We start from the raw sequence: 144,179 nt of genomic DNA, 5'->3' as shown, positions 1-144,179 counted from the left end.
AGGCAAGAGGCAGGCTAGAGAAGGAGCATACCTGAAACCCCACTATTTTGGGAAGAAGCCATTCATAGACTATTCCACCCAAATAAGGCAAGGAATTGGATTTAGAAGGGTGGAGTCTTGCTTGGTGATGTCTTGTGGTCAGCAGATTGACTTGGTGCTGTGTGGGATCAAAGACAGAGCCAGTGAACAGGCACACATATGACAGGCCAGTCCCCTCATGTGCTCAAATGAGCATAGCTCACATACACAGCCCAGGGATGGCTAGCGACATCCCTGTGTTCAATCCCTAGTATTCTCTCCTCCCCCATCAAAAAATTTCTATTCCCTCCCCTGAGGTGACTTTTATCCTTCTGTTACGTTAATCATTTTCTGGCCTTTAAAATTTTTTTCATTTTTATTTTTTTATATCTTTATTTTATTTATTTATTTTTATGTGGTGCTGAGGATCGAACCTAGGGCCTCACACCTGCTAGGTGAGTGCTCTACTGCTGAGCCACAATCCCAGCCCCAAAACTATTTTTTTAATAGTTTTGCCACATTGGTGTGCATCCTTAAACAATATTGCCATTACTTTTGCATGTTTTCAAACATTATATTAATCAGATTGTATATATATTTTTGTGTCTTTGTTTTCTTGACTAAACTTGGTTATATGAGTTATTCATCTTGTTGCATGTAACTGAAGTTACATTGGTTTTATTGTTGAATGATATTCATGCATGAATATACTATTATTTTTTATGTATCCTATTGAGAATGGAAGGCTTCCTGTTCACATTTTCATACATATATTCTGATGTGTATGTAGTCACATTTCTGTAACACAACTGCTGTCACTGGGTATGTACATCCTCAGCTTTACTCAGGTGCTACCAAACTGTTTTCCAAAGTGTTTTCCCCCCAGCCCCCAGTTAACAATCTCACCAGCCTATAATCTGTATAAGAATTCCACTTTCTCCTAATTTTTACCAACGTTTGGCATTTACTCCCCGTCATTTTTATTGTAGTTATTCAGCTGTTAGTATAATGCTATATCATTGTATTTGTGATTTGCATTTCTATGATAACTAATGAGGCTTAGTTGTGTTTTTTTTTTTGTTGTTGTTGTTGTTTGTTTGTTTTGGTGCCAGAAATGGAACCCAGGAGTGCTTAACCACTGACCCACATTCACAGCCTTTTATATATATATATATATTTATTTTTTAGAAGTAGTTGGACAAATACCTTTTTTTTTGTTTTTTGTTTTTTGTTCTTTGTTTTTTTTTTACAATACCTTTTTTTTTTGTTTATTTTTATGTGGTGCAGAGGATCCAACCCAGGGCCTAGCACATGCTAGACAAGTGATCTACTGCTGAGCCACAATCCCAGCCCTCACAGCCTTTTTTAATTTTTATTTTATTTTTTTTTTTGTTTTGAGACAGGATCTCACTAAGTTGCTTGGGGCCTCCCTAAAATGCTGAGGCTGTCTTTAAGCTTGCAATCCTCCTGCCCCAGCTTCCCGAGTCACTGAGTTTATAGACATGTGCCATTGTGCCTGGCTTCTTTTTGTTTTTCTTTTAAAATGGGATCTACCTGTGTTGCTCAGGCTGATCACCAACTTGTTCACTCAAGCAGTCCTCCCTCCTCAGGCTCCTGAATAATTGGGACCAGAGGTATGTTCACCCTGCCAAACTGAGATTTAGTCCCTCTCACTGGCAAGTGGAGTTTCCCGTTTTGTGAAGTAGCTGTTCAAGTCTTAGGGATTTTTGTATTGGATTGTATGCCTGTTACCACATAAAGTCTCAGTCCACTCACCTCAGGATCAAAGCCGGCTAGTGGAGAGAGACAGGTGATGGTAGAGAAAGAAATTTACTGCAATGAGCTAGCCGATTGGAATTGTTCTAAAGGGCCTTCTTAGCTAACCACAAGCAAATAGCTTATACAGGAAATTTAAGGAAGTGTATTTTTAGCCCTGTCAGGCGGTGGGTGCCCCAGTAATCATTAATCCGGGTGCCTTTCTTTGATGCACATTTTGACATTATCTGACAGTCACCAGATGTTCTGGGTTCTGTAAATCTAAAAAGAAAGATTACTGATTAGGTCTTATGACTCATATATCTCTTGTTGCTTTTTCCTGTGATGGCCAGCTCTAGTCGTTAATATCTTTTAGGTGTGGCTTTTCTTTAGAATTTAGAATGCTGGGCAAAGGGAAAGAAACCAGAACAAGTTTGCTAAGGGAAATTTGTGAAGGTCAAATTAATTCATCAGGCCTTTTCCTTGGTAAATTCTCTTGAATCTTGCAACAGTTATAAAGGTGGGTGTTGATGGAGAGTGGAGTTCTGTGGTCATTGCTAAATGCAGTGTAGGTTTTATTGGGGGAGAAGGTTGCATTCAGTGGGTCCGCCCTTTCAGGTGTTCATGAGTCTTCTGTCCTGGAGCCTAGATATGTGAATTTTCAGACATAAGTGCCATCAAAGGAAGGCACACAAAGATAAAGAAAAACCTGATATCAGGAGATCATGTAATGGAGGGCATTAAAAACTGTCCATTTCTTGCGCAAGGCCTTGGGTTAATTATTACCAAGAAGCAGAGTAGAACAGGGGTTAATCAAACCCCTAAACTAGTGAGTCCCTTTTAATCAGTGCTTTGAAAATTTTCAAATTCCCATTAGACCCATTAGCTCATCTGGAAATTACTGTTAACTTAGAAATGAGCCCAATGAGAATTGGATTCTCTGAACAATTCCCTGTAGGAATACATCTTCCCTTCCCTTAAATAAAGATGAAGTGGAGGACAGAGAGGAAAGTAGGAGAAATTTAATTGCAGTTTCCAAAAAGTAAGCTGGGGGGGGGGGTATCTCTGCATGTCTTTAAACATTGTTTCAGAAGAGCCAAAAGACTGACTCAGCAATATTGTGACTGATAATTAACCTCTGAACACTTTTTCTACAAAGAGGACAAATCCTGAATTTTCTATTTTTTCTTTTCCTTTTAATAACACTTGAGCTGGTTGGAATTTGGCAAAGCATTATATCCCAAACACAATTAGAATTACAGCTTTTTATTTATTTTTTATGGTGCTGGGGATTGAACTCAGGGCCTGGCACATAGCAAGTTTATGCTTTACCACCATCTTCAGCCTCTGGAATTATTATTATTTTTTTTTTTAAGATTTTTTTTAGTTGTAGATGGACACAATATCTTTATTTATTTTTATGTGGTGCTGAGGATCGAACCCAGTGCCTCATCTGTGTGGGGCAAGTACTTTACCACTGAGCCTTAGCCCCAGCCCTTATAGTTGTTTTTTTGAAACAGGGTCTCACAATGTTGCCCAGTCTGGTCTCCAGCTCCTGTGCTCAAGTGTTCCTCCTGCCTCTGCCCAGAGTGCTGGAACCACAGGGGGGCGCCACCACACCCAGCTCAAATTACAGCATTTAATCTGATCCACTGGGCAGTGATTCTCTTGTCTCTTACATATGATATTGTTTTTCCAGAGGCTTGAGCAGTGCCTGGTCCCTGATAGGCACTGAATAAATGAGTGAACAAATGACTTAGGGGAACATTGGTGAGCGTTGAATATTAATAGCCTGGTAATAGAAGGAAGCCAAGATGATGCTTAAAAAGTACAAAGTTTGAGTTATGCAAGATAAATGAATTCTAGAGTTCTACTGCACAGCAAAGTGTTGGTGGATAACAATATTGTATTATATACTTTTTTTTTTTTTGCTAAGAGGGTTTAGTGTTCTTAACACAGTAATAATAATTATAACAATAATAGGGGTGGGGTGGGAGGAAACTTTGGGGAGTGGTGAATGTCTGTGGTCTTCATGGTGGTGATGTTTTCACAAATGTATCTTATCCCTAAACTCATTGAATTGTATGCATTAAATATGTACAGTGTTTTGCAAGTCAATCTGTAAGGTGAATTAAAAAAAAATAATGCCTATTACTATGTGAACACATCCAAGCACAAACATTGACACTGATTTAATTTGATCATGTCTATGGCTTTTCAGGGAAAAAGATGCACAAGTTCTGCCTCTTAGAAGATAGTACACATAAGTAACTAATGAGCATGAAAATAATTTTATAGCTATTAATCAAAAGCAATAAATTTAAAGGGAAAATCTTAGTTATTATGGCAAAAATTGCCTGTATTTCCCTTTTCTATTTTGTAACATCCCCTGACTTAGAAATGCCTCAAATATGCTCAAACAATATCTAGAGAATGAACATCACATCACTTTGAAATAGTTTCCCAGGAATTCTAATTCAGTTCAGTGAAAATAAACTCATACTGGGCATACTTTGCAGTTTTCTTTTTCTTTCTTTCTTTCTTTTTTTCTTTTCCTATTGGAAATCAGGGGGAAAGTGTATTTGTATTTATCTTTGTGTTCTCAGTCAGAGTATGTCACTTGGTACATAATAGAACTTGTTCATGTTGACAGGATGCAAGAGTCAATCCTATAAAGAAGAGTTGGGGGAACTGAGCCTGACTAACTTGGAGAAAGAGAAATCTTTGGAGAGGGGGGACAAGATTGTCATCTTTGGATATTAAAGGCCTTCACATGTGGCAGAAGAACAGAATGAAAACACTATGTGGATATTTCCAATAGACAGAATTTTATTCATTTATCAGTAGAAAAACAGTTTGATCTTAAAAACCAAAACCCAGAAGAGAAAAAAAATTGCATTCCTTTTTCGGGTTATTTTTTTTTTTCAAAGGCTTTGTTATGGGGTATCTTATTTCCCTCTATTTTCATCCCTCTCAGCCCTAAGGATTACTGTCTGAGTTCCCTGATTCAGCAGAAAAACTTTGGCATCTCTGCTTTCTGAAGAATGATGTTCTCTCTGGGTCATTAAATATACATTTCAAGGCCTAGGAGTTCATGGCTATAATCATCTAAGAGTAATATACAGTCCTACCTTTGTCTATAAGAAGAAGATCTAAGACGTGGTGAGACATAAATCAATTTCAGGGCAACCTAAACCTCCACAGCATTGCCATTGATGGGTGTCATATTATCTGGGTCTCTACAAATCGATCTGAAAAATTAGTCTATAGAGACAGTGATATATCTGATGTCCTTGGTATTATTTGTGTATTACCTTATTATCAATACATATGTTATTTTGGATTAAAATATTAGTTTTATCTTGAGTTCTGTTGGAATAATAAAAATCTCAACTATTAGACTATTATCACACATCAATCTTTTCTACTATAAATTTAGACCCATTTCTCACCCGGGAAATGGAGATAAATTGGAGAGAAGTGCTATGAATTAGAGAGACAGACCTAGAATAGGAATAGAAAGTGTTTTCACCTGAGTCTGTTTCTGAAGCCTTATATAATCTTATGTAAATCATCCAATTTCTTAGCATCTCATCATTTTACGTATAAAATAATGTTAATAGGAGAAATTTACCATATTCTTCCTGTTGGAAGATGGAGTTACATTTTAAAATCTTGGTATATAACATTAAATTGTATTAATGGAAATAAGTAGTGTGAAATGACTAACTTTGACTCATATAGTCATATGCTTCAAAAAGAAATTGTTTTCTCAGTGAACAGGACCATGTGGGACTTGGCTTTGGAGGGCTCAGTGGCTGACTTTTGCAGACTGAAAGGGCTTGGATGGAAATGTGGCCGATTTGAGGGATGACCCAAAAAATGGGAGCAAATCAACTGCAGCAACTCATCAGTTCCACAGTGCCTCATGACCGATGGGGCAGGGGAAAAAGTCAAAGTTAGAAAGCTTGGGTTCGTTCTAGCTCAAAGCCAACTGACAACAACCCTGAGAAAAATCATTTAGCCTCCCTGGGCTTCTGTTTCTTTGTACATCTATGGAGTTTGAACTAGATCTACACTACTCATAGTAGCCACCAGCCACAGGTGATCATTGTGCACTGGAAAGGTGGCTAGTGCCATTGAGGAGGAACCAAATTTTATATTTGATTTCTTCTTAACAAATTAAAAATTAGAAAACTTGAGCAGTGTAACGTATTTTCTTCACACACAAGTTAATAATTTTGGGGGGTGGGGATGTGGATCAGAGGTACAGCATTTGCCCAGCATGCATGAGGTCCTTGATTCAATCCCCAACACCGCAAAAACCACAACCAAATACAAAAACAAAAATGAACTTTGGTAGGCCTACATTTCATTTCAACTGTTGACAATTTAGTGTCCTTACTGAGATGTGTTGGGAGTGTAAAATGTATACCAAATCTTAAAGACAGTATGCCAGTTTATTTATAAACAATTTCACTAATTTTTTTTGTATTGATTACATGTTTAAATTGGTTTAAACATGTAAAGACATTAAACATGTCTATTGGCTTAAATAAAATGCTATTAAAATTAAATGTACCTGTTCCATTTTAACTTTAAAAAAAAAACACTTATTTAGTTGTATATGAACACACAGTATCTTTACTTTTATGTGGTGCTGAGGAAAGCACTTTACCACTGAGCTACAACCTCAGCCCTCCATTTTAACTTTTAAAAAATATGGTTACTAGAAAAATTTCAAGGATGTGGCCCACATTGTATTCTATTGAATAGTGACAAGCTAGATTATCTCAATGGATCTTCCAACAATAAAGTTCATCTCTGAGTGGTTTGCCCATTCCCTTTCCCATACTTGGGATTGAATTCAGGGGTGCTTTAACACTGAGTTACTCCCCGAATTTGTGATCCTCCTGCCTCAGCCTCTTGAGTGTCTGGAATTACAGAAATGTACCGCTGTGCCTGATTCTCTGAGTGATTTTGATCATGAATTTTCAAAATAGAAAATGCAAATCATAACCACCTATCCTTCTAGCAGTGTAGTTCTGGGCAAATGGCTTCATCTCACTGGGCCTCAGTTTCCTCATAAAAAAGATACACATTAACTTCATAGTGTGCAGGGCTGGGGATGTAGCTCAGTGACAGAGCGTGTGCTTAGTATGTGCATACAAGTTTCTGTGATAGGGATGTGAGTGGTGAGAACAAGGGAATAATTCTATTAACTGGGCCCACTGTGCTTTCTTTTTTTAAAAAGCAATTTACCTGCAGCCCTGCCTGGCTTAAGTCAACAGGATATGTTACATTCCTCAGTAAACTACCTGTTATCTGCAGGCCTGAAATGTCAAACTGCTCATGATAAGAAGAACACAAGTTACCTTGAAGCCAGGGGGGGGACTTGGGAACATTTCACAGAGCAGATCCCAAAACACAGAGAAATAGGATAATTCACTCTAACCATAAAAATCTGTAAGAACTAATTCTAATTACCTTTTTTTCTTTTTTTTTTTTCTTTTTTTTTTTGCAGTGCTAGGGATTGAACCCAAGGCCTTGTGCATGTGAGGCAAGCACTCTACCAACTGAGCTACATCCCCACTAGTTCTAATTAGAACCAGTCAGTATGGGCCAAAGTGGCCTAGAGTTGAGTGTTAGTGGGGATTTGAAAATCTGATGTCATCCCACTGTCAGTTAAAAGTCAAGAGATGGACCTGGGTCGGCGTTGCTGGAAACCTCCCTGGGATCCCAATAAAACTGGAGGGCAGGAGGGGTACATCTTCCCTATCTTCTCTGAGAGGAACCCACTCTCTTCCTTTTTTCCTTCTAGTAAACTTATGCCTGTCATTCTGAGTGACATATCTGAAATCTTTCTGGTTTTATTGTAAGAACTGGGGTTTGCAGTGGGGGAAGGGTCACTGTGCTGCCTCAGTTTTCTGGCAGATCCCAGACCTGTAACACTGGGTTCTGTTCTCAGCACCGGGAAAAGAAAGGAAGAAAGGAAGAAAAAAAGAAAGAAAAAGAGAGAAAAAGAAAGGAAGGAAGGAAAGAAAGAAAAAGTATGTGTAAGGTGCCAGAGTGCCTGTGACCATGTTAAAATAAGTTCTCCCCAACTTTCCCACTTCTCTGATTGTGGTTTCTAATATCCATGAGAATCAAGAAAGGAAACCAGGACATGAGGCTTTTAGCACAAGCACCAGCCCTGAGGAAGAGCCAAGGTGAGAAGAGGTTTAGGAGGTCGAGGGAGCATCTGGCCTTGTCATGTCCATCAGCTGTGTGCAGGTGTGGCCCTGGGCTTGTCCAGACGGCCACATTCTATTCCTGTAGCTCATGTTTTTCCTTCCCTTTACTGTTCCATTTTTCCTCTGACAGACTTTCGAATTAGTTATTCCTAATAATTAATATGACCTTATCTCAGAGGGCACTAGTTTCAGTTCTGCACTCCACTGGGTCACTGAGGTGGGACTCCTCTGTGTGTCTCATAAGGATCAACTGAGACATCTGAAGCCATTGATGTCCTCAGCCCACTCCAGAACAGAGATGCTCAAAAGACCCTGATGAACTTGGCACAAAGGTTCTCCTTAGAACATGAGAAGAAATCACCAAAGGAATAAAAAAATAAACACACATTTGACCATCATTTGGTTTTCCTATTTAACACCAAGCCAATCAACTGCAATTTCCTGGGAAGAAAAAGCAAAAGGAAAAAAAATCAACCCTTGTGGACTTCTGCACCAACTGCTCAATGGACTGTGGAGCATCTGTGGTCAGTGCCACACCAGCCACCTCTCAACCACTTGGGATCTGTGTTTTGGGAGCAAGCCTGGTAGGTATGAAATCTTGCTTTGATCTAGTGGTAACTGCTTTCCAAAGATGCTTCTGCTACACAGGAACGCTGCAAGCAGAAGAGACAGCCGACAGCTGAACCCTGGACCTGCTTCTTCCTCAGCCTGAAGAAAGCTATGGATGTCAAGCCGGATGGATAAAGCTCTAGGGTTTTATTACTTGCCCAGCTTCCTGCAACTCTTTGCATATATCTGTATTCCTGCATCATCCCACTTAATTATTTCTTTATAGCTCTGTCACTGGCAGGAATATGGATCCTCTGGCAGAACCACGATATTACAAACTCCTGGGGTCACCATGCACATGGTAGCTGGTGTGAGTAGTGACTTGCAGGCAGAGGTGTACTTCCTGAGCTGCCCTCTGCAGCAGCTCTGCCTGGGGGTGGGCTGGAGTGGGCCATTAGGAGACTGGTTTTCTTTTATCCTGACACTGATCCAGTAAATATTTTTAAATGAATGACACTGGCCTTACCATTTATTTTGAGTTGATTTGACTTGTATTTTTTCTCTTTTCTTCCTTTCTTTTCTTTCTTCCTTTCTTTTCTTTCTTTCTTTCTTTCTTTCTTTCTTTCTTTCTTTCTTTCTTTCTTTCTTTCTTTCTTTCTTTCTTTTTATTTTGGTAGTACTGGGGATTGAATCCAAGGTGCTCTACCACTGAACTACATTCCAGTCTTTTTATTTTATTTTATTTTTTTATTTTGACACAGGGCCTCACTAAGTGGCCTAGGCTGGCCTCAAACTTGCGACCTTCCTGCCTCAGGCTCCTGAGTTGCTGGGATTACAAGCAAGTACCACCCCACCCAATTTATCTTTTTAATCAGTGAATCTTTTCATCTAGTCAATTATCCTATTAGTATGAGAATCTCCCCTATTCATTCTGAAGGACCTTTGATTTTAATAGATTTGTTTATTTATTTATTTGCTGGGAATTGAAGCTATGCTAGGCAAGTATTCTACAACTAAGCTACACTACCAACCAAAAAAGAGTCCAAAGGCTCTATTGGATCTTTTTTTTTTTTTTGGTGTGTGTGTGTGTGTGTGTGTGTGTTTGGGGATGCTAGGCAAGCACTATCCCATTAAGCCATATCCCCAGCTCAATAGATTTATGTTATTGATATTTCTTTTGCATCCAGCAAAACTTCTGGGGAGGTGAGTTCATAGTAGCCCATTATGTGAAGGGGGCTGGGAACATTCAGCCTGCTTCCTGCTGCTGTAGTCTTGTAGGGTGTGGTAACTGGTGTGGAAGGCTGGTTTGGTCCATGTTTGACCCACTTTCGATGCTAAAGAATAACTCAGTGATCTTCTGGCTTCATTTTCAGTGTCACAGATGTGGCTCTCAAAAAGAAATCAAGTTTATATCTTCAGAATAAATATAATTGAGTTGGGTCACAGCTGCAGCAATTCTATCCAGAAGCAGATTCACAGTATGTGCACAAAATGGAAATGAATTCAACGGATTTCCTGAATGCAAACTTTGGAGCCTGAGGAGTGGGATTGTGGGTGGTCATCTGTCTTGGATTCTTCTCATTTCTTGAATTCATATTTAACCAAGGAGAAATCTATCCCAGAATACTAATGGAACCAGGAAAGGAAAGCCCCCTGACTGTGCCCTCAAACCTGGGTTTTCTACTTCCAGTGGAGAAATCGTTGTATGAGCACTCATTGTGGGCCAAGTTTGGAGTGGCCTAAGGAGTTTTCATTCTTTCCTTCACCTTGGGCTGAGGCCTTATTTGCCCCTGGGGTGGGGTGGGAGGGCAGTTGGACATATCCTCCTTACAGCTCTGAAGAAATGGAGGTCCTAGGCTGGAGTTTGCCTGATCTGCTTCGGAAGGGTTATAGGCGGACCTAAAGTCATGTTGAAAATCTCTTGCTTTTGACAAAGCCTGGTTTTCAAATTCCATTGTGTTGCTTCAGACTCCCAGATCACAAGTTTGGCTGTCAAAGACTGAATATTAGCACACCTATTATAAAAATCCTACCTCTACTTCTCCCTGTCTGCGGTCACTGAGAGCTGTGTGTCTCAAGACCACACCTAGAGATGCAAAAGAATAAAGGTCATGAATATATTTCATTAATGTTACCCTGTAATGCCAAAGTTTACATTAAGTCAAGAGGCTCAGCCAACTCTTGGTGACAATTTCATGGAGAAAAGAGGCTGTTGTTCTCCTTGGAACAATCTGTCTGCTGTTTTTTTTTTTTTTTGTTTGTTTTTGTTTTTGTATTGAGGATTGAACCCAGGGGTGCTTTAACCACGGAGCCACATCCTCAGCCTTTTTAATATTTTATTTAGAAACAGGGTCTCGCTGAGTTGCTAAGCACTTTGCTAAATGTCTGAGGCTGGCTTTGAACTCACAATCCTCCTGCCTCAGCTTCCTGAGCTGCAGGGATTACAGGTGTGCACAACCATGCCTGGGTTGTCTGCTGCTTTATACTTGACTCCTCATGGAAGCTTCTAGTGTTGACTTCCTGAGGAGCAAGTGGAAATAAATCAAGGTTACTAATAAAGGATTAGTAAAAATTGACAGACCACATAATAAAATATAATTTTAGAAAAGGATACATTGATCCTTGCTTTTTTCATTTAGAATCTGGTTCAGGCTTATGACTTATACAACTTCCTTTGCTGCTTTTCTTCTGTATCTTAGCAGGCAAACATGGCCTAGCTAGTTCAGCTTGGACAGATCAGATGGGGTAATGCATGAAGTTGCTGATCGTTTGTGCCATGTGGCTGCAAAGCTGTGCTCTGGGAATAAACAGGTCCTCAGAGGGAGACCTGTTTCCTAGTTGCCAAAAGTTAGTGGATGTCTGACAATTTAACTGCCAACATTGCCAGATAGTTGGCTTCAATGTATGGTTAATAATTCATAATTAATTATGATTAATAACTTCTATTCAGGTATACCAGTTGCTTTGACTTATGATTAATAATTGGCACAGAGAGCAAATTTGATTTTCTGCCCTGTTGCTTCTTTCTAGATCACTTAGAGTAAATCAATGGGCATGGTTTCCTTTATCATTTTTATGAGTGCAACTGTACCCTCTTACCTGTGGCTTTGCTTTCCAGTTCCAGTTCCCTGCAGTCAACAATGAACTGAAAATATTAAATGGAAAATTCCAGAAATAAACAATGGCTACATTTTAGATTGTGCACAGTTCTGAGTACTGTGATGAAATCTTGTGTCTTCTTGCTCTGTCCTGCCTGGGACTGAATCATCCCTTTGTGCGGTGTATCTACTTGTTAGTCCGCAACCATCTTGGTTATCAGATTGACTACATGGAATGGCAGAGTTTGTGTTTGGGTTACCCTAACGTGGTAGCTGAACACCACATCACAGTGCTTACATCATCCATCTCATTTTATCTTGTGTCCTCTCCCAACATCATAGGAAGGGTGAGTATAGTACAAGAAGCTATTTTGAGAGAGAGACAAAGACCTCATTCATAGGACTTGTATTACAGTATGGCATTATAATTGTTCTTTTATTACTTACTGTTTTTAATCTCTTACTGTTCCTAATTGATAAACTTTTTCTATGTATGCATAAGAAAAAGTACATGCATAGGGTTTAGGACAACCTGGTTCCATGCTTCTACTGGAGGTCTTAGGATGCAGTCTCTGTGGATAATTGGGGACGACTATATGTGACTGGGTCAGATTTTCTGTAAAAAAAAAAAAAAAAGGCAGAAAATAGGAATATTTAATATTTTGGTGAACTTTTGTTTTTAAATCTAAATGGTTAGGAATGAACTATTTCAGAGACAACTATTTCCGTTAATAGAAACCCAACTCCATCTAACAGTGACCTGCTTTTCTGGCAATTTATTTATTCACATGGTAGTGTTACCACTGTCGCCCGGTGACAGTGACGTGTCCTTGCTTCCCCAATGTTGAAGAATAACACCAGAGAAGCCCGCTGAGGCAAGGTCAGAGTGGAAAATAGAAGTTTATTAAAGGACAGCAGAAAAGACTTCTCCTGGAGGAAGAAGGGGACCCAAGAGGTGGAATCCGTGGAAGTGCGGTTGTCTCCCCTTTTTATAGTTCTTTCAGTGATGGAATGTAGGTGGGAAGGCCCGAAGGGTGGGACACAGGTGGGCCAAAGAAGTAATCTGGGCAGGAAGGACTTTTGAGTCAGCATCTAAGTTTGCTGGGGGCTGTTCATTAACACTTCTTTGGGATGGGCTCTGGCCTTGGGCTTTTCTTGGGACTTCATTAACATTCCAAGAGTTGTTCAACTTTTCCCGGAATTCATTTTCAACATGGCCTCCATTTTAGATCTCACTCAATATTAGACCCGATTTACCTAACTGCACTGACTACCTAACTTTAAATCTGGCTTCAGTAGGGAAGAACATTTAGGTGTGAATTGGCTTCAGGCACAGCTGGATCTAGGGTTTCACACATTGTCATCCTCAATACTTTTCTCTCTTCCTTTTTACCTCTTGTCCTTTTTGCCTCTTGCCTTGTTCTAAAGGCAAGTGCCCCTCATGTGATAGGCAAGATGGGTAATAGTAGCCCTGAACCAAATTCTCTAGCTTATCCATCCTGAGTGAAAAATTGTCCCCTTCTATTACTTTTGGAGAAAATTCTCATTTGCTCCATTTGGACCATGAGTTTACTTTTGAAGCAGACCCCATGGCTGTGGGGGTGACATAGGTGAACTATACAGTCTGTGTCCAGTGCTCCTACCTGTGGTGGGGATGCCAGGGACCTACAGCCCAAAGGTCCCTAGGACACATGGGACTAGGAAGGAGTTTCTCTAAAGGAACCAAAAGAGGAGGGAAAATGACATCCAGATGAGAGTTGTAATCACCACAGCCTGCAAACGATCTCACCAAATAAATCCCTCGTATTTTATCTTATCCTGCTTTTTTAAAATTAAATTAAAAATTTTTTTAACTTTCTGGGTTTCTGTGGCTTTGGGAAACTTCCTTAATTCTCTTTTACCTCTAGTGTCTTCTGGCACTCACGTGCTAAAGCACCAATATAAAAATTAATCACATGTTGCATGAAATTATTTTTATTTAATAAATGCATTTTAAATGTTATGGGTTTTTTTGATGCAGCTGGCTCCAAAAATGATTGATAACCAAGTGAATACAAATAAAATCATGTTTTTAAAAATAAGGCTTTGGCTGGGTGCAGTGCCACATGCTTGCAATCCCAGTGATTGGAAAGGCTGAGGCAGGAGGATTGCAAATTCAAAGCCAGCCCCAGCAACTTCGTGAGACCCTCAACAATGTAGGGAGAACTTGTCTCAAAATAAAAGGGGCTGGGTGGTGGTGGAGTGTCCTAGGTTCAATGCCCAGTTTAAAAAAATCAACTAACTTAAATGAAAAGGATATATGAAAAAATAAATGAAAGAAGACTTTGCTCAGTACCCAGAATGAGTGAGTATTTAATAATATTTGTTGATTTGTTTTGTGTTTTATTGTCTACAAAAGATGACCAGCTCCTGCAGGTCATGGGTCCTGAGCTCTCTAAATGCCTAGAACAGTAGCCAGTGGGTTGTGTCTGTGTGGAATTATTGACAGTGACCTGCTTTTCTGGCATGAACTTTTCCTTCTTTTATTTTTAAAATATTTTATTTTTAGTTATACATGACAGTAAAATGTATTTTTGCAGAATGTATGTTAGGTCGGTGGTGGCGACTTGGTGGCGACTTAGTGGCTACTTGGAACAAAGCAGCCCGAGCCGGGAAAGGAACATCAATCAGATGCCAGCGGAAATGCCTGTCAATCAGCCAGATCTCCTGACTAATGCCTGTCAATCAGCAGGACCCCTGGCCAATCCTGGAGTTCAGCCAACTCCCCTGACCAACTCCAAGGGGGCAAGGGACCTTTTCCTGTCCCAAGCCCTTCCCTTCCTGTTGTAAGTGTTGGGTGCAGAGCAGGCTGAACTGTGTTGTCTGCAGGGCAGGCTGAACAGATGTTGGCTGCAAGATAGCCCATGCACTCAAACCCCCCTCTATCTGGTCCTTTATCACCTGTTTGTGTCAAGTCCCGCTCAAGGCTGAGCACTCAACCCCCCTTGGGCCAACAAGGCAGCTTGCAGACCCAGAGGCCCCATTAGATTTGGGCTATAACAACTCCCTCCTGCCAGGCCCCCCTCTCTCTTGCTCTCTTTCTCTTGCTCTTTCTCTCTCTCTCTCTCTCTCTTCTCTTTTCTCTCCCTTTCCTTCCTTCTTTTCTCTTTGTTGCACTGCTGCAATAAAGATCTTTTGGTCACTCCGAGTGTTGTGGTCACTTTCCTTTCAGTAAGCCCCATAAAAGTCCAGTCCTGTGGAGCTTCCACGCAGTTTCTCCTCAGACCCTTCCCCTGTCCCCTCTGCGGGTCTGATGGAGTTCTGCCCAGGAGTGATATCTCAATGAAGCCTGTTCAGCGGCCCTTTTAAATCTGCCTCCTTTGGTCGATGCCTGCCTAGCCTGATCTGACAATATACATACATAAATTATAACTCATTCTATTTAGGTATCCACTCTTGTGGTTATACATGATGCAGAGTTACACTGGTTATGTATACTAATACAATGCTAGGAAAGTTATGTCCAATTAATTCTACTGTCTTTCCTATTCCCTTCCCTCTCCCTTCCCTTATTTTCCCTTTGTCTAGTCCAATGGATTTCTATTATTCCCTTCCCTGACCTCCTTTGTTTTGGGTTAGCATCTGCAAATCAGAGAAAATAATATCCTTTGGTTTGGGGGGGATTGGATTATTTTACTTAGCATGTTAGTCTCTACTTCCATCCATTTACCGTCAAATGCCATAATTTTACTCTTCTTTATGGCTGAGTAATATTCCATTGTGTGTGTGTGTGTGTGTGTGTGTGTGTGTGTGTGTGTGTATATATATATATATATATATATATATATACCATATTTTATATATATACCATATTTTATATATATACCATAATATATATATACACCATAATATATATACCATTATATATATATATATACTATAATATATATATACCATTATATATACACACACACACACACACACACACCATATTTTCTTTATCTATTCATTCATTGAAGGATACCTAGGCTGCTTCCATAGCTGGGTTATTGTGAGTTGAGCTGCTATAAACATGATGTGGCTGTATCACTGTAGTGTGCTGTTTTGAAGTCCTTTGGGAATAGACCAAGGAGTGGGATAACTGGGTCAACTGGTTGTTCCTTTTCAAGTTTCCTAAAGAATCTCCAGACTGCTTTCCATATTGTTTGCATCAATTTGCAGTCCCACCAACAATGTATGAGAGTACCTTGCTCCCCACATCCTCACCAATATTTATTGTTACTTGTATTCTTTATGACTGCCATTCTGACTGAAGTGAGATGGAATCTCAGTGTAGTTTTAATGTGCATTTCTCTAACAACTAGAGATGTTGAACATTTTTTCCATACATTTTTTGACCATTTGTATTTCTTCTTCTGTAAACTGTTTGTTCAGCTCCTTTGCCCATTTATTGATTGGGTTATTTATTCTTCTGGTGTTAAAGTTTTTTGGGTTCTTTGTATATCCTGAAGATAAATGCCTTATTTGAGGTACTGGGGGTAAAGATTTTCTCCCAATCTGTACACTGTCTGTTCACATTCTTGAGTGTTTCTTTTCCTGTGAAAAAGCTTTTCAGTTTGATACCATCTCATTTATTGATTCTTGATTTTACTTCTTGTGCTTTAGGAGTCTTGTTTAGGAATTTGGTTCCCAAATTGACATGTTGGAGAGTTGAGACTACTTTTTATTCTAGTAAGTGCAGGGTCTCTGATCTAATGTCTAGGTCCTTATTTCACTTTGAGTTGAGTTTTGCCCAGGGTGAGAAATAGGGTTTTAATTTCATTTTATTACACATAGATTTCTAGTTTTCCCAACACCATTTGTTGAAAAGGCTATCTTTTCTCCAATGTATGTATATGGCATCTTTGTTTAGGATGAAATAACTTTATTTATATGACTGTGTCTCTGTGTCTTCTATTTTGTTCCACTGGTCTCCATGTCTGTTGTGATGCCAATACCATGGTATGAACATTTTTAGTACTCATATAATTTAGTTCCAGTTATGTTTTACTAAAACAGCATGTGGCAAGATTAAAAATACTAAAATCTCCATGTTCCTAGCCTTCTACCAACTCTTGTTCTCTAAGGAAGGTTTGGTCTTAGCAGTGCTAAGCCCATGACCCTGTGCTGATCGGTGTGACAGACCAATAGAAGATTTGGAAGAAGAGGAGGATGCAAAATGATTTTTTTTTTTTTTTGTGGCTGGGGATGGAGCTCAGATATAGAGTACCTGTCTAGCACGGGCAGGGCACCCATCTCCAGCACAGCAGGTATCTCTGGTGACAGGGTGTTCAGAGAGGGAAGCCTGAATTGGGGTCAGTGGACAAGAGATAACAGGGAGGTTGGGTGTACCATTAATACTATGTGAGATTGTGCAGAAGGAGAGACAAAATGAGAATTTCTGGGGCACATCCTATGGATAGTATACTGTGATTTCCTCCTTTACCCCATTCAACACTAATCACTTAGAACTCACTTGTTAAAAGTAACAGAAGGGGGCTGGGGTTGTAGCTCAGTGGTGGAGTGCTTGCCTAGCATATGTGAGGCACTGGGTTCGATTCTCAGCACCACATTAATATATATAAGCTCAGTGTGTGGCTGGGATGTGTCTGACATCCCAGTTACTCAGGAATCTCAAAATTATAAAAAGGGCTAAGGATGTAGCTCACTGTCAGAATGCTGCTGGATTGACTCCCCAGTGCTGCAAAAAGGAGAAAGAAAAAAAAAAAAGTAAAACACAAATATTTAAAGCAAAAGAAGGAACAGACAGCCCCTGTAACTAAAATATTTTTAGGTAGTTTGACCATCTTGACTCAGGTACAGTTTGATGTAGGCTGGGAGGCAACAAGATCTGAGTCCGTTATGTGTTCAGCGTTGGACTCTGCCGTCTCTTACATTGGCTACATTCTTTGCTAACAGGAGGTTCCCAGATGTTTGGAGCTCAGATCTCAGTTTCAAGTCCAGTGGAAAAAGAGTGTTGCTCTTCCTACAACTTCAGAAAAAAAATTCCTTCATGTCTCATGGGCTCTAAATCAGTCTCATGCCCACCCTGAATCACATGCAAGACCAAAGTAGCCTGCTGCTGGATGACCAGGCCTGAGCCATGAGCTTTGCCCCTGGAGATAGATGTAGGACCAGAAAGGAGCGTGGTGGAGGGTGGAGCTTGGAGAAGGCCAGACCTGAGCAGAAGGGAGAGCAAAAGCCAGCCAGCCAGAACAGAACAGAAAATGAGAGACTTTAGCAAAAGCTTCCACTTGTTGTTTCAATCATCTCAGGTTGGCTTTGTTTCCTTTTTTATTTGACCTTATATTGAGGCCTAAAGAAACATACATTTATTTATGCTGGTTACAGACGCCTACTTTGCATAGTATTCTTGACTTTACAAAATTCTTCCAGAAATCCTTTTTGTTTTTGGTATTGAGGATTGAACGCAGGCTTGCTCTGTCACCAGACTACATCCCCAACCCTTTTTATTTTTTATTTTGAGACAGGGTCTTGCAAAGTTGCTGAGGCTGACCTCCAACTTGCCATCCTCCCGCTTCAGCCTCCTGAGTTGCTGAGATTACAGGCGTGCACTGCTGCTCCCAGTTTTCTATAGATTCTAATAACTCCATGATGTTTGTGGATTTCTCATTTTATGGGTGAAGAAGCTTAGGTATAGGGACTGGGGTTGTGGCTCAGCGGTAGAGCACTTGCCTAGCACATGCAAGACACTGGGTATCATCCTTAGCACCACATAAAAATAAATAAAACTAAAGGTATTGTGTCCAGCTCCAACTAAAAAATAAATGAATAAAAAAGAAGCTTAGGTACAGAGAGGCTACAGAGATAACTCCACACCACACACCTAGCAAGGAGAGGAAGTGACACTCGAACCCAGGTGGGCTGACGTTATAGTCCTTGCATTTTTCCACCACACCATGGAGATGAAGAGCTCTAAGCTAGAGCAGCTCCAGTGTGGATGGGCAGGGCTCAGGTTGCAGAGAGGGTTCAGAGGACTTATCAGCAGACTGTAGTGACTCACTGATGGTGGGTGGAGGTGGCAGGGAAGGAGCCATGTGACTCAGCCTTCCAGCTTGACTGACAGGGTGGATCCTGCTCACATTAACAAAGACGGAGAACGCACGCAGAGCTGAGTCTCTGCTTCGCAGGTACATCCTCCCAATCCCCCACCTCACTTCAGGTCCTGAGCCAGTCCCGTTGGGGCCCAAGCAATAACCCCTGCCCCAACTCATGCGACTCCTCCTAGACCTGGAACCCAGAGGCACAGCTACCTCTAGCTTTTGCAGCCGTCTAGGGGGTCTCGGTTTGATGTCTCTCCGAGTTCCTCCAGTTCCTCGATTCCTTGCTGCCAAGTCAGATCCAGCTGGGTGTCACTGAGAGTGAGTCCTGGTGCTTAGGTGGCCTGGGTTCCAGCTCCCAGTAAGCTATCTCAGACTCCCATCTTCACCCCAGTGCTGCTTTGAGGACCAGTGCAATCGTTAGACCCTGGGACTCTTGCAACCCCCTTCTGCCTGGCCTTCTGGCGTGTCGGCCAGGGCAAGACCTCACATGGCCAAACAGCTCTCAGTGATGAGCTCTCACCCTGAGTCCCATCATTAGCCACAGCTCGGGTGATGCAGAGTGTCACTGCTGGACTCCCGGTGGCTGGGGACAGCTGGTCTTGCCACCTCTGAGACTCAGACCTTCCTCCTGCAGGGGTGGTTTTGCTGAAGTCCCCCTCGATGGCCAAACTCATTGCCACCTCAGAGCCGTTACACTGGCCACCCCCGTGACTGCAGTGTCTGCTCCCTGCCTTGGTTGGCTTTTCCCCACCCTCAGGTCCCAGTTTAACTGTCGAGTTCCATGAGCTCCATATCATCACTCCAGTTCTCTCTCTTCACCACACTAATGCCTGTGGACTTGTTTGCGTTCTGTTTCTTACCTTCTTCTCCATAGAATGAAAGCGAAGGAAAGGCAGGAACCTCTCTGTTTATGTCTACTGTTCTACTGGAGGATCGAAAAAGGGCCTGACATATAGCCTCTGCTCGATAAGCTATTTATGCAATTTTCCTGAGTGATCTGGATGGCTGGGACCACATCATGTCTGGTCTAACCCAGAGGGAAGAGAACGTGATGGTTTTTTTTTTTTAAAGAGAGAATGAGAGAGGAGAGAAGAATTTTTAATATTTATTTTTAGTTCTCGGCGGACACAACATCTTTGTTGGTATGTGGTGCTGAGGATCGAACCCAGGCCGCACGCATGCCAGGCGAGCGCGCTACCGCTTGAGCCACATCCCCAGCCCACGTGATGGGTTTTGAGCAGACTGAATTACAGGGCTGACCACAGGGAGTGGTCTAGCTCCCCCTGCCAGATTCTCTACCTTGTCTATTGAGTAAGCTCCTAGATTTAGCTCAGGAGACGTATCCTCTCAAAAAAATCACCCTTTGCTCTGACCTCCAAAGCAGTAACCAGCATCCTTTCTTCCTTGCTCTGGTAACATTTCCTTCCAACATTTAATTATCCACTTGTCACATAATATTGCTTTTTTGTTTGCTTTTCTGGTTTTCTCTCCTATTAGACTATGAGCTTTTGCCAGTGAGAGTTCTGCTGAGTTTATCTTTGGTCTTCTGATGTGACAGTTATTTCCAGTTATTTGCGTGGGGCTGTATTAGTCGAGTGCATTAGTAAACTAAAAATATAAGTCTGGTATGCAAGACATATAGGTCACACTGAGCGATGCAATAGTAAAATGAATGAACAGCCGTTTATCCAAAAGCCATGTGACCGAAGAAAGAAGCCTTTGAAACTTTGGCTAATCATCTGCTCTTGTCGTCATTTTTGCGTCATGTTCTTAAGTTCATCTGAGCCCTTCTCCTATTCTCAAGCCCACATTCACTAGGATAGAAATCTAAAGAGTTTCGTGTCCTGAGTCACTCAGGGTAACTCCAGATCCTCTGTTCTGATACTCCCAGCCCTTGGACAACTCTACAGTCATCTAACCTGAGCACAGTCATGCGCTCTTGTGAAAGCAGCCTCATTCATTATGAAAGTGCGTGTGCTGGTGAGGGGGCACCTACCTCATCTTGCCAGAGTATAGATTTATTGACGCAGACCATGAGGATTACTCAGGCTCACTCCCTTCACTTTCAATTCATTAGCGGTTTTCTTCTGCAGATCCCTCAGCCCAAATCTGTGTTGTCAGAGATTTGAGATCCAAAGACATAATTCACTTGGGAATTTCATGCAATGTCATCCCTGAGATGAGATGTTAATCTGGAAAGAAAATTAGTTGTGTATTTAGCAACCATTTCTAAGTTGTGTATTGCAATTCAGGCCTTGCGCTAGGAGCTGAGGACAAGGATGAGCAGGATAACGTCCTTGTCCTTGAGGAGCTGAGAGTCCAAGGGCTGTGCAAGATGAGGGGGCAGATGATTTCATGATTTGATGAAGGCCATGGTAGAGCGAAGCCTTGGAGACTGAATAGAAGCTGCGATGAAGGAGATGGGAGCAGGCAGGGGACAGCAAAGACAAAAGACAGGAAAGAAAGGATGAGTGTGATGTGGCCAGAAGTGATGGCAGGAGAGATATCTGGGCCCTGTAAGGAACTTGATTTTTAAACTACAGGCCAATGTTTTCCAAAATGTGTGTGTGTGTGTGTGTGTGTGTGTGTGTTGACACTTAATTTGTGCTGTATTTCTATTGTTATTATTATTGTTGTTGTTGTTGTTATTATTATTATTATTATTTGTACCAGGGATTGAACTCAGGGGCACTTAACTACTGAGCCACATCCCCAGCCCTTTTTTGTATTCAGGGTGTCACTGAGTTACTTAGGACCTTGCCAAGTTGCTGAGGCTGGCTTTGAACTTGTGATTCTCCTGCCTCAGATTCCCAAGCTGGTGGAATTACAGATGTGTGCCATGGCACCCGGCTAATTATTATTATTTTTTAAAATTGTTTCCAGGGCTAGGAATTGAACCCAGGGCCTTGCACAGGCTAGGCACATATTCTACCATGGAGCTACATACACCCACAGATGCTTAACTTGAGATCAACTCTTTACAAATTTATGTATATAATACAGTATTGTTCAGCATAAGTTTAGGCACGCTGTTGTACATCAGATCTCCAGAATTTATTCATCGCGGCAAGTGGAACTACATATGTGTTGATTGCAGTCCTCACTTTTTCCCCTTCTCTCTGGCTTCTGACAACCATCATCTTGCTCTCTGTTTTTATGAATCTGACTCTTTTTAACTACTTCACATAAGTATAATTACTGAAATCGTGCATTCTGTGTGCTCCTGTGACCTTACCTCACTAGACATAATGTCTTCTAGGCTTACCCATGTTGTGGCATAGTACAGAATTCCCTAGTTTTTGAAAGCTGAATGACATTCCATTGTATGTAGGTACCATGTTTTCTTCATTTTCCTTTCTTCCTCTCTTCTCTCCCTTCTTTTCACTTTTGTGCTGAGACTTGTGCTCAGGATCCCATAATTTGATCACATCTGTTGATGGCTTTAGGTTGTTTCCACATATTGGTGTTAGGGACAGGGCCACAGTGAGATGAGAGTGATAATTTTTTAAAATCCTGATTTTGATTCTTTGGGGTAAAACTTCTCAGGAAGGGTATGGCTGGATCATGTGGTAGCCATAATTTTAATTGTTTGAGGAATTTTTATACTCCTTTCCATAGTGGCTACACCAATTTACCTCCAGCAACTATGAACAAGGGTTCTGATTTCTCCACACACCCAGCCCCCTACACGCACCACACCTCGGCACTTACGGTTTCTTTTCTTTTCTTTATAATAGCTGCTTCTGGTTTGGTGGTGGTTTTCCCATGTCAAAACTCATGTTAAGACTTGATTCCTCAATGAAGCAGTGTCCAGAGGTGGAGCTTTGGGGAGAAGACTGGGTCTTGGGCTCACTACTGTTATTGATAATATCTTTCTTTCTCCAGAGACGGAGTTAGGTCTCTCAAGACTGGATTAGGTGGTGGGAGAATGAGTTGGGTCTCAGGTGACAGGATTGGTTACCACAAAGTGAGTTTTCATAAAGCAAGGTTACTCCCTGGTGGTTTGGCCTATTCTGTGTGTGCCCTCTTGCCACTTTGACATAAGCTTTCTCCAGTTAATGCCATCTGCCATGTTATGATGCAGCATGAGGTCCTTGCTAGATACGGTGGCCTGATTTTGAACTTCCTTGACCCCAGAACGATAAGCCAAATAAGTTTATTTTTTTTTATGACTTATCTAGTCTTGAGTATTTTGTTATAGCAACAAAAAATGAGCTAAGACAATAGTGATCTTAATAGGAGTGAGGTGATATTGCATTATGGTTTTGAGTTGCATTTCTTTTTTTTTTTTTAAAGAGAGAGTGAGAGAGAGAGAGAGAGAGAGAGAGAGAATTTTAATATTTATTTTTTAGTTCTCGGCGGACACAACATCTTTGTTTGTATGTGGTGCTGAGGATCGAACCCGGGCCGCACGCATGCCAGGCGAGCGCGCTACCGCTTGAGCCACATCCCCAGCCCTTGAGTTGCATTTCTATGAAAATGATGTTGAACATCATTTCATAAACTTCTTGGCCATCGGTATGTCTTCTTTGGAGAAATGTCTATTTAATTCCTTTGCTCACTTTAAAATCAAATTATTAAAATTTCTGTATCTATTGAGTTGTAGGAGTTCTTTATCTATTTTGGCTATCAAGCATGCTTTCTCCATTCTGTAGTTTGTCTTTTCACTTTGTTGATTGTACCCTTTGCTGTGGGAAAGCTTTTTAGTTTAATGTGGTCTTTTTTCTTTCTTTCTTTTTTAACTTTGTTGCCTGTGATTTTGGTGTCACACTCAAGAAATCATCACCAAGACCAATGCCATGAAGTTTCCCTTGAGTTTTCTTCTAAGGAGCTTATGGTTCTAGCCCCTATGTTTAAATTTTTTCTTCATTTAAATTTTTGTGTATAGTATAAGATAAGCACTAATTATTATTATTATTTTGCATATGGGCATCCAGTTTTCTCAACATCATTTGTTGAAAAGATTCTCCTTTTGTCATATATTGTTTCAGTAATTGTGTGTGTATGTGGTGTCTGTGTGTGCATACATGTGCACTGGCATTGGAATTCAGGGCTTCACACATGTTGGGCGAACAGTTTGCCACTGAGCTGTATCCCCGGCTCCCCTTGTGTGTTCTTGACACCCTTGTCAAAGCTCAGTTGATTATATATATGTGGGTTTGTTTATGGACTCAATTTGTCAATGCTGTTTATAGGATGATTTATTGTTTATTTATTGATCCACATGTTTAGTGTTACACCAGGATTACACTATTTTAGTGACTACAGATTTTTAATGTATGTTAAAATCAGAAAATGTGATGTTTCCAGTATTTTTCTTATCTATCTATCTATCTATCTATTTATCTATCTATATTTTTTGGTTGTTCAGAGTCTCTATGGTTCCATATAAATGTTGAATTTTTTTCCTATTCTTTTTTTAAAAAAACCCTGGGATTTTGATAGGGATTTCATTGAATCTGTCAATTACTTTAGGTAGTAGAGACATTTAAACCATCTTAAGTCTTCCAATCCATGAACATAGGATATTTTAATGTTTATTTGTGTCCTTCACCCATACTTTATAGTTTTTAGCATATAGGCTTTCACAATTTTATTCATAAATATCTAATTCTCTATTTTTCCCTAATCCAGTTCTTTTATTTATTATTACTTTGAAAAATATTTTTTCTAATTATACATGACAGTAGAATGCATTTTGACACATCATACATAAATGGAGTATAACTTCTCATTCTTCTGATTGCACATGTTGTAGAATCACACTGGTCCTTGTAATCATATATGTACACAGGGTAATAATGTCTGATTTATTCTATTGTTCTTCCTATGGCCGGATCCCTCCCAACACTTCACTCCTCTTTGCCTAATCCAAAGTACTTCTATTTTTCCCTAGCACATCCTCCCCCATTGTAAATTAGCATATGCATATCAGAGAAAACATTCAACCTTTTGTTTTGGGGACTGGCTTATTTTGCTTAGCATGATAATCTCCAGCTCCATCCATTTACCTGTAATGCTATAATCTTCTTTAAGACTGAGTAATATTCCCTTGTATATGCTTATTCTCTTTGATGTTATTGTAAATAAAATAGGTTTAACTTTTTTTTTCTTTTTGGACAGCCTGTTAGTCACCTTTTTAATCACTGTGACCAAAATCCCCAATATGAACAACTTAGCATTTATTTTGGCTCCCATTTTTGAAGGATTCAGTCCATGTCTGTCTGGCTCCAAGGCAGAAATATCATGATGGAAGGGGGTGGTGGGGGATAGCTACTTAGCTAATGGAAGCTGGGAAGGGGAGAGAGACAGAAAGAGAAACACACAGGAAGAGGCCAGGATCAGATATAGTCACCAAGGGCCAATCTCCCAGTGACCTACTTCCTCCAATTACATCCCATCTGCCTATGGCTATCACCCAGTAGTAAACTCAAATCATTAATCCATCAAATGGATTAATTCACTGATGAGGTTATGGTCCTCACAATCCAATCATTTTCTGAAAGTGACAACTCCTCGCTTTGCCACAGTGGGGACAATTCTTTCATCACATGAGCTTTTAGGGATATTCCAGATGGTTCAGATATTCCAGGTCTAAACCATTAGTGCATAGAAATGCAACTGATTCTTGTATGTTGATTTGGTTTCCTTTATTCATCATTTGTTTTTTAGTTATAATAGTTTTTGAGTGGCATATGAAGAGTTTTCTATATATAAGGTTATGTCATCTACAAACAGAGACAATTTATCTTCTTCCTTTTCTAATTTGATGCCTTTTATTTATTTCTTTTACCTAATTACTCTGGTTAGGACATCTGTAATGTTGAATGTAAGTGGCAAGAATGAGCACCCTTGATTTATTCTGATATTAGAGGAAAAGCTTTCAGTTTTTCGCTGTTGAGTATGATGTTATGGTGGGATTTTCATATATGGTCTTTAATATGTTGATATAAATTTCTTTTATACCTAGATGTTGAGGGGTTGGGTTAGCAGAGGGAAGAATAAAACATTAAAAACAGAAATAAAGGATAGAAAATTAAATCAATAAAATTGAGGGTTTTTTAAAGTTAAATAAAATACAAAAGTCTTAATTTAAAAAAAAGAGACAGAAGTTGCAAATAAAATGAGAAATAAAAGAGAAAGCTGGGCATGGTGGTGCATGCTTATAATCCCAACAACTGGGGAGTCTGAGGTAGGAGAATTTCAAATTCGAGGCCTGCTTCTGCAACTTGAGCAGAACCTTAGCAACTTAGTGAGAACTTAACTCAAAATAAAAACTGGGAATGTAGCTACATTACATCCCTGGGTTCAATCTCTAGTACCAGAGGGAAAAAAGAAAGAAGACAGAAAACATTACAACTGATGCCACAGAAATAAAAAGAATCATAGGACACTATTATGAATAACAAATTAGATAACCTAGAAAAATGAATAAATTTAGAGACGTAAACCATTCTAGTCTGAATCATGGAGAAATAGAAAATCTCAACAGACCAATAGCAAATATAGAGATTGCATTAATAATAAAAATTTTTTAGCAAAGAAAATCTAAGGACCAAATGACAAGCATATAAAAAATAATCCTTTTTAAACTCTCCAAAAAATTGGAAAAGAGGCAACACTTCCAAATCCATCATATGGGACCTGCATCACTCTGATACCAAAGCCAGATAAAGACATTACAAAACAAACAAACAAAAAACCCAAATAACTATAGGTTTATATCTCCGATGAACATAATACAAAAATCCTCAACAAATACTAGCAAATGAAATTTAGCACTACATTAAAAATAATTGACTTGGGGGGGGGGCTGGGGTTGTGGCTCAGTGGTAGGGTGTTTGCCTAGCATGTTGAGGCACTGGGTTTGAGCCTCAGCGCCACATAAAAATAAATAAATAAATAAAAGTTTAAAAAAAATGATTGGGATTTATCTCTGGGATACAAGGATGGTTCAACATGTGCAAATTAATTAGTGTAATATTTTATAAAGAATAAAGAACAAAAACCGCATGATCATCTCAATCGGTACAGAAAAAGTATTTGATAAAATTCAGCATCCAAGTAAGGAATACTTGTGCTGTGTGATAATTTCTCTTGTATGAAATAAGAGGCTTTTTAGTTAATCAAATTTGGGAAACACTAATTTAAAAGACATTAATAATGTTTAATAGGTATCTACTTTTTAAAAAAGTTATTTTTATTTATGTATTTTGCAATGCTGGAGATTGTGCCCAGGGCCACTCTATCTCTGTGTTACATCCCTAGTCCTTTTTATTTTGAGACAGGGTCTTGCTAAGTTGCTTGGGGTCTCACTAAATCGCCCAGGTTGGACTTGAAATTGTGATCCTCCTGCTTTAGCCTCCTGAGGCACTGGGATTATAGGCATGTGCCACTGTGCCTGGCTGGTTGCTATATATTTTATGCAGCACTGAGCATTGTTCTGTGTTAGGCAGGGGAATAAACTGGAGAACAAATAGACACTGTTTCATACATACATACATACATGTAGCGCTTGCAGGCCAATCTGGAAAGAAAGAACTACACAAATGATTGCTCACAATTTATTGCGTGACTGCAAGTGAGAAAAGTCTCAGAAAGGAAACTGCAGGGTATTAGAGGACATAGGACAGAGTGATAAATAAGAACAGTAATTAACATTCGTTAAGCCCATACCGTAAACCAGATTTCCCAATCCTCACTGGATTCAACTGAGGTGAAGTGAGGCATATGCTAATGAGCCTTTTGCATTTCCTTGTGTTGGACATTGTAATAGGGCATTTCCCAAGTGGATTTGACCATAGAAACCCATTCAGAGGATATCCGTTCAATTCTGTGGCAGTTTTGGCAAGATTGCTGAGGATCATGAGGAGCCATTGAAGGGTTCTCTGCTGGAGAGAGATGGAGGGAGGTTTCATTTTTCCAAATGATAGAGCACATTTACCTTACGAGCCAAGTCATTAAAAAGTGGCTTCAGATACAGTTTAGGGATCTCAATTTTGCTAGTGTATAATAATTACATTTGCTTTCCAAAATACTGACCTATTAAATCCAAGCTTCCTAGAGAACAATTTATATTTTTAGAAAACTCCAGTCACACATAAAACTGGTGACTGACACTGATTGTCTCTGGGGAGGGGGTAAGTGGCTGGGTGACAAGGACAGAAGAAAGAGTCTTCACTATAGAACCATGGACCAAGGCTAAGTATCATCTATTAAACATAAAGTGCAAATTTTAAAAAGTCCATGGGCGATCTAGATGTAGCTAAGATTGAGAACCATTGGTAGAGGTGATTAGTGAATTAAAAACAAAATAATTTGAAATTCGTTATTTAAAATTTCTATTAAAATGCATTAGAATAGATAAATTATTGGCAGGTTATTAACCTCACAAAAAGCAATTTACAGTGATGGGGTAGAGAAGTCAGGCCACTTGGATTTTATGAGACAGAAAATGGGGGAAATAGAAGCCAAAACCCATAGCTGTTTTCTGGTGGGCAACCACAGGGGAGCTGACTGGACCCTGACCCTTCTATTAGCTGTAGGATTTGGAAAAGTTTCTCAGTCTCCCAGATTCCTTATTGTAACATAGAAATAATATTATTTTCATTCCTTTAGCTGGTAGCTGGAAAAGCCGAATGAAACAGCAAATGAAGATTACATGTCCACGCACGTGTGCACAGACACACACACACACACACACACACACACACACACACACTTGGAGTGCTCAATTTGATGTGAGCAGAGAGGGGTAGTGCGGTTGTTTTGATAGGGAGAAGGGAAGATGTAGGTCTTGCAGATTTGGGAAGGGAGGGGAGCAAAAGGATGAAAATGCTTCCTGAAAAGCAGGGAAACCCTTTCCTCTGGGAGGGAATGGGGATGAAGGGTGGGGTGGTGCAGATGCAGAGGCCACCAGATAAAAGAAACATTTCCGGAGAGTGGAGGGATACCGAAGTAGCTCACACCAGTAATCCCAGCAGCTTGGGAGGCTGAGGCAGGAGGATCCCAAATTCGAAGCCAACCTCAGCAACTTAGTGAGGCTCTGAGCAACTTAGCGAGACCCTGTGTCCAGAAAAAGATATATAAAAGAGCTGGGGATGTAGCTCAGTGGGAAAGTGCCTCTAGATTCAAGCCTCCGTACCAAAAAAAAAAAAAAAAAAAGAAAGAAAGAAAAAGAAAGAAAAAAAAAAAAAGACAATGTTCATAGCACATCAAATGTTCCAAATGCTCCTGATATTTGATGAACAAAGGCAATATTTTTTGTTTAAATCATCTTTGGATGCAAATGCAGACAACCTCCCTGCTTGTTTTGCTTCCCTACTTCTGTTCTTTTCCCTCCATTATCTCTGGCACAAATTCCTTCAGGGGCCATTTCTTCATTCATGCCTTTATTTTGAGCCTACCGTATGGCAGATCCTTCGAGACCAGGGAAATAGACACACAGATAATGATGCATGATGGTGGAGATGGGGAAAGCAAGGCACGTGAACTCAGAAACATGTCTGGGTGTTTTCAGAGAAGGAATTGTGTGGGTATCTGCAGTGCTGAAATCTACCCCATAGCACCACAAATAAGCCAACTGAGATGATGGATCCACTTGAGTAGACATGTCCCATTTGGCTCAAGAAAGATGCTGACATACTGTATCAAAAAGCCTAAGAAGAGCTGGGTGCCGTGGCTCATGCCTGCAATTCCAGCCACTCAGGAGGCCAAGGCAAGGAGCATTGCAAGTTTGAGGCCAATCTTGCCAAATTTATGAGATTCTGCTCAAAATAAAATTCAGAAAGGACTGAGGATATATATAGCCCAGTGACAGAGCACTTGCCTAGTATGTATGAGGCTTTGGGTTCAATCTCCAGTACTGGGGCGAAAAAAAGTCTAAGAAAATAATGAATCAAGCTTTTGAAAAAATCCTGAAACATAATTGTCCACTTTCTCAGTCATCAAAACAGTAGGGTCCAATGCCTTAGTCCCGATTAGCAATTACACTAATATTCTGAAATGAAGTTCATAGGCAGTGTAACCTACCTTTGTAATGTCCAATTGTAAGATGAAGGAAAAATTTAAGTTAAATAAATTTTCATTAAATACATAATTCTCCATGTGAATACAAGAGTAATATAATAAAATACTCCGATGTTAACATCTAACTGAGCGAGTGCTGTGTGTGACAGCAGAAAACAGCTGATTTGGGTATGTGTTATTGTATTGGCAACTCAAATACCATGAAGAAATTTGCTGATGGGGATGTGGTTTCCTAAAATAGTGAAGAACTTTTCATCAATTTTTTTTGCACTAAACAGAGTGCAAATTTCTGAGTTTACACAGCAGAAATTTGGGAGAAATTAGTGGATATTGCAAAAAAGCAAAAGATACTCAAACATAATTTCCCTGTGTGTATATGTAAGATAGTGTTAGGCTTTAGATCAGATCTAAATAGATTTAAATAGCCTTTCCTTTCTCCCCTCCTTTCTTTCTCTTTCTCTGGGGAATCACATCTATCCAATGCACTTTACTGAACTACACACACCCCCTACCCGATGAGCAGCCCTTGCATCTCCATGAACTTGCGGTGGGAAACCTAAAGCTCCATGGCACTCGGGGCAATTCTTAGGGCTCCCTGGCAAACTGCAGGCCTATCACATCTCACTCCACACTCCTTAAATGTGGCAGTGCCCCTCGGATCATGGTGACATCCAACAAGCACTCCACAGATTTCCAAAATGCCCACTAGGGGGTAGCACCATCCCCTTTGACAACCACTGAAATGGAATGTTCATTAAAGGGAACTCAGTCACAGGGAGAAGCTCACTGCTTGGCCAGATCCTCATAGGTGGCAGATAAAAGAGGAAGATCTTTCAAGCTACCCCTTGTCGAAAGTGGATTAATGCCATGTGCAGAATAATTTTTGAGGCAGTGTCTAGCTTGTTTAATCATCAAGGACTATTTACTGAGCAACCATGCTAGGCACTAGTGTAGAAGCTGGTGATACCTTAGGGAATAAAACAGATTTCGTCCCTCATGGAGCTAGCCAACTGAGACACAAAGGTATCTGCCATGGGTCAGAAGCAAACTGACCACCAGTTGGTTTTACCTGAAACAGGAGAATTAACTGTTCACTGCTGACCTTTTATTTTTATTTAGTCTTCTCATAAACTAAATAAAAATAAAAAATAAAATAAAACAACTTCAGTTGATGGAGAATTCAGATTATTGGGGTTCTTATTAACAGGAGTTACTGTATAGTTTTTAAGATATCACTTGCCAAGAAATGGGGACTTCATCAAGTCAGAGACAAGAATTTATCTAAATTTATCTAAATAGATGTATCTAGTAATCAAGACATTCAGACTTCTCAAAAGTTAGGAATGCTTTCATTGATATGAAGACCTGGCCAGCAACATTCTGGGAATAAAAGGGCAGGTTCCTTGAGAGTAAGACACATATCCTAAGCTACCAAGTAAAGAGGCAGAATATTAATGTCCTTCCTTCCTTCCTTCCTTCCTTCCTTCCTCCTTCCTTCCTTCCTTCCTTCCTTCCTTCCTTCCTTCCTTCCTTCCTTCTCCTCTCTCTTACTTTCTTAAGAGACAGCATCTCTATGTCACCCAGATGATTCTCTTACTTCTGGGTTCAGTTGATCTTCTTCAACCTCCTAGGACTACAGGTGTGTGCCAACACCCCTGGCCTAAGCAGGGGCTTTTGAATATGATATGTTCTGGGGGTACTGGACCCTACTCATTGTTGCTGTTTAATTATGGCAATAACTCAGCCTCTCTGGTTCTCTCTGTCATCATCTGCAGAATGAGTACAGTACCCACATCCATAGGTTTTATGGCTGAAGAATATAATGTTCCCAGAGCACTGAGCACCATGCCTGGCACATAGTTGCTCAGGGCACTAAAGTTATTACTACTTGTTTAGGAAAGTGAGGCTGAGTTGTAGTGGTTGGATTCTTTGCTCCTCTTGCTAGCTGAGAACCACCACTTGGAGCTGAGGGGCAAGTTTTTGCACATCACAGTAACTAAAGAGAAGATGCTTATTCCTTGCAAACAAATATGGGTTCAGATTCTTCACTGGACCTTAAAGGTAGACTTAAAGCCTATTAAATCATCTTCCGCAACTTCTATATTGCACAAAGGAATAAACTGAGTTCCAGAGAGGCAGGAATATCTGGGATCAGAAATGGTGTTCAGGTGTCCAAGGTCAGGTCTCCAAGGCTATTAACTGCATGTGACCCAGTGTTTCCCAAAGTCTGAATATAGGACCATGTAATGGCCAATTTGAATTGTCAACTTGATTGGATTAAGATAAGCTGATAATTAAGAGGCTTGGTCATGTTGATGAGGGTATATCCAGGAATGATTGGCATGTGGGATAGCAGCACCATCCAATAGGATGATGGCTTGGATGGAATAAAAATGGAAAGAACAAGGGAGCAGCCCCAGAAAAAAAGCTGATTCTTCTTGAATGGGTTTTTGATTGCTGCTGAGACCCTCCGAGGATATCAGACTCTCACTTCTTCACTCTTTCAAAGTGTACTCTGCCAGTGATTCTCTAGAAGCCTTCAATCTCAGACTAGGGTAGCACCATTGATCCCTCTTGTTTTGAGGGACTTGGACTATACCTACTAGTTCTTCCAGCTCTCCAGCTTGCAGACAGCCATTGTGGACTATCAAGCTTCTGGTTGCATAAGCCAACCTAATAAATCCACTTTTTATATTTGTACTTCCTGTTGATTCTGTTCCTCTAGGGAACCCTAATACAGACCACTTGTATTAAGGACTTTTAACAATTAGGTTTTGGGTCCTACACGTAGATTATTTTGTCAACACTAGGGATTGGGCCTAGGAGTCTGAATTTAATAGGTCAAACTTGGATTTCAGTACCACTGATGTGGTACCTCCTCCAACCCTACCCTATCTGCCTACAGTTACCACCCAGTTAATCCACATCAGTGGATTATCTACTGATATGTTACTACTCTCTTACTCCAATCATTTCACCTTTTACTGTTCTTGCATTATCACACTTGTGAGCTTTTGGGGGACACCACATATTCAAACCAAATACAATTTGGCTTATAATATTATAAAATGTCTGTACCCAGAGCCACTTGTGAAAACTTGGTCACAGTGGATTTCAAACAAGATCATAATTGAGGACTGTTAAAATATCTAACAATTTAGTTTATCATTTTTATTAATTTCTGCTTCAATTGTCCATTGAGTTGTCTGTTTGCCAGGATAGGTCCTGTTCCCTGCTTCTCATGATGTGGTATGAGTCAGCATAGCTCTGTGTTCTAGAAAAGGCTCCCATAATGAATGAATGGATGGATAACTTTGAACTGTGCTAGGCTTATACTAAGTGCTTAATATATGTTAGCCATTAGTTTACTCAGAGGGAAAAACATCTACAGAGAGGTGATGCTGGTATCTCAGATGTGGGCCTAGTTCTTAGGGTCAAGTGCCCATTCCATGAACAAAGATAGCTGAAGATAGCGATTAGGATAATGGAAAGGGAAGTCCCAGCTAAGATTTCAGGAGTGTGTGGCATAAATCATACTTCCTTTTTGTTATTATTTTCCTACAAAGAGAATGTAAGATCAGATATGAACTTTCCTCTATTTTTTTGGTACTAGGGATAACCACTAAGCCACATTCCCAGTCCTTTTATTTTTTATTTTGAGACAGAGTCCTACTAAGTTACCTAGGGCCTTGCTAAGTTGCTTAGGGTGATTTTGAACTTGCAATCTTCCTGTCTTAATCTCTTGAGCCACTGGGATTACAGGCATGCACTCCAGTACCCCACTTGACTTTACTTTTGACAGTTTAAATTGTTGATTGCATCAGCAAAAATTCCCCATCCTGATGACTGTACAGTTAGGGTTTATTTGTTCCCTTACACACAAACAACAGAGACCATGAGTTGTTGCATACTTTTTAGGATATAAATGACTTGTGCATCTCTCAATGTGAAAACAGACATAGTTTTCATGAACATGGAGAAGTTCAGCTACAAAAGAATTCTTAGCTGTAATAAGTAGCGTGCAACTGAGATAATGGAAAAAGAATGAGGAAGTAGTTTCTTCTTCATGGTGAAAAGGAGAGAGGGTCCTTTTCTTCCCTTGAGAAAGGCATCTATTAACTGCAAAATAAATGACTGGGACTTTGGAGCCAGGACTCCACCATGACAGCATTGTGCAATAATAGCTGCTTTCATATATAGATTTCACAACAGTTTATGGACACTTGGACTTAGCGTACTCATGTGGCTCATGCTGAGTTTTTATTTCCTCCCTTTTAACTGAAGAAAACCAGGGCAGAAAATTTTTAAAGGGTTACTTGAAGTTACAAAGCTTGGATTTGAACCTAGTACTCAAAAGTTTCAGGGCTAGAGACCCACATTGTGGTTGACAGATGACTTATTGTTGTTGTTTTATGGAGCAGGATGTGATTGCCAGTGAATCAGAAGAAGGAGGAGGCTGGGAGCTCAGGAGAGACTCTTGGGGACCAGGAATCCTGATGGGAGGGCCTGGTGTCTCTCATCACTACACTCTATCTGGCTTAGCCTTGCCGTGCTGCCAAACGGACACATGGGGATTGCAATTCATACCCACTGCTCTGGGTTCTTCTCGAGACATGGGCCAAGAGTCCTGGATGAAGTATGTGTGTGGAGTGGGCTTTGATATGGGTTGAGAGGGGAGTAGGTGTACACGGGTGAACAGAGTGGCCAGACGTTACCAAGTGAAGGAAAACAGTCAAAGGACAAGAGGTGATGTTAATCCTTCTCATTATCTTGACGTATATTTAAAAAGGAAGAGGGGAGCTGGGCATGGTGGCGCATTCCTGTAATCACAGCAGCAGGGGAGGTTGAGGAGATGGAAAATTGGAGGTCAGCCTTAGCAGCTTAGCTAGATACCCAGCAGCTTGGCAAGACCTAGTCTCAAAATTGAAACTAAAAAGGGCTGAGGGTATAGCTCAGTGATAAAACTTTCCCTGGGTTCAATTCCCAGTAGCAAAAAAAAAAAAAAAAAAAAAAAAAAAAAAAAAAAAAAAAAAGAAAAGAAAAGGAAAAAGAAAAAAAAGAAAGAAAAGAAAAGACAGAACCATACACAAGCTAGATTTGAGGTTAGTTTCAGACAGCCAGTTGTGACAACTACATCCATGAAATAACTAGGCCCACACTTGTCAGGATCCAAAAAGAATCCATCATCTGAACTTGTAAATTAGGAGTAAATGTGATTCTTTAAAACCTTACTTTGTTTTCTCATACCATTTTACAATGAATTTTTAAAGATTTGTGCATGACTATTTCTTTCATAGGAACTAGAGCTTTAAGAAAGGAATGACTTGGAGGTTCCTATAAAGGCAGGTACAAGATCTGGGTACAAAGAAAGGGATATGGTAGGGTACTCCTGTAGTCCTGGCCACTCAGGAGGCTGAAGCACGGGATTGCTTCAGCTCTGAAGTTTGGGACCAGCTTTGCCTAGGTCACAGCCCCTCTGAAGGAAAGAAAAGGAAAAAAAAAGAAAGGTTCTCTTTGGCTGAAAAAATTACCATATTTCTGAGGTTGACTCAGTTACCTAAATGTAGCAGCAAATCATTCACTTCTTCCCAGGGAGTTGTTTCATGTTTCAGGAGAATTTATAAGCACATCTAAATCTAATCTAAATCTAAAGAAAAGCTGTCACATATAAGGGCTAAGGTGGAAGTACCAGGCAGAAGAAAAAAACTCTAGTTGCTATCAGTTTTTATTTTAAATTGCTTCAGTTCTTTAAAAACTAATATCTTACAGAGGATGTAGTCCACAACTCTTAACAGAATAATTATACAAATTAGAAATATACAAATAAGTATTTTTCATTAAATGATGTTAAAATGTCTTCAAGTAACAGTTTATATAGCTTTATTTACATAGGAGATTATGCTCATGTTCTTGTTTGCACCAAAATTTTGGAAAATGTTAAGATAATTTTGCCTTGATTCAAAAATACCTCAAACCAGGCACATGCCTGTAATTTCAGTGACTTGAGAGGCTGAGGAAGAAGGATTACAAGTTCAAGGCCAGCCTCAGCAACTTAGACCCTGATTCAAAATAAAAAATACTAAGGGTTGGGGATACAGTTCAGTGGTAGAGCACCCATAGGTTCAAAAAACAAAGCCAGACAAAACAAAACAAAAAATTAACATTCATAATTTGGGAGTATGAAAAGATCCTCAAATGCTTTTTTTTTTGTGTGTGTGTGTGTGTGTGTGTGTGTGTGTGTGTGTGTGTGTGGATGTTCACGCCAGGGATTGAACTCAGGGGCACTCTACCACTAAGCCACATCCTCAGCCCTATTTTCTATTTTATTTAGAGACAGGGCCTCCCTGAATTGTTCAGCATCTCACTGTTACTGAGGCTGGCTTTGAACTTTTGATCCTCTGCCTCAGCCTCCCTAGCCTCTGGGATTACAGGCGTGTACCACTATGCCCAGCCTCAAATGCCTATTAAATCATCAAAGATACAATGATGTTTTAAATAGTGCTTTTTTAGACCTTGAGATAGTTTTAATAGCAAATTATTTTATAGCTTTTTGAGTTTTGAAATTTGGGGAAGTCACCTATGGTATAAAAGCTAATTCTCTTAACTAGAACATGCAATTAACTGGAAAAAAAAAAAAAAAAACATTCTCTAAGCCTGCACGCTAAGACAGTTTGTGAAAAAACTGTCTTAGCGTTTGTGGCCAAAGCCAAAGATTTCCTCTTCTTATAAACCTTGAACGGAGTATGTCCCTCACCAATTATAGAGGGCCCCTTGGGTCTCAGAACTTTCCACAAGTGTTTTGGTCTCTATGACGATGTACCCAGTTGGCGAAGCGGAAACACCAGTGATAAGGTGGAGGCAGGCACCAGGCACCGGTGGGGAGAAGTCTGTAGAAAACCAAGCAGGTTCTTTTTGAGCATCTAGGAGTGACTGCTTCACCTTGCCAGAATTTGCAGAGCTGCACGGGCCAGCCTGCCCCGAGTTCCCACCTCTCCAGGAAAGTTCTAGCAGGCTGGCAGCTCTGGAAGCGCCAGGACTTCTGATGGCTGTTGCTACGCTGGGGGTTAGGGACTCCCTTTGGGACTCCACTTCCGTTGATGCTTAGGCTTCACCCTTCTTGTGCCCTCAGAGGACATGACTCAGGTGAAGGGAGTTCATTTTGGCCAGCCCCCTGGCCTCATGCAGCCCTTCAGCATCCCGGTTCAAATTACACTCCAGGGCAGCCGGAGGTGCCAGGGGAGGTAAGTTACCACCAGACTCTCTCAGCCTATAATGGGCATCTTATGGAAGAAATTGTTACAAGGGGGGGCTATAATAATTTTTTTTTTTTTTTGTACTGGGGATTGAACTCAGGAGCCCTCAACCCCTGAGCCACATCCCCAGCCCTATGTTGTATTTTATTTAGACACAGGGTCTCAGTGAGTTGCTTAATGCCTCATTTTTGCTGAGGCTGGCTTTGAACCTCAATCCTCCTGTCTCAGCCTCCAGAGCTACTGGGATTACAGGTGTGAGCCACTGGCTGTAATAAATTTGGGGGCTGGGTTTGGTGTTTGTGTTTTGAAAACGCCCACCTGCCATGCCTCTCAGGGTACCTCTGAGGCTTCCCCAGCAATGCTGACATCATAGGCTGCATCCTTTCTGGTTGAAGTCCTCCCTAGCTTTCAAGTTATTGGAGACCAATAGCTCCCCTCAGGATCCCAGAACTAGAATATGGCCCAGCACATAGTTAGTGCGCAGTCAGTATCTCTTGGTTGAATGAAGGAATGAGGAAATGACACCCGTATTTTGGTCCTATTTGTGAGTCCTTCCAGTCACTGTCTTGGATTCAGTGCCCAGCTCTACTTAACTAGGTGTATAGCTCTGGGCAAGTTTGTGTCCACCTCTTATCTCTGAAATGGAGATAGGAAGAGAGCCCACATGCCCTAGCACGGTGATCTACTCTCGGAGCATTCAAAACTAGATCATCAGATTTTGTGTACATTTTAGCAATTGTTATTAGCCACCCTCTTCCACTCCTTAAAGGGGAAGTAAGATCAATCATTTTTATGCACCCCTTTCTCCCCAGGGGAATGATGAGCAGAGGAGCTGAGAGCCCTTAGGGAAGTGGCACTCCCCACTACCCTGGGGTTGGAGTGGTCACCAAAACAGAGAGGAGCAATGCCTGAGGGTTTTCAAACAAGGAGAGTAAAAGCATGCCAGCGTTTTCTTGGGAGGGGTACTAGTCACAACCAAGTTCACTATCTGAAAACTTGGATGACCTTGTTAGAGGCTCGAGTGGAGTTGAAGCTTAAAAAGTGGAAGCACTGAAGACTGCAATGTCATCACGTTTATCTACACCACTATCTTTTAGCTATGCTGGTGGATATTTGAGAGAGAAAAAACAGGAGAAGAGGGAGATATAGGGATTTGGGTGAGGTCTGGGGATGAAGGAACGGTCAGAGCATGGAGGAGAAAACGATTCTTCTCTCCTAGGAATGAACAAATGCTTTTATGAGTAGACAATTAAAGTGAATCACTGCATGGCAAATGATCAAATGCAAACATGCAAGAAAACAAGTTTTTAATGCCCAGTTCACAGCCCAATTAACTAGATATAAAGAGAGTCATATTAACTCCAAAGCAAGGTAGCATCTCATTTTCTTTTCCGAAACGCACAATTGAATGATTGCTCTTTCCTCTTGCTGAACTTGATGAACCATGTTGACTTTACTCAACCTCCTTTGCTGTTTCAAAAGAAGTTGTTAAATAATTTTGTCATTAAAAGATGGAAGGGTAACAGTAATTGCTAAAGTCTCCTCTGCAACAAAAACAAATTACAGGGAGATATTAATTTAATGTACCTCATGCTTAGGAGTTACATACGCATGTGAAGTAAGTACTGGGTGAATTATGAAGTTTGATGAGCCACAGCATGTTTCTAAGGAACACTTCTTGCACAAGTTTCAGTGTTGGAGGGAGAGGCTGCTGGCTTCTGTCCTGCTCACACCCAGATAAGCGTGTTCGAGCTTTGTCATCGAATTTGCCTCAGGCTGAGCCAGAATGCACTGTGCTGTGCTCAGGTCTGGTGGGAAAGTCGGTCCTACCTGCTATGCAGAGGACCAGCAGGGTAGACACTGCCTTGACTATGACTAAACATTTCCAGGAAATACCTTGGTTAGAAATGGAGATGTATTACTAGCACAAAGAAGTAAAACTGCCTTCCCTGACATCACTGACTTGAGAGAGAATTAGATCATTTGTAAGTGCTTTGAGGTCCTTGGATGAAAGGTGTTGGTAAACATCACAAAGTTAATTGTAGGGCTGTTTGTGGTCTCTGAGAACTGGAAACAATGTAATAATATCCAACAATGAAGACATGGTTAAGGAAATTATGGAATATCCACCTGATGGAATATTGTGTATCCAATAGAATGGCTACAAAGAATAACTAATGTAATGGGAAACAAGTGAATAATATAAGATTAAAACCCCTCAACTCTATCTAGTGTGACTGTATTCATTTGAAACAATATAGAAAAAGGCAGGAATAACCTAGCAAATGAGGTATTACCTCTAAAGGATTGTGGGGTTATTTTTTCCTCTTTCTTAGACTTATATTTTCTGAGTTTCATACAATGAGCATACAAAAGCATGTAGCTCCCATGAATCCTTTGCTAGTTTTTGAGACTTTCTTTACAGCTAAGTTTGTGGTCAGGTCTCATAAATGTTCCCTATGTGCTTGAGAAGACTGCATTCTGCAGGGGACAGTAATATCTATGATGTAGGTAAGGCTTGTTAATTACTTTGCTCAGACCTCTTTCCTTATTGACTTCTCTGATTGAGCTATCAATTACTCAATTACAATGAAAGAGTATAAAAATATCTCATAATCTGATAGTGGATTTTATCTATTTCTTCTTATAGTTCTGTCAATGAGGCAATGCTATTAGGTATATACAAATTAGAATTGTTATATCTTCCAGGTGAATTAAAGTTTTTTTTTAATCAATGTTACTTCTAACAAAGCCTTTAATCTTAAGGTTCATATCGGCTTGCTTTTTGTTACACTTTGTGTATTGAATCTCAGCTTTTCTGTATCTGTGAATACACAGATGTGTCTTTTGTAAAAATATAAACATATTTAAATCTAGTCTGACAATCTTCATCTTTTAACATCTTTTAATCTTCTTAGATTTCATATAATTTCTGATATACTGATAGAATAACATTATTCTATCAGGTTATTTGTGTTATTTGTCCTGCGTTTTCCATGAGAGATTTTTCTTCCTTTTTGCTTTCTTTTGGATTGATTTCCCTCCTTCTAATAATTTGGAAATTATGTCTCCTATTTCTATTCTTTTAGGGGCTACTCCAGAAATTTAGTATGCAGACCAGAACTTATCAAAATAAATTCAATATCTTTATCTCCACCCACCCAACTTCTAGTCACTTAGAACACTTTCGCACTGTTACCCCCTCCAAATTATATGCTCTTGTTATGTATTTTAACTGTCCCAAACATTTCCATGGTAATAAGAATAAGGAATATTATTATTTTTTAGAGTCAATGTCTTTACTTACTTATTCCTGTATTTGCTCTTCATTTCTGATGAAATCTCAGTTCTGCCTCCTGGATTATTCTCCTTCAGCTTAGAGTAAATACTTGACCTTTTCCTTTAGAGTCTAGGAGGGCAAACTCAGTTTCGTGTGTTCTGAAATTTTTTATTTCACACTTGGGCTTGAGAAATTCTTTTGCTGGGTATAGAAACTTGTAGTTACTTTGTCTCGGTGTATTGACAACATTTCTGTCCTCTGGCTTGGATTCTTGTTATAGAGAAGTAAGCTCTCAGCTCATCAGTCCTTTGAAATCATACTGTCTTTTTCTCTGGCTTCTGTTAAGTATCGCCAACCCCCCGCCCCATTTTTGTAAGAGTGCAATATATCTGTGATGCTGTCTAGGTGTGAATTTCTTTTTATTTTATGCCACAGGGCTCCTGGAATCTGTGGACTGGGTCTTTTGTTAGTTCGGAAATTTTACTTTCTCTTTAAAATATTGCTTCTAACTTATCTTCTTCTGGAATTCTGAACAGCTATCATGTTAGGCATTTTTCAACCTGTCTTCTATGTCTCCTAACCCTTCCTTCCATATTTTCCACTTAAAAATCCCTGTGCATTACACTTTGGCTATTTTTCAGATCCATTTTCTGTTTACTAATGATCTTTTCAGATGTATCTAATTAACTATTAAATATATCCACAAAGTTTTTACTTTCAACTCCTTTAGTTTTCATTACTAGAATTTGGTTTCATTTAATATTAGCTTATTCATATTTTAGAGTCTATTATTCTTTAATATTTAATATTACTCTTTAATATTATTTCTTTAAATGTTAGATACAGATTTAACTTAATTTTTTTAAAAACATTCATTTATTTATTTCAGTACTAGAAATGGAACCCAAGGGTTCTTTTTTTCTTTGTTAGAGATTTATAGTCATACAGAGTATTTGGGTTCATCCTGACAGGTTCATACATGTATGGAATTTGATTTCAGTTTTTGATCCCCCACTTTTGTACTCCCCATTCTCGTTTCTCTACTTTATTAGACTTCCTTTTGCTCATCTATTAATTTATATTTGATTGGTTCTTTCTGCCTATGCATAAAGGTAAAGTTCCCATTGTGTATTTATATATGCACATAATATGATTTTTTTAAATTCTTTCTGCATTGCCCCTCCCTTACCCATCCCTCCACTCTGTCTCTTGATCTCCTTCTTCTCATTACTGATCTTCCCTTTATCTTTATGTCATCCCATCCTTCCCTCCCCCTTTACTTTATTTACCACAGAGCCACATCCCAGTCCTTTTTATTTTGTATTGTGAGACAGGATCTTTCTAAGTTGCCCAGGCTGGCTTTGAGCTCATGATCCTCCTGCCTCAGTAGCTGCTATTACAGGTTTACAGCCACCATCTTTAGCATATGTGTTAATTTTTAATGACTGCTTTATGATACCCCTTCCCCACAACATGATATAACTTCTTTACAAGGGATTTATGAGGTTGCCAATTTTTCAGAAAGCCTTAGAACAAAGTAGACAGAAATATTGAAAAAAGGAAAGCTGTTGTAGTGTCCTAGCAGTTCTGATTTCTACCTTAGATCAGAATCTAACAGGTTATGCCAGTTCCCTGCAACACACCACTATAATTGGGCATATTTAGTGAATGTATTAGAAATGCCAGGAGGCCTCATTATAGACCTCTTCACCCATGGATTCCAAGGGTATCTTGCAATAAATCTCCACATACCTTATGACACAGAGCAATTGATGTCCACCGTCAGAGCAAAGGGAACATGCAGGGTGTTTGGTATTGGAAACTACAGAAAATACCCAAACTTTACCTTAGGGCTAAAACTCTTTCCCTAAGATATTGGATTTGCTGATAAATTTAAAATATTCTGTCTCAAATTTTATGAAGGTTTTTTTTTTCTGTGTCCATTCTCTCAGAGCAGAAGGATAGAGGATAAATGAAGTATCAAAGGAGGTTATAAAGTTCTTTATCCTCCAAAGTGGCAATCTTTAGAAGCAACTGCTTCCCCGTGGGGGCTCCCAAGGCACCTTGGATTGCCTTGACTTTCCTCTTGCTCTGTTTAGAGGCTGAACATGCTGCATGGGCGAAGGAGAGGAAAGGGCAAGGACATGGGATAAAATATGAAATATAATTTTTTTTGGAAAAAAACCTTGATAAGGTTTTTGTTTGGCTTCAAAATTTAGTAAGGTTTTCAGGCAGCTTTATGGAGCCTAAGTTTTTATAATTATAAGCGTTTATTTGGTTTATCAATTCATAAAGCCTCTTAAAATAGAACCATCCCTGGGACTCAAATGGCTGCTGAGCAGGGGATGGCAAATTAGTGACACTATCATGTGAAATTCTGGGACTGTAGCAAACTGGAGAACACAGTCTGCCCACAGGGCAGCCACTGGTTGGCCCGGCCTCAACTGTTTGAGTGTAGGAATGTAGATCTTGTGATGTTTTTCAAAAGTCAGAAATCAGCATTTTCATGGGCAATCTCATGATTTTAAAGTGTTAGCAACTAATCCCACATTTAAAAAAAAAATAAATAAAAGAATCCAGAGAGAAGGCCAAATAAAATATATCCATGGGCTGGATGCTGTCCATGGGCCACCAGTTTGTGACCTTTGTGTTGGACTTTACCGTTCACTAGACACCCCACTGTGAAGTAATTTATCACATCCTTTGTTGCAGCAGGCTCTCAGGCAGAGCAAAGAGAAGAAACTCAGGGACACTTATGCAGAGCAGCGAGCAGATGGAGAGGAGAAGTGGACAGGAGAAGACGGCAATGACAACTTCATAAATCATAGTCGGCTGAGCCATGGGTCTGGGAGCGCAGTTGGTGGGGTGCTGCCTTGCCCACATGCGAATATGAAAGAACAAGACAAACCCTGCTGTTTTAGGATGCTCTTAATTCCAAAAGTGAAGCTTCTCAGTCATGCTTACCAGACAGAATCCATAAGAGAATGTAAAAAATATTTTCAGAAAGGATGTGCAATATCCCTGAAAGATAAATCAGTTTATAACACTTATTCATATAAAACAAAATTAGAAGAAATACTTTTAGGTAATTGTTTACTAGTCATTGATTAGATAGATTCCCTAAAGCCGTTTACCAGACCACGTTACTCAGACCTGTTTGTTACTATATCTTTAAAGATATGTCCTAGAACACCATCAAAGCTTATTTAGATGGACTTCCCACCAAGCTCTGAAAGGGAATTCTTGTTGTGTTGCATTGAACCTGTTCATAGCCTTCAGGGGTTGCAAATGGGATTATCTTCCTACTCCCTATGTTGGTAAATGCTACTTGTTTCTGAGCTTGTCTCAATCTCCCCCATCATTTCCTCCAAAGGACAGCCTTTCCTACCTCGGTGAAGAAGAGATATAGAGACTATAAGGACGGAGACCCACCAGAGGTGCACAGGAAGCTGCCCTCCAGTGCTGGAGAGGACAGAGCCATGTTGCTAGGGTTTGCAATGATGGGTTTCTCCATCCTAATGTTCTTCTTGCTTGGAACAACCATCCTAAAGCCTTTCATGCTCAGGTAAGAATCAGAGTCCGAGATCCCGAGTTTACAATTCAGATCCTACCCAAGCACAGTGGTAAAGCTGGGAAGGCTGGTGTAGGTTTCTCCAGTTTCTGCTCTTCTGAAGGTGCAATTACTTTTCCTTCTCTTCCTGCCGGAAAACTGCTGGGTTTGGAGAATAAAGTGGTAAGAATGTGGAAGATATCCTTCCCCTACTCAATCTCTCATTTCCATACACCTCCAAACATAATCCACAACTTAGATATTTATTTAAGTCACAAATTCTCTATTTAAAAATGTCATTTCTCAGGGAAATGGGAAATATTAATCCTTCCCTGTGGAAACAATGAAAGTTTTTTGAATTTGACAATCTCTATCCAACTCCATAATAGTTGCTCAATAAATATTAGTTTCCTTTCTTTAAACTTGCTTCCCATTAAATGCATGTAAAAGCAAAGGATGCTTTTACTTTGGACATTGAAAGGGCAATGAAGGCCTAGGGAGAATGGGAAAAGAAGGCCTAGGAGTCCAATGAGGGAGAGGGAGTGAGTGGCCTACTTGTGTTATTTTTTCCAGATTCATCTCCTTCCATTCCTGAGTGACCAGTGATAGGGGAAAAGGCAGAGGGCACCATCCACTAAACATATGGTGCTGCTATTATAAGTATTCCAAGGAATTTTCTCTCTGACATTAGGACCAGAAGAACTGGTTCTGTTCCTAATCAACCAGCTCACTTTTATTCAGTAGAAGCCAGGAATCATACATCTAGCTGGCTGCTAGGAAGCTCAGAGCTCAGTTCTTATAACTAGAAGGGATCTCTGATGGTTTTTAGGTTTGAGGCTTGTACCTCAATTCTGACTTTATTGCTTTCTCTCCTCCTTTTCCTGTTACTCCATTTTTCTCATCTATTTTAAAAATACAACTGAATTACATATATCTACATATTTGAATGAATCTGTGTAAGTGTGCGTGCGTGCCAGAGAGAGAGAGAGAGAGAGAGAGAGAGAGAAAATATGCACACACAGGCAGACCAGATTATTTTAAAAAATGTGATCTATTTGGGAGATGGGTTGAGGATACCTCCTGTAATCTGGCACCAAACTGTTGCTCATATTTAAGGTTTACTTTTCTAAGTATTTCTGGAAATTGTTTGGTTAAAGTAATAAAGTGAATGCTTAAGGGCAATGAGTTCACATCTCTCATCTTGTGCCATCTCAAAGAGTTCTGCTCCAGAAAATATGGTAGTTAGGAAGATTTTGATAGTTCTTACTCATCCTCATGATCTTGATCCCTCATTTTCCCATCAGTGATGATAGATTTTTGTCACAGCTGCTGACAAATACACCCACAATGCTATTGAAAGAATGTGTTTACTTTTTAGTCCTAAATATGTCCTTGGTTCAAGCTGGGTGCAGTGGTGCATGCCTGTAATCCCAGCAACTTGGGAGGCTGAGGCAGGAGGATTGCGAGTTCAAAGCCAGATTCAGCAAAAGCAAGGTGCTTAGCAACTCAGTGAGACCCTGTCTCTAAATAAAATACAAAATAGGGCTGGGGATGTGGCTCAGTGGTCAAGTACCTCTGAGTTCAATTCCCAGTCCCACCCCCCTGCCTAAAAATATGTTCTTGGTTCCAGTTGAGAGGTTCTAACCTGGCTCTTGTGTGTAGGACAGAATGTCATAATCTTTATAGCAGAGCTTTTTGAACTCTTCAAGGGGAGATTCAAATCATATTGTTTGTACTTGCCCCAGCTTTAGAGAACTTAGGTTCTAAGAGATAAGAAAGCATCCCAAGATGCCTAGGTTAATTTAGTGAAGCAGCAGGCCAGAGCTAAACCTATAAAATAACTTTATTTTCTATTTTTGATTTTCACTTGCCCAACAAGTTTTCTAGGTCTACCTCCATTTTTTTTAACGTTTGTAGTATTTTGAGTGTCTGTATTAGTTTTCTGTTGTTGCTGTAACAAGTTATCATAAGCTTGGTTAACTTAACACAAATTGATCATCTCACATCTCTGTAGGTCAGAGATCAGACTCAGGTCTCACAGGGCTAACACCAAGGCTTTGGCTGGGATGCATTCCCTTCTAGATGTTCCAGAAGAGAACATTTTCTGTAACACTTTCAGGAGGCTGCTGAAGTCCTGGCTCCTGGGCTTCATTGTCCTCCCTCTTAGAAACCAGCAAAAGCAGGCTAAGTGGCCTGAACACCTTTATGTCACAGCACCCCGACACTGCTCTCACTGCCCCACTTCTAGGGGTTTTTATTCGGAGGGGCAGAGACTTTATTTACCTACCACTTCCATAGCCCTTGGAGGTCAGCCAGGTTAAACTGCATAGTGTGTCTCCAGTTTATTATATTAATAAAGAAAAATGATTATTTATGGTCAATGGTATTAAGAAGTGTGATATGAATCTAACTAAACAATGCATTTCAAGCATTCTGACTTTAAGGCTTGCTAATCTAACTTCTTGTTTCAGGCAAGAGGAAATAAAGAGACCCACCTAGATGTGTGAGGCTGCATGACGAGCTGGTCCCACACAATTCCAGCACTTCCTCTTGGTCTCATTTACTCTCTCTTGGGCTTGTTCTCTAATTATTTTATCTGTATAGATCTTTTCTCAATACTACCACAAAATCTTCAGGGCAGGGACTTTATCTACCTACCACTTCCGTAGCACCTAAGACATTTCGTGTATGTAGTACATGTGCAAATTCTCAAGGACTATTTTTCAAGTAAAATTTAATTTAGTACAATCCTCATGGAGCATTTAGGATGGGAGAGGTATTATGCCTTACACTTTAAGAAACATAAAGATGAACAAGATGTAGTTCCTGACTTTAAAAGAACTTCAGAGAACAAAAATGTGGTAGGTATTATAATACAGATTCCTTGTATGCTTGCATTTGGCTGTTTGTTTGGAAGCAGAGTGGGTATATGGAACTGTGTCTTGTTAGCAGAACTTTCTGCAGGTTATGTTGACTAAGCCTTATAGTTGACTCTTCCAAATGCAGTTATGAGGACAAGCTAGTGGGTGTACAGTGTGAATCTTGGTGACACAGCACTTAGGGTAACACTACTTAGTCTATTTCTCCAAATACTTGTATCTTAAATACTGTTAAATACACAGACTCCTGGGCCTCAGACCTATTAAGACAGAATCTCTGGGAGTGTAGCCCTGGAGTACACAAATTCTACCATACACATTCAGGTAATTCTGAGCTTTGAAAACCATTGATCTAAGGGGATCTTAGGGTTGGCATAGTGAGAAATATGTCAGTAGGATCAGAATTGAGATAGAACTGGGCCATCTGCTGCTGTTTATTCCATCTCTACGTCCTCCACACTCCCCTCCTTGATCATTACGTGGCTTCTGTAATGATCCTGCATTATAACCTTTAAATAGACAAATGCCTTGGGCTACTACATTAGAAATGTGAAACTAAAATTCCTGTAGGAGATGAGTATTTATTTTTTCATATTGAAGCACTCGGCGCAAAGAGTCGAACTGCACTACCATCCACACGCACATCACGGAGGACTGGTTGGACTGTGCTTTCAGCTGTGGCATGGACTGCCAAGGCCAGGGGAAGTACCCATGTCTTCAGGTGTTTGTGAACCTTACCCATTCAGGTCAGAAAGCTCTGCTGCATTATAATGAAGAGGCTGTTCAGATCAATTCCAAGGTAATGTAAAGTTCATGTAATAGATTTCTTAGAACCACCACCCTTTCATGACAGACTGTCCTAGCAGGGTGCAGAACCTAGAGCCATCTGTAGAGATAAATCTGTTTCCTTCAAGCAAACATTTCCAAAGTGGTCAAATCAGGATAAATGAAGCTTACAGAATTCTTGGAGGACAAATAGGATATACAGAAAAGAGAGGCATTATTCCAGTTTTGGTAACTGAAATTCGTAGGCTGAGCAGTTTTCAGTAGGCAGTCTTACATGGGGAGCTCACACTCATCAACAAATGTTAAAATGTACTCACGGTTGACCTTAAGTCAGTCAAACAAGATTTCTTATTAAATTTAATGGATTGTTATACTTTTAATAACTTATACAACCACTTAAAAAGACTTAAAATTTACATATACACTTAATTATAAAAGTTGCATTAGATTGACATTTACATTTTGATGTCTTAAAGCACTAATTTCAATCTGATGAGTTGTTTTCTATTTTGGACGCAATAATTTTTAAGGTCTCAAACATTTTTAGTCCCTAACACAGTCCCCTAAGTTCCTAATGGATATGGTAATGAACTTTAAACTTTTTTTTCTTAGCACTTGGAAATGGCCATTTCACTGTGCTCTCCTGTCAACCTTTCCTTATGAACTATGTAATATTTAACCACTTTCTAAGACTGAAATTTCTCACTACAAGCTTAAGCCTGAAGTTACTTTAGAATTGAAACTGTTGCTTGGTATTAGTGACAGTGTCGTCTTTTTTCTCCTCCATATTCCTAGTGTTTTTATACACCTAAGTGCCATCGAGATAGGAACGATTTGCTCAACAGTGCCCTGGACATAAAGGAATTCTTCGATCACAAAAATGGAACCCCGTTTTCATGTTTCTACTATCCAGATGGACAATCTGAAGATGTCATTCTTATAAAAAAGTACAACCACATGGTTGTCTTCCACTGTTTATTCTGGCCCTCACTGACTTTGCTAGGTGGTGCCCTGATTGTTGGCATGGTGAGACTGACACAGTGTCTGTCCCTACAGTGTGGAAAATACAGCACTTCAGTCAGAGATCAGGCAAGTGGCAGAGTACACTCTATAGGACAGCAGCAAATCCAATTGTGGAGTTTGGGGAGGAGCAAAGGAAGGAGCAGAGAGATGTTAAGACAGTGGCCAAAGTAAAGCGCTGGCCTCATACAGTGAAATTTCTGCAGTTGAAGACCTAAGTATGGTTGCCTGCCAATTAGACTAACCATGCAAAGTTACATATTGCATTTTTATGTGGGAAACATTTTTTTAAAAGCTTCATTGTGTATTTTATTCATTCTGTAAATATGTACAGACTCACTCCTTTCTACTCCAAACCTCCTTCCACATAAGAGCCAAGGAAGCACACAGGGCAAAATGAGTTCAAGGTAGCTATTCTTAGTATCTAAGTTTAGCCCTTGCTAGAATCTGTCAGTATAGAAACAAATGACCAAGGTATCTACTGAGCACTTGACTGTCAGCCTAACTCTGTGCAGTATAGTTCACGCAATAATTTTTCTACCAAAAAAAAAAAAAATCCTTAGTGGTGTGTGGTGATGTACACCTACAGTCCCAGTGACTAGGGAGGCCCAGGCAGGAGTATCACAAGTTCAGGGCTAGCCTCAGCAACTTTGTGAGACCCTGTCTTAAAATAAAAAATAAAAAGCCTGGGGATATGGCTCAGTGGGTAAGTGTCTCTGGGTTCAATTCCCAGTACAAAAAAAAAAAAAAATCCTTGGCAAAGAATAGTTCATTCTTTATAGAAAGACAAAAATGAGGGGCTGGTGTTGGGCTCAGTGGTAGAGCACTTGCCTAGCATACATGAGGCACTGGGTTTGATCCTCAGCACCACATACAAATAAATTAAATAAAGGTCCATCAACAACAACAAAAAACTAGCTGGGCGTAGTAGTGCATGCTTGTGATCCTTGAAGGTGAGGCAGCAGGAGGATCATGAGTTCAAAGCCAGCTTCAGCAACTTAGCAAGGCCCTAAGCAACTCAGCGAGACCTTGTCTCTAAATAAAATATAAAAAGGGATGGGGATGTAGCTTAGTAGGTAAACCTTTTCAGGCCTAATCCCTGGTTTAAAAAAAATGTATTATGGTTAATAAAATGTGGACCTACCATTTTTTAGTTCTTTTTTCACCACTCATGATAAAAGAGGAAAGCTTTCCAGAGAACTAAGTTTATAGTTAATTATATTTAACCTTGCCAAGTACCACATTTTTTTCTAGTTTATTATGCTTTTCATTAGCTCACTTTACTCTGTGCACATTCTGACAGGAGTAGGAGAAATGACTAGAACTGTAAAGTGAAGAGAAGCTGTATTGGATTTCAACATCTACTTCAGATAATCCACACTGCAGGAAAGAGACACAGGGCTAGTCAGCAGTTGTCTGTACTTTAATGGTGTCACAAGATTCTTCCCACAAGTGCTTTCCAGATTGAGTTGAAAAGAATTTGCTTGTGGGTTGGGGTTGTAGCTCAGCAGTAGAGCACTTGCCTAGCACGTGTGAGGCACGGTGTTCGATTCTCAGCACCACATAAAAATAAACAAGCTTTGTGTCCATCTCAACTTAAAAAAAAAAAAAATTTGATTTTCCAGTGTGCCTCAAAATATCTTTAAAGTTTTATCAAAAAGTCTTAAATAATGGACAACAGAATAAGACTTTTAGTATTATTAGTGGTGCTGGGGGTTGAACTTAGAGCCCCATGTGTGCTAGGCAAAGCCCCATGTGTGCTAGGCAGGCGCTTTACCACTGAGCTCCATCCCAGCCCACAAGTCAGATTTTTGAAGCAACTTTTATGTGTAGATGTCATCAAACTGTAAACTTCTGATTATGAATCAGTTTAATGCCTTTTACCAATTAATTTCAAGCCACAAACTAGTAAATAAACTGAATTTAATAGAGCAATGTTGACTTGACCAGTAACAAATGGTCTTGGATGTTTCACCTTCTTTTTTGTATGGAATGGTAGAGAGAACATGTCTCAGAGTAGGATTCATTTCAGTTTGTAGGCTACCAAACAACTTTTTAGATGCATATTCTTGGGCAAATCTGAAAAGCTGTCTCAACCTCTGAGCTCTTCTCATATACACAACAGGGATAATGTCTTCATGTTTTTAAGGCATAAACAAGGTAGAGTCAATGAAACACAAAGCTTAGTTTCTGACATCGAGTAGTGGTGCTCAAAAATATTTGTAGCTAAAAACAAACAACAACAAAAAAACTTGAGTTCCCATAGTCAGCCTTGGTACTTTTCATTGGACAATGGGTATAGAGGGTAGGGAAGAGTGCTGCCAGAGAGAATTCCTCTGCCCCCACCCCCATTCTCTTGGCTAAATGTAACACACATTTACCAGAACTTGTGGTTTAAAGTTATGACAAAATCATTCTGTATACCAAAGACTTCCCTGAAATAAAATATACGTATGCATGTCTATTTTAAATCATTCTGTAAAAGAAAATTCTGTAGTTTTCTTAAATGAAGGTTGCATCTCTATTTTTTAATAAATTTGGCTTTCGCCTCAACAATGTGCAATTCTTGTGATTTTTTTTCTAAAAAAAAATCAAAACTACCAATTTGAAACCCAAAGCATATACTTCAATTATTGTTTTTCATTCAGATGTGGTTACTTGGTTCATCCCAGGAAAGACATTATATCTGGAGAGCAAAGTCACTTAAAAGTTCAAACCATTTGGCAAATCAATAGAATTTAAACAATGATATGCTTAAATGCTTATAAATACTAAATATTAATGACCATGTGCATTACTGGTCAAAGAAAAGCCCAGACTTACCCTTTGCAATGTTTAATGATAACGGAAAGCAAAACTAGCTTGTTTCTAACTTCACTTTTAAGTTCTGGTCTTCAACTGTTGAAGAAAAAAGTCCATCTACCTATATATATACATACATACATTCATACCTGTGTGTACATACATATATGTCTGCTGAAAGTACAAGTATAAAATTATTTATGGTTAAAGGAAGTTAATATCTAAACATACATTTCTCTAATATTTATCACTTTACCAGGTTAGAAAAATTGGCTTTTAAGGCATAATAGTTTCAGGTTTTCAATCAAATTCAGCTAAATTTTGAATATTATAAACATTGGTTTGCTTTTCAAAAGAAATGGCAAGATAGAATTATCACAGCTCTTTGTTTACATAATACACTAAAGATTGTTTGGACACAAATCAAGGTAATTTTTTTTAATAAACAGCGTGATGTTACAGACTGCAAAGTTAAAGAAAAGCAGACATTGACAGTTTCTGATGAGCACAAACAATAGGTGCAGTCACAGGCCAAACTTCCTGCTATGAACAGCAAGACTGGGAAGAGGTCTTAAATTTAGTGATACTGTATTATCCTATATTCTTGATATAATAACACATGCATCTTGCTGTGTCAAATACTTTTTGGGCCATTGTTAAAAGGACATTAAACATCTGTCTCTGAACTAATGCAATATACCACAGGACTTCAATTCATTAAATGAACAAAATATAGAGAAACAGACTTGCTATAATTAATGGGGCTAAAAAGGTGGTTTGAGCTCCTTGTTGAGGAATCTAAGATAAACATTTGATGTGTCAGTAGTCTTCTGGTAGTATTACATTTCCCAAGACACTAAGGTGTTATGTTTCAAAAGGACATATTCTTTAACATTTTATTTAACCAAATTTATGTCCAAAGACTGAAACCATTAATTGCAATTTAAAGCTTGGGTTCCATAGCCAAAAAGATTTTTAGAGTCAGATAAAGGCCAAGTTCTCAATCTACTCTAAGGGCATAAATTAAAATCTGATGAAGGACTTTTTCTTACGAAATTAACAGATTGTGACCACATTTGGAAATCTGTACTAGAATTAAGAAGTTTAGTTTTATTAAAGATATTTTAATATGAAACACTCAAGGTTTTCTCCATCTTTGCTAACCTAAAAGGATCAATAAAATAACAATAACCAAAAATACACCTGGTTCTGCCACAAAATTATTGTAGTGACAGATAAAATGAGGTTGCAGATAAAATTCACTGACTTTATTTGTCTTATCAAATGTATATTAATACTTTTTTCTGTACTTACCAACATGAAGAATGGAGTCTACTGTTGGTAGTAAAATCCAGTTAAGTCTAACTACGTTATACATACAATGGTCTAATTTTACTTCCAACTCTTCCCCACTAAAGCTCTTACATGCAGTCATGTAAAAATCAAGTCAGAAAATATCCCTATGGCTCACACCTTCTGCTTTTTGCTAACTATCATGGCTGGAAGAGGAACATATGTAAAATCAAGAAGAAGGAGTGGCACTGCACTAGTAAGGAGGAAGTGCAAAACAAGTGCAGGACTTGAATGAGATAAATACGGTTATTTAATATATCATATTGGGAGACTCCTAATAAACTTTAAACTCTTCCGAAATTCAGAACCATGTATTTGTTTACATCTTTTATGAAAGATCCCTCTTGAATAGGTCTAGCAGTGTTTGCAAACAGAAATGTGTACAAAAAAACATATACCAAACTCATGAATAAAGAAGAAAAGAGAACAAAGTAAACATAAAATGCCAAATCAAGAACCTAGTACCATGAACCTCCTCACACTATAGCCTTCTCTAGACGGCTAAACAATGATTAAATTTTAGCTAACATCTTTCCTTAATGTTTCCTGCACCAAAGGTATGCCAAGTTCTGACTTCATAAACACAGTGCTCTGCAAAACTTCTGTAACATAGGAGCCTGAAGTATTGATTTGTGACTCATCTAATTTTTTTTGCCATTAACCTTCTGAGGTAGAGTTACCCATCCAATTTTATTGGGACCATAGTTATCTTGAGTTAAATCCCATAATATTTTCAGAGAGTGGAAATAATTTTTTACAAGAAAAGAAAACAGGCTTCCCAGGCCATGGCACATAAGATATATTTACAATTTTTAATGTAATAATTAGAATGATTTTGTGTTTTACTTTAAAAAACAGCCCAGCTGTTGTTATTTTGTCACCAAGAATTATTATCTGAGGACATTGTCAGTGCTGAATTTTATAATTCGGCCTTCACAATCCCATCCTCAATGAAGAGTTGATTCCCTGATGGTTTGCACATATATTCTCACAACTTTCAGCCTTCTGTTAGATATGCCCCCTCCAGACAGGATAGATATATAAAGAATGTAATTCATTTAAATATCTCCTCCTTGTTCTGCCCCCTCCCTCTTCTCAAAAACATCTGAAGTATGAAAGTTGTCTTTAAATAAATAGGAGAAGCACCACAATCTTTTAACACCACATATTGCCTTTAAACTGAATAGTTTAGTGATGTCTTTGACATCAAAATAGTTTTTTAAGGTGGACTCTGAGTGTGTGGGTCCAGCCCAGATCTGTAGCTTGTGCAGACAGAGAAACAAGAATTTATGATACTCAGATAAGTTCACATCCTAACTTTAACATACTGCTGGATATTAAATTTCTTCAGAGAGTTGGCAAGCATGGCCTATTGATCCAAATATGAGTTAAACGGATTTACAAAATCATTATGTAAAGAACAAATCCAAGTTCATGTGCTGTGACATTTCCATAGTGCCTTTAAAATAGGCTGCTCACAGTTTTTCTTATAATGCTAAACCACTCAATTTTGATGGAAAAAGAACACAGATGGACTGTGTTTTACCTATATGAAAATTACCAATTCATTTAAAATAAACTCCAAGAGGGTATACACAGTCTAATCAAGCCATCATTTTCCTGATTAATAAGAACTACACTTAACACAAAATATTTTATCAGCAGCTGTTTTCATCAAAAAACCAATAGTCATAGTTTCACAGTTGAAAAAGTTACACATTAAAATATTTTACAATTCATTATATATTCACCAGGTTCCCATTTCCTAATGGGCTTGTAATATAAAGCAGAATAGAAGGGAAAAAACTTGAAGTTGATTACTTTGACACTAAGTTTTACAGAGGACACTAAGAACCACAAAAAGCTTAGGTTCTATCATAAAATAGCAACCAAATTACACTCTTCTTTTAAAAAATCCAATTAGAAACATCTTTTTTAAAAAACCAAATCCCACAATAAGATTAACAGATTTAAATTAACAGCAGTCTAAAAATCCTAAAAAAAAGTTTTTGTATAGCTGAGAATATGGTAAAAAGTTAAAGCATGATTTTCAAACAATTGATTATTTCTTGCTACAATGTATTTAAAGTTAGGTTTATTTATTTTTTCTTTAGAGGAGCTTTGTTCCCCTCCAACATAATTATCGAAGGAGTACTTATCAAGTGACTTAAGGAAACTGTAGAGCCAATAGTCAGTTACATCACATTCAGTGACAAGGATGGTCAGCTCTAGGATCTGACCAATCTATGACAACTGCTCTCTGATATTGAAGTACCTGGAAATAGATCTCGTCACCCCATGCAGCTTTTGATTTTTGGTCTTGCCTTTCTGAACACTTCCTGTCCTCCTTTCTTTTTAGTTAGATCACTTAATCTATATTCTTTACAGAATTTGTCTATACTTCTCCAAACAGAATTAATTTGGTTGTAGTAACTTTTGAAAATAAATGTAAATGATGAAGTAAGCTATGTGGGCTTGTGTTTTTATGATGGAGAGGTTCTGGGGGAAAGAGGCGTAATGATAGGAACTACTGTGAAAAAAGGGAGAAATCATAAATTTTGTGCAAGGAGGCTCAAGGCTTTTTTGGCACTTGGGTAAAACACAGTTCTCTGTTAATTCTTCAGTTTCCACCATCAAATTTTCAGATTTGTACCATTTCACTGAGTTTTCCTATAATCAATCCCTGATATAGAAAAGGATGGGATGTTAGTATTTATCAACTGCATATAAGCTAAATAACACAAAATGTAATTGTGAAGTTTAAATAAGTTATGAAATATTTTGTATCTGCAAAAGAATATATCTGGTTTCCTGCTTAAAACAGAGTTTAAATTCTGCTTAACTATTCCAAGACAATTTATAGAAATAAATTCTAATTTTGAAATTTATTTTTCTTCTTGGCAATATTATATACATGCTTTAATGAAGTACCTAAATCTTCAATAATTATGCCCTTTAAGGGTTCTAAAACAGCCAGATACTAAGAATATTTGTATTAGAGTCCCTTGTTCACTATTCAAGACTTCTACTATAAGTATCTGATTTCGTAGACGAATATTTTTAGAGTGATGCTGTTTTACTAGAGTATATAATGTGCACTCTTTATAAAGTTGTCCTCCAATAATATGCCTAATCTAGAAAACTGTCAGTAAATTATTGCACTATTTTTTTTTTTTTTTTTGGTGTGGCACCTGGACATTTGCTAAAGCTATCTCCTAGGACATTAATCATTCATTTCAAATACTGAGTAAAAATCAGATTCTAGAGTGATGACTAGCATTAGTTCCTACATCTTGGGTGATTGTTTAAAAAAAAAAAAGTTTTAGAATGTGTCCTGTGCTCAAATGAGATTTAATGAGGTTAAAGTGAGACCTGATCACTGGGAAACGATCTTAAAAATAGTTTAAATAGTTTATCATTGAAATATGGATAAACAGCTTAAAAAGGTAAAAGAGTTCATGGTTTCTATTCTTTCATATTCTAAAGTATTATTCATGAGCATACCTCAGTAGAGGGGTTTATGTAATCAGGACGATAGCCTAAATTGTGTTAATTCTGGTAACCTATTTCATATGATTGAACCACTCTTAACTATAAAAGGGTGGAAGATGAGGGATTCATGTGAAAACAGAAAGAAATAAAAGGGAAAAAGGGTGAAGTTCAATCTGTTTTCTTTAAGTAGTTATACATTGGGAATTAGTATTAATGAGAGAGTGCCTGAGCCTCATCTACAGACCAAGAGAAAAGCTAACCATGCTGTTACTAACAATAAAAATTTGGGGTGCAAAACAATGCATGACTATGGGACAGATTATGTAAATAAAGAATATATATTAATGATAGTTTCTATAATATAAATAGCCTTTAATAAAAAAAATAATCTTTTTAATAACATTAATACTTCTATTTTCTGGAAAACATGCATGAAAAATGTATTCAGTTCAATTGCAAAAGGAGGAGAAAAAATCAACTTAAGGTGAACACTGTACAATTCTGGAACAAATACTATTCTTGCTCATTCTTTTTCTATGATGATTATTTTACTTTGTGGGAGTCCAGAATTTCCTTAGGAAATAAGAGTCAGATCCTTGTAAATACTGTTCAGAAAAAAACAATGAAAAAACAAAAAAACAAGACAAAAAAAAAAAAAAAAAGAAAAAAGAAAAAGAAAAAACAACAACAACAACAAAAACACTACCTTATAACAGGTCTCATTTGTGACTGCTTCCAAAACTGTGCAGATAAGACCCCAAATCATCAAAAGGTTTGATTTATTAAAAAGAAAAAGTCTCTGATGAAATCGCAAGAGTCCCTTCCACCCAAAGCATTTTTTCTTCATTAAACAAGGAGTCAAAAAATCCATTTCAAATTGCAAATTGATCAGCAATGGGGAAAAAAAAGAAATTTTTTCTTTTCCAATCTTACATAATTTAACATAAGCTCTAGTTTACTTAGCCCTAATGCAATAACAGCCTTTGTTGTATCCACATTTCAAAACAGAACATTTGCAAGACAAGTGGAACATCATTCTTTTTCTTTCTCCATCATTGCTATATATTTTGGGGAGTTTTGTTTTGTTTTTTAAAAAAAGATACAAACAATCTTCAAAGTTTACCTTTTTTTTTTTTTTGGACTTAAGGCATAACATGAAATTGCGCATTATTCTAAAGCTTAATTTTGAAACGAACTAGTTTAGTGCTATCAAACCCTGTTTGCATTACATTATTTAAATTATATACTATTTTATTTCTGTTCTTGCTGTAAATTCTAATGCTGTTCATGGATTGTGCAATTCCTATGCAATCAGTCTTTGCCTGCTGATAGTTATTAACAGTGCAGTGTAGAATCCAGATATTAGGCTTTCAGTTTCTTAGTTATCCTTTCAGTTCAATGCATGCTGCTTAATTGTGTGGAAGATCCAATCCATTTTTGTTGTCCAGCCACCATGGTGTGCATCATTCATTTGTTTCATGAAATATTCCAAAGCCTCTTGCTCAGTTTTATCTAAGGCTAGGGTCTTTCGAATATATGCAATGTCATCAAAAGACTGTAGTTCTGGCATTCCAGAGCCAAGCATCATTGAGAAAAGATTAATGAAGAGATTGGCATGCTGTCGAATAGCTAGATAAGCCTTGTAACACATCTCCTGAAACCTATAAGCAATAAAAATAGTTCAGTCAGTATGATGCAAATGGTATTAATACTTTCAGATCTCTGCTCGAATGTCACACAGAGAGGCTTACTTGAACAAATAGCTCTCCTCTCCCCACTCCCCTTGCCAGCACTTTTCTATTTCCTTTACCCCACTAGAAAGTAAACTCAATGAGGATAAAAACTTTGTTTATTGTTTTATCACAAACACAAAGACCAATGTCTGGCACATTGGGAGCTTAATAAATATTTATTAATATGTAAGAACTGGTTCATACTAAAGCTTTTAGGATTTCAGCTAGGGTCAGGAGACAGAGTTGTAAATAAAGCACAATTTTAAAAAAGTAATTTAAGGTCTAAGACAAATGATGTATCATAGGTGGTAAGAAAAATTATGAATACGCATGGTAGTTATAGTTAATTTGACTTTTCAACTTATATGACTAAAAATGTTTTAAGCACTATTTATTATTTGCCAATACAGAGAAGATGGAGTCCAATTATTTAAAGAGCAGTAAGTAAAAACTTTGAATGTGTTATGAAGTTTAGAAATTATTTTCCTTTTAGGCCTTAATTAGCTCAATAAATTAAATTGCCTTTCATTTTCATTCTTCACGGCATCATTCAATTTTTGCTAAATAACATTTGTTACTTAAATTACCTGAACAATATCAATTATTTCTGATAGAGCAGCAAAAACTCTTTATCTTGAGCTTTTAATTTCTTGAGCTTACCTCTCAAATTCTCTGGTCTTTGTACATTCTTGAGCTCCTTTACTAATCACAATTAAGAAATCTTGTGTCAAAACGAAGGGTACACGTTCTCGTTTATAACCAAATTTTTTCTTCTTGTGATCCAAAAAGTGTCCAAAATCTATATGAAACAGCTTTCAAAAATAAGAAATTATGTTATAGGTCAACACATGCAGAAATACAATATCTTGAATTAATAAATTTAGCTTAAGAACATCAAAATATTTTAAAAAGAAAAAGTCATTACTTGTCCATCATCTTTCACCATGATGTTACTATTGTGCCGATCTCCAATTCCCAAAATGAAGGTAGCCACACAATATCCAGCACATGAACGTGTAAACAGGTCTATGGCTGCATCATATCTATATAGAAGAGATAAACACCTCAGGAGTGGTGTGGAAAACAAAGTGATCAAGGCCAAACGGAAAATATGAAATTTTTATCTAAACAATGAAACAATCACTGACATTAAGGAAGAAATACTTATGTTCAAAGATCTAAGGAATTTTGAAAATGTGAAGTTTTCAAGAGTTTCTACGGAAATTTCTAGATGTTGCTTATCAAAGCATAATTCCTACCATAGTGAAAAAAATACTTATGTCATTAAACTTATTTTTTTCTAATCATTAACAATGAATTAGAAGTAAAAATCTGAATTTGTGCTAAAAAAGGATAAACAATAAGAACACTTTTACTTAGTTGAATGTACATAATTTTATCAAATTATAAGCAGTCTGATCATTTAAGCCCCAAAAACCCACAAATATTTCAAAGTTGAGCATATTTTTACCTGAAATAAGTATAATTGTTTCTTCTGGTTTAACTCAGAGGAATATATTCAACCACTAAGAGACTCATCTAACAAAAATTTACTTAACACAGTAAAAAGGAATAAAAACACTCACATTTCTCCTTTGTTCTTATCTTTGAGCCACTGATGTAGTGTGTGGCTGTTGAACTGCAGTGCGCCTTTCAGGCCACCTTTGCACTGAATTTGCATGATAGTGTGAGAATTTCTTACCACCTCAATAAGTCCTACACAGTCACCAATTGACAGACAACCATAAGGTAACATTCTGAAAAAAGAGAAACACATTTACAATTAAATAATGGAATTTTAGTACAGCAAATATTTTAATATGACAAATCATGAATATTCCACTTGTAAATTTGAATTATACTGTCAAAGGTTTTTCTTTTAAAAAAAAACATATTTCTAGAAAATCCACAAAATTATATAATTATTTACTACAGACTTCAATTGAGAAAGCACTTACTTGTAGTATCAGAAAAACATTACTCAGAAATTATAGCAATAAAATATAAACATTTATGACTTTAAAATATGGATAAACTTAATGATGTTTAATTTCCATTTAAGTAAAGCTTTAGGGCAGCAGTTCCCATGTTTTTGTCTCAGAACTCCATTATACTTGTAAAAATTACTGGGGACCCCAAGGAACTTTTATTTATGAGGTTTACGTCTCTTGATATTAGAAATTAAAACAAAATAAAAACAAAAGCATTTATTAATTTCATTTAAAATCAAGCCATCAGAATTCTTTAAACTATAAGCATGCCCAACAGTGATAAAAAAAACATAAAATAAGAGAATAATTGGAGTAAAATCTTAAGAATGTATTCATCAGGGCAGGAGAGAAAATATTCCATATGAGAAATGATCAAAAAAAATTGACCACATTTTATTAATTCATCTAAAAACAAACCATCATGTGTCAATATAAATAATATCTTTTATGAAACAAAAAACCCTGTATTGCCAGGTACAGTGTTGCAATCCCATGGGCTGGGAAGGCTGAGGTAGGAGGATGGCAATTCAAAGCCAGCCTCAGCAACTTAGTGAGGCCCTCAGCAACTTAGTGACACCAGTCTCAAAAAATACATACATACATACATACATTAGGAAAAAAAAGGGGGGGGGGTGCAGGGAGCTGGGGATATGGGTCAGTGATTAAGTACCTCTACATTCAATCCTGGTAGCAAAAAAGCAAATCGGAAACTAAAATCCCACAAACCCAAACATCTCCCTCCATATTAAAAAAAAAAATAGTGAAAAGAGCAATATATGTCTTCAAAAATTTTTAATGTCTGGTTTTATAGACAGCCAGATTTTCACACATGCTTCCGTAACCAACCCATGTAAGGTATTTTAATTGAGGTACGTAAAGAAAATCTGGCATCATACAAACAGGTAGTTGAAAAAAGGAGATTGTCATAGTCTTCTCAGATAATAGCAGATATTTTTCTTAGAGACTATTCTAAAACTGGACACAAGATAGTGTCTCAAGTTGCAATATGGAATCTGAGACAGATCAACAAACTTTTCATACTGCTTTATTAAAACTGATTTGTTTATCTTGCTTTTAATGGGTATCCTGCAATGGTCATTTGGAAGACATTAATTTAATGAGTTATGTACATCTTCTAAATGTTGGTATTTTTCATTATACCATACTAAAAACTCATAATTGTTAATATTATCACAGACTTTCAATTAAAAGTCTTTAAATTTGAGGACAAATTAAGTTCAGTGGTGAATATTGAGTTTTCCAAAATTCTAACTGGTGACTGAAAGCTCAAATTTTATCCTTGGCAATAAATATTGTCATAGTTGGTTTATTTGAAGAGATAGCCACATATTGTTCATTTTCAAGAAAATGTCTTGCCAAATACTCATGGCTGAATAACCACAGTTTTTTTTATCATTATTTCTTTTAATTAAAATAGTATTCCAAGAAAAAAGGAGCTAGTAGTTTAGTTTAGTTCATAGCTCAATCCCAAAAATGTGTTTCCTTGATATAACTATCATTTTGCCATGTTGCAGTAGTGCTTTTTGAGTACTTCCTGTTTTATTATATCAAATATTAAGCAGAGAAAAAGAATATCAAATAGTAAATACATGTAGTCAAGGGTAAAGACATGAAGGCTTAAAAACAATAATGAAAAAAGCATACAAATTGTTACATAAAGTATCAAAGTATGGTTTTCTTTGCTTTGCTGGTCTCATAAAGCTACTGTCTCTTCCTCCTTTTTCTTTTTTTAACTTCCTAAAATAGTCTACATTTATTTTCATTTTCTCACTTTAATTCCTGTCACCTAGCTTCTAGGTCTACCGTTCTACTGTAAACTCTTCTTAAAGCTAACCATAAGTCATCAAATCCAGGTTTTTTTTTTTTTTTCTTAGTCCTTGTTTTCTAAATCCTTGGAGTACATGGCACTGCAAATGGTTTGTCAATCTCTTCCTTCTTTTGGGAACTATGAATCATTTATTCTGGTACCCTTTGACCACTTCTCTATGGAATCTTTTTTTCTACCTGCCCTGGTAAATAAGGACTTTTTTTCAAGATTGTATACCAGCACATTTTATCTCATTTCATGTTTTTATTTTATTACCGTTGAACACGCTCATAGTTTAAATGAGACAAATTATCCTATAATTCTTGCTATATGAAAAGCAGAGTGATAAGAAACCTAAATCTGATTTATACTTTTGCCAAGTAAAAATGCTATTTTACTTAAATTAAGTAAATTTTAACTAAAATTAAACTTCAAATAAAAATTTCACTTAAGTATTCAGAAAATATTATAAATGAAAACTCCTTCGTATTTTAAATAACTATAATTTCTTTTCTTGCAACTACTAATTTACAATTAAGTGTGATAATTACCAGAGATATTTACTTAGATCCTTTACTCTTTGAAGTTCTGCATTCTTTTTATACTCGTTGTTACTGAGAGTTGTGGTACTGGTGGCATCTTTTATGACACAGGAAATTATTATCAAAAAGGAAATGTGATTCATATAACATTAATTATCTTTGGAAAGGAAAGCAATGAATAAGTAAATCCCACCAGCACATACATCCATAAGAATGGAACTCTAAATAGAATAAAATATATTCCATGCTTGTATAATTGTATCAAAATGGATTATATTGTCACATATAACTAAAAAGAACTAGTAAGTTAAAAAAAAAAAGAGTTAAGAGTCAAAATTGATGACTTAATTTTGTGCCTCAGCAGGTTACTTGAAATGTCTACTTTCTTTTTTGCAAATAAAAGGGTATTACTATTATTTGTTACTTATACTCTTTTATTTACTAGCTACTCTTATCTATTAGAGATATACAAGCCCTCATTTGGAATTACTGGCTATTTCTATCTCATCTATCATGTTGCTATAGCTAGACTTGGTTCATGCCCACTTTATGAAGCATGACAAAATTTGGAGATAATCTGATAATTGTGGAAAGTTGGACAGAAACCAATAAACTGGTAAAAACTTTAGTCAGTTTCAAAAACTTTGTTGAAAAACTGATTCAAGATTAGAAAATTTAAACTCAACTTCTGAATAAAAACAGGGGGCTTTTGTGTCACCTATTTCCTTTTCATAATGATGACCTTCCAGGGACAACTGAAGAGTCTTTACTAGCTTTATTAGAAATGGTTCTTACTTTGCTGAAATATCATCAGTTTGTCTAAGTCATGTAAGAGGACAAACAAAAGTACCAAAGCATAATCAACCCATTAATTACTACTACATATGTATGTGTATACATCGTTCTATTATTAATATTTATTAGTATTTTTCCCAAGTTAACATACAGGTTATCTTACTGATTACCTACCGAAGATCAAGACCTTGATTTTGCCAGATGTTTTCCATAATGCGAATAATTTGAAGTGTTAGCATATCTTGCCGTAAATCTGAAATTCAAATTATATGTTTCACCACTTAAAACTATCAGTAGAAATGAGGGTATTACATTGTTTTCACATGGAAAACAAAGAGCTACATTTACTGTTCAAAATAATTTATAAGACAGCAATATTTTGATTCTTTAACCCACTTCCAAAGTACCTGCATTACCATATCTGTATAACAGAATAAGTGAGCACATATTTCACAAAAATCTTAAACATATTTAAAATATTTTTGCAAATCCTTAAACATGAACATGTTTACATTAAAGTACTGAGATAACAGAATTCACCACTGAATTGTATATCACAATGCAAAGCCCTTTATAATCTTTCCATTTCCCCCTACAGCCTATTTTCTACATAATTAGGGACATTCTTTATATTCTTAGCAGACTACATTTTTTCTTTGTACCATGGTTGCTATTTTATTTTTGTAATTATTTATTATTAATGTCCCTTTTTTCTGTTAAGACTGTAAACTCTAAAAGGGCAGGGACTCTGTTTTGCTTACTGCTATAATCCCTGGGACTGCCACATAGAATTGTCATTTAATAAATGGACGCTCACACCATTCATTCAAATGATGGTTCAGCAAATGCCAAAATGATTTCAGGACTTCTGATTCTAAAGGGGTTCAAAAAATGCCACCTCAACCAGGGGAACAACTAGAGGTTGACAACAAGCCTGGATAGACTACCACCTGTTCTTCTGAGGGTTACTCTGAAATTACTTTTTTTTTTTTAACAGAGATATTTTTTTATCGGCCTATCAAGACAACCTTTATTCATAATACCTTTGCTTTCCTACCCTCCCATAACTGTGTGGACACCCCAACCTCCTATTCCTTTCTGTTGCTCAGGATGCTCATAAGTTTCATCCATCCGATTCTTTTTCAAGTTCATATTTTGTGTAATGGTATACATAACTAAATATTTTTTCTTGTTAATCTGTTTTATGTTGATTTAATTTGAAGCCTAGTGCAGGAATGTAGAAAGGTTAGGCAAGCCATTTTTAGCTCCTCTAGACATATATAATCATTAACAAGAAAACGTGTCTAGTGGAGCAAAACTACTACTTCTTTTTTAATGTTTACATATACTTAGAACTGTAGGGATCAACCTCCAGCTGATCTTCATTGGCTGATAAGATTCATGACCAATGAGTTCCCTTTGAAGGATCCACCTTTAGGCAGAAAAACGGAGCTGAGAAAAAGCATCTGCCTGCATCTGTTTCCCTATGTTCTAAGTCATCTGCACATCAAATTATCATACTTGAGGTCACGTTTCCTGAATTTCTTTATATATATTATGAAAGTTAGAAGATCTGCTCAATATTCTATATTTTATCACATGTGTATCTGAAAAATAGTTTTCATGGTTCATAAATACTTTGTGCATAAAAGATAGCTAGCTAAATTCATATATCATAAACTCATTAATACTTTTCCTTACCATCTCCATTTTTAAAGATGATCTCATTGTTCTGAAACAGTAACTCCGACATGATGTCTGGGTTCTCCCAATTCAACCACAGTGGCCTTTTTGCAGAGGACATAATTCGACACTCCTCAAGCCTTTGAAATCATTAAAACACTTTACTAGTACACCTTAGCTTCATTATTCTTTTTACTCTCAAATTTACTTTAAAAGATATATCTAGTATAACTTTTTGAAATATAAAAAATTTAAAATTTCTTAAGTTTTAATTATGAAGTCATTCCTAAGACATACAAAGAAAAATACTTTTAAATGTTTATGTAATTATGAATTTTCAACCAATACAGGGAGAGATTTATTTTACAGATATTACATTCAATTTCTTAACTATGATACCAGAAATTCTAACCATAGAAGGTCTTGAACTTTATTATTAAAGTAGTAAAAGGTTATTCTAAAAAATGCAGTTCTAATTTAAGATAATTTTACTATTTCTATTTTTCAGGGTAGGAAATGGGAAAGGAAGAGTATATAATTGGACATTCTTATTTTATGGGACATTTTGACTTTTCTCAAAATTTTATCCAAAAAGTACTTATTCAAATATATCAATAAAATTTCCAACAAAGCATCTTACCGGAGATTTCCTAGTTGATGAGCAGGGTTTAAAGGAGACAGAAAGCCTTGTAGAGCATCCATGAAATCTGGTTGCCTCATTTGCTCAACTAAAAACTTCATCTGTACCTGACCAAAAAGCATAATCAAATTTAGAAACTAAGTTGTAAAGGTGAAACTAACTTCTAATCTCTTCTATACACTGAAAATTCGGTATTGCATAGTCTTTGAATCCATGCTCTGGACTGGCTTCATAATAATGAAAAGGATTTCTATGACACAGAGTAGCGTAACTCAGGGAGAGAGAAAAGAGTGGCAAAACTTGCACCCTTCCCTTGAGAGGATGAACTCTGTGTGACAGTGGCAATGCTTTGGCTCCAGAGCATAGTTAGTCAACCACTGCCTACAGATCAGCTGCCACATTTTGTAAATCAAATTGCATTAGAATATAGCCATGCCCATTCATCACACATCAGCTGCCCTCACACTGGAATAGCAGAGTTGAATAGTTAAGACCAGACCACGTGGCTTGCAAAATCTAAAATACTTATTATCTGGCCCTTTAAGAAAAAAAAAATCTGCTGCCCTTTCTTCTAGAGGAGGAGACCATGCTACCTTAACTTAATATTCTTTCTTTTAGGCTTTTCAGAAAACATTACATTCATGCTCTCTGTTGGGTGAAAAAAGGTCTAGTGATGCTAAAACAAACTTGAAGTTGTAAAAACTTTTGCTACATGGAGTCTCACACTATACTCAGGTTCTAGTATGTATCTAGAAAGAAATATCATTTTTTAATCCTTTCAACCCAGAGTACAAACTGCTCAGTTATCATGTAATACATGGCATTTTATTTCAGGAAGCCTTCATCTAACAGATTAATCAGCAACTTTGTTTTAATTCCAATAATTTTACATTTAAATATATTTTATATAAAAAACATTAAGTGTGTGCTAGAAAAAAGATGTTAGGAGCTAGGAATTAATAATAAATTAATTTTCATGCTGCAATTTTAAAGTTTTTTCCTTCTTACTACATATACGTAAATAGCTGGAAAATCTATTCCATCACAAAATAGACAGCTACTGCTGATGTAAAGATATTTCTTTTTCCATCACTGCCAACTCTATTGCTAGCACTGTGTTTCCCATACCGTATCACTCATTGCTATTTTGAAACTATTTTGTTTCTGGAACTGCAATTTTAGTTACTTATTACAAACTCATTTAAGGCAATAATGATATAAGGTAATGAATTTCATGTTTCTAAGCTATTGTATCATTACCAATTTTTGATAAGAAAATTCTAGTACAAAATAAATGCCTGTATTTATAAATATATATAAAACCTATTTTCTTTCCTCTTAGCTCAGTTACAATGTATAAATATATTTTGTACTTACAAATCAGTCCAGTCCCTCATCTATAAATTGCAGCATCAGAAATAGTACAATTATTTTCTAATATACTAATATTTGAACTTATATACCAGAACTTCAACAAAACCAATTAAGTTATATGCTACATGACATTTAGATTAATATAGTAACTTTCAATACAGCAACTTTCTTTTAAAATTGTTTTCTCCTTCCAGTAATATTGATGAAGATATTGGAAAAACCCATTCATTTACGTTCTCTGCCCTTTGTGGACTTGCTAATAAAGGGGATTAACCCAACTCCAACCCCAACTTCGTTAGAGGTGAAGAATGATTTCACTTTTCATTGCAGGATGTGATAGATTAGATTGAATAAAGAATAGAGAATAGGAAAAGGTCATGAAAAACCTTTTCATTTCATATTCCTTAGCTACACTAAGCCAGGGTGCAGATGATTAGTGTATGTGACATATTTGCTGAGCAGCTTTGAGTCCATTTAAAACTTAAAAATGCCAAAACTCACTTCTTTCCACTCATTTTCAGAGTCATTTTTAAGATAGTAAATGGAAGAATAAGGAAAGAATAATTTTAAATACGTAGGAATATATAAAAAGAAAGGAAGGAAAAAAGAGGGACTTACATTTATTGGGCACCTCAGGTTCTAGGAACTATAATGGGTACTTTGCATAGAGCATATAGTTTAGTTCTCACAACAACCTTATGATTCAAAAGTAATACTCCCATTTTACAGATGAGCAAAATGAAATCTTAGGAGCCTAAATAATGTATGCAAAATTATTTAACATTACATAGCAGAGAGAGAGCGGAATCTGGATTTAAATCCTAGTTGGCTTGATGCCAAGAACCATAATCTACAGATGCACTAAGTTTCTGAACCACCCTAACACATTGCAATGAAAATTTCAAGTTTCAAAAACAAAGTCACACACCTTTTGTGTTTCATCCTTTTTTTCTTGTTTGAGAATGTCAGTTAAGTTAATGAGCTTTTCCATAGCCTCAACTTGCCTATTCAGGTGCTTCAAATACATCCCACAGGCACGACAGTAGGACTCTAAAAGCAGGCCAAACCTCTGACTAACTGTTTTATTGTGCATCTCAGATCTAAAAGAAGAATGAAAAAAAATATATATATGTACATATATGTGTGTGCATTAAATTAGTATATATAAACTTAAAAAATAAGGAAACCCATTTTGTAAGTCCAATAAATGTTACAATCCTACTCACAATAAAATGATTTAAAATCTTATCATTTAAAAAATATAATCAAGTTTCAGGTAGTTCCTGAACATGTCATTTAACAACCATTTTTTAGGTTTATTTTAAACTACTTTTCATTCACCAATCTCAGCAAAAGACACAAAAACACAAAAAAGAAATTGAACAAAAAAATAATAAAATGATCAGAAATAACAAAATACAAGAGTTCAGTGAGTACTTTGACTTTTCTGGCACATAATTCACACTTTTCTACACTGTCTCAAAATTTAAGTTATTTCTAACCTAGTGTCTTGGTCCCATTTTTTTATTCGAACATTAAAAAAAAAATCACATTAGACATAGATTTAAGTTTATTTAAAAGAATATAGCTCATGACCTCTAACTTTGAATACAAAATACAATGCCTTTTGCAAAAATATTTTTTAATTTTTAACAATTTTTTAGTTGTAGTTGGACAAAGTAACTTTTATTTTATTTATTTATTTTTATGTGGTGCTGAGGATTGAACCCAGGTCTTTGCATGTGCTAGGCGAGCACTCTACCACTGAGCCGCAAACCCAGCCCTGTTATTCTTAATTAACCTTATATTCTAGCAAGAAACATGGGATTCTGACATTATTGTTCTGAATTCCAAGTTAAGATTTTTATTTATTTTGGAATATTTTAATCTATAATAGAGTGAAACCTATAGAAACAATAATATGCATCTAGCAAATTTTACTTAAAGTAGAATCAAAACCTTATAAAATATTTTAGCTTTCATTCATGTAAAAAATTCAGTTTTGACTTTTACTGTTTAATTTCAAAGAGAACAGGTTGAAGAGTTCATTACTACTGTAATACATTTTCAGTATAGAAAATGATTCCACCCAAAACTAAAAGTGCATTAGTAATACATATTTATACATCTATTAGATGTATAGTATATAAATATATAGAAAACAAGTAACAAACAGTGAAAGAATTCAGTGGAGAAATAATCTGACTTACTTTAAGTGCCAAAAGAAAAAGTGCCCAATCCTTTGATTTGTCAATGCTTTCTTGAGTAAAAATCTCACAAGCAGGTTATCCAAATATTGCTCATATTTCAGGACCTAGTTAATTAAAAGAACAAACAAAAACTCAAATGAATCAGGGTCTGTTTCTGCATAGCTGGATTTAAAGAAAAAATTTTAGAAACAAAGTACATACTATTGGTAATAAAATGAATTTGTTTTAAAAGCATAAAACTAGTTGATACAGTAATTTTGGAAATTGCATAGTTTTAGAATAAAACATTATTTTCTATTTTACATTATTTTACCTGTACTAGCTGAATCAGGTACTGAGAAAGTTTGTCGTCTGTTAAATATTTTTCTAAGCATCGAACAGCAAAACCTCGAACCATAGGATCTGGGTAATTACAATCCAGAAGCTCCATTGCCTGTTCAGGCTTGATTGGAGGCCAATCTTTTACTAAGCAGTACATCTGTGTATGAGAAAGACAATATATCATATTTTAAAAGTAAGGATAATTGTGAATAAACTTTCTTCAACATTATCTAGTCGTTGATTTTAGGGTTCATTTAGATAAAAAACCTTAAAACTTGCTTAAAATTTTCAGTTCTAGCAAGTTTTATTTGTGAAAATAATGTGAATAGTGTTTTTTTCTCCACTATATACTATAACTACCCAATTGTCCATTTCATCTCTTAAATTTATGTAGTTTTTTTTAAAGAAAACAATTTGAATAATGTACCAATTTTGTGCAACATTAATTTAATAACCTCAAATATATATTTACCTGGGCTACTTCATCTCTAGAATTCCATTTAACAGACAGAAGCAATTTGGGTAGAATTTCAGGTATAGTTACGCAATAGTGTCTGTTGGGAAAAACAAAATAAAAAAACGTTCTTCCATGTTATTCAAAAGGCCTAGGTGTCTAATTCTTCAATCTTTAAGTTCCAAACTTATTATTACTACTATACCTTTTTAAAATCAAAAGAAACTAGTGTTTAACATGATAATTGTATACATATTTACTTACATACTTAGACATGATAAAAATGGCAAAGACAAAAGGAAATCCAAATGAGATAGTACTTACATTTAGCTGACATTTAAGAAAAATTAAGTATATGTGTTATCACTCTTTAGATCACTCATATTCACCTACTTATATAACTTGAATCACACAGTTACCACTTCTGTTGAGGTTACTAGACAAAATATGTTTTAATGTAGTTTCTGCAGAAATTCACTGCAACTGCTTCAGTTAAATAAACCAACGTCACTTACATGTAGCAAGGTAATTTCTGCCTACATGAAAATAAGGTATTACATTATTACTTTGAGGACTTCAAGAAAAAAAATAATGAAAAGTAAATTCCTGAAAATCATAATATCTACACCAACTAAATCACAACTATTTTCTTTCTTGAATTTTAAAAACCCCTAGGAAAGTCAGTTAAAAGTTTAAAAAATGCCCTGAGGAGTTAGTTGAGTAGTAGAATACATGCTTAGCATATATAGGGCCTTGTTCAATTTCCAGAGCCAATAAAGAATTTTTTAAGTTTTAAAAGCCTTCAAAGTCCACAATAAGTATTAACATAGCATGTTTTTCTGTAAGTACAATATGTATACCCATAAGTTTAAAAAAATTCAAAATCATAAAAAAATTATGTATGCTTTATTTTGTACTAAGTATGATAAAAATATAGCAAGATCAACCAAAGTCAGTCCTGTCTTCTGTAATAAAAGAAAAAAAAAAAACAGAGACACTCCATCTTAATATTTACCTGTGGCTCCATAGAAAATCTTTCTCTTGCTCAGTGATTTCAGATAGAGGATCTCGTGTACAAATTGCTCGGAGTTGTTCTTTGTCATTTTCTCTTAATTCATTGTCTCTAGCTAGTCTGTTACTCTGTAAAATAAAGAAATATCTTAGATGATTTTCTTTGCTTTATTCATTAATGATCCCCCCAAAAAGCAAATTAATTTTCAATAAACTTTACACTGCTTATTAACTGCTAAAAATTTCTTCTCCCCAAACACGGCATTTTCAGCAACAGGGAAGAACCAATCTAAGACAGTATTTGTGGAACAAATGCAGTCACTTAACACGGTTAATATTACCACCAATCACAGTTAGAACAATAACTGCCAAAGTTAGTAATGAAGACCAAAATGGAATACTAGGGTATAGTAGTGAATCATTCAGCCTTTTTCCTGATGAGGTCTCTTAGTAGCATTTGATGAACTAATCTAATATTTCTGGTAAAAAAGAATAAGAAACAGTATAATAATAAAATAAAAATGTAAACTTTTTTTTTATGTTTCTTGCCTGAGCATACCCTTAATTGCTGCAAAGCTTTCAAATATAAAAAGTAAAAATAAGTAAGAGAAAAAGGGAGATGAAATACCCTCTTAAAATACTGTACAATGAATGTCTGGAAAGAAAATAATGTAACTTTTTGTATAATTCCAAGTAACGTATTTGTTTCCTTTACATAAAAAATATATTAACTGGATAATTAATAATTATGAATACATATCATTAGTATATTGCTCAAAACAAATATACACTCCACAGTAAATTTCAAAGCTACAAATGAAAGCAGAAATTCATGATACATGGCTTTTTATGTATTTACCTTGTTGGTTTATTCAACAGTGTGAAAAAATACTATTTGCACATATTTATTCAACAAGCATTTACTAAATATGTACTATGTGATTTGTCCTGTTCTTGCTGCTGGAGTTACAAAACAGTAAAAGACCCTGCACTAACAGAGCCTCCATTCAAGTGGGAAATCAAATAAATAGAAAAGAAAAAATATTGTATACTTGATGTAAGTATGCCGAGTTATATAACAAAATTACAGAGTAGCTACTGTTGACTGTGTATTTCAAATAGAACATAATATTTGTGATTCAAATGACAAAAAGAAACTGTCCACGTTTGATCAGCAAGACAATTGCAGATGGAGGAAATAGTGCAAAGGCCCCAAGGAGGGAATGAGGAATGGTTTGATAGAAGAACTGGGAGAAAGCCAGTAAGCTTAGAGTCTAATAAATGAGGGAGACTCAGACAGATAGAAGGTGGAGTTCACAGCATGTAAAATATATGGTTCTGGCTAAACAGTTTGGATTTTATTTTTAGTGACAACTATGTAAGTTATAAAAGCTATAATTTATGTTTCATAAAGATTATTTTGGCCACTGTGTGGAAGTTAGGAGACTATTTACAATAATTCAGGCAAGGGACACTATTTAACCCTCAACTTACTAGGAAAAGTCATCATTTCCACTTAACATCTGCATCCAAGGGATTATTTTATTTACTTATTTTTGTTTATATTTTTAATACAAAATAATTTGTAGTAATGATAAAAACAATTTAATATTTTATCCATTTTTATCCACATTTTCCTTGTTTTGAAATACAACTTTGTCAAATTATAAACACCACTGTCAAAATGAAAATCACTGAAAATTGATGGCTTGTAATTTTGTTGAAGAAGTTGGTCATCTTTGCTCAATAATTACAAAATAATTATTTATAAATACCATCAGAATGATCAATTCAAGGAACTTTTAAAATTTTTACATTACCCTTTTCCTTCTAGTCACCTGCCTTCTGCATTTGTCCAATTAGAAAGCGTTTCAAGTAAATTTTGGTATTCAACATCATAAAAGATAAAAATAATAATGCAAAATATAAGGCTGTTTAGATTCTTGTCACAGAATATTGAGATTAAATCATTACCAGTGAATAATAATGGAATGTGAATATCAAACTTCCTCTTTGTGCTTAAAAATACATTGTTTATTCATTGTTGCCTTGAGTTTGAGAAAATTCACGTAGGATACTGTCATCTGACATTTCATTTGTATGATAAACTTAGCCATTATAATTAGAGTCTAGAGAAGTATTTTTCGATTGGGGTGATTTTGAACTCCCTACATCCCAGGGACCTTTAGTAAGGTCTGGAGACATGTTTGATTGCCACAACTAGGTGTGGTGTCTAGTAGGGCAGAGGCCAGTGACACTGCTGTCCATACTATAATACACAAAATAGCTCCCAAACAAAGAATTATTTGGTCTAAAATATAGGACTGAGGTTAAAAAATAGTACTATAGAGTCCTACTGTCTGTCTCTACATTCCTATTATGATTTATCTAGTAATCGTGAATATTTTTCTCTTTAATTTTGTCATTGTGGGTGGAAAGTGAAAATTTATGTGCAACGAAAGCATAAAAAACCACAAATGAACAAAAATCCTGCAACGACAATGTCTATAGATTTATACCTATGAAAAAGATGCTGCAAGACATTGGGCAAAGCCATAAGAAAACAGAAGGGTCTATTTTATATAATAGTTATAATTTATATCACTACTGTATTATCTTTCTATGCTATTATATCCTTCTGTATTTTCATACCTTTTAGTCTTTTTTAGCATAAATTAAAATAAAGAATAAGGATGAAGTAATTCCTAGGATGATGAAATAGTAAAACATTTTCTGAAACATAATTAAAAAAAAAGTTTCCAACAGATCCAAATGGTAAATGAAAAGAGTAGGTTTAATTCTATTATTAAAAATAAGCACTTTTTAAAAAGAAAAATTCTAGTAAGAAAGAATACAAGACACAAAATATCAATCCTTATAAATAGTTACAACTTCTAAAAAAAGACACTCATATCTTTTAAATCATGTATGCAGGAAAGATATAATACTTAGTTTACAAAAGCAATTAATCAACTCCTTACTAGGACCAGAGATATAAACTGATAAAGTGTGCATCTTTGTGCTGCTGTTACTGTCCAGGATGGACATATTTCAGGACCTCTTGGCCCATTATTCATTGGCTGGTCTATCTATAACCTACAACAAGGCTTAAAAAAAAAAGTGATAAATTTGGAAAATGGGAGAAAGAGACACCAATGAACAAAAATATCTCCTCTCACCCTAACACCTTTGCCCTTGAGAAATAAGGGACAGTTAATGGTCCTTGAATGCAGTTATCTTGTGGTTTCAAAGTTATGGCCAAGATTAAACAACTGGATCAATATTTAAGTTCCACTTACTTTATATTCATTCTTTTCTGGAGAACCAGGACTAATGTGGTGAAGATTTGCTATTTCCTGTGCTTCCAAGCTCAACTAACAAAGTATTTAAATCTTAGTCTCAACTTCAAGGCTACTATCTCAGGGATCTTTTTTGAACCCAATAAACATTAGCCTTTCCCTTGTTCAATCCTTGGTTTTTGTTATCATACTACTGTTTTATTCCTTCATGCTGCTTACCATAAATTTTAATCTTATATTTCTACTTATGTCTGTTTAATGCCTGTTATTAACATTAGACTAAATACTTAATGGGGTCTGTTTAGTTTACACCTTTACCTCTGCCTATTCCAGTGCTTTACACAGAGTTGGCATTCAATAATATTTATTAAACAAATGAAGGAGGGCTAGGGCTCTGAATAGAGGAAACAGAGCTGCAGGAAAAATATCAACATGAAGAAAATTTTACTCTATTGTAATATTGTTCTAGAGCACAATAGTATTTGTTAGTATAACTAAAATTTATAAAACCTTGTCCACACAAAGAATATGTACACATATTTGCAGAAAATGATCTAAGTATGCTAAGTTATATTAACAAGGAATTACTTAAGAAACTCAATTATTTCCCTTACCAGTCCTGCATGGGAATAACTAAATCCTGCTTCTCGGGATACAGACCAATTGGCATGTTCTTCAATCACTGACATATCTGGAAACTTTACCACACTGCTGAACCAATCAAACTCCAACTCTAAGCATGGAGTTTCCTAAGAGATGGAATAAAAATTAGTATGTATATATGTGTGAGAATATATGTATCTATACATGCATATAAATATTGTGTTTTACTGCATTAAAAAAAAAGAAAACCATCTAATTTATAACAAAAGCTTACTTTATTTGGATTTGACCCAGTAACACCAATAGGGTTCAGCAGATCCTCTAATCCATGAGGTACTGGCCAAAGATTCAAAGCCATTTTTCCTGATACTAGGGTGTCAGTATAATCAAACAAGTTTATATTTCCCCAGGCCAATGGACAGTGTTCCTAAAAAAGAAAAAAAAATATTCACTATTCTACAGATTAAATTATAAAGTGAATCTCAAAATATTTTTTTCCCCTGGAAAAGAGATCTTAACGGCTGTCTCTATAACAGAAATATGAAAATCATATTGGTTTTTCAAAATTTAAGCAGTTTCTTTCCTTTTTCCCATTTGTGTTTATTTCCTCCTTTCCCATTGAAATTATGTTTTTAAAAATTATAAATAGGAAATATGATCCAGGAGGCATGATACAATTATTTGGATTCAGTCACTATTATTTAGTCACTTTGTGTATTTAAAAATTATATCACTATGAACTCAGGATATATTTATCCATCATAAATAAATTTCTAAAGCTTTCCCAAGTTATTTTTCTATGATCCATTTATTTATTAATGTCTTAAAATAGGTTTGATTTATTGATTTTTTAAAAATGAAAAATTCTAATTTTATATAATGTTATTCCATCAGAGGTATAATTAGGAGCTTTTGGAGGTAAACATAATTAATTGTTCCTTCTGAAATACTTTACCTCTTTAGCACCCTTTCGGCCTTTAACAGAGCAAATGGAAAGGCAAAGTCGAGCAGCACGAGGAAGATCAGGAATGTATATATCATAATTCAGCCATTCATTCCACCTTTGTAAAATTTTAAAGAAAAATAAAATTTACCAAAAAAGTTTTATCCAGAATATATAAATGACTCCAACAGAATATCAAGAAAAAGAAAAACCTAACAAAAAATAGGAAAGTGATTGGAATAGGCACTCTGTGAGATTACATTTAATGGCCAATAAACATGAAAAAGTAGTCAATATTATTTGTCATACACAAAGTGGAAACTAAAATCTTATGGAGACATCATTATACATGAGAATGCCTAAAACTATGAAGACTCATGATACTATGGGGTGGTAAAGTACTAATAGGAAATCCTACACACTAAGAGTTGGGGTAAAATTTGCTACAACCAATTTTGAAAGCATAATCTATTAACAGTGAACATACATACACCCAATGAACCATTTCTACTTCTAAGAATGAAACCATAGAAATGTGTCTATTTCTGCACAGAATGTTTATAGAAAAATAATTTATAATACTCAAACTGCAAATAATCCAAACGTTTTTACAGTAGAATAAATTTTTATATTCACATAATAGAATATTATATGGCACTAAAAATGGAACAACAGTTACGAACAAAATGGATGAAATCCTACAATTATTGGGTAAGAGAAGCTAGGCACAAAAAATAGCACTTATACAAAACTGGAAAATAAGCAAAACTAACCCTAAATTGGTAGAAGTCAGGGAAGTCAAGGTTACCTTTGGGAAGGATAGAAAGTCAATAAATATATTGAGGAATGGTTTCTCAAGTGCTAGTAAATGTTTTGTTTTTTTGACCAGTATAGTGAATATGATATTTATAGTATGATAATTCATTGAACTACACAATTCTGATTTGTATACTTTCATGCATGTTTGTGTGCTATACTTCAGTAAAAAATCCAAGTTTTGCTTGTAAAAATCAAATAGAAAAGAGAAATTAGACAAACAAGAATTTATTAGTATGATTATAGTTGTATTTAATTACTTTTATGCATAATGTAGTTTTATACAAAATAACCTACTGGTCTAAATAAGACAGTATATAAATAAAATGAAGAATACAGAGAAGAACATATTTGAATTTTAAAATAATAACTTCACAAGAAGTAATAAAACTTAATATTCATAAAATGGAAAGAAAAAACCACTATAAAAAATAACAAGGTAAAAATTACTCAAAACAAATTCTCTTAATTTACTGGATGTTATGAATGAAATTATGTCTATATTTGGTAAACATTTTTGTAAAGATCCATGTATAATAAGTAGATTTAAAAAAATATTTTAAAAGCAATGGGGAAAGTATAATGTACTTGAAAATCAAGACTGCCTAGAAGACGACCTTATTTCTATGTTCCACCGAATGTGTGAGCCTTGTTTTTTGCCTTATCTGTGAAATGAAACCAATAATAGTACCTATCTAATAAAATTAAATGACATAATTTGAATGAAGGAATTAAAACAGCACATTGGTCCATGATAAAAGTTCAGGTGCTAGATAGGCTGAGGCAGGAGGTCTGCAAGTTTGAGGCTGGCCCTAAGCAACTTAGTGAGATTCTGTCCCAAAATAAAAATATAAGAAGGGCTGGGGAATGTAGCTCAGTGGTGGACATCCCTGGGTCAAATCCTCAGTATCCACTCCCCACCAAAATCATCCATTTATAGTAGAAGACTTACATTTAAAATGCAAGAATTCTAAAGGCAAATACATACATACATACATACATACATACATACATACATACTATTACAGAAATACAGGAAGAAGAAATGTGGGACTTAGAAAGTCCATAATATTTAAGAAAAATTAAAGGCATATCTACTTAAATTCACATATGATTTTTTTATCACTTCTAAATTCCTAGAATTGCTCATAAATTAATGAGGAGTATTCTATACATTTTCTAAGAGAGTTATGGCCTCGAAATCTAGTTTTAGCATTATGCTAATAGAATAAAATACATTTTTCTATTCTTCTAGAGTCCATCCATTCCACAACACACATAAACGAAATTCAATACATACAAATCACTTTCTTTATTTTTAGAAAATGGTTTTATATATACAGTCTAAATTGATTCTAATTTTGAGGGATAACTAGTACGTTTATGAAGAAATCATTAAGTATCTGCTTTCTAATAAGTTCATATACCTCTGCTTTTTTGTTTTCGTAAACAAAAAAGTTAAAAAAATTTTTACTTAAAATTTCACAGTACTTCCATTGGGAAATACCTTTTAGACTAGAGAATTCTTGAAGAAAAGATAATAAAATATAGCCCTTTCTAAATACCTACTTTAATTTGCTAAAATTTCAACATTTTAATCATATTATATTAAGTAAACCTGCCTTTAATTTTACTACCCTTTATTTTTGGTACTTGAAATAACTAGGATAAATGTACCTTGGGTTACTGTATTTAGGAGTCTTTGCTTGGAGCTTGTTGAGCTCTTTAGATGGGTAAATTTAACAGTTTTCACCAAATTTGGAAAAATTCTGGCCATTATTTCCTCAAAATACTATTTTTCTATTCTCATAACAATTCCATCCCACCTGTGACAGACATGCAGTATGTATAGGAAATTAACTACTGTTTTAGCAGAAATTTGTAAAGATCCTGTGGTGTCTGTTGCTACAGTGTACCTTCTAACCTGAATAATGTATTTTTTGACTATAATAGTCCAGGCAGGGCGAGGAACTACATCTATTCCCTCTAGTAAAGATGACTACTATCTCTTTAAACGTCACCTGGGCTTTTAAAGATTACTTAATTACAAGATTGAAATTTTCTCTTTTATTTTTCTAGAACTCAAGTCTATACTCATTATGAGATGTACTTCTGGAGTAGTCACTTGCTAGTACTATTGCTATTCTATAATATCCTCTTTAATCTGTCTTCAGTGCCAATTTGAGTTCTCTTAAAATATTACTACTATTATATTTAGGGTACACTGTTATTTCCAAACTCTATAAAACAGACAAATAAAAGCATGATAAGCTTTTAAACTATACTACCTTTTATTTCTTCAATACATCTTGGCACTAATATTTTAAATATTTCCAATAACTCTCCATTTAAGAAATTGGTTTGTTCTCAAAGACCCTTTAATTGAATGCATAAATATCTATTCTTAGGACTGATCTGAAGAAAACTGCCTCAGAGTATTCTGGCTCTGGAATTATTTGCCAACTCTCATTTCTTCTCATAAATGGCAAAGGAGATAAGAAAATAAAATGCTGAGTTTTTGATCTAATGTGGAGAATCATCAGGACTAAACAGTAATCATATTCTGTTTTCTCCTTGAAACAACGGGAAAAGAGAATCAGAAAATTCCTTTGGCTGAAATTTTAGAATCAATAAAGTGATCCTACAAGCGATACTCATTTGACAAAAAGTCTTTATGTTCTGTACGTATATATTCAATTGATACTATTTGCGTAAAACTAATGATGTAAAATATTTCACTTTATTGATCACCTTGCTAAATACTAATGTGACTTTGGAAATATACACTTACCTGGGATTGGAACAAGGAACTCTCTGAGTGTTCACATTGTCACATAAGGGTTCTCCTCCATGGTAGATACCTGTTCTAACATAAATCTGTGGGGCGGGGGAAGAAAGAAAATAAGTATGTATAAAAATTTGTATTCAGATAAAGCTTTTCTGTTCTCCTTTTCTTCACATGTAGAAATTAATACTGATATAGATTGATCAAAGTTTGCTGTTGTTTTCATCCATTAATAATGATGAGACATCAGGCTATCAAGACCCATATTCACTTTTAGCTAGATATGTTAATTCAGAGTTGTTGTACTTCAGAAAGAGAAATTGGTGTATACATTAGGTATTTCTTAAAACCTTTGGTAGCTGGAGCAGCACCCTATAAAGACATGTTTTGTAATAAATCACATGAATGTTCACACGAAGTGGGATCATTTTGGTACTGGAGATTGAACTCGGGGGCATTTTACCATGGAGCTACATCTTTGATGGTTGCTATTTATGTATTTTTATTTTGAGACAGGGTCTCACTAAATTGCTGAGGCTGGCCTTGAACTTACAATCCTCTTGCCTCAGCATCTAAAGTTACTGGGATTACAGGCATGTATTAATTACCACACTGGGCACTAAGTGGGATTAATAGTGAATATAAGAAGATTTACTTTAGGTTGGATTAGATTTTATTGCTAAACTAGTTCTATAAAACTTTTGGTTTTAAGAATTCAGAATTATCAATTTTAGAATTATAGACTTAGGACTGAGAGATATGCAAAAACTGAGTAGATGGAAACTCAAACAGAATTCATTATATATTTTTATTTTCTGAAATTTGAGTGTTTTTTTTTTCTCTAGTCATCTGAAAACATACTGTAGGTCAACAGGCTATTGTATAGTTCAATAAAAAACTTTATATAAAATTACTTGTATAAAATAATAACATCAGCCTTTGACCTTACCTTATCAATGTCTCGAATATTTACATTTACATAGGTTGCACAAAGAATTTTTATTCTGAGTGCGCTATTTATAACCCAAAGGGATTTGGTAGATGTTTCTCCATTCATATATGGTGTAGCTGTGGAGATGCGTCTAGAATAAGATGGCATTGTAAAACAGTCCATTGGCAGTTGAGAGTACAGGCTTTCTTTAGCCATCAGCATCAAATTGGGCATCCTCCCAAGCATTATACAGCTTCTTATGTACTGTAAGAGATTAAGAAAAGAGGAAAGAAGCCATTTCCTGTAAGGTTTTCCATTTTAAAAGCAACATGCAAGAGTATTATGGGAATTTACATACTGATTTGCAAAAGTGATTAAAAAAATCAAACATTGTAGACTACATTTCTTTCCAGTTACTTATTTGTAACATTTAAAATATTAACATTGGGGAATTAAATGCAGTTAGGTTGTAGCACCTAATTCCCAAATATTAGTAGGATACTAAATTGAAATGGTAGTTAGGACAGAAATTTTTAATATAAATGCTATGGTACACATATTATAACAGCCTATTTTCTTACTTATAATGCCCACTAGACCATAAGTAACTTGAACGCTAGAACCATGTTTTGCTTGGGACTATAAACCAGTACTTGGTATGTGCTTCTCTAGTTGTTTCTTAATAAACAGAAAGGGTAGGGACATATTACTAATACATCTTAATAGTAGATCATGGAATTTTTTCCCAAAATATCTATTTTAATTTATATTCTACTGCCATTACTTGGGAGAGGATAAAAATTATAAAATACTTCATATTTTGAGGTAAGGTAACCACCTAAATTTTCATTCTGTTAAATAATTATAGTATAAAAATTAAACTTACAAATGATATTTTCCAATATTTATTATTATCTAATTTTCAAGAGGTATGCCTTTAAAAAAAGAAGAAGCCAATTCTTCTGTGATTACTTTTTAAATTTAAAATCAATATTTTTGAAACTTGTTACTCACCTTATACTGACTCAGAGGATATTTTTCTAGAAAGTATTCATCACATCCACACACTTTTAAAATATATTTGCCCTGATATTCTAAAACACAGAGTTTTAGTTGTTCAGAGGATAGCAACATACTTCGAGTTTTTTTCCTGATTGCCTCAGCAATTACTTGTTCTGGCACACAGTCATGGTTGATTTTTAGAGTATACTTCTGCTTGTCATTATTTGGCGAAACTATTACCCAAATCACCACTATTATTTGTCCTGTAACAGGAAAACGTTATTAGATGCAATCATCATGTCTGTTTCATTTTTCAAGAAGCAAATTTCAAGTATGTACTATCCATTACTCTAAACATAATCATATATGATTTCTAATCGTTCTAATTAAATACAGGTAAATATCTGTTAGAAACAAAAAATGTTCATATATGATCAGGTTGCCAGACCAGGATCATGACTTCTGTTCAAAGCAAGCGTGCAAAGCTGGAACTACTGGGTCACAAGTACCTAAGTCTAAGGTAATTTACATTCTAATTTAATTTACATTTTAAACTGCCTGACAAGGGTTCAATGATGGTTTCAAAGATTCAATAGTTCCTAAAGTGAAAGACTATGGGAAGTAAAGAAAGAATGGCACAACTAACTTATAGATGCTGAATTAGAGTGTTGGAAAAGATAGGGGAGGAAAGATTGTAAGATAAAGTTAAGTCAGGAGGTACCCCCCCCCCCGAAAAATATGTGAAAATGGAAAGAGTCCAACTTTTCAACTCTCCTATATGTTGAAAATTTTCAAGTGAAAAGAGCACTCTATTTTACAAAGTTTGCTACAGGAGAAAAGAATTTTGAAAGATCTTATGCTACACTGCAATAAACTACTTTGAATAATATGGGTGAGATAGAAATAAGATGTCTTAAATTAACTCTACTAATAGAATTATACATTAATAAAAGCATGCAAGGTATTCTATGACTTTAAACTGAACTTTTACTTTGTTACCTTGAAAAACAATTATTTATCTGATAGAATACTTATTTCTAAAACAGCTTGCATATTTTCATGTTCACTTAATTCTAGAAACGGGTTCATTAAATGTCTAGTACACCTATATATTATCAATCACTATGATCAGACTTAATTATTGCACTTAATATTAAAATTTTTTCTTTGTATATATAATACATGATGATGAGAATGTGTAAAGTTTTTTTTATTAAGTTTCTAGTTATACCTGCTTTTATCTATCAAAAGATAATCAGCTCTAATTCTGTTAGTACTCTAAACAACAGTGAATATCAAATTCAAAGTTCTTCAGTTTCAATGAGATGAAAATTCACCAACAGATCAGCATCATATCCATACAATTCATTCAATCAATAAATTTTTACTGTACACAAGTTATATATTTAGTACTCAAGTATATCTTGTCAGTATAAGAAATCCCTTCCTTCAAGAAGTTTATTATCTAACTAGGTTTTTTTAAAAAAGGACTTTATAGAAGAAATAAAGACACGGGTAGAAGATTTAGCTCTAGTAACAATTACAGTAGACCAAAAATTATCTTACCTTTATCTAATTTATTATATATGTGCTTTGGCAGTTCTGGTGAAGATTCCACATTTGGAGGATACACATACATTGCTCTACTATGAGGTGAATTGAGATCCCTAAGATCCACAGCTTCTTTACAAACATTCAGAATATTTCTTCGGAAGTCCTGTACTTCTGGATCTTTAACCATATCAAATTCACACACTGGCATACCGATAACAAAACCTTGAAAATATTATATAAAGGATGTAACATTTTATTAAGCACACAGTATAAACAAGTTTCTTACAAACAGGGACTATATAGATAAGAAAGGTCACAAAACAATTGAATTTGTCTTGGTTAAAAAAATCTGTGATGAATACATAAAGCAATAGCCAATAAAATCCCTAATATTTTTAATATATAAATATATTATAGATATAACAAATCTTAAGTCCTCCTATAAATGGTATTTCATAAATAAAACTTTAAAGAATATCAAGGTGTTAAAAATAGTTCTATAGCTCAATAGTCAAAAATACTTCAGATTTTAAAATATTTTTTTTTATAGAGAAAGCTATTTATTTAAGATTATACAGATACTGGTTCAGACAAAGATATTTCAATAATGAGACAATGGTTAGGCTCCACAGTTATTTGCATTTGAGAATAAGATGACAATGCCATCAAGTTGAAAATTATACCATACCAATTTCTCGATTGAGGATCTTTTCTTCACGGTTGCCTACTGGTTCAATAACTTTTAAAAAGGGTTGAAAAAGCCGAAGGTCACAAAGTCGTCTTGTTTCATCAAAAAATTCTTCCCTTTCTGCTTCTTGGGTAACACTTACGAAAATGTAAGAAGATTCATCTTGAAGAAGTTGATAGAGAGGGTATTTTCTTGCTTCTTTAAATAGTTCATGCTTTATAGTTATTAATGTAGCCTCACGGAGGCATTCTAAAGTCACTATCATTCCATTTGGTAGTAAACATTCTACTAGGATTCTTGGGGGCATCAAGTGGATGCCCCACAGTTCACCTGATGATGGTCGTGGAGGCATTGTTCTGATCCTTTACAAGTTTTACATATAAAACTACTTTAAGAAATTAGATGTATGGCTGTTCCAAAGCAAAAACCTAAATGAAAGAAGGAAAACTTCTGTTAAAAGAGAAACAACTGTAGAGAAATACTGTTACAGTATTGCTAAATGCAAAAATTCATATTTTCTATAGATTGAATAGGTAAAGTATTAATTAATCTTAAATATTTTAATCAAGACTGTTGCCCTAAATTAGGGCTTAAAGAACAGATTTCAACAGAAGTCATAAAAACCACTTGTATTTAGTTAAATCTAATAAAGTCATTTAAAAAACATTGTATTTGAGGAGGACAGTGTTGAGGCCTTGGGAAGAATGCAAAGTAAGTTGTAATTCAAGCCCAAATTCCCATCACCTATTAACACCTTTATCACTTGGTGTTATTTTATGGAGCATCAGAATTTGGACCAGAAAGGATCTTTTTTTTTTTTTTTTTAAACGTCATAGATCCATTGCTCTAACTTTAAAAAAGTAGTAAAGCCTACAAAAGTCAAATTCTTTTCCTTTTCCCACTCTTACAGACCTCAATCTGTAGTAATAAAAAATTATATGGTCTTTCTTTCCTTTCTTCTTTTCTCTCTTTGTCCCTCCTTCCTCCCCGGACCTGGGGATTGAATTCAGGGGTGTTCTACCATAGAGCTACATTCTTAGCCCTTTTTGAGACAGTGTGTTGCTAAATTGATGAGGTTGGCCTCCAACTGGCAATCCTCTTGCCTCTGCCTTATGAGGCCACCATGCCCACCCAGCTCTCTCTTTCTTTTAAAAATCAATCTGTAATTTCTTCCTTTTTACTAGAGAGCACTGATTCTTGTCTAGGTGATATACCATTCTATTTTTTAAAGTATGATGTAGGTATATATTCACAATAAAGTATAATCAATTTATTTTCCTTGAAGTATTATGATGAATTTGCAATGATGCACACACTTTCCCAAATATCTCAGTCCTAATACTTCTTTCTGATTGAAATGAATTATTCTATGACCCATGACTCTGTCAGTTCCAACCACCTGTGTGAAGAACTCATATGATTTTAAAAACTATTAAGTGCTATTATAACTTGAAGGCCCTTATATTCTTAGACTTCAACAATCTTGGGGTTCTTTTGAGAGATATAATCAAAACACACAAAACTTCAGTTTATTTCTTGCTGTTTATATTTATGTTTTTCTTTATTGGGTAAGCTAAACTATAAGGGTACAACAAAAGTCAAGCAAGAGATAACCAAAGTCAAGAGTATAAAGGTTATGTATATGTTGTCTGTGGGGTTAACTCATAGTTACACAACAGAATACACGCTATCACGGAGAAGTGCCAGATTGTATAAAAACATAGTGTGGTCATTCAACTCAATGGAGGTTGGGGCAGGAAGCACTCTCACAGAAAGTAACACATGAACTAAATTCTTTAGGGATAAGCAGGAGTTGGGCAAACAAAATGAAAAAGCATTGAGAAGGATAATGCAATCCAGAAACCTGCAATGCCTGACTCCCCAATACCATACCTATTAATATCTAACTCATCAATAAATTCTCTTTAATTTGTCTATATTTCTTCATTACCATTCTGAGTACCCTGGGTTGGGCCACCACTATTTCTTGTCTGGATCACAGCAAGGATCTATGTGCATTTTTGTTCACTCCTATAATCCATCTTCCTCCTCACAGTTAGTGTAAACTAAAGAGAGCAATAGTCCCTAATTTGATCAGCCATTTCTGCTGTGCCAATATTCACTTGCAAACAAGTAATTATTATATGCTTCAAAGTTGTAACATGAATAAGATGAAGGGGGTGAGGAGTTGGAATAGCAGAACTTTCTAGCTGTCTTCCCACCTCTGTTAAGCAAGATTAACTGAAAAGACAATGATGAATATAAGGAAATTATTTTTTGATCGTTGAAAATATTCTTCAAACTTACACACACAAAAAATCCAGTGAAGTGACAGGATTTTTATAATCATTTCCTCTTAAGTTAAAGAAATCTCACTGGTTAGTAAAAAGACCAGATGGATCAATCTGTGTGCACAATTTCAGAAGAGACTTGAACTAAGCTTTTTAAAACATATAAAAAATTTCAAGAATGCAAGGGAAAATGCCAAATGACTACTTTTAAATGATGATCTGCCTGCATAAAGAAGTTCAAATTAAAAAAAAAATCCAAAACCACAAGCCACACCAAAATAGCAGCTGTGTTTATGGTTTTCTTTGTTGAATAGTGCTAAGAAGTTTATGTTATAGAACTACTGGGGCAACTATTTCATACCCAGAGAGTCTCACCTGTTCCATAAGTAGGAGACATCTAGGATAGATTATTGATTTTATTCTTTATTCTACTATAGCATATTTGTCATCATAATACCTTTCATAGCACTATGAATATTAATTTAATAGTGAAAATGAATTGCAACTTGAATTTTCCACATAATAACCATGAGTACTTGATTTTCTACCCTAACATTGTAAAGGTCTTAAATACTCAAGATGTACCCTTTTCATAAAGAGAATAAATATATCACAGCTATAAACATTTGGAGATCATAAAAGGCAAGCACTGTTGGTCACTATGGAAATAATTATGTAAAAGACAGAGTATATTAAATTTCTTACTTGTCTAATGGTTATTTGCCTTCTTGTGCCAAGCCTTACATTGTACAAACCATTATCTCAGAGCTTGCATACAGAAGTATAGAAAAGGCAAATGGAGCTAACTTTTTTTTGAACCCAGGGCCGCATGCATGCTAGCCAAACTCTCTAACATTGAGCTACATCCCCTAACATTTTATTATTTAGTATGTACCATGCACTTAGTCAGGTAATACCCCTTTTAGGGATATTACCATTTTACTTATGAGGAAATTGAAGGTGAGTGAAATGAAATTATTTGCCACCAGAAAATAGACTCTGAATCCATGTATGGATGATTTTAAAGCATCTACTATAACCATGATACTATCTGGAGTTTAGTTATGGCTTGGTAAATCAATGGTGGTAAATAAGAGAATGGGCCCTAAATTTCACTAGATTCAAATTTTAGCTTCCTTAGTTAATGGCAGTGTGGCACTGGGAGGTTTAGCTCATTTTATTGAAACTCATCCTCCACTTGTTAAATTGGGATAATAAGCATCTACTTCACTGGACCACTGAGGATTAGGTGAGGTAATATGAAAAACACATTTATCATATTGTGTTTTTCATCAGCACAGAGTAAGCACTCAATAAATACTAAATATTATTAACAAACCTGAATATCAACATTATCTTTTAAAGCTATTATGAATTATTCAGAGCTAGCACCAGGTGGAGACAGGAAAAAGAGGCTGGGTTCTTTCACTAGGGGATGCTAGTGAAGGAGCTGCATAAAGCAATGTTGGTTTCAGATGTTACTTGAAGGTAGCACTGGTCATGCAAGGTTTGCACACAGGCCTGGAATAGTAAATATAGAGTGGCTCAGACATGATGCTTTTACAGCTGCTTCCAGTTTCCCAGGTTCCTAAATAGTACAGGTAGCTACAGCTTGGTGTGAGGAATCTCTTCTCTCCTTTTGCATCCTACTCCCTCCATCTCTTTTTGAGAAGCACCTACTTATGCCAGGCTCTAGGCTAAGTATAGTATTAAAGGTAAAGAAGATATATTCTTTTCTGTTGTTTAGAGACTCATGGTTTACTGGAAACAATTTTAACCATGTGGTAACTGTTACAAGATAGAATATGAATTATGGAAAAGCCTGAGTAGGTTTGGGGTAGCTTTAGAGCGTAAAGTTTCAGTACAACATTACAGATTACAGAATTTTACAGGGCAGGAGTGGCTTGAATGTGGGAGTGATAGATCTGGAGGGCAAGCGAGATGGCTGCCAGAGTTGAGTATGCAGTCACAAACCATAAAGAAGAATGCAGCCTATTACTAGCAATATAAGCTATTTTTTTTTAACTACTTGAGTCTAAAGTTCATGGAAACAGGTGGGGTATGTGACAAGGAAGGAGGGGTGAAAAGCAGCTGGGGGCCAGATAATAAAACCATGTTGGAGAGTTTGAATTTTATGATGTACACTATTTAGTAGGTACCATACAAAAGAGTCAAAAAGAGTCTCCAAAGTATTTTTATTTTTTTGATACCAGGAATTGAACCCAGGGGCATTTAACCACTGGGCCACATCCCCAGCTGGTTTTTATTTTTAATTTTGAGAAAGGGTTTTGCTAAGTGGCTTAGGGCATCACTAAGTTGCTGAGGCTGGTTTTGACGTTGTGATCCTCCTGCCTCAGCCTCCTGAGCTACTGGGATTACAGGTGTGCACCACTGCAGAAGCCAAAGTATTTTTAAAAAAGCAAAAAGATTACATTTTACCATGATTTTAAAATTTTCTCAGATTTCTTTAAAAATTGCTTTTCAGATATAGGTTATAAAAATTAATGTAGTATAATAACTGTATGTTCTCAGTTCTCTAAATTTAGAGAAAACCCCCTAAAATTAAAATCTGAGTATGTAACATTTAAAATAAAAAGACCTAAATTAGACTATTGAAAAATTAATGCTGATAGAGAAGATGGAACTAACAAATTTAAATGCATATTATTCTATTTATAAAAGATTTACTGAAAAGCAAAAGAAGAGAATATGTCATTATAAAATTAATTTTTGAAATACTAATCTAGATAACTGGGAGGTTTGAGGTCAAAGAATAAAAGATGTACTTACTAAAACATTAAAAAAATCAAGCATCCACTATATTGGTTCATAATTCCAGGACTAAATATTCATATACTAACAAATCACAACTATCCAGAACTCAAGAAATAAATTGGTTTTGCTTATCCTAATTTTCTATATTATCTAAATAATTGTTTCAATTAGTTCATTCTTATTTTCTTTGAAGTACACATAATTCACAATTTACTCTTTTATAAGTTACAGTCCTCATTATAAATAGCAATTACCATGCTCTTTTCAATATAACAAAATTCTTCATGATTATGAGACATGGGGTAGAGGAGTGTCCTTCTGGCCCTAAAACCAATGACCCCAGGGTGAATACGGTGCTTTAAAAAATGTTCCCTATTTCCTTTCTTTCTAGCAGTCAATGGTCACTTCTCAGTTGAGGACAGTTTGCCTGAATACTTGCAGCATCTCCTTCCATTACTTATATCTGGTCATCATCAACACTTGAACACCTCTGCATAAGAGTTTATACATTAAAGACCAACAAGAGAAATAAATAGATGTGAGACTCTGGCATACCACCTAAGAGCACAAAATATGTGAAAAGATGCCTCGATAATGAGAGATGTTTGTTTCCTTTTTTATTCTGTTGTTACAAGGCTTGACCCTACATTTATCTCTTGGAAATGGTTGGGTATGAATCAGTAGTCTCAGAAGGGTGGACAGTACTACTCAGATGGAATAGACTCTTCAAAATAAAACAAATGGCAGACATGAAGAGTAGAAAATAGTCTCAGATAATCCACTGTCACTTGACTTTTATAATGGAAGGTTTCTTAATGCAATATGCAATCCAAGTATTTTATACATTGATGTGCACTCTCAGTTCAAGACCAACACCTTGACAGCTTGATTTTTAATCACTAAATTGACAGCTTTTCTCCATTTGTATTAGAAGTCTATTTCTAGACTTCATCATTTAAGGCAAAGGTGGTCAAAATATGACCAGCAGGTCAAATTCAGCTTACCACTTGCTTCTGTAAATAAAGTTTCACTGGGACGCACACATACATACACACAGTCAACAAACTTTTTTCACACACTGCCAATGATGCTTTTGCACTGTAACAGTGGAATAAGCAGATGCTATAGAGACCATATTGCCTGCAAAGACTAACACTGTTGTCTACCTTTCATAGAAAAAAAGTTTGCTGATCCCTAAAAAGATATCAGAATTACTTGATGTCATCCCTAATCCTTTCTCTTTGCAATGACAAGTCTACATTTTTGACCTAAGTTTTGTAGAAGGAGAAGGAAAAGAAAAGCATTAATTTTAAGGCAGGAAGTTAAAATCTTGAAAGTACCTCACATATCAATTAATCGGGTACTAAGTGCTGGGAGCTCCTTTAGATATCAAACTTTTCTGAAGTACTTCTAAATTTCTTCCTAATGTTATTACTCCTAAATTATCTTCTTCATTCCCTCAGTTCTGTTTTTTTCTATCTCATTACATACTTGACAGTAGTTAGAATTTTCCCTGGATCTTTTTCACCCCTAATTCCTTTGACCATAATTTAAGCAAGACAGCTTAGATCATCATCTCTGCCATCACTGGATATGCTTCTGTCTGAAGATTATAAGGTCGTATAAATGTAGTCTAAGATAACAGAGACTTTTTTCACTTCAGAAGTACATTTAAAAGTTATGTTTCTAAAACATCACTATTGTATCTGCACCATAAAGTCATTAAAAATAAAAAGGCTATTTTGAAGCCTATATCTGCGAGTTTAGGGGATATATCTAGCTGACTCAATTGGTAGCCTAATCAACTCAACGGGTCACAACTGGCTAAAACAATCAGCTTGTGTTTTCTAGATATCAATGTTTCACAAATACAGAAGTTGCTTAAATGTTTGTTTTTTTTAAAACAAATTTGCTTAAACAAATACTTGTTTCTGATTTTTTTTCATATTTAGATAAATGTTGAGGAAATACTTTCTGCCCTCATTCTCAGATCAATAGGAAAAATTAATACTTGGTTTTATATCTCAGTTGTGTCTTTTTACTTGATAAAAAATAAAAATAAGCTTTAGTTAACTTTTAAATTGCCAAGTGAATCTTTAGAGCAGGAGAACAAAAACTTTCCTCTATATTTGTTACAGAAAGTATGTTATTAATACCTGGATTAATAATTCAATGGTCTGATTACTCAAAATATTTCTAGAATATGTTACTCCTTTTCTTAATGTTATTATAGCCTTTTATGGGGTATTTCTACTGTAGCCTACCACGTTCTTACCAAAATGTTCTTACCTTCACTTTTGACTTCCGACTACAACCTGAATTCATATATGTAAAACAGGATAGGGGAGGTGTATACTAAAATTTTAAGAGCATAGAAGAGAAAGTAGAAAATTAAATTGTTGAAATTATCCCAGGGGAAAATGCAACAAAGGTCTGAAGAAAGAGGCAGTAATAGGAATAGCAAGACATAAATGGATGAAGGTACCTTGCAAAGAAAAATAAAAAATAATGAGACCAATTGGATTTGGGAGATAAGAAGCATAATTTTAAACAAATTTCACTACTGTGGAGATACATGGGAAACAAGTGTCCTTCAGTACAATTTTCTAAGCCCCTGTTAGGGCCTCTAAAATTCTTTTCCAAGAGTCACTGATCTGTTGTTGGAGTAAGTCCAAAGGGACAGCTGTAATATACACTAGCTCTGGAAGGATGCATATTATCCATTTCTTTCAAAGTGCTGTCCTTCACTGACCTTTACAAATCAACCATGAGGAAAACAGATTTAACTCATGCCTTCAATGAGACAGAAAGACCTTTACGACCCTACAGTAGAAAATCAAGTTCTCATGGTTAGTATGTAGAAAATTCAAATTCTTTTAGTAAGAGTTGCAGTTTATTTTCACTGTTAAATTCATATTCACAGTGCTATGAAAGGTATGAAAACACACTCCAATAATTTACTGCATCATGTTAAGACAAAGGTTCCCTAATATGAGGCTCATAAATGGGTTTAGGGAGGATCTGTGCTAATGAATTTTTTAAAAAATAATGACAGAAAATTAAGACCTAGGTGAGTAATGTCTGTAACAATGTAGACTTTTGATTATCAGTAAATGTAAACAAGGTGGCTTAAAAGAAACCAGTGAGAACAGCAGAATAAAATGAGTAAAGAGCCATTAACAAATACTTGATTACAGGTTATTAGATAAATCATGAATTTAAAATTTTATATAGACACACAAAAAAACATACAAAATCTTTAATTATGTAATCACTATTTTTCTTAACTTGGTCTTTAAAAATTCAAATTTTAGTGTGTAATTGTAGAACCAAAATTTCTTGAAACGTAAGTTCCAATGGAGATTAAACATTAGTAAAGGTTAAAAAGGAATATGAGGAAAAACAAATGTAGTTCTACAACGTGGAAAATACAAGATATTTCATAATATTATATAGTTTAAAACATACAATTTCATAGTTATAAAAGTTTTCTAGTAAATATTTCTTTTCTCACTTTCCTGAGACAAGGCAGTTTATCATAGTTTCACATAAAACTAAGAACAGGCAGTCAGAAATAAATGGTAAATCAGGGAACTCTAGACACCCCATTTACATTTGCAGATCAAGATGACAGTACTTGGTAAATTATGATTTTAAAATACAGACTAGAAGAATGACTAATACTTCAAATGGAAAAATACATCAATATTCTGCCTTTGTTATTCTAATATAATATTTTGGCTCTAATTCTTTGATTCCTCTTTATAGCAAAAGCTAACCATTCCACAGAGTGTAACCAGTGCTTCGGCTTTAACGTCTTTAACACCACCTACAGCAAATGCATACCAAACGATCCTAAAAACACTTTGGAAACCCCTAGAATTAATAATATGAAATTAGTATTCAGTAGCAAATAGAACAATGTATACTAATCCAATGTATATTTGTCCTAAGCCAAAGTGGTCTAACTAGAGTTAGTGGTCTAACTAGAGTGTTTCTGCTTTAATACAGATCAGTGATACATCATCCTTAGTTGCACTGAGGAAGAACACGGTCATTTTCAAAGTCTTCCTCTGTTTCAAACTCTTCCCTTAGTCTCTCTTCATCAAAAATGGTTGCCTTATTTTTGTTATGTCATGGCATGAGGACATAGTTCAGTCTGTACTGTGACTCATATTCAACTACCATTTCTTCTGATACACAAGTATCTACATGCATTAAAATTTGCCTGCATCCCACTGAATAACCTTATGATCTTGATAGTGAAGAAAAGACTCTCTGGCATACCAGTCTTATGCTGCCATCCTAGCAAAGGGAAACCTGGTCAGCTACAGGTTTCTCAGTAGAACCTGTGACTCTATCTTCCTTGCATATTACAGTTTGTTTTATAACCACAGAAGATTTTCAGTCTAGTCTGGTTCAATAGAGCTAGCTCCTTTGATTGGTGGCGCTAGTACACACAATATATTTACCTATTTGCATCCAGATATTTCACAGAAAATCTCTTTTGTTTTGGACTATTATTTCACTTTTGTTTACTAACTCAACATTTCAAACCAAAAGGATTTACCTGTAATATCTGCAGAAGGCCAAAACACTCTGGGAGAAGAGAAGCAGGGACCAGTCATAAAACTCTATTGGTCTACTGTTTCCAATAGAGTTCCCTATTTCCTGAGGCCAAGTGTCACAGAATGGCAGCTATCAGTATCTCTGTCTATGATTATATACTCCAAGGCACAAATAATGAGCAAAGCAAGGATTTATATATTATTGCCCTAATTGGCTGTTGCAAGGACAATATTTTCAAAATCAAATGACAAGGTCTGAACTGTGCTGCTGTGATCAAGGTGGTGATTCTGCCAATACTGACAGGTTAAGGAGGAGGTGTAAATGGACTCCATCAATTTGCTTTGCAACCACCTGCTGGTAAGTGAATCAAATAAAAAGATTAGCTTAAAATATGAAGTACTTCTTGAACATGTATTACCAATACTGCACAGGGAGGAGTCATGCCAGTTTTCTGTTGTCATTTCAATTTTAGTAAATACTGCCTGAAAACAAACCTGTTTTCAGACACTATCTATTGAATTTGTATCAAAATACTAGGAACTTACTTTTAGTTTCATTCATCCCAAGGCATAGTCCTTGATGTACCTGCATTACATAATTAAGCAACAGAGTATTCAGCATCCTAGGACACATTTTAGATTACGAAGTATTTAATATACAACCAGGATTAGATTTTAGCCTTGAAAAAACGTGGCTGTAAATGTACTGAGTATCTTTATTTGCCATATTGATATTTAGGTCCCCTACATTCTTGTCTAATTATTTATCTATCCTTGCTGTTATCTTTTGCCCCATTTCACAATCTCAGCTTATGTCCTTGAACTGATTTCCTTTCTTAAAGGCTATTATTGTAATTTCTTATTATCCTCTCCTCTTATACTACATTTATTGCCATTCTTACAAAAGATACAAAGCACAAAATATATAGTGCATTGAAACTTCATTTTACTTAAGCTGAGCACTTAATGTCTATTTTAATTGGCCCAAACAAGTTTTTTTCCAGTTTTTACTTAATGACATAAACCCATTAGGAGCTCAATTCAAGAATGTTCCATTTTCTTCAAATTATATTCTAATGAATACAAAATGTTGTATTATTTGCTCAGTGAATATGTCCTGTATCTATCCACAGATAAAAATACATTTCAAGAGGTATGTTATATCACTGGATAAAAGACATGAAATATACTGAAACTTTATTTAAAAAAATACTTTTTAAATGACAAAGATCAAATAATAACATCATATTCTGATTTAAATGCTTGCCATCTGCCCCCTTTTCTGTTAGTAACAGAAGAGCCCAGTATTACTAATAATGAAAAACTCTATTGTCACCAATTACTGACCAACTTTAATACTGATTAAATCATTCTTCAGTATTTGATTTCTTATGAAAAAAGGCACTTCACCAAAGTAAAACTTGAGGTAATGGAGGATAGCTGTTTGGCAAGCGAAGGAAGAAAGATCTCCCAGAAGTGTCATTAGACAGAGGGCAGCATAATTTTAGCACAAGCATCACCCAGCCAAGATATGAAGAGGAGTTATATGAATGATCGCAACAACAATATGGAGTCATGTTAAGAACAGATATTTTAAAAAAATCAGACTTTTAAAGACAATGCACTATGGGTGAGGTACTTCCGAATCCCTTTAAACATGAGAGACATATTAGTAGATTTTCTTTACTTTGCCTTTTCAAACATTTACTGTTTACTCATGCTTGTTATAGTACAATGTACCAAATCTTATGGAAATTATAGATACTGTACCTTAAAAAAGAACAGAGTGAGAATGAGGAACTGAAATGAGTATAACTGAGTAAAAACAACTTAAGTGCTAAGTAAGTAGTATATTTTTGTTTTTATTTAACGATGTGTTATAGTCCAACAGTTGACAACCCAAAAGCATAGTCAAAAAATTACTTACATGAACTGCTTCCTTATAAAACTTATCAACATGTCTTTAGGCTATTTTTCCAATTGCTTCACATATTATGATCCATCAGCTAACTTTTGCTAAAATTGAAAAAGGCACAAAGGGAGATGTAAGGAACTTTGAAAATGGGAACTTCAAGAGCTAAAGTTCTAAGCTCTGGCTATAGAGAGGCTAACAAGATAACCCAAGAAAAGGCAGTGACTGCAAAGATTCAAGTGAAGAGATAAGGGAAAGTACCTATGTTGGAGAAAGACATTATAAGGGACATTAACAAAGCCTTTTGTGTATGTGTCCAATAACAGTAATTATGCAGATGAACATGTGATGTCAATATCCTGACATGGTGAAAATTCTGATCGAAGAGTGACTTATTATAGTCCATAAAAAGCACATTAAAACCTCTATTTCTTAAAATCTCATACTAATTTTGAGAGATGTAAGGGGAAAAAAAAGGCCCAGGGAGAAAAGGTATCTACATTGTCAATACTGGAAGCTGAGAGATTTGGGGATGTAGCTCAGCAGTGAAGTAGCTTGCCTGGCATGAGGCCCTGGGCTCAATCCCCAGCACCACCAAAACAAAACAAAACAAACCCCATCCAATATTGGAAGAAGATTTGCCTTTTGACACCAACCTATCAAAATGATAAAGTATTTTTAAAAAATGTAATTAGAGGTCCTAGTTTCATTGCATAATCCACCAAATTATAGTAATTAGCTTTTTTTAAAAAATGTACTTTTTCATCTCCTAGAATCAGTTAACTAAGATGTGCTTGGTTCCTTTGTTACAACTGGGTTTACAATACTAACATTCCTAACCATCACTAGAATACTCAATAATATCATTAGCTCCAACTAACAGTGCAGTACTTATGACTATATTTTAGTATCCACAAAAGCAAAATTCTGAGAAGAGCATGAGTCATTATCCCCAGGGTAAAAAAAATGTTTCTTTGGTCAGAATATGAAACTTATTACTGAGACCAGCAATTTAGCCTAGGAATTCCTTTTTTAAGTAAAAGGAACAGAATGTTTCTTTTCTTTTTTCACACATTCCAAAACTAGCAGAACTGTCCATCTGTCTGCTTTTACTACTCTCCATATCTGGTGTGTGGTGACAGGAAAACAACCTTTAGTCTAATTATTTCAGTACTGCTCTTTTGTTCTGTCCTGTCAGGATATCATTTTCTCAGGCCAACCTTCACCCTGATCTTTCCCTCCCTATTTGAGCATCTATTACAAAATCACTGTAATAATTGCATAGAGATCATTCTAAAAGTGGATATTTATTTCCATAACATTAAGTGTTTAAAAAGTTCTCAAGACTCAGGGACTTGAGTACAGATCAGTGGTAGAACATGACTTACTAGTATGTGAGAAGTTGTGTGTTCAATCCTCAGCACCAAGTAAGAAACCAACCAACCAACCAACCAACCAACAAAAGTTCTTAGATTCATATTTATATTTCATCTTAAAGATATCTTCTTACTAAACTAAGGAAATACTGATGTTGTAAATGGTTTAATTATAGCTCCTACTTCAAATTTTCCCAATTAAAAAAGTTAAAAGAATCAACAATGTTAAGACCTCCTTTAATTATTTATTTTGTTGATACCTCTTACTCTGCTTGAGTACTCAAATGTGGACATTCTCCATGAAATCATCTTTCTCAGTTCTCAAGATTAGAACCTTTAGCATTTTCAACTCATGTGTGATATCACTTCCACTCGTCATTCTTAAATTCATCATTTTTTCCTCCCACTCTATCACTATTAGACCTCACTTAACAAGCTCTGATATGGAAAAAATGACCTATATAAAGTAAGCAAATTCTTTCTATAAGATACTGGTAACTTAGGTGGAGGGGTAGGTGACGGAAAAGAAAGGGTGAGGTACACTTTGAATGAATGAAAAGGATTTCTGACAGGTAGTGAATGAGAAGGGTACCACATGTTAAATGAGAAGGTAAGAACTATGCCAAAAGCCTGAAAAGCAGACAACGTTCATTTTTCCCACTCCACATTTTATTATCCAGTGTCACTAAAATTGATGACCTAAAACACATACCTACTTATACCATTACTCAACTCAATCAGTATGGTCAATCTCTTAATATCTAGAATATGCCTCACATTCAGTCTCAGCAACCATTTTAATTATGTTCTAGTTTTTCCCACTAAGCTCAAATTTTAATAGATTTTTTTTGGGTGGGTCAGGGGTAAACAGAATCCATGTTCTTTTTTTTAATCTCTATTTCTATTTGCTGCCATTTCAGTCATACTCATCCTTTAAATTCAGTTCTATTGCCTTCTCTAAGGTCCCTTCAGTCTCATTAAATTTGGCTTATCTTTCCAGATAAACTTCAGAGATACTTGGTTAAATTAAAAAACAAAGATCAAAGCAAAGCTTGTAGTATTTTGACTGAGTACACTTTATACTAATTTAAAGAAAACTGACATCTTTGCTAGATATTTTCCTAGCCAAGTTAGCATATCCACTTATCTATTTTCAGTGTTCTTTCATAACTATTTTAAAAAACTATACTTAGTTAACATCTAATGAACTGAACATACTTTGATTTTGACAACTTTTTATACCTATAAAAGCACCACAAAACACACATTCCATTTCTATTACCCTAGAACATTCCCTCCCTGGTGCCCTTCTCCAATTAATTTCTGTCACCCCCTCCCCAAATAAATTTTTGTTTCTATAATTACATATTAGTCTGCTGACTCTTTAATATAAATTGAGGCACATAATGTACACTCTTGTGTTTGGTTTCTTTTGCTTGGTATGTTGTTTTTGTTTACTTTCTTTTGTGATGCTGTGACTACATTCATGTTTTTAATCTGTCAGTTTTGTCAACAATTAATTCATTTAATTTTTTTAGGTGCTGGGGTTGGAACTCAGGTGCTCACACATGGTAGGATATTCTACAGCCATATTACATCTCCATTCAGGTAATTACTTCTTTTTAATTGCTAAGTAGTATCCCAAAATATACAAGAACTTGTTTATTCAACCTCTAGTTGTCCAAGATATGGACGGTTTTCAGCTTTGGCTATGAACATTTTTACATTTAAAAGAAATTCTTTTAGGTGAATAAATATTCTTCATAAATACTTAGGGAGACAAATACTGGGTTGTAAGATGTTCAGAAACAAGTTAACATTCTTTAAAAGAACTGGTTATATCCTGAAAAAAGTCTAATTGCAAGACTGGCCTTAGTGTCTGGAAACTTGAATTTTGGATTTGGGGATGATTTCTTCCCCCACCCCACCCCCAATCTGGTAAGAGTTGCTCAATGATATATGACAAAAATGTGATTTATGCTAAATACCTGCTTTTGTTCAGGGAGTCTGGAATTTTGGGTTTGTGCCAGGGAGAGGGTGTGATCTGGCCTCAGAAAAATCCCTGGATACTGAATCTCTAATGAGCTTTTCTGCTTTACTTATATAATATTTCACAGGTGGTTGTCAAATTATTTGCTGGGGGAATTAAGCATGAGTTCACTGGCAAAGGACCCTTGGAAACTTGCGTTTAGTTCCCCTGGATTTTGCTTCACTTACCTTTTGCCTTTGCTGACTGTGCTCTGTATCCTTTTGCTATAGTTATAGTAAGTCATAAAAACATATTTATGAGTCCTCTTAGGAAACCAGCAAACTTAGGAATGTTCTCTAGTTTAAACTAAATGTTATGTTTAACTTTATGAAAATTAGTTCTCCAAAGGGCTTACTGTTTTGCAATCCAACCAGTAATGAGAGTTCCAGTTGCTCTGCATCCTCATAAATATTTAGTGGTATCAGTTTTTTTCTTTTAAACTTTAGCTATTCTATTGGTATCTCACTATGTAATTAGAGTTCATTAGTGTTTTGTTGGATTTTTGGTGATGGAAACTGAATTGTAGGCACATACTCTACCCTTAGCTACCCTCTCAGCCCTCATTATGGTTATGATTTACATACTGATGACTAATAATTTTGAAATATTTTCAAGTGCTTATAGGTCTTTTGTACATCTTCTGTGAAACATCTGAGTCTTCTCATAATTTCTTATTACCTAGTTCATTTAAAAAATGTTGATTTCAAAGGTTCTTTATAGATTTTGGATATCAATTATTATAAGTACGAATAATTTCCCTCCATTCTAAGGCATTTCATTTCCTAATACTATCTTTTGATGAGCAAAATGTATTAATTTTGAGTAAATCCTACATATCAAAATTTCTTTTGTTTAGATATTTTGTGTCCTATCCAAGAAAATTTTCCTTTTTATTAGTTTAAAAAGATTTCTTCACATAAGTTCTATTATGACTTAAATTTATTTCTATATAACTGATTTCTTTTATTTGGTGACTGGGTTCTTTTTTAATATTTATTTTTTAGTTATAGGTGGGCATGATATCTTTATTTTATTTTATGTGCTGCTGAGGATTAAACCCAGTGCCTCAGGTATGCTAGGCAAGCGCTCTAACTCTGAGCCCCAGCCCCAGCCCTTGGTTCTTCTTTTGTACCTTGTAATTGATTATTCTTCATAAAAAGGAAAATTGTGCTTTATATATTAATGCTATAATATAAAGAAGCCATACAGAAAATGATTTTTTAACCTTATCAATTAAATGTTGAAGATTCTGGTCTGGAAAAACTACCATAAACTAAATTAGACTGGCAAACTGGGAAGAAATATTTGTAACCCATGTGGCAAAGGGCTAATTTTTGTAATTTACAAATAGCTCAGACAAATCAGCAAGAGTAAAAAGGTTACAAATACACAATTTTCAGGAAAAAAAGCTTAAGTAGACAATAAGCCTAGGAAAATAACAAAGTATGCAAATAAAAACAATGTCTGAGTCCCATTTTCTCCCTATCTGATTGAAAAAAAAAAAAACAACAACAATTTAAGCTTGATGAAAACCAGTCATTGCAAAGATAGCTCTTTCAGATCATTGGCGAGGATGTAAACTTTTGGAGAGACAATTTGACAATATGATTCAAAATTTATTTATTTATTTATTTATTTTTTTAATATTTATTTTTTAGTTTTTGGCAGGCACAACATCTTTGTATGTGGTGCTGAGGATCGAACCCGGGCCGCACGCATGCCAGGCTAGCGCGCTACCACTTGAGCCACATCCCCAGCCCTGATTCAAAATTTAAATACACTTATTCTTAGACTTAGCTGATCTTAGTTCTAGAAATAAAGCCTTATGGGTATATTTGTAAAAAGTAATAAAAAATTAGGATAAAGAATGTTCACTTCTGCAATATTCATGAAAACAAAAAGTAGAAACAACCAAAATATCCACCAACACAAGTAGATATAGGTAAAGTTGTGACTCTCATTACATAGTGAGATACCAATAGAATAGCTAAAGTTTAAAAGAAAAAAACAGATACCACTAAATATTTATGAGGATGTAGAGCAACTGGAACTCTCACTACTGGTTGGATTGCAAAACAGTAAGCCCTTTGGAGAACTAATTTTCATAAAGTTAAACTTTTAGTTTCAACATTTAGTTTAAACTCAAGAATATTCCTAAGAGAAATGATTGCATAAATGAAAGCAAAGCATTCTGTAGAATAATATAGCTGTTAAAAAGAATGTACTGACAGAAACACATCTCTAAGATACAGTTAGGAGATGGGGAAGAGCTGTACAACACTGTGTTAAAAAAAGTTTTAAAAAGACCTTTGGTTCTAAAATACCGGAATAAAGACTTTTGTGTCCTTAATTATTTCTAAACAAGGAGGATGAGAAAAAGAAAAACACCTTTTCTGATGAAGTAAAAAACCTATAATCCTTAAGCCATAATATATGGAGGCAGGATTAGACAGTGGATGAAAAAAATCACTGAGCAGAGGTTAAGAATACTAAAATTTAAGTGCTTGTAGATAAGAAGAATGTAAATTGTCACAAAACTCCAAGAGTTAGGACTGGGAAATTCCTAGAATGATTAGAATTCCAGGTCTCTAGAGAGGTGGTAGCACAATGGAATTCCAGGTCTCTAATTCCAGTTGGTATAGTTAAAGACTTCCCAGCCCTGCAGAAATTAGAATTTAATGTGCACAACTTCTAGAAACACTAAACCCAAGAGGCTTTGAACTTTAATAGGCACTGAAGTAGGCATAGGTAAAGTTGTGACTAAAACCAGAGGATTATGTGGAAATCCAGTGAGACCTGACCACCGTCCCCCCTCCCCTTTATTTTCTTCAGGCTAGCTCTAAAACATAAGGAGCCCACATTGGAGACCAGATTTTCTTCAGAAGGGGATCCCAAACTAACCAACCTAGAGAGAAGGATCATGACAGTTAGGGATTTCAGATGGCATAATTCACCAATAGACAAGAACTCTGACCCCAAATCAAGAGTTTTTAATCATCTATTACTGCCTTTCAAATATGAATGAAAACTAAGCATCTTAATGCATTTGAAGAAAATTTCCAATATTAAAGTCTGAGACTAAACAAAACACAAGTACTAGCTAAGAGAGAAAGCTGATAAAGAGGGAATGTCAAAGAAACTGTAATATTAAATACACTTTAAGAGAAAATACTGCATTCTTAAGAAACCAACAAAAACAAACAGAATAAAATGTAAAAAAAAAATGTAATCCAAGTTTAAAGGTAAAGACAAAGCAATTTTCCAGATGTCAGAATAAAAAGAAAGAGATGAGTAATAGGAGGGAAAGGTAAAAATCAGAAAAAAAGTCTAATATCTAATTAGTATTTATTAGATTTAGAAGTTCTAGAAAGAAGGATTAAAATAGAGTGGGGAAAATTCTTAAAAATTAAAAATAAAAGCTAGAAAACTTCCAGGAATTAAAGATCAAGTGTCCAGAAAGGACTTAACTGAGTACACAGCACAATAAATCTTAAAAAAAGACGCACATCAAGGTACACTACCATAAAATTTTCAAACACCAGGCATGAAGGGAGAAAAAAAATCACTTCTAGACAGAAAAAAAAGAAATACAAAAATAAAAGATCAGGAACCAGAATGGCACTGAACCATTAAAAAGCAAAACTGGAAGCCTGAAGACACCAAGCAAACAATACTCTAAAAATTTTTAGTAAAAATGACTTTCAACTTAGAATTTTACAAAGTGTTGTATAATTAACAGAGTAGAAAATGACATATTAAGGTATATAAAAATCTCAAAAATTTACTTTCCCAGTTATCTCATTGCAGAAAGCAACTACAGCAAATGCTCCTGTAAAATGAAGGTATAGGGCACAGGAATCAAAGCTTCCATACGGGAAGTAGGTATAAGGAAGTTTCAGGATGAGATCAAAGACAAGTCTAAGGTAACAGCTATAAAATGACCTAGAGAGGAATCATGAACACTCAGGTACCAGGAAGGATACCTCAGGAAAAAAAACGAACTGGTTATCTCACAGGTGACAGTTACTGAGAAGATGAAGATGGATTAAAAGCCTATGGGAAGACATTCAAATTGCAATGATAACTAAGCAAAATTTTAAGATGAGGCAATTATTTAATTGTCAAGTTGTAACAAAAAATATAAGCCTATGCAGTATTTACTTCATAGCATATGGTCATAATAATGAAAACACAAAATCTAAGCTGGGTGAAACACATACCTGTAGACCCACTATTACTCTGGACAATCCAAAGTTCCAAGTCAGCCAGGGCAACTTGCCAGAGACTCTGTTTCAAAATGAAAATGAAAAAGGCTGGGGATGTAGCTCAATGGCATCAATACCCAGGTACGGCAGAAAACAAGCAAACAAAAAAAGAAAAACATAACAAAACCTCCTGCTAAATCTGATTTAACCAATCAATAATGATTAAATATATCAGGATGATAAGACAAAGGAAGATATAGAAATGAGTTGAAACTGTGAAATAAGAAGCAATTAATGGATAATGTGGACCAACAGAGAGCAGTGCTTCCATTATTTTAAGGTGGTAACACCAGAAGTAGCTGCTAAAGTAGTTGAAAATATTTTTCCTGAAGAAAGGCAAGTTAGGGGGGAAGTGCAGTAATGAACTACTGTTTTAATTAAACTTTCGGTCCTGACTTAAAACTACTTGCCTATATTGTTTTTTATTTCAGTCTTACTTGAGATATAATTTAAAATTCAGTTTGATGAATTGTGATAAATGTATACAGTTGCACAAACCATCACAAAAATCAAGTTTATTTTATGTTTTGGTACCAGGGATTGAACTCAGGGATGCTTAACAACCGAACAACATCCCCAGCCCTTGCTATTTTTTATTTTGAGACAGGTTCTCCCTAAGTTGCTTAGGCCCTCGCTAAGTTGCAGAGGCTGGCCTCAGACTTGGACCACTGAATTACAGATGTGCACCACTGGTGCCCAGCCACATTTTGAATGATTTTTTCAGGCTTGTTGTGGAGACAGCATCAGGATCTTCTTAAAAATTTCTTCATGTGGATAGCCAACTATTCTAGCACTACTTTTTGAAAAGGCTATTCTTTCTGCCATTTTATTACTTTGCCATTTTATTACTTCGACACCTTTGTCAAAAATTACTAAATACCTTAGATTACTTATGTGTTTTTATTAGCAAATAAAGTAACAAGTATACAAAGCAAAATGTTCAGTAAGAAAATTATTATGCCATATTTCATTAATATTATAGGGTATGTCAAAATACATTCTGCTGTCATGTATGACTAAAAAAAAAATAAATCGTATGGTAAAAAAAAAAAAAATAGAGAAAAGACATGGGATGTATCAATCGTCCAAAGGAAGAAACAAAATGAAAAGAAAAAACAAAACATTACTACATTAAGTATAGTTCTATTTTTGAGACTCTCAAATTTTTTCCCCACTCACTTATAAAAGTCTACCCTTATGCTAATACTGTGCTATTTTGATGATTTGAATTGTACAACAATTCTAAAACATCAGAAACTATAAGTCTTCAGATTTTTTAGTTTAATTTTTTTTATGGCTATATCTTTGACTTTTAGAAACCCACTTGTCAATATCTTAAAAAAAACAGACAAGATTTTAATAAGATTACACTGATTCTATAGATCGATTTCATGAGACTGGCCATTCTAGCACTATTCACAAACATGGTCCTTAATTTCTATCAGCAATATTTTATAGTTTTCAGTGTACAGGTTTTACATATCTTGATAAATTTATTTCTAACTATTTCATTTGTAATATTGTGAATGACTCTGTTCTTAATTTTTGAATTCTTCAATGTTAGAATACAGAATTATTATTTTTATCCTATGGTCTTGCTAACTTCACTTATTCTAGTAGGTGTTTTTTTTGGGGGGGGGGTATTTCAATTCTTGAGAATTTTTTATTTATTTACATGCCATCTGTTTAGTTTTACTTCTTCTTTCCATTCTGCATGTTCTTTCTTTTTCTTAATGCACTGGCTAGAAATCTCTAGGATAGGATGTTCATTATAAGGATAAGAACAAACATCCTAGCCTTGATCTTGATCTAAAGTGGAAAAGCATAAAACCATTCACCATGAATGGTTAGTTGATTTTTTTCAGACATCCATTCTCAGACTGACAAAGTTACCTTCAATTCCTAATTTGCTTAGAGTTTCTACTTATTATGTTGAGTTTCATCAAAAACTTTTTCTACCTCTACTGAGATGATCATGTGGTTTTTCAACTTTATCTTACTAGAACAGTATATTACACTGAATTGATTTTTTAAAATTATATTAGCCTTGCATTACTAGAACAAATTCCACTTGGTGATGATGTATTATCTTTTTGATACTATTCTGCTAAATTGTGTTAATTTATGAGTAATTTTTTTTGCGTGTGTGTATTTTCATGAGGAATACAAGATACTAGCTTTCTTTTCTTGTGATGCCTTTGTTTTGGATTTGGAATCTGGTAATACTAGCCTCATAAACTGAACTGTAATATTCTTCCTTCTGTATTTTCTGAAAATGTGTACTTTTTTCTTCCTTTAGTGTTTGATGAAATTACTAACTATCCACTAGGAGCCGAATTTTCTATGTTGGAAGGATTTATGTACTAATTCAATTTATTTTCTCTATATAGTTCTATTTAGATTCTGTATTTCCTTTGGAATCTATGTCAATAAATTGTGTTTTTCAAGGAATTTGTCCATTTCATCTAAGTTGTCAAACTGGTTATTGTAAAGTTGCTCATAATACTCCTTTTTTATTCTTTCAGTACCTAATACATATACAATGATATTCATTATTTCATTCCTATTATTTTTTTTAAACACCAAATTATTTACTTTAGTTATTTTATGTGGTGCTGAGGGTCCAACCCAATGCCTCCAGCAAGGCAAGGCAACCACTCTACCACTGAGCCCCAGCACCAGCCCCTCATTCCTACTACTATTAATTTACATCTTTTTCTTTCTCTCAACCCCCTTCCCCTTCTGCGGGTCAATCACAGGGTTTCATGTATACTAGGCAAGTGTTCTACCACTGAATTACATCCCTAGCCCATTTCTCTTTTTTAAAATCATTTTAGCCACAGGTTTATCAATTTCATTAAACTTTTCAAAGAACCAGTGTTTAGTTTTATTGATTTTTCATATTTCCTTGATTTCTGTAATGATCTTTATTATTATTTTTTTCCTACTTACTTTAGGTTTACTTTTCTCTCTTTTAGTTTCACAAGGTAGCTTAAATTACTGATTTTAGGCTAGTATAAGCATTTAATGTTTTGTATTTCTTCCATGGCACTGCTTTAGATACATACCAAATATTCTGATATGTTCCATTTTCATTTTCCTTCAGCTAAAAATATTTTCTACTTTCTCCAGTGAATTCCTTTTGAACTCACATGGTTACTCAGAAATATATAGTTTAATATCTACATTTTAAAATTTTCCTTATTTCTTTCCATTAATGATACTTAACTACTTTGTAGTTACAGAACACTGAGCATTATTTCATATCTTTCATATTTATTAACATGTTTAATTTTTGAGGGCCATTATTCTGCCCATCCTGATGGATTTCAAACGCACTTAAGAAGAATGTCTACTCTACTGCTGCTAGGTATTCTGATGATGTCAATTATGTTGAATTGGTTGACTGCTTTATTTAAATCTTCTGTATCATATTTTTTTTGTCTACTTGTTCTATTAGCTGTTGAGAAAGGAGTAAAAATGTTGAATAGGCTATTTCCCCTTTCAATTCTGTCAGTTTTATTTCCATGTATTTAATGCCTCTATTAAGTACACTTAGAGTTTTTACATTTTCCTGGTTTGCTATTTCTTTATGATTTTGAAATGTCTCTCTTTATCTTCAGACATACACACAGTATTATTTTGACTACTCCAGTAGTATTATGTTTGCTTTTTGAAGAATGGAACCACCCAACCTCCACACACTGTCAAAAGTAAAAGATGGAGGCTGGGGTTGTAGCTCAGTGGTGAAGCGCTTGCCTAACACACGTGAGGCACTGGGTTCAATTCTGGCACCATAAATAAATAAATAAATAAGTAAAATAAAGGTATCATGTCCATCTACAACTAAAAGTATTTAAAAAAACAAAACAAAACTGGAAGACACATTTATTTTGATGATGAAAGAAAAAGAATATATTAGGGGAATATAATTACAGACTCAGATGATATTTTAAATTAGATATAATAAATAAAAATTAAGAATCTGGCTTAAAAAGTATATGTAAATAAATATATATTCCTACACCTCCTTCACACTTTTTCTCCTAAAATTAGTCAGGTTAATAATATTGATTTCACTTTGGGAAGGAGGTAAGTAGGCAGTCAGGACAAATAAAAATGGATATGGAATGCAAAATTTGTACATCATGATTTTTATTAGACTATTTTCTCTTATTTAACTGTATTAGCACTGTATACTGATTATTCTTAGCACTATTCATGATATTAATAAGAATGCAGGTCTTTTATTATTTAACCTGTTTAAATTTTCTGATTTGGGATGTCTGTTAATTAATATGTCAAAAAAATAGCTATTCTTATTTTACTAAGACTGTGTGTGAGAGAAGAGAATATGTCTTTTACAGATTTCCTAATATTAAAATACCATTGTATTTCTAGAGTAAATACCATTTGGTTGTGGGGTGTGTGGGTGTGTGTTCAAACTACTAAATCTAATAGCTAATATTTAATCTAGAATAACAAATATTTTAAGTGAGACTGGTTTGTGGTTTTCTTTCTGAGTGTATATATGGTCGCTGTCAGCTTCTAAAACAATGCAAGGAGTTTCATAATAACTTAATATACTGAACGTTTTAATGAAGACTAATGAGAAAAAGCTAGCTTTAATAGATCTTAAGGCCTTATTTAATAAAGAACAGCATAGTATTGACCCATGCAGATCCAGGAAATAAAACTAAGTTCAGATATGGACTCAAGTTGTTGATACAATTTTGTATAGTGAAAAATCCTACAAATCTCTAATTGGGGTAAAAGGAAGGATTATTTAATAGATGGTCCTGGTAGAACTAACTAGTCACATAAAGAAAAAAAATTAAAATTTAAACTTTAAGATAAACAAAGAAAATTTGTAAATATTCCCAAATAAATACTTGAAGAAATGAAAAAAAAAATACCACATTCTTGGCAGAAAGATATACACTCACAAAGATTCAATACTTCTTTATATGACCTATACAGTTGATATAATCACAGTAAAATTCCAGTGTGTTTGTGTTTCATATGTGTAGAATTAAACATGCTGACTATAATGTTAAAAAATCTGCAGGTAACTCAAGAAAAATTAGAGTAAGGGAGTAAGTAGGGGAAGAGAAAGGTCTAGTCCTAACAGATATTAAGACATATCACAAAACTAAAATAAGTACAATGATAAGATACAGCTTATGAAATATCAGCTTAATAAACTACAACAGAAAATTTAAAAACAGACACATATATGATAAAGATAATTTCAAATCAACAGGAAAAATACCTTTTAGAATAGCTAGACACTTAAAATTTATACATGAAACTAAAGCCTACTTAAAATGATAAAACTACATAAAAGCAAATTCATAAAAATTCTATAAGAAAATATGAGATGATTCTTTCCATAATGTATGAAAAAGTCCTTTCTAAGTAACAATGCAGTAAAAAGAAGACTGATAAATGCAACTATACAATAAGAACTCCTGTATGTAAGGGGAAACTATCATAGACAAAACCAGAAGACGAACTAGTAAAAATTGTGTGATCCTCATGTTCACTTATGAAGGGAGAAATCTCTACTGAGTAAATAGTAAGGACCTAATTAAAAATGCACAAAATAGGAGCTGGGATTGTGGCTCAGTGTTTGAGTGCCTGCCTAGCATGTGGAGGTATTGGTTTTGATCCTCAGCATCAAATAAAAATAAAAAAATAAAGGTTATTGTGTCTACCTACAATTTTAAAACAAAGTACATGAATTGAGAATTCATAGAAAAAGTAATGTCAATGACCAATTAAAAACTGCACATCTTTTTAAAAAAATTTTTTTAGTTGTTGATAGACCTTTATTTTTTGTATTTATACGTACACAGTGTTGATAAGTGAACCCAGTGCCTCATACATGCCAGGCAAGTGCACTACTTCTGAGCCCCAGCCCCAGCCCCCAAAACTGCACACTTTAAAGATGTGAACATCATTACCTTAGGTACATGTATGATTGCACAAATAGTGTGACTCGACATCGTGTACAACCAGAGTAATGAAAAGTTGTGCTCCATTTGTGTACAATGAAATGAAACGCACTCTGCTGTCATGTAATAACTAATTAGAACAAATAAAATAAAAAATAATAAATTAAAAAACTGCAAATCTTTACTCATAATCAAAATTCAAATTAAATGATATAGCATGTCACCTACCAGATTTGTAAAATCAGACACACACACACATACACACACACACAACCTGCTAGAACACTGCAAGACATAAGCAAAGAAAAGGCTGTGATGAATCATGAAGGTCCAATAAGCAAGTCCTTATATTTCCTGGAGTTATGAAATAAGAAAAAAATGGAAGAAGGGACAATAAAGACATAGAGAAAAACATTTCAAAGTCGAAGAGACATGTTTTGGATCAAAGGGCCACTAAGAAGAATGCTAAGAAAAAGAAGAATCTATACAGAACAATAAATGAGAAAGAGACTAAAAATATTCAGGGGATAGGGAACAGGTAAAAAGCAAAGGAACAAATCATCAGAACAACAACACTAATCTCATCAATAACAGAAGTACAAAACTATGCAGTAATGAAAATCTGTTGGAAAATAATTGACCAGGAATTTCATATCCTGGAAACTATCATGTAAAATGAAAAAAAAAAAAGGGTAAAGATATTTCCAGACAATTAGGTTCTCAAAGCTTTACTTTCCCAGATCCAATTCTAAAGCACTTAATTGAATAATTATTAGTAAAGGTGAGTCAAGAAAGAGTAAAATATCACATACTGGCCTAATGGCCAAATAACACAAGCAAATAATTTAGAAAAGGCAATCCTGGAATAGTTTTACATTGATTAATCATAAAAAGTAATAAGCCCAAACTAGAAACCAAAATCTGTGGCCAAACTAGAAAGTGTTCAGGAAAAATAATTCAACAGATTCTAAGCAACAGATGAAAGACCTGAGGAGTCAGATAGCACTAAAGATGTGAAGAATCTCACAATAAGAAAAAAAGGAAGACAATTAAAAAGTCAGGAGGAAACAACAAGAAATATATAATAAAATCCTACCTAAAATGAAGAAAACAGTACAATTTTGAGAAATATCTGGAGTATATGAAAAGACAAAACCATGTGACCTGAATGCTGAGAATATTTTTTGTGATGCTGAACATGGATTCAAAGAATTCTAACCACAACAGTTCACTTGGTTGTAAAGTGAAACAAGTTTTCATAATCATATGGATACTATTAGTTTCAACTACTAAAATTCACCTATGGTCAAAATATAAGAGGATTTCAGTATGGGCATGCAACAGAATATAAATGTTATTGTTACTTGACAATGTAAAAAGGATATACTTCTTGTGGAAGGGTGGGAGAAGACTTGACAGGAAGAAATCAGGAATATTTCTGAAAGCCAATGTGACAGGAAATGAAATTGAATATAAAGTAGAAAAATAACAAAAGTAGAAAAAGTAGAAAGTAGAAAGATAACAAAAGCTAAAGAAACGGAGAATAGAAGGACAGTGAGATGTTGATTAAACATGGTAACAAAATTGAGAAAGAGTAGCAGATAATTTCAAAACTAGAATTAGAATGCTCAAATTTACTTTAATAATCCTCAAGTCTAGTGACTACTAATAGAGGCAATTTTCTACTTTTCAAAAGCTATCATTTACTAAAGTATATATATCAGTTTAATATTGGGGATGATTATTAGATATCTACTTTTGAGAAAAATCTTTAAAGGCACTGAGGAACTTTGGAAATCTTCTAAGATATAACAGTTTTCCAAGTGTTTAGTTTATTTCAAAGCATGGCACCCCAACTTTCATTTTCTTGGTTTCAGTTCCAGAAATATTGGCAGAAAAATTAAAAAGCTGACAGCTGGGTATAAGTACATTACAAGATGACTCTAATTATCCAAAATGTTTCTTTTAAAAGAACAGTTGGGACTAAATATTTCATTGCTAACATTTGGTTTCAACCTTAGCTACATGTATTCTATGGCATACAGAATCAGAACTTTGCAGCTGGTCACTGACTTCCATCAACACCTTAAGAAAGAAGTCTACGGCAAGGCTAACCACATCTAAACTTTGGAAATTGAGCTTTCAAAACTACTTTGGAAACCCAACTGAATACTTATACATAACAAAGCTTTTTGTTTTGTTGCCGAATGTTCCCTATATAAGTATCAGTTTGATTTAATTAAACAAGTGTTTGTGGACATCCCACAACATGTTTTCTGCAGAGGATACAAATAAACAGCACAAAGCTGAATGCAGGAGGTTGAATGTGAAAGTGAGATACTCACAGCTTAATATTGAGCAATCAGCTCTTGTCCTGGAGGGATGGGCATTAATTTATAAAATGTGAATATGATGAAAAAGTTTAATAAACACCTTCTCCCTTAAACATGATGGATCAGTTACATGGGAGCCACAAAATGTTAAAAAAAAAAAAGAGGGGTGTAATTGTGCTATTACAGACTTCCTGAAAAGATTAAAAAAAAAAAAGCTGGATAATGGCTGACAAGTTCATAATTTCTCAAAAGCCCATTGTTCTCAATGGAAAATGAGACAATTCACTTCTCCCTTGCCTTCTTTACTGAATTGCTAATCACGTGAAAAAATATTCACTGTGCAGTTATTATGTGCCAGGATTATGCTAGAGGTCTAAGATAAATAAAGTAGCATCCCTCACAATCAAGAGGCCTTCAGGCTCATGAGGAAAATATGTAAATAAGTAAGCATAATTTAACACATGTATTTGTAATAAATAGTGGTGACAGAGGAGGAAGAGATGGACTCTGCCTGTGAGTGCATAGAGGAAGACCTTACACAGATCACATACAAACTGAAGAGTGTTTGCTGCCAGGTCAACAAGTTACTGGGGAGGAACAGCCATAGCAAAGGGGTCTCTAAGCAGACAGAAGTTCTGAAAGATCTAGGTGGGTCTGAGGTGGTTCACAGTGGCTAGATTATATGGTGTTATGTGAGAGGAAAGTACAGCAAATGACTATAAAAAAGTGGGCTGATGCCAATTTGTGAGGGGCATTATAGTAAATTAATCAGGATTCACTTCATCCCAAGGTCAGTGTCCCTAACAACTTGTCCTCATGTACTTGAGATCATAAAAGGAAACACTTATTAAAATTCAGGTTCTCAGGCTATAGATCCACTGAATTAGAATTTCTAGGACCCAGGGAATTTGTATTTTAAAAAGTTCTCTAGGTGATTCTCATAAATTCCAAGTTTGAGAAGGAGCAATATAGGCCATAAGGAATTAAGAAGCTTTAAGTAGATCGATTTTATCTTTTAGAGTGATCACTGTAGCACAGTATAGAAGTCATGTCAGTCTCTCCCTGGCTTTCTTTCTTAAAGCTTACTTCTTACAGCACAAACATAAAATTCTGCTAGCTATTTACTTGTCTAATAATTTTGGCAGCAGTGTGAAAAGTATAAAAGAGATAACAAAATGTACAGACTGGTTGGGATACTTCAGTGATATAGGAAAGGACTAAACCAAGGGGGTGATTATGAGAAAAGATAAAGATAAAATCAAGAGACATTTTTAAGAAAGAATACCTAAAATCTGGTGATCAGTTGGATTTGGCAAGTCAAGGAAGACAGAGTCAAGATTAGCAGGATTTTCTAATTTAAGTAAGTAATGATGTTGTTATATTAGCACAGAAAAAGGTCACAAAAAAGGTGGGGCTACGGCACAAGAATAGAATGCTTGTCCAGCAAGTGAAAGACCCTGGGTTTGATATTCAGCACTTTGAAAAAAGTAAATAAATAAATAAATAAATAGGGGGTGGGAAGGGTGAGATGATTGTGAAAACACTCCAAAACCAAAATTTAAATGTTAAGTATTATTAACAAGATTACTTTCTAGAGTACTTATTACACTTAACAGATGCAAAAATTATACTGTATTCTTTTCAGTGAGAAAGTAAACTATGAATGTTATAGAAGTTCATTCACTTTAAGCTGACTGAAGTGCCTATTATGAGCACAAGACTGCCCTATATGTAATGGAAATACAGCACATTAAATGAATGAACAAAACTGAGTGAAAATATGCCTAAAACAACCATTATCAACATTTTTTAAACATTTATTCTTTTTAGTTGTAGGTGGACACAATACCTTTATTTGTTTTTTTTTTTTTTAAATGTGGTGCTGAGGATCAAACCCGGTGCCCCACACATGCTAAGTGAGAGCTTTTCCTCTGAGCCACAAACCCGCCCCCCCCCCATTATCAACATTTTTGATATATTCTTTTAAAGTTCTTTTCTGCTTATATTTTTTGGTTTCTTCCTTTGTATAGCTGTACTCATATAGTGGATATATTTTGGTATCTTCCTTTTTTTGCTTCAAAAACACTTCCTTAAATTATTGTAAATGCTTCATAAACACATTTTCTATGACTACCTAGTTCTATGGAAGATGTAATACAGTTTCTGTGTTAAATACTTAAGCAGTCATAAATTACTGCTTATATAATGATGTAAATAGGATTACTGGGTCAAAAGGTATGCTAATTTTAAAGGCCTAAAAATTGCCCACTTGGTTTCCAAAAGAGTTGAACCGATGTAGGCAATCAATGGAATTAAATGAGCAAGCACATTTCATGGTACTCTTTAATTGTAAGCACTATTAGAAAAATATTCTTGTTAATTCAAAAAGTAAAAATATCATATCAATATATTTTAAAATTCTAATTCTTTAATTACCTGTTGGGGAAAAACATTTCTTTAGTTCTCGGCGGACACAACATCTTTGTTGGTATGTGGTGCTAAGGATCCAACCCGGGTCGCACGCATGCCAGGCGAGCGCGCTACCGCTTGAGCCACATCCCCAGCCCGGAAAAACATTTCTTATACGATGGTATTTCCTCATTAGCAAATGAGCCCATCTTCTCAGTTTTTGCTCTTTTGTCTATAAAGAACTGGTACTTCTGAAAGTATTTATACTTTAAAATTACAGATGAACATCTGTCTGTTGCATTTTTATGGGAATTCTAACCTGCTTTGCACATCTTTTAATTTGTTCATTTGCATGGGAGTACAAAAAGAGACTGTCACTGTTTTAACAGGCAAATACAATGAAATTTCCCCTTGTAAGTACTTCCAATTCAGATAAATATCTTTTTAAAATGAGCCAGACATGGTGGCACATGCCTATAATCCCAGCAACTCGGAAGCTAAGGCAGGAGGACCACAAGCTCAAAGCTAGGCTAAGCAATTTAGCAAGGCTCTAAGCAACTTAATAAGATCCTGTCCCGAAATTAAAATAATAATAATAATAATAATAATAATAATAATAATAGGATGGGGATGTGGCTCAGTGGTTAAGCACCCCTAGGTTCAATGCCTGGAACCAAAATTAAAAAAAAAATATACGCGCACGCAAACACACACACACACAAAATAACAAAAACCCCAAAATAACTCCCAACTTTTAAAAACACTAATATAAGGATATTTACTTTTTCATTTGACTCTTTAATCTACCTAAACTTTATTTTGGTATATGAGATAAAGATTCAAGTAACTTCATTTTTCTGAATATCTGACACTCCCCCAAAACATTTTTTAAGTCTCCCATTTCTTCTCATTCTCCTCCATTCCTCCCTCCCTCCCACTCTCCCTTCCTCCCTCTTTCTTTCTGTCCCAGGGATCGAACCCTGAAACACTTACCCACTGACCCACATGCTCACACATTTTTTTTTTTTTTTTTTAATTTTGAGACAGGGTCTCACTAAATTGCTGAGTGTGACTTTAACTGTGATCCTCCTTTCTCAGCCTCCTGAGTCACTGGGATTATAGGCATGCACCACCATGCCCTTGTCCTCCTGATTTCTTATGATACTTTTCTCATATACAGGGTTTCTGTTTCTAGGATCTCTATTCCCTTTTATCAATTTTTTCTATCAATGCTTATGCCAGTCTCAAACTCTTATTTACTCTAATTTTACATTCTATTTTGATTTTTGATAGGGCTATACGGTGAGCTTTCTGTCAATGGTCTTGGTTTTTTAGTCAAAAGTTATCTCACTTTCATCTGTTTTAGTCTCTCAAAATTAATAATTATCTTGTTAATTTCTCAAACATTTTTTAAAAAGAGAATTATGTTATATACTTGTAAATTAATGAGAAAAAAATGGTATTTTGAATTTCCCATTCAGGGACATGATATTTCTCTCCCTAACCCACAGTGTTCCAATAAAAATTTTTAGGTTTCGGCACAAAGATTCATGAATTCTTCACCACTACAATTTTTAAAATTCTCTTATAAATGATTTTCTATTATATTTGCTATCAATTATTGCTACCAAAGGAGAACTACTGATTTTCAAACTTTTTCTTATTCCCTCCAATAATTTCCTGGTTTTTCTAGGAAGGCAATCATATTACACCAAAAATGGGAACTATATATTTTTTTTTAGTATTCCTCTTCTTTATAATTCATATCTTCCTGTATTGATACAAACTGTACCTAGATCACACAACATGGCAATTCTAAGTAAAATAGGAGCAAAAATAATTTAATAGTATATTGGGTATATTTTATGATTACCAAGTAAAATTTACTAACAATGCAAAAATGGTTAATATAACCACAAATTAGTTTCTGTTCATGTGTATTTTCTGTGATACACAGATGTACACCTCACACAGAAACCCACATCCTCTTAAATACTATAACTATTTTACATATTGTATATATAACTTTATCATGATTTTTTTCTATAATCCTTCCTTCCCCTTTATTGTTTTGGTACTGGGTAATGAATCCAGCGGTGCTTTACCCCTGAGCTATATATATAAGCTGCTGAAGTTGACTTCAAACTTGTGATCTTCCTGCCTCAGCCTCCCAAGTTGATGGAATTACAGGCCTGTATATCCTTTACTTTTAATTGATTGACACATGGTGACTGTACATATTTGTGGGGTTCATTGTGCCTTTTCAGTGCATGAATATAATGTATAATGGTAACGTATGCGTTTAAGATTGTTAAGTATACATATCTTGGTACAAAAACATTTCTGTATAATACTGTATATAAAATCCATGTACATTGTATTTTGTGAGTGATTTAAAAATACTTTATCTAATTAATTAATTAATTAATTTATGGTACTAAGAACTGAATCCAGGGGCACTTAACAACCGAGCCATGTCCCTAGCCCTTTTTTAAATTTTGAGATAGTATCTCACTAAATTACTTAGGGCCTCACTGAGGCTGGCTCTGAACTTGTGATCCTCCTGCCTCAGCCTCCTGAGTCACTTTATTATAGGTGTACAGCACCATACCTGGCTGTGAGTGACTGAAGAGATTTTTTCAAGGAAAATGTTGACTCTTATATCCACAGACTATATTTGTGTTGTTCATCATTATATATCAAGGGTCTAGCATACTGCCAAGCATGAGGTATATTGAATAAATAGGATAAATTCAATTACTTATTTTTAAAAATATAAATATACACAGAACGACAATATTTTCTCAGCCCAAATTTCAAAGGCACTTTAGAAAAATCTGCTTCATTCCCCAGATGGAATAGTCTTGAGTCAAATTATAACAAAATGGAAATAGAATATTAGAAATTGTAAATATCTTACAACATTTCATCCAGTGACTACTGGACCTTCCATTATTTATGATTCTCTCTCCTGCCTATTCTTAAGTTTATGGATTTGCTTAAAAAAAAAAACCCTCAACACTACCAGGGAGAACTTATTATATGAAATGACTGAGTGCAGTGCTGCTAATTCCTTTGTCTAGAGAAACAGACTAAAGACAGAAAATGTAAATAATGTGACACATCTATAAGTTATTCTCACTTCCTTAGATGATATTCATTCCCTTCATACATATACCCAGTTTATGTCTTATCTAAACTGTGTGGACAAGAACTTCCCTTTGTAAAGAGAAAAGCCACTATGTGCCATTTTTGCTTGCTGATCAAAGACATGGATAGGGGGCCAAGAAGACATGATCTCTCCAAAACGGGGGGAGGGAGGAAGGAAGGTTTAATGTATTAATGAGACTTGCTATGATTCTAGACCAGAACCAGAATACTAACCCGTCTACTAATTATGTGACACTGAGCAAACTACTCTGTTTTAGGAGCCTGAAAATTTGTTAGTGAATGGCTAGTGACTGAAAGAGATATTTTCAGGGTATTACATTCTAGAAATGAGATTGTGCAAATACAGTCGGTGCATATTTAGGGTCAACTTTCTCCTTGAAAAATCTGTTAAATCACCCATAAAGTAGATGTATAAGGTTTTTGAATACTACTTTGTACACAAATATTTTGTACAAAGACACAATGTATATACAGCAATCTAAAAACAACAAAGTTACATGTGACATATATGAAATATATGTATTTAAAAGGGTGTGGGTTTATGCATGAGTGAAGGTGTGTGTATCAAAGGGAATATACATGCACGGATGATAGCTTGTTAGAGGCATATATCTGCAGGCCACCTAGGAGACAAACAAAATTGTTGAGCAAGCCTAAATAGCAATTTCTCTTCCAGGAACAAACTGCTGTTTCTTTGATTGAGCACTTTGGGCTGTGTAACAGAGGTCATGTTGTATGAACATTACATGTCTTGGTAACAGAATCACATTCAACACAGTGAGATGTTCATACCTAGGCAATAAGACAAACTGATGGGACAGCAAATTCATGTCTACTTTGAAGCAAAAGCTCACTAGTAGAATGCGATTATAATACTTAAATTATTGTTTTGTCATATGTTTGAGTATATGCAGATGATTTCCTGTAAATTAAATGTGATGGGATGTACTGATGTGGGACTTCAGTTTCCTAATCTTTGAAATGGAGAGACTACATGTGTATTATTATTAGGAGTAAGGGAAATAATCCTTTAAATACCCATGATATTTCCCTTCCTCAGACTCATATTAAAGTTTGGGTTTGAGGGGACTCAAAATATACTCAGTAATATATTCACAAAAATCAAGAAAATTTTCTCACATAGCTTTTTAGATATAATTATTTGTGATGACGTTCAAATGCAAGTTATTAATTTCTAACTTCAATGCCTAGATTAGTAGTAATTCCATAATATGGAAAAAAACTCTTGATAAGTACTAGGGCAGTCCAAAGTCATGTTATTTTTTTTATTGTGCATACCACCTCTGAAAGAGGACCCAAAATTCTATAGTTTGGTTTTATGGGGGTAGGGAGGAGTGGGGGGGATAGGGTGGTTACAAGACATTGAAGCCAGGGGTGCTTAGCCACTGAGCCAAATGCCCAGCTCCCTCCCTTTTTAATTCAGAGACAGGGTCTTGCTAAGTTGCTGAGGCTGGCTTTGAACTTGTGATCCTCTTGCCCCAGCCTCCCAAGCCACTGGGATTACAGGCATGCACCACTATAGTTTTATTATGCAATAAGATTCTATAGTTTTATTTGGAAATATGCTTAATAAAAATCATTCTTAAAAGCAAATAACAATGGGGGCTGGGGTTGTGGCTCAGTGGCAGAGCACTTGCCTGGCATGGGTGAGGCACTGGGTTCGATTTTCAGCACCACATATAAATAAATGAATAAAATCAAGGCCCATCAACAACTTAAAATAAATATATACCAATATCAAATAACAATGTAAATTTTTGAACAATTATTGCCTAAAACTGATGCTTTCTGAAGCAATCTCCATGTAAAGTAATAACAAAAACATTTTACATAGTTTTTAAAAGCCTGTGGGTTTTATAATTATCCTGGATTATGAAAGATATATATTATGGGATCAGGAACTTGAGAAGAATGAGTTACTGTGAACATCAAGAACACTAGCCAAAGTATTCCCCCTAAAATCTGGAACAATACAGGGGTGCCCTTTTCTACCACTCCTGTTCAACATAGTGCTTGAAACCCTAGCCAGAGAAATTTGTCAGGGATATGAACAGGAAAAGAAGAGCTCAAACTATCCCTATTTGCTGATGACATGATTCCATATTTACAAGACCCCAAAAACTCTACAAGAAAGCTTCGAAAACTCATAAATGAATTTAGCAAAGTAGCAGGTTATAAAAGTAACACCCATAATCAATTGCATTCCTACACACCAATGACAAATCAGGTGAAAGAGAAATCAGGAAAACTATCCCATTCACAATAGCCTCAAAAATAAATAAATAAATAAAATACTTGGGGATCAATCTAACAAAAGAGGTAAAAGACCTCTACAATGAAAACAACAGAACACTAAAGAAAGAAATTGAAGAAGACCTTAGAAAATGAAAAGATCTCCCATGTTCTTAGATAGGCAGAATTAATATTGTCAAAATGGCCATACTACCAAAAGTGCTATACAGATTTAACGCAATTCCTATTAAAATTCCAATGATGTTCCTCATATAAATAGAAAAGGCAGTTGTAAAATTCATTTGGAAAAATAAGAGGCCTAGAATAGCCAAAACAATCTTTATCAAGAAAAATGATAAGAGGAGGCATCACAATACCAGACTTTAAATTATATTAGAGATATAGTAACAAAAACAGTATGGTATTGGCACCAAAACGGACATGAATACCAATGGAACAGAAGGCAAAGAGACAAACCCACACAAATACAGTCATCTTATACTAGTCAAAGATGCCATAAACATACACTGGAGAAAAGATAGCCTCTTCAACAAATGGTGCTGGGAAAATTGGTAATCCATATGTAGTAGAATCCCTAGCTCTCACCCTGCACAAAGCAACTGAAAGTGGATCAACGACACAGGCATTAGACCAGAGATCCTGCACCTACTAGAATAAAAAGCAGACCCAATTCTCTATCATATTGGCTCAGGAACGGACTTCTTCAACAGCACTACTAGAGTGCAAGAATTAAATCAAGAATTAACAAATGGGATGAAACTAAAAAGCTTTTTAACAGCAAAGGAAACAAGAACATAAAGAGAGAGTCTTTAGAATGAGAAAAAAATATTTGCCACCAACAACTCAGATATAGCACTAATCTCCAGGATATACAAAGAACTCAAAAACTTAACACCAGAAAAACAATTAACCCAATCAATAAATGGGCAAAGGAACTGAACAGACACGTCACAGAAGAAATACGAATGGTCAACAAATATATGAAAAAATGTTCAACAACATCTCTAGCCATTAGAGAAATGCAAATTAAAACTACATTGAGTTTCTATCTCACTCTAGTCAGAATGGAAATTATCAAGAATACAAGTGAAATGTGTGGGAAAAGGTTGTGTGGGAAAAGGTTCACTGATACATTGCTGGTGGGACTGAAAATTGATGCAACCACTATACTGGAAAGCAGTATGGAGATTCCTTAGAAAACCTGGAATGGAACCACCATTTGACCCAGTTATCCCACTCCTCACTTTATACCAAAGGATGTGAAAAGTGCATAGTACACTGACAAAGCCACATCAATATTTATAGAAGCTCAATTCACAAAAGCTATGCTACGGAACCAGCCTAGGTGCTCTTCAACAGATGAAGGGATAAAGAAAAAGTGGTATGTATGTACAATAGATTATTATTCAGTCATAAAGAAGAATGAAACTATAGCATTTGCCAGCAAATGGATGGAACTGGAGACTTTTATGCTAAGTGTAATAAGCCAGTCCCCCAAAACCAAAGTCTGAATGTTCTGATATGTGGATGTTAACACACACTAAGAAGGGTGAGAGCAGCAGAAGTTCATTGGATTAGACAAAGGGGAATGAAGGGAAGGGAAGGAGGATGGAAATAGAAAAGACAGTAGAATGAACTAGATATAACTTTTCTATGTTCACACATGAATTCACAACCAGTGAAATGCCACATCATGTACAACTATAAGAATGAGATCTATGGGCTGGGATTGTGGTTCAGTGGTAGAGTGCTTGCTTAGCATGTGTGAGGCACTGGGTTTGATTTTCAGTACTGCATATAAATTAATGAATAAAATAAAGGTCCATCAACTTAACACCAAAAAGCTAAACAACTAAAAAAAAGTGTGTGTATGTGTATGTATATATATATATATGTATATATATATATATGTGTGTGTGTGTGTGTGTGTATATTTTATAACACATATAAAAGTTACACTCCATATATGTATAATATGTCAAAATACATTGTACTGTCATGTATACCTAAAAAAAAAACATCAAAAGAACAAGAACACTAGCTAAAACTGCTAAAAAGTGTAAGGTAAGAAGACATACATATACACACATATATAATAGTCATATATATGTAATAAACGTGTTTACCATAAACTTAAATATGAGCTAATAGTCTCATTTACATAAAGTACCAACAACAGAGCTGAAACCAGTAACAATGCCATAGAAACTTGTATCAGTGGCACCAGTAAGCTATTTTAGTTATCAAAGGCAAAAACTTAAAGGCTGTACTCAAGTTAATAATCAAAACTCATGGCTGCATTCCTTATTTTCACATTAATGAAGTGTAAAATTTGTATGCAGTCCAGTCAATATGCACTGTATAACAACCAAAATTATATACACCTTAAAGTAAAAACCTTTAATATTGACTGCACAGCTAGTGGAATAAATAAGTACAAGCAGCTTTTAAAAAGAACATGAGAACTGTATAAAAGCAACATCATACACCTACTGTGCAACAGTATGACATGAGTATTGTCTTTAGTGCCCAAAGAAAGTCAGGAAAAGAAAACACCTAGTAGCACCAAACAAGAACTGCTCCAGTGGTAGAGTATTATTAAGATATATGCTGGGGATTCTGAGAGTTCAAGAGTAGACAGAGAAAAATCAAACCATAGGAAGTTCAGAATAGATGTGAAAAATGCACACCCCTTTACTTAATACCTTCCATTAACTTTTCATTTCTATCAAGTTAAATCTCCTAATGATAATTTTTCTAAGTATTACGTATGAAATCCAATTCAGATTCCCAGAGCTAAAATGAATTTTAAAAGTTTTAAGATAACTGTGTAAAGAGCCAGGCAGTGATGCACGCCTATAACTAAGGAGATCAAAAGGCTAGTCTCAAACTTAGTGAGACCCTGTCTCAAGAAAGAAAAAGGGCTGGGGGGCTGAGGTTGTAGCTCAGTGGTAGAATGCTTATCTAGCATGCATGAGGCCCTGGGTTCAATCCTCAGCACCACATAAAAATACATAAATAAAAATAAAGATATTGTGTCCATCTACAGCTGAAAACAAAATATTAAAAGAGAAAGAAAGAAAGAAAGAAAGAAAGAAAGAAAGAAAGAAAGAAAGAAAGAAAGAAAGAAAAGAAAAGAAGCGAGGGAGGGACATAGCTCAGTGATAAAAGCACCCATGGGTTCAATCCCCAGTACCAAAACAAACAAACCAGTAACTACAAACATACTCACACACAAAACCCTGAAGAACTGACTGACTACTCTAAACCTGTCAGAAGGCAACCTTATTTCATTATATAATACTGGATCCATTATTAAATTCTCAAAATAAATAGAATTCAATTTACTATATAATGTGAAAGCTCCAAAATAAATTGTTGAATATGACATAATTCTTACTGTCAAGGAGTTTAAAAATATTTATTGAGTACTACATACCAGACACTGTCCTAAATGCTTTCATATTATTCAGTCATCATTACAATATTATAATGTAGTTAGTTATTATTCTCTTCTTTTACAAATGAGAAAATATGCATCACGCAGATAATAATTAACCCAGACAGGTTAAATAACTTGCACAAAGTTATGAAACTAGTAATCTCAATAGTCTGGCTCCAGAGCACATGCTCTTAACCACTGATATACATTTAGGAGAAGGAAAAGAAAATTTAAAAAGCCTACTGAGTGTACTTTGTGGATTATGTAAGACTTCAAATACTCTTTCCTGTTATCTGACTACTTGCCCCAATTTTGGTTGGGGGAAAAATATATTTGTAAGAGTGTACTAATTTATGTATCTGATACTTATACTTAACAAGCGAAGAGCATAGTACATGTAGCTGTATGTTTGTAGCTATACATTAGATCTATCCAAAATGATTTTGAGGAAATTTGAGGAAATATAAACCAAGAAAGCTAGGAGTTGGTCATCTCTAATGAAGAAAAAAACAACTAACCAGTTTCCACACTATAAAATACTAATACTGTAAATCACTGAGTCTTACTACCATTGTTATTATCAAAACAAGTATAAATACTGCTTTAAAAAGTAACGTTCAACTTTTACAACTAGTACATAGTTATAAAAAGGAATACAAACATTACTTTCATAAATACTTTAAGATGTGCCTATGAGGGTCAGTCATTAGATTTTTAGAAAACCTTCATAAGGAAAATAATTTTAAAATGATATTGCTATTAATAAGCATAAAAATAACAAGTGTCAAAATATAATTATTTTCTTTTTCTGTTGTCATGTATGGTTTCATTTCAGATTAAAGTTTATAAGTAGTGCCCAATTTCAATATTTTTCCCATTAATGCTGATTTTACATTTGATGATACATTCTATAAATCTATATTCACAGATTAGATGATTGAGAAGCAACAACAACAAAAAACTACAGCACGTAGGTGGTGGCACATGCCTATAATCCAAGCAGCTAGAGAGGCTGTGGCAGGAGTATCACAAGTTCAAGGCCAGCATCAGTAATTTAGCAAGGCCCCAAGAAAACTGGAGAGACCCTGTCTCAAACTATAAATAAAAAGGGTTGAATGATGTAGCTCTGATTCAATCCCCAGTAACAAAAACAAACAAACAAACAAAACAAAAACAAACTCCAAAGTTTTTGAGCTTGCCAGCCAGTTCACTTCCTAAGAGGGAAAAAATACAATTCACTTTTAGGCTAATGGCAGTCAGTTGTTTTGAAATACAATAGTACTTTCAGGTCTAGAACTGTAATAAGTCCATCATGAAAAGTACTTAGAAAAGCAAGATCTCTCAAAGAAAAATAAGCCATAAAAATCTGCTTAGCTTGCTGAAAAATGAGTACATAACTCAAAATAACTCATTACCTGAGCAGCTTGCTGGTTAAAAAAATATTCAAAGGTCGAAAGTAATTTAAACAATAATAAAAACAACAAATCAACAGCATAAACATCAATGCTTTTTGATCAAAGACAATGACTTTTGTCATCTTTACATACATTTTTTCTGAGGACAGACCTAGAAAAAGAGTTTACTATGCCTCTGGAATTATGTTTCTAAAATTGCAACACGTTCTCTGAAAACTGTGTGGTACAATAGATTATCAAGGGAATTATGGACATATTTTCCTAGAAGTCTTTAACAAGGAAGATGTCCAGTGGCTATTAAGGGTGCTATGACAGGTCTGCTGACCTTCATAACCCTGACAGCTAGTGTGGAGGGAGTGATGACCTACTCTCAATGTTGTCAGTCATTTGACTGTTCCTAGTGCCAGTAAGCAAAATGACTATACCTGCAGAAGAAAGTTAGGTTTTCCAAAGTCACTAATGGTTTCAAAAAGATAGAAAAAAGCTTTCATTCTATTTTTTTCCATTATCAGCTTTGTCTGACATAGAATTTCACACAAAATCTTTAAAATACACAAAAATGTACAAATAGGCAGACAAAAAAAAATTAGCTTCTGAAAATACAATAAACTGATATAGACTATCTTCCCTCCAGGGAGTGGCTTGCTTATTCTCTGAAATCAGAAACAGACTTTACATACTAAAAATCTCATAGAGTTTAGAAATTATAAAAAAACCTTAGAAATTTTGTAGGTGAGGAATAAGCCCTGCAAGGTCAAGATCTAAGACCAAATAGCTAGTAAATAACCGAATACAGAATCCACACTGTCTGATATCTGATACAATGTTCTTTTCAACATAACACACAGCCCCTCCTTCACTTATAAATCTTAGTTTAAAAAGTTACCAAATATCAAAAGAAACATGCAACTAGTAAACAACTTACAGAAAAGCATTCCTTATATACTTCAAATTTATACTCATAAATAATCAACTAAGACTAGTATGCAGCAATTTATTTTTCACTACCTTTTTTTAAAAAAAATTTTTTAAAAGTGTATAGTGACTGATAGAAATATAAGGAAAGTATTTTGATTTCCAATACAAATCTATTAAAAAATGCTTATATTCAGGTACCATGCTAGGAGCTGAGAATATAAGAATGAACACAACATTCAAACATCTATGCATAATACCCCCTTTATAAAATTGCCCTATATTTCTGCAGTACTTGATAAGACACCATTGTATCTTTCTAACTCCTGGTGAGTTAGGAAAGAGTTATGATCACAGCACAATAATTCTATCCTATACAGCTTTTTTTCATGTCACAATGCTGACTTCTTTGTTTTTTACTAAATATATTCTACACACACAAAGTAGCAGTCTGGGATTGGAATTTTGTCTAAAGTATTTAGACATGAGCTGGCTAATAATAATAAAAACAGCTTCATTTAGAGAAATATTAAGTTTGAGGGAAAAGATAGCACCAAGCCAGATGGGCGTGGTGGCGCATGCCTATAATCCCAGAGGCTGGGAGGCTGAGGCAGGAGGATCACAAGTTCAAAGCCAGGCTCAGCAATTTAGCAAAGCCCTAAGCAACTCAGTGACACCTTGTCTCTAAATAGAATACAAAATAGGTCTGGGATGTGGCTCAATGGTTGAATGCTCAATGGTTCTATCGTTGGTCAAAAAAAAAAAAAAAAAAAAGGATAGCTCTATGCCACCACTTTATTACAAACTCTTCATTGGAGTATTTTAACTTTAAACTCCCTAAACTATATAGGTGGGGAGTGGAAGAAAAACACTTAAAAATTCCTTAATTAGGATCAACTGTTTCACATAATAAAGGTTTAAATGTGAATAAGGAATATAGCTATAAAACATTTTTTTAGTTGATGGACCTTAATTTAATTAATTTATTTATATATGGTACAGAGAATCAAATCCAGTGCCTCACACATGCTAGGCAAGTGCTCTACCACAGAGCTACAGCCCCAGCCCCGAATGACCATTTCGATTGATGGAAGCCTCCAGTCTTCAAGTTGGAACCTTATACTTCACTGAATGTTGTCTATTTCTCTCTCACATCCTAATACTTCAGTATCTCCTACCCATGGTTTTAAATTTTTATTTCAGTATTTTTCCAAAAAGGTGTTAATAAAATTCACTTTTCACATAAATTTAAAGGGAAACTCAGGCAAGTAATTTTAATTTATAGAGAAACAATATTGATAACAAGGAACTTCAGCAAGGCAAAAATACATTCTACATGAAATTGTTCTCAATATTACCAAATAAATAAAGGCTAAAATCAGTATATAAAACTAAGAATAGCTTGAAAATAGAAAAAAATTTCAGCAACTTTGCTGATATCTTTCAACTGCTAATTTGACAATGGGAACCCTTTTGGTGTCTAGAACTGGCTCTAATCAGAAGACCATTTTTTCCTATATTTCCTTATTGCTTGGAAATGACTTAATAATGGTATCCAAATTTTAAGGCTTGGTAAACAGAGATTTCACCAGTCTCTGGGTCTTTTTTTATGAATCACTTTAATCTGTGTCCTTCTTTTGAATGATCAAGTATGATTTTACTTATCTTTGGAGGTGGTATAAGGTCACCAATTTAGATTCTCCTCTCCCCCATTATATACATATATCAACGGCTTGGTACTTGCTATCCTGTCATGTTCAAATTTCCAGGTTTAATTACCTCCTAAACAAGATGACCAACACCAGGGTGTCTGGCAATAGAATAGGGTTCTAAGAAAATGAAACCAAAAGTCAAGTGGTTTTTGCTCCCTAGTCACACCTGCAGTGTTAGCAGTTAGCAAGGTGAAAAACAGAACTTATTACATAAACTATCTTCTTTTATCCCAGTTAAATCCTATTTATGATATTTCACATCTCCTAAAGGGAAAAGAAATGAACACTTACTAAGTACCTGATCCAGGTCAAGAACTAACTTGATCTTATTTAATTCATCAATGACAACATTATTGAGTAGCAATTACCCCCATTATACAGACTAGGAAATCCTGTCAGTAAGTTTAAGGACCAGATTTTGAACTAAGACATACCAGATTTCAAAGCTAATATTGTTAGTACTCAGAATTTTAAGGCTAGATCTTTGAGAACCAAGTGGAACATTTTAGTATAATCCCTTTATGTTACAAATGAAGATGAAGCCTGAAAAGGATGAGATTTGCCAAAGACTCAATGTTTGTGGTGAAATGGGGATCTGAATTTAAATGTCCCAATTTCCTGTGCAGTACTGTGTCTAATAAAACTTCTTGTGTTTGGCTGTGTGCATTTGTGCCTGGGATAGAGTGTCACTCTTGATATAATTTATAACATCTCAAATGTCTCCAAATGAAATTCATGTGTGTGGCAATTTGAAGCTATACATTTTAGTGACTAAAAATATTAAATGTATTTGGTAAGAATAAATATTTAATTGATACTTATTAATTATCACTTATTGTAGAGAAAAATCTTGTCTCCAAAATATTTATTTATTTAACCAAAAGCCTATAATGTACTGACATGATTGGCTATAAAAATACAGCCACATATAAGATAGAAAGGAGTCCCTGTCATGGAATTTACAGCTTAGTGAAGGATACAGACAAATAAATGGGCAATTACAATGCAGTGAGGTCAATGATATGACAGTGAGAGTATAAGACACCATGGGAACAGGAAGTAGGGACACTTAACCCAGGCTGGATTTTTCAGAGTAGATATGAAAGATGAGTAGAAGTCAGATAGTTAAGGGAGGATAATTGAGTGCACAAATATTTCAGGAAATTTGTACATGACAAACATTTGTACACGACAACATGCAAAGGCCAGGGGCGCCATGGGAGTAGCAAGGTAAAAGGAAACTAGAGAGAGAAGCAAGAACCAAATAATATATAGGTCCTTGAATATCAGGGCTTTACAATCTATTAGAATTACCAGAACTTTAAAACAAACAAAACAGATGTCTGGACTTCTTTTCAGACCAATTAAATCAGAATTTCTAGGGATGACCTGGTTCTAGTATTTTTTTTTAAGTTCCCAAGATGATTCTAACGTATAGCTAGGATTGGAAAGCACTCTTAAACTATAAAGGGAATTACATACGCATATTTATTACTTCAAAACAGAAAAGGTGATCTTAAGTAATTATACCTCTCTGGTTCCTAGTTTCTCTAGTTCTAAAAATGAGCTGGAGCTGACTAGAGGCAGTATACCAGAATGAAAGGAGTAAGAAAACATTACTTTTGTCAATAATTCTGTCACCTGTTAATTGTCCGAACTCAGATTAGAATATCATTTCCTAGGGATAGTAATACCCATCTATGGATTGTTATATAGCTCAAGAGAAAAACTTCTTTTACAGTATTTGACAATTGTTCTAATAAAATATAAGCCACAATATCCAAAGACTTATGATTCCAAAAAAGAATAAATTTTAAGATCATAGTTTCACTGGAGATGAAATCTTTTATGAAGCTTTAGAAACACATTTCATTTGAAGAATTGTCCCTACTTTGGAATTTATAGAAAAATAAAATGGAGAACTGATCCTTTTAATGCTGCTCTAGTTGCTAAAGAGATCAAGTGGGACTAAGTTAGCTCTCTTCAAATAAACAGATCAACAAAGCAAATGCCCTTTACATGATAATCTCAATTGTTTAAAAATATTTAGTAAAGGGCACAATGAGGAATAAGCTGCAAAGTAAACTTTTCAAGCAAAAAAAAAGTTATTATGCTCTACTTTATGTCACATAAGTTTTTTATTTCTAAATATAGGTGTTTTTTATTTTATTATTATTTTTTTAAAGGAATACTGATTTGGGATGGAGAGGAGTTTATCCTGACAGGAAGGAAGCTCTGCCTCCAGGACTGTTCCATGCATAGAGCCAGGCAGAGTCACTGCTCTTCTATTACATATATTTAGCTCCATGAAAATATACACTCTCATAGAGTATATTTTCAGTTTACATACACTATTTGTATTTAACTGCACTTCTTTAATGCTATACCCAATTAGCCTAATTAAAAAAAAACTTTAGATAAATAAAATCACTGTTGTGCATTTATATGTGTTTCATTTTAAATTCTTTAATTACTACTGGTAGGACTGCCTTTCAATTCATACTCAATCGATTATAAAATGTTAAATTCATTATTTTCTTATTTCCATCATGTTGTTATTTCTATTTTGTCATGCTACCATTCTTTCAGTTACCAATTTTGTAATTTTAACGGAAAAACATTGTTTTGAAAACTGCAAAATAACTTGGGTAAAGTTATTTATTTCCACCCAAACACTGTCCCAAACCATAAGTTTAAAAAACAAAAACAAAATCAAAAACAAAAAACACTGAACACACATTTGTGCGCTAGGAGACACACAGAGACACACACACACACACACACACACACACACACACACACACACGGCTCTCGAGATAATTTTGACTGATGATACTGCAGAACAGTTAATCTGATAATTATAATTTTCCAGAACATGTGATGTTTAGATGGTGATCTATGCTACCAACCAGAATTCAATGCTTCAGTTAAAAATTTTTAAAATTTACATATACAGTCATGCTAACAAAATCTTACACTGTAGTTCTTTGAGGGTCCACTAGTAAAAAAAAAAACAAAGTGTTTTGATTAACAAAACTAATTTAGCAACATGGTATCTTAAGTATTTTCCAGGACCTTCCTTAGAATACGCAGTCTGACACATAACGAATTCTGTACAGTGCAAAGTAAACAAATACCCAGAGAACATAGTTTCTAAGCACGAAAACATACGATCAACATTGTCGAAAGTGGTTCAGAGTCGCAGTAAAAAAATCACCCGATTACCTGAAATTTACCTACCCAAGTTTTCTAGGATTTTTCCCCCCTGGCCTCCACAAACTATGATACAAAACATCGTCCCACAAATCCATGCTCTGCATGTGCACAAAGGCGCAGTGGTGGAATGAGGAAGCTTCATGAAGATGAAATCACAACTCTAATTCATTAAAGAACATGCAGACTTGTTCTACAAAGCCCCCTTTTGTTGTGCTCCCCTTACCCTTTATATAACTATGTAAACAGTTCCCTAATTACTGACATCTAAGAAAATAGCTTTCGATTCCGATTCCCAAGTCTAGTAACATGGTTGGCCACCACCACCACTATTCCTCTAGCATCCTAAAATAAATCCCTCAAGCTGCGGTCAAAACACACTGGCTGAACGTCTGGTGTTTACATAGCCCAATCCTGGGCGCTACCCTATCTTTCTGAGCCACTTAGGAGCTATGAAACAGGCATCACATAAAAGACTTAGTAAAGAAACAAGTCACATGAGACAATGTCTCAGGTCTATGAATGAAAGATCTAAACGTTTGACTGTCTGGTTAAAAGGAAAAAACAACCTCGAAAGGAAGGGTGGGAGGGGAACTGTGAGGTGGGGGGGAGAGGTTTTCCTTCCATACCCCTACCGGGCGATTTAAACCCAGTAAGAGAAAATGCAGGGTCGCCGGGCTGGGCGGCCAGAGTACTCGGGCGTGACAGCCCCTCTGAAGAGCTCAGAGTTCCCTCACGCCGCGGTGCTCGCGGCAGCCCTGCCACCCGCGGGCCGGGTGGGCGTGCGGGGCACTCGAGACCCAGCCACTGTGGCCGGGGCGGCGGCCCTGGGTGCACTTCCTCTGCCTCCAGCCGCCCCATCCCCAAAAATGGGAGGGGAAGGAAACAAGGAGCGAGGCGGCGGCCGGAGGGAGAAAGGAGAGGCAGCGGTGAGCCCTAGCCTCTGCAGCTAGGAGAGGCCAGGGGCAGGCGAGGCGTACAAGGCAGAGGGAGCGGCGATCGCAGGCGAACTCTGCCGCGGGCCAACGCTGGCAGACGACCGGCCGTAGCCCCCGCCCAACACAGCGGGCGCGCCCAGGACTCCCCGGCACCCACCCGGTCCCCATCCCCATCGCGCCACTCCCGGCCAGTCCGCGCTATACTCACGCTTGGGGCTCCTCCAGGTTCCGCGGCTCTAACCGCATCGGGTCCCAGCCCCGCAGGCGGCGGCGACGGCGGCGGCGGCGGCGGCAGCGGCGCCGAGGGAGAGGAGAGCGGGCGGCACGGCCCCCGCCTCCCGGCCCCTCTCCCCCGCCGCTCCGGAGCTGCCCGGCCGGGCCCGAGCCCTGTCTCGCCGGCGGCCCCAGCCCCAGCCCCAGCGGCCGCAGTAGTAGCAGCCCGAGACCTCAGCGGCGGCACCGGAACTGCCGCTTTCTCCTTCTTGCTCGCTGTTCTCGCTAGCCCCCGCCACACGCCCCCGCCCCCGTCTCCTTTCTCTGTCGCCCCTGTTTTTTTTCCTTTTGTTTCCAGAATAAACTTTATTGGTTTCTTTTTCCGCTCACATCGTGTAAACAAACAACGAACTCTTCCCCACCCCCTCGACTCCCCCCCTCGGGCAGAGGAGGGTTAGAGCTAAGGAGGGGCCGAGTCTGCAATGCCCCGGAAGTAGATGTGCAACAGAACGGAAGTGAAATTGAGGCGAGGAGGCGGGGGAAGTGGGCAAAGCGGCCAACAGCGTGCTACTGCGCCTGCGCTATGCTTTTCCGCCCGGAGTGGGGGTGTCAGTGGGGCTGGGTTTTTGGCGAGTATCTGTTGATGCCTGGTCTTCTGCAGTAGTGAGGGTGTTGTGTCATCCTAGGACAGCGTATGTGTCATATATTTGTTTCTACAAGCGACGGGCAGGCTAGGGTAGAGGTATAGAAAGGATTATTGGGAGCGAGTGCGTTTATTCACTTTTATGCCCATAGAGGAAAGATTCGTTGGGGGAAAACGAAGAGAGCTCGTTGACTAACCTCCGCTGTCAGTGGCTAACCAAAAGTGACTGTCGATTCTGTAAAGAAGGCTTATTACAGAGTTGCTGCGCGTCCTTCTGCCAACATTAGTTTAGGTTGTAGCCCATCCCAAAGGTAGAATGCACTGCCACAGGCCTCTTCAATCCTTTGACTCGCTTTGGGAAGACCTTTTACTGTGCCCCCGCTCTTTTTTTCTCCTAATTTGAGTTAATTTTTAGGATTCTCGTCTTGACTATTCAGAAAAATTTTTGTTTGTTTGTTTTCCACGTACAGTCAACAAGCTTCAGAAAAGCTATGTTGGCAATAGACTAGATTCCGGGTGTTTGGTGTCTCGGTGTTGCTTACCAAAGCATTCTTTTTGTGTGAGAGTACAGTAATGGAATCTTTTGAGGTTACTGCTAAGGCTCCTGTTCTCTGAGTTTTCTCCCTCTAGTGGTCTTTTATTGTATTGAAAAGGGGTAGGAGCTGTGATCAGAAGTCTGAGATAAAAGTTTTCCCGCGTCTCATCCCCCTTGAATTTTTAAGGCCATACGATTTGGCAGTATCCCGCTCTAGAGATGTTACAGTCTACTCAGCATCCGAAGCAAAAACGACCAATACCAGTCTTCTTGAACACGACATGTTTGTAACCCAATCTTATATGAGACCCAATCCTCTGTGCGGTCATAGTTTCACTTGAGTGTATTTCTGTATTTCCTGTTTTTTCTTTCTTCCTAAGCACTGGTTTTCATCTCACACTCTAGGGTTTTATGTTTCTCGATATTTTTCTTGACCTAGTGTTTTCAGTAGTTTCAGAACATTGTGTTATTCAGGAGCAGAGAATTAAAAACAACACTGAAATGATAGTCAAGGTAAATCTTAGGATCTTAAGGTAGTGTTTTCAAGCACAAAGTTCTAGGAGATACTAATAGCTAGTGCTTGGTGGGGAAAATTCACGCCAAAGAAATTTTTCTTTCTGAAATTTATTTTTAATAAGTAAAATGATGCTAATTATATGATTTTTGCTATTAAATCGTGTCTTAAAAGCAGAAAGTGCCATATCTGGTACTTGAATGTATGACATTTTTTTTTAATCATAGTGATGTAGTCATCTTAGTTTCTGTAAATGCACTCTTATGTATTCACACCATGACAAAATTGCCTAAAGATTTCTTGGAATGCATACCTGTTGTGAAGCAATGACTGACAGATTGTATATATGTTATTTACTGTCGTTTTGCAATTGAAATGATTGGATGATATGTTAGGGGAGCAGGTAAAGAAAATTAAAGAAAGAAATGCCCATGAAGAGGAAAAATTTACACACCTGTATATGGATTCCAGTGAGCCTTCCCCACATACCCATGCAAGACCAGTGCCTTCCTCCAGACTAGGAATAAACACGGGATAGAATGCATCCTCTTAAAAAGTACATGAAAGTATTTATTGGTGTGGGAATAGCATTTATTACTTAATTCACAGTCTATGCCTTTAGCTTCTTTAGTGATCGTGGGTCTTACATGTTTCATCATATTTTAAGAAATGTTTGCAATTTTTTCCTCTTTTTTTTTGTGTGTGGTGCTGAGGATGAAACTCAAGGCCTTGTGTGTGCTAGGCAAGCACTCTACCACTGAGCCACATTCTCTATCCTTCTTTTGAAATCTACTTTGTCTCATGTTAAATAGCCACTCCAGCTTTCTTTTGATTTGTTTGCATTTTATATCTTCTCCTATCTTTTTTTTGTGTGTGTATTTAAAGTGGATTGTCTGTAGGTAGCATATATTGTCTTTTTTAAAAGAACCTCTAATCTCTGCCTTTTAATTGCTGTATTTAGATGATTTGCATTTACTGTAATTATTGGTATAGGATTTAGGCTTACTATTTGTGATTTGATTTCTATTTGTCCCCTATGTTTTTGTTTTAATGTTCCTACTTTTCTGCCTTCTTTTGAAATAGCTGAACATTTTTAAACACTTTATATATTGTCTTTTGGAGAGATAGACATATTTCTCCTCCTCCTCTTTCTTCTTCTCCTTCTCCTTCTGTAGTTGCTTCATGGGTTCTACTATACATAAATGTTCAAAGTCTACTTGTGTTAATATTATACAATTTCAAATAAAATGTCAAAAGAATACTTGCAACCATATATGCTTTCCATTGTCTCTTACCACTCCTTTGCTATACTCTTTCTACTATCATTTCTCTTTAATCTAAAGAAATTTAGCATTGACAAATTTTATTAGTTTTCATTTTTCTAAGAACATTTTAATTTTACTGTAATTCCTGAGATAGTTTAGCTGATTATAGAAGACTGGGTAACAGGGATTGTTTTTGTTTGTTTGTTTTTTTCTTTTTCTATCTCAATACTTTAACACTTTTCCCTCATCATCTTCAGGACCTGTCTGTGGTCATTCAAATAGGATGCAATTCGTTTTTTTTTTTTCCTATATTAATTCAAGGTTTAAGTTTTTTGGTTTTCAGTGGTTTAATTATATTTCTAGTTGTTATTTTCTATAATTTATTCTGTTTGGGTTTGTTAAGTTTCTGAGCTTATAAATTTATGTAATTCAACGAATTTGGAAAGTTTTTAGCAATTATTTTTTCAAATATTTTTTTCTTCCCCAATTTTCTTCAGGAATCTAATAAATATTAGATGTTTTGATATTGTCCTACATGGCTCTAAAGCACTGTTAATTTTTTTTCAACTTTCTCCTCTTTATTGTTCCTCATATCTGTCTCTACTGGATATTTTGTGTTAATCTATCTTCTAAGTTACTTACTTCTGATTCTTGATATCTGTTTTGCTACTGAACCCACCAAGGTATCTTTAAAATATTAGTTATTTTTCAATTCTTCATTATTAAGTTAGATTTTTAACTAGGGTTTTTTGTTTGTTTGTTTGTTGTGTGTGTGTGTGTGTGTGTGTGTTTGATGATGATGTTAGGTGTTTTGTTCTTTGTGTGTGTGTGTGTGTGTGTGTGTGTGCTGGAACATGTATTTTGCATTCCTTTGAGGTTTGTTAGACTTTAGAGACCACAGTTAGTAGCTGTTATAGTCTTTCTCTGAAAATGTCAACAATTGGGGCATCTCAGTATTGGCATGTGTTGATTGTATTTTTGTTGTTGTTGTTTTTTAATGTGTCAAGTAACTTTGGAATTATAAAATTTGAAAGTAATGTTGATTTCATTCTGGGTCCTCTTGTGATCTGGATAAAGCTAAAGTTTTATTTGTTTGTTTTAGTAGGCAATCAACATGATTGAGTGAATCTTGTGATCTCAGTTCAGTTTTCAATGCCTTTTCTATTGTGCTTTGGGCCTGCCCTGTGCATGTGTTACTTAGAGGGTAGTCTGACACTAGAGCTGTAGTTTACATTTTAGTTCAAGTCTCAAAATCTTGCTATATTTCTTCTGATCTGTTCAACATTTACAAACTCTGGGTGAGCTCCAGACTTGTGAAGCTTTCCATACAGAATTAGGGGATTCCCCTTTTACAGATCTTTCCTCTGGAAGTTCCCCATACCTTAGAGGCCCTTTTTCCTGGTTCTATTTTTCCAGAAAGATGTGTTTCCATTGTAGTTTTTGCCCCTACCTACCATGCTTCTACTCTGCTGCACAGTTCCGGGAGTAGGGTCTTTCCTGGGGGGAAAAAAACATGAAATTAAAAAAGTAAAATATAGACAAAATTGGAACTACTGGTTGTACCTCCAAAGTTTTGACTACCTTCTGTGAAACATTCATTTATGTTTAATTTTCAGAGTCCTCACATAATTGCTGTTTTATTTATCCAGAGCTGTAGAGGAAGAATTAGGCTATTACACCATGTAGGAGGTGAATTATTTTAAAAATAGTTTATTTGTAATTTTTTAGTATGTGTCATACCACTAGATGTAGGAGAGCAATGTTGGTTTTTTATCACTTAGGTGCCAGATGTATAACAGGGGCTCAATATTTGTTGAATGAATGAATGAATGAATGAAATATTACATCAACTTTGCATTCTAGCATCATATTCAGTGGGAAAAACATGTTGATATATATACTAATTGTTAAAAATGGAACAGATCTATAATACAGATGGAAGTGTGGCGCCAGAAGTCACCTGTAGTCATGTGTTGAAAATAAAATCTGCATCTCCCAACCATTAAGTGTTGAGTTCCTGGCGACTTAAATACTCAAAACTGCCCACCCAGGAACGCCACTTGTGTTCCATGCGACAAAAACACTCAGGGGTCACTCCAGGGGAACTGGGCTGTGCAAAAAAAACGACACAAGAGACAGAAATACCTTTTTCCTTCGGAGTGCTGTGATGGCTCCTCTGACCTTAAGGGTCTGCAGAAAGAGAGAGAGTGCACTGACCCCTTTTATTGAGGAGAAGCTATTCAAATGAGGCAAGGGGTCAGGTTTTTTTTTTTTTTAACTACTCTTTTTTTTTTAATATTTATTTTTTAGTTCTCGGCGGACACAACATCTTTGTTGGTATGTGGTGCTAAGGACGAACCCGGGCCGCACGCATGCCAGGCGAGCGCGCTACATCCCCAGCCCCAAGGGGTCAGGTTTTAAGGGGCTGAGTCTAGCTTCATGATGTCTGCTGTCAGCTGGTTGACTGACATCTAGGAAGGCCACACCCAAGGGCAGAGTAAGAGAAGAGGACACACAAAGGACATTTACAGGAAACATTCTATCCCAAACAGGGCAAGCGGTAATATCACAAAGGAACAGGTGTGGGTAGCTTGATCCCCGGGGATGTAGGAGGGCACGCCCATGCATGAAGATACATTTGGTTGCATTATTTCTACCCTCAAGATCGGGCCTACCATCTTCAGCAACTTAAGAGTAGCCGGATCATTGGAGTGTGGGGGGGATGACCGGCAGAGGTTCAACCAATCAGGAAAGGAAAAATGCTGGTCACGTGACAAGGTGGCCTCCCACAATTAAGTGCATATAATTTCTTAAAAGTATGACCAAATTTAATACATTTTATTCTGGAGTGAAGAAATGGGTCATTTGCAAATAGTTTTTCTTTAACATAAGGTAGAATAAATCCCACAAGTAAAATTTATGAGTTTATTTGAGCTATCTAGTGAAATATTTATTTTCATGAATTCCTGTTTTCTGATTATCTGATTTACAAATGTCTTTTGTGTGCTGAGATTTTTATATGTTGCAGATATTTTTTATAGAGTGAAACTCTTAAGGAAAGAATAACCAGTTTTATTGTATTAAAAAAAATAACATTTCCAAGAAAGCAAATTTTGACCTTGACCACAAAAGAGATTAATTTTCTTACGCTCAGTAGCAATGGTTGAAATTAATCCTGTAGTGTACTAATGCCCCAGTATAGCCCAAGGATTTGCATGCTGTTATTAAAATATTTCTAAGAAATAGCAAGACTTTTGTGTTTGAATCCTCTCATAGTTAATCAGCCAATTTTGTAAAAAGGGTAGGATAATGAGGTTTGGAAGGAAAGGATATTTCAATGTGAGGTAATATAAAAATTTGAACTTAACCAAGTGATTTTTAATGTACCCCCAAACAGAAGGACCTGAATATCAAAGAATGTGGAAGTTCATTTTTTCTTCTTTACTTTGGTTATTCAGTAGTATGAGTATACATTTCAGCAATATCTTTCCTGATATTTAGTATTACATGATAATAAGAGAAACACTTTTGTTATTTAAGTATTGTTTTGACAAATGTAATTGTATAAAATATTCACTCAAATGTTACTTTATTCTTTTTAAAATAACACACATTTATTATAAAACAATACAAATATTTAAAGGGGAAAAAGACTTCCTAAAATGTAAAAGGTAGTTATCATTACTTAGGCACAATCTTCCTAGTCTTTTTTCCCCAAAATACATACAGAAAATTTTATTATTTTTACAAAAAATAAATACTCTAAGCAATGTAGAGACTGGATAACAGTTAATAAAGCAATAAAAGGAGAAGGAATCCCTGCCTTCATGAAGCTAACTTTTTTTTTTTTTAAGGAAAAATAAAGAAGCACATAGTATGTTAGGATACTGGGAAGCTGGGAAGTTCTGATTATTAAAAGGATGGTCGGGGAAATCCATATTGAAGTTTGAGTAAAGATTTGAAAGAAGTGTGGGAGTAAGCCAAGAAAATATTGGGATTAGTGTGGGGAGAAGAGTGTGCTAGAACGATCATGTAAATCAACCTATAGCAACACAGCTAGAGCTCAAAGAGATAATATTGAGGAGAAAAAGCTGTTGAAGTAAAATGTAAATGTAACAACACATTTTAAAAATAATTTTAAAGTAACATAACAAGAAATAAAATAACTTCTTGTTTCTGGGTATAAGTAGGAAAAGTATATAAATGTAGGGAAAACTTTGAACTTCTCATTATCTTTTGTAACTATTGATAATGTCAGAATTTTCAATTTTTACCAATGTGTTGAATTAAAAAACGAATCTTCTGTCATCAGTTTATTTCCCTTAAATTGCTAGTGAGTTTCCTTTTTTGTTATTTTGTTTTTAAAAATTTTAAGAGTTAGGGCTGGCTCAGCGGTAGAGCACTCACCTAGTGCATGTGGGGCCCTGGGTTCGATCCTCAGGAACCACATATAAAAAATAAATAAAATAAAGGTATTGTGTCCATCTACAACTAAAAAATATTTTTTTTTAAAAAAAGAGTTAACATATGCACAACTACAAAGAAAATAATTGTAGAGTATACAAAAACAACAACAATCAGCAGTTCCCCCTCCCATCATATTTTTGGAGCCAAGCACAAGTCTTTTGTCATTCCACTTACTAGTATAGTACTATTTTGCAATTTTTTGATTTAACTCTTGCTTGATTTTACCCTTGCTTCTCCTCATTAATATAATCTTAGTATAATAATACAGTTTTCAGTTAAGGGTCAATATTTATATGACTACATTAATATTTTTAACTGCAAGGCAAGTGGGCAAGTAGTGCACACTTTTATTTCTTGAAAAGCTTTTAATTTTTCTCAAAATAATGGCATCATTTATGACATGTATAATTTTTCTGTGTATCTGTTTTTTAAAATTTATTAAATTCTGTCATATTCCTTATACTAGTTTTCTTCCCCCAATGTTCATAAATAGTAGATAACCTATTAATTCTACTTGTTTTTTTGTTTTTGTTTTTTTTTTCAGAAACCACATCCTGAAGTCTTTCATTCCTCTTGCTCCAGACTAGACTGATTTCTTTCTATTCTCCTGCTGTTTGTCATCTCGGACTTCCTTTTGCTATTTTCCTATGTAGAATCCTTGTTTCCCAGATCCCATCCTTTTCTCTTTCTTGATTGCTTCCTTATTTCAGAGGAATATTCTTTGAGTAGCTTCCCGAGAAAGAGTGAGTATGAAGTAAATTCCAGTTTGCAACTAAGGCTTTGAACAACTGGAGTCCAATAAAAATGTTTTGGGGTATTCCACAGCTCAAAGAATTTACCCTCCCCTGGTGGGCAGCACTGAAGCAGGCCTCTCCGCAGCCTCAGTCCTTGCATCCTAGGCTGTACAGAAGCTTTCTTGGAGACTTAAACTGGGTTGAAATTATTTTCCCCATGACTTTAAAATGCATATTTTCACAATTCTCTGAATATACGTAAATATTAGGCTATGGCAAAATGGGTACACACTTATACTACTAGCATAATAAAAAGATTATTAAAAATTTTTTAAAAGTATTTGCCCTTCCTTTGAGAGGATAGTGCTTTTATGAGATATTATTCCCATGAATAAGTTATTAATCAATTGACACTGAATTAATCAAAAGGCAGATGATCCTATCTGAACCTTGCCTAATCAGGTGAGCCATTCAAGAGAGGGTGAAATATTAAAGATTAAAGATTCTCTACTGCTAGCCTTAGGATGAAGCAAATTGTTTTGTCATGAGAGGAGGGGGCCAGATGGCAAGACCCTGAATATAACCACTGGTTGCCAAGAGCAGTCTTGGGCTTGGGCTGAAAGCTAGCAAGAAAACAAAGACCTCAGTCATACAACTGCAGACAACCAACTTCCATTAATAACCTCAATGAATTTGGAAAAGGGCTTGGAACTCCAAATGACACCATAGATCCAACTGACACCTTGATTGTAGCTCTGTAATAGTTTGAGCAAGGAATCTAGCCACTCTGTGCTCAGACTTCTAATCCATAGAAGGTATGTGATAATAAATGCGTGCCTGAAATAATGATTATCTGTTATGCAACAATGGACAAAGAATGAACCTGTTGGGTATAGAATTCTATGAGGAAAATAATTTTCTGTATGAATTTTAGAGGCATTATTCCATCAGCTTTTAGCTTCCTATGTTGCTAATATAAAATTAGAAGCCATTCCAGTGCCTGTAATTTTGAGCCATTTGTGAGTAAATTTCATAACATATCCCTTTACCTTTAAATATTAAACTGTGTCTTTCCTAAAAACAAATATATTCATTTATATAACAGCACAATCATTAAAATCTAAAAATTTGACATCATTATAGTATTTTCATTCTCAAACATTATTAAAATTCCACAAATTTTTGTTATTCCAGGTACTAGTATAGTACTATTTTGTAATTTCTTGATTTAACTTCCCTTGGTATTATATCTTTTATAACTTTTTCTTTTTTGGTAGTTCTGAGAAATGAGCCCAGGACCTTATATATGTGAGGAAATTTCTATCACTGAGCTACAAACCCAGCCTTCTTTATAACATTTTCAAAATGATGAACCAAATCCAATCCAGGGTTATACGTTGCATTTTGTTTTTAATTTGGAACAGTTCCTCAGACCTTTTCCTTTTTTTTTTTAATCTTTCATGACATTGACATTTTGAAAACTATAAGCTAGTTGTTTTGTAGACCATGTCTCAGTTTGGGGTTGTCTGATATTTCTGATATATTCTTAATTTTTTCTCATATCTCAGACTCTGGATATATATTGTAGCAGTAATTATATAAATGCTGTTTTCTTTCAATACATCACACCAGAAGGCACATGGTACCAGTTTGTTTCACTATTTGTGATATTAACTTTGATCACTTGATTTAGGTGATGTCTACCAAAGTTCTCTACTGAAAGTTATTTTCCTTTTCACAATTAATAATTGGTATATGGAGAAAATCTTAACTATGTGATTGTTCTGTTCCTAAATTATTTTCACCTGAAATATTAGGATTCTCTGATGATTTTTACCTAAATCAATTGTCCCCCTTTTAAAGAATTTAATCAATTGCTTCAATTGCTGATTTTCTCTGTGAACACCTAGGATCTCTCTTTTATGTATACCAGAATTTTACAATTCTACAATTGGAATTTAATGATAGTGGTATATTGAATTTTTAACTTTTATTACTAGGTTTTTAACTTTATAGAGCCTTTTTATTTTGTTTTGTATTCTAATTGTTCCTTTGAAAAAAAACACACAACATTCTCTTCTTATATGCTATGGCTTCCCTTTTCTTACCAAGAAGTCTGACAAAATATCTGGATATTTTCCTTTATTCATTTTCTCTTATCTGAGCTGAGTCTTCCCACCCCACCTCATATTTTTGTTTGTTTCAGTATATTATTATTAGTTAGTTTTTCATCACTGTGACAAAATACCTGAGGAAAAACAACTTAAAAGAGGAAAGACTTTGGCATATGGTTTCAGAGGTTTCAGTCCATGGCCAGCTGGTTGCATTGTTTCTGGTGAGGTAGTATGTCATAAAAAAGGAGCATGGTAGAGTGAAGCTGCTTATCTCATGACAATCAGGAAGAGAGAAAGGAAGAAGTCAGAGACAAGATTTGTCCTTCCAGGGTATTCCCCCAGTGAACTACTTTCTCCAACCACGTTCCACCTCCTTCACTTTTCATCACCTCCCAATAGTCCATTTAACTATGAATCCATAAGTGGATTAGAACCTTTATGATCCAATCACTCCTCAAAAGTCTTCTTTCCTGTGCACATTGCTGTACTAGGGACCAGGTCTTCAAGATATGAGCCTTTGGGGGAACATCCCAGGTCCAAATTATAACACACATTTTGTGTTAGAAGATTTCCTCAAATGTTTGGTTACCCAACTGTCTATTTATATTGGATATATATATTTTTTATTTTATGTACTGGCAATTGCACCTAGAGCCTTGTGCATGCTAACCATGTGATCTGTTGTTGAGCTCCATCCTCAGCCCCCATTTATATTTTATAATGAGGCCCTAAAAAAGATGAATAGTATTATTTGACTAGGAGGCTGCATTGCACTGTGATGAGTTATTAGGATTCCCACAACTAGGGTACCTGGTTTATCCATATTTTGAACCTGGAAGAGGTTCACTGAAGTGAATCAATGTCTTTTCTTTGGTTGTCATCTTAACTTATAGCATCCTCCTCTGTTATTATCTCTCTGTTTTTAATCTTTCAGAAATTTGTTGATCTCTTTTCCTAATTGGTATTCTTAATTTTTCTCCTTTACTTTCCAAGAGTCAATTTATCCAAGAGCCCAATTATTGCAATTTTTGAGGGAGAGAAATTGAACTATGGTCAGTATAGTATCTATTCCTGGATATTTTTTCCTCCACATTTTTTAATTTGGTGCATTATAGTTGTACATAATGGTAGAATTTGCTATTACATATTAGCACATGCACACAATATAACAATATACCAATATCCCTCCCCAGCACATCCTTCCTCCATCCCTTTCCTCCTCCCACTCCCTGGTCTCTGTCCTCTATTCTACTGTTCTCCCTTTGCTTTTCGTGTGGATCACTGCCCCCTCCACCTTTCTTTTCCTTTTTTCCTGTCTAACTTCCACATATGAGAGAAAACATATGACCCTAGACCTCCTGAATTTGGCTTGTGTGAGAAAAAAGACAGAGTTCCTTCAGGGTGAGAGGGGACCCAATGGGAGTTGCCCTGTTTCTGGCTATTTTAAACATATTTATTATTTTTAAAGAAATTTATAACTGGTTTTCTATATTTTATCATCTCACCTAATCATCTATTATGGTTTGAATCTTGAATATCCCCCAGAAGTTCATGACAAAGCCTTGCTTACCAGCCTGTGATGCTATTGGGAGGTGGTAGGACCATTAGGAGGTGGAGAATAGTGGAAGTAAGTTAGACCATTGGGGGATGCCCTTGAAGGGGATATTGGAACCCTGGCCCCTTTCTTCTTTCTTTATTTCCTGGCTGCCATGAGGTGAGTAACCCCCTCTTCTACTTGCTCCAGCCAGGATGTATTGTGTTTCCATAGGGCCAAAGCAACAAGGCTAAGCAACCATGGACTGAACCTTTGAAACCATGATCTAAAATAAACCTTTCCTCCTGTAAGTTGTTTACCTTAGGTATATTGTCACAGCAGCAGAAAGCTGAGAAGCACAATACTATTCTCATGGGAATTTATTTGGAATTGGATTATATCTCTAAGTTAATTTGTGGGGAAATGACATCTTTCTAATACTGATTCTTCCATTCTAGGAATTCTTCATTTATGTCAAATATTATTTGATATTTCAGTAAATTACTACCAGGTTCTTCATATACAGAAGGTATGTTTTTTGTACTTATTGGTAGATATTTCATAATTTTGATTTGGAACAGATCTCCACTTTATTTTCCCCATTGTATTTTCTAAGTATAGAAAATAAGCTACCAATTAGTATATTTATCTGTATCTGATCACCTTGATGAACTCGTGCAAATTCTGAAAAATGAAGTCATTTCTTCCATAAAATTTTTATAAACATAATTTGCAAATGTATTTTACAATAAATTGTAATGTTTAAGCCATTTTTCTAAGCTTGATGCATTTTATTAGTAAATATAATTTATTTTGTTGTGTAATTAACCCATGAGATTTATTATTTTTTATCCAAATAAACATATATATTAGAAGTTGTTGATGAAGATCAATTCATACACTTTAAGAAGTATTCCCTAATAAAAAATTTGAAAAATTCTATTTTAAAATATTCAATACCTATCAAAATACTGGGTACCTGGTAGTAGTTCAATAATTATTTATTAAATGAATGTATTCAGCTCTCCCAGCTGTTTTTTTTTTTTTTTTTTTTTTTTTTTTTTGCGCAGTCTTAATTCTCTAAACCCAGACATATGGGGAACATTTTCTAAAAACTCTCCAATGTGAATATTTCATAATATCCCTGGAAACCCATATTAGTGTTTAACAAATCTCAATGTCAGGAAACTTCCTTACCCTAAGGCTATTTTGCTGTAGTTTAAGTCATTTCCTTTTATTCTTTCCTTATTACTTCTAGAGGGCAGGTTACCATTCCTGTGTACAAACATGAGAAGAGCACTACAAGAGACTCAAAATATAGTTAAAGGTTTGCTTAAAAATTTCTTTTCTTCTTTCTCTACCAAGATTCTATAAAATGAGGTTAATTAATTATGGCACCCAGAGGAAAAATAGTTTTATTTATTTTAGAAGATTAGAAAAACATGTCTCATAATTTTAGAGAAAGTTGATACTTAAGGATAAAGATGTTTATCTCACTCTCCTTAGTATTCTTTATACAAATGTTTTCCAAACTTGTCCAATCTTTAAATACAACTGAGGAACTTAATAAAAAAAAAAAAAAACTTTAGTCCTCACCTCAAATGAATTGAATTGAAATTCTAGGTGGTGCTTGGAACAAACTTGCAATAAAATTAAACAACAACAACAACAAAAACCCCATAACTATAATTTTTCAGGTGAATGGCTATGTTCAGTGATCATGGCTATGTTCACTGATGATATCCTAACGTCAGAATCTCATCTAAATAACGTAAATATTGATT

General features: G+C 35.5%; 2 protein-coding genes across 3 annotated transcripts; one reads left to right on the top strand and one right to left on the bottom strand.

Moving 5' to 3' along the window:
• Positions 1-36,942: 36,942 nt before the first annotated feature.
• On the top strand, positions 36,943-54,612 carry Kcnmb3 (potassium calcium-activated channel subfamily M regulatory beta subunit 3). Of its 2 annotated transcripts, none has more exons than XM_026382832.2 (4): positions 36,943-37,004; positions 43,670-43,861; positions 47,326-47,524; positions 51,783-54,612. In XM_026382832.2, exons 1-4 carry the CDS (start codon positions 36,943-36,945, stop codon positions 51,849-51,851), a joined length of 522 nt encoding a protein of 173 aa, XP_026238617.1. In that variant the 3' UTR covers positions 51,852-54,612. The 2 variants fall into 2 exon arrangements, with proteins under 2 accessions (XP_026238617.1, XP_026238614.1); XM_026382829.2 differs by lacking the exon at positions 51,783-54,612 and adding an exon at positions 48,307-49,212.
• On the bottom strand, positions 53,431-130,906 carry Pik3ca (phosphatidylinositol-4,5-bisphosphate 3-kinase catalytic subunit alpha). The gene is made up of 21 exons (XM_026382822.2): positions 130,585-130,906; positions 83,382-83,809; positions 82,706-82,915; positions 81,152-81,402; positions 80,156-80,401; positions 79,213-79,298; positions 75,618-75,723; positions 74,937-75,089; positions 74,674-74,808; positions 70,765-70,889; positions 69,768-69,849; positions 69,288-69,452; positions 68,975-69,078; positions 67,693-67,864; positions 65,391-65,497; positions 64,769-64,890; positions 63,242-63,320; positions 59,498-59,668; positions 58,837-58,954; positions 58,572-58,723; positions 53,431-57,839 (listed from the first exon to the last, which is right to left on the bottom strand). Exons 2-21 carry the CDS (start codon positions 83,731-83,733, stop codon positions 57,569-57,571), a joined length of 3,207 nt encoding a protein of 1,068 aa, XP_026238607.1. The 5' UTR covers positions 83,734-83,809; positions 130,585-130,906; the 3' UTR covers positions 53,431-57,568.
• Positions 130,907-144,179: the final 13,273 nt, after the last annotated feature.

Source organism: Urocitellus parryii, chromosome 2 (genome assembly GCF_045843805.1).
Source record: "Urocitellus parryii isolate mUroPar1 chromosome 2, mUroPar1.hap1, whole genome shotgun sequence".
NCBI classification, from domain to species: domain Eukaryota; kingdom Metazoa; phylum Chordata; class Mammalia; order Rodentia; family Sciuridae; genus Urocitellus; species Urocitellus parryii.
The sequence above is the reverse complement of the archived record's forward strand: the minus strand, read 5'-3'. Positions and strand labels throughout refer to the sequence as shown.

Coding starts and splice junctions, on each gene's coding strand:
- Kcnmb3 (XM_026382829.2), top strand. CDS start 36,943: ATGCAGCCCTTCAGCATCCCGGTTCAAATTACACTCCAGGGCAGCCGG. Junction 37,005..43,669: donor AGCCGGAGGTGCCAGGGGAG/GTAAGTTACCAC, acceptor TTTCCTCCAAAG/GACAGCCTTTCCTACCTCGG. Junction 43,862..47,325: donor CTAAAGCCTTTCATGCTCAG/GTAAGAATCAGA, acceptor TTCATATTGAAG/CACTCGGCGCAAAGAGTCGA.
- Pik3ca (XM_026382822.2), bottom strand. CDS start 83,733: ATGCCTCCACGACCATCATCAGGTGAACTGTGGGGCATCCACTTGATG. Junction 75,724..79,212: donor GTTCCTTGTTCCAATCCCAG/GTAAGTGTATAT, acceptor AATTTTACAAAG/GTGGAATGAATGGCTGAATT. Junction 67,865..68,974: donor TTTTTCTTTTGGCACTTAAA/GTAAGTCAGATT, acceptor TTCTTCTTTTAG/ATCTGAGATGCACAATAAAA.